The sequence below is a fragment of the Equus quagga genome, chromosome 19, assembly GCF_021613505.1.
Source record: "Equus quagga isolate Etosha38 chromosome 19, UCLA_HA_Equagga_1.0, whole genome shotgun sequence".
NCBI classification, from domain to species: Eukaryota; Metazoa; Chordata; class Mammalia; order Perissodactyla; family Equidae; genus Equus; species Equus quagga.
Genome location: NC_060285.1, coordinates 22971376 through 23109859, shown reverse-complemented (window position 1 = coordinate 23109859; position 138484 = coordinate 22971376). Strand labels below are relative to the sequence as shown.

Below are 138484 nucleotides of genomic sequence, written 5' to 3'. Positions count from 1 at the left end.
TTTTTTTAAAAAAAAGAAAACATTTGGCCATTCCATTAACTAATAGCAATATAGGCTTTTTAGCAGTTTAAATATTGTTATTAATTGTTCTTTTTTCTTAACTGAGATGCATTAGTAATGTTTGACCCTTGTAAGTCAAAGAACCATAGTTTGTCAGAGCTTGTTTGGAATAAATCAAAGCTGATTATAAAAATATAATCCTAATCAAATGCTTTTTATACTAGACCACTGCTGACTTTATTGTCCAGAATTTAACACATTGAGCTTGTGATAGTGAACAATTTAAAATTACAAAGTAGTGTAAAGTGTACTTGTTTTATTTTGTCCTAATAACAAATCACAGTCTATCACAGCTTATGGTTTGATTGGGAGAAGAAATAATTTATCTATTGCTATGTAACTTCAAAACTTAGCAGCTTGAAACAATTATTGCAGTTGCTATGTGTTAGAAATTGGGGAGTGGCCAAGGCTGCAGTATAATATGAAGGCTCAGCTCGGGCAGAATCTGCTTCCTGCCTCACAGGGTATATGGTAAGCCTCAGTTCCTTACTGGCTGTTGATTGGAGGCATCATAGGTTACCTCATGATATGGCAGCTGGCTTCTCCCAGAGTAATCCAAAAGAGAAAGTGCACTCACAGTTTAAGCCATAGCATTTATATAACCTAATTTTGGAAGTGATAACCCATGACTTTTGCCATATTCTGTTGGTCTTACAGATCAACTCTGCTGAAATGGGGAGGGGACTACACAAGAATGAATCCCAAGAGGTGGAAATGATTGGAACTCATCCTCTAGTTTGGCTACCACAACTCTCTTAATCTGAGGGGTTGTATAGATATTTAATTTGGCCATGCTATAGCGTTTGGAAACAAAGTTAAGTATTGCTTTGGAATTCATATGGACATTTCTTTGGAGTGTTCACTTTGGTATCTGTTCATTCAAAGAATTGATTATAAAATTAAGTAAAAATGAAAATTAAGTAAAAATGAATAGCAGTGAAACTGGAGAGAGAGGTAGGTTTGACTTATCTTTCAGAGGTAAATTCAACAGACTTGATTAATGAGATATGATCAGAGAGAGATAAGTAAAAAATTAGAGGTTTTTTACTTGGTCAGCCTAGTGCGAGGTGGTACTAGTCACTGAAAGAATTCTAAAGGAAGACTAAATATGGGGGGAAAAGATAGACTTTGGGATTGAATACATTGAATTTGATATCCCTGTGAGAAATTCTAGCACCTAACAATACTTGACACTTAGTAAGCACTCAGATACTATGAATAAATCCAAATGGAGATCATCTGTTGGCAGTTAGGTTAACTGAAGCTTAGGGAAGAAATTAGAAATAGTTTGGGAGCCCACAGTAAATAGATAGATTCCAAGTGATGGGAATATATAAGATTATCCACAGTTTGGAAGTGAGAAAGGGCTGAGGATGAATCTCAGTATTTAAGGTATGGGTAGTGAAGGAAAAACAGGAGATGCGGTGTCATTGAAGAGAGCATTTTAAGAAGAGCGGTCAACAGTTATGCTGAGTAAAATGCGGGCAAAGAAAAGATGTCCACTAAATTTACAATCAGGTGAATTTGGTGAGATAATTTCAGTGTTAAGGCAGGGCAGAAGTGTGGATAACTAAAAAAATAGGACAATAGCTTGAGAGTTGGCAGTGTGTCAAGGAGGGTGTTTGTTCTAAAATGAGAGCACATAGGTCAAGAAACATTACCAGTCCCCCCAAAGGTTCTCATCTCCCTTCTAGCTTCTATCCCTCTCCAACCTCACATCTAGAGTAAGCACTGTGCTAACGACACCATGAGTTTTTCCCCTGTTTTTGTTGCTTTATAAATAAAATCATACATTATGTACTTCTTTGAGTGGCTTTCACTTAGTATGTTTGTGAGATTAATCGATTTAATTACATGTAGTGGTAGACTGTTCATTGTCATTGCTATATTGTATTTCATTGTGTGGATATAGCATAATTTATCCACTTAACTTTTAATGGGCATTTGGGTAAGTTTCAAAGTTTTGGCTATTACCAAAAATGCTGCTAAGAACATTTCTGTACATATCCTTTGGTGGGTGCATATATATATATACTTCTGTCTGTTGGGTTATAGGGTTTGCTTATGTGCCAGTTGTCAGTCTTTCATACTGATTTGTAGAAGTTCTTTATATGTTCTGGATTCTAGCCCATTGTCAGTATATATCAGATTCTAATCAGAAGGTGGACACCAGTTATTTAAACAGAAATAAATGTTTATTAAAGTCATAAAGTTATTAACTAGGTAACTAAAAGAGTAATGAGGATTTTAAGGTATGACAGAGATAGCAACTACAAAACCTAAGGCCAAGAGAACAGCGGTTGGAATTATTAAAACTTAGAAGGTTGGAGCAGGAACCCTTGGAGCTGAAACTCAGACCACTAAAGAGGGGATGCTGCCAGCAGAAGGGTGAGGGGAGCACAAAGAAACTCCATGCTGGTTTCAGCTACTAATAGAGGAGCAAACTGGAGCCACCATAGAGAAGAGGCATCGCTGGGTTGATGCTCACAGAAACTGCAAGAAGATAGTCCACAGGAAGGAGCAAGTCTCCTCTCTGTTATCTAGCCTCTACTGTTAGCAGAGCCATCAAGGAACCAGCCTGTGAACCAGAAATGTTGCAGAGTCCAAAACTCAGCATCACAAAACAGAAATGTAAAGGTGTGTGTGTGGAGCCAAGAGACAATAATTGGTACAAGTCAACTTACCAAAATTAACTTAAGAAAAAATAATGGTACTACATCTGTTAAATAAGGTGAATATCTAATTTAAATCTTCACACAAAGAAAACTCCACAGTAGATTCTATCAAAAAATATAAGGAAGACATCATATCAATGTTGCACTCCCAGAGAACAGAAATAAATTAATCACTTCTCAACGTGGTCCATGCAATTCTGTGAGTGAAAGGATGACCTTTTCTTTTTAATAAATAGTTCTAGAGAAATTAGATCTCTATAGAGAACAAAAAATTAACCTTGACCCCTAACACACTTTGCACAAAAATTACATTGAGGTGGATCATTGACCTAATGTGAAAGATGAACCAAGTTTGTAGGAGGGGATTGTGATCAGGAGAGGACACAGGGACAGGGAAGTAACTGGGAACAGGGTTATATTTCTTCACCAGGGTGGTTTTATGGTCATGGAGTTGTATACTTATGGTATGTACCTTCTTTATGATACAGCTCATAATTTATTTTTAAAGTCCAAAAAGCGGGGCAGGCCCGGTGGCGCAGCAGTTAAGTTCACACGTTCTGCTTCTCGGCGGCCTGGGGGTTCGCCGCTTCGGATCCCGGGTGTGGACATGGCACCGCTTGCCAAAAGCCATGCTGTGGTAGGCATCCCACGTATAAAGTAGGGGAAGATGGGCACGGATGTTAGCTCAGGGCCAGTCTTCCTCAGCAAAAAGAGGAGGATTGGCAGTAGTTAGTTCAGGGCTAATCTTCCTCAAAAAAAATAAAGTCCAAAAAGGTTTCCAAAGTCAGCTAAAAATTGGTAGAGATCACAAACATGAGAGTGATTTTAGCAACTGTAAATGTTATATACTTGATTTTTCAAAAGTCACTTGTATCTGACCCTGAATAGCCAATATAATCCCAAAGAGAACAAAATTGGAGGTCTCACATTTCCTGATTTCAAAGCATTGCAAAGCTACAATAATTAAAACTTTGATGCTGGCATAAAGACAGATATGAACCAGTGGAATAGAATAGAGACCCAGAAATAAACCCTCACATATAGGGTCTCATGATCTTCAAAGAAGGTGCCAAGGCCACTCAATAGTGAAAGAGTCTCTTCAACAAATAGTATTGGGAAAACTGGATATCCACATGAAAAAGAATAAAGTTGGATCCTTACCTTACACCATATACAAAAATCAAAACTCAAAACAAAGACTTAAACATAAGATTTAAAACTATAAAACTAGAAGGAAACATAGGGGAAAGGATTCATGATATTGGATTTGGCAATGATTTCTTGGAAATGGCAACAAAAGCACAGGCAACAAAAGCAAAAATACCTTACACCATACGAGGATCTGAGCAGATACTTTTCCAAAGGAGATATGCAGATGGCCAACAGGCACATGAAAACATGTTCAACATAACTATTAGGGAAAAGCAAATCAAAACCACAATAAGATATCATTTCACACCTGTCAGAATGACCATTATTAAAAAGACAAGAAATAACAAAGTGTTGTAGAGGATGTGGAGAAAAGGGAACCTTCATGTACTGCTGGTGGGATTGTAAATTGGTGCAGCCACTCGAAAACAGTAAGGAGATTCCTCAAAAAATCAAAAATGGAACTACCATATGATGTATCTATTCTACTTCTGGGTATTTATCCAAAGAACATGAAAACACATTCGAAAAGATATATGCACCCCTATTCACAATAGCCAAGACTTGGAAACAACCTAAGTGCCCATGATGGGTAAAGGACATGTGGTATAAGGGGCTGGCCCAGTGGCTGAGTGGTTAAGTTTGCACGTTCTGCTTTGGCAGCCTGGGGTTCACAGGTTCGGATCCTGAGTGCAGACCTACACTCTGTTCATCAAGCCATGCTGTGGTGGCGTCCCATGTAGAGGAACTAGATTGACATACAACTAGGATATACAACTGTGTACTGGAGCTTTGGGGAGAAGAGAAAAAAAAGATTGGCAACAGATGTTAGCTCAGGGCCAATCTTAAAAAAAAAAAAAAGGTGTGTGTGTGTGTATATATATATATATATGTATGTATACAATGAAATACTACTCAGCCATAAAAAAAAAGATGAAATCTTGCCATTTGCAACAACACGGATGGACTTTGAGGGTATTATGCTAAGTGAAATAAATCAGACGGAAAAAGACAAATACTGTATGATTTCACTCATCTGTGGAAGATAAACAAACACATAGAGACAGAGAACAGATTGGTGGTTGCCAGAGGGGAAGGGGGGTGTGGGAGAGGCAAAAGGGGTAAAGGGGCACATGTGTATGGCAACAGATGGCAACTAGACTTTTGATGGTGAACACGCTGTAGTCTATACAGAAGTCAAAATATAATGATGTACATCTGAAATTTAAAAAAAATTCAAACAGAACCTTGATATTCTATTTGGGAAACAAACTGAGTGATAATTACAGAAAAGAGAGCCTGTGACTCTAAAATGTCAATTAAAGAGAATCAAGAAAACACCACAGTTTGCTGGGGTTTCATACCAGAGGATTCTCATGAGCCATACAGAGATGTACATTGGTCCTTGGAAACCTAGCTTGAATGTCTCCAACTTCTCTTGTTGGTAGCTCATCCCTATCTCAGTTTCCTTTATCACAAATGCATTGTGAGGGGGAAGAGAGGGGTGCATTAAAATGTGAAAACATTAACTTTATACAGGTATATGTAACTTTAGCCACATTTTATTAAGTGTTTTCAATAATGGATGTGGATGTCTTACATATAAAAGTAATATGAAACCCTGTATGCATTCTAAAAAGTTCAATTACAAAGTCGAGTGGAAAATGAAAAAAATAGGTTAACTTTGCCATATTATGTAAAACAACACAGTAATTGAGACTGAAGTTTTGAATCCAGATCTGACCCACGGGTTTCTATTCTTACTTGTGATAATAACAAAGGAATGTCAAACCAGGCACAACTAAGTAACTCCAAACATTCAGACTCTACTCCTGAGTTAAGTGAGCATTTGGGGGTATCGCTGATTAATGGAATGAGGGCTGCCATTATCAGATAACAGAACAATTCAAATTTTTTCTTTGGTGAAAGGACCAGAAGGGCCTCAAGTAAGGTTTGTTTGGTTAAATTGGGTTGAACACATAATACTAAGGTATTTTTTTCAGGTATCATAGTAACAGTGACACTTTCCCTAAGACTATTCCAAATAATATAATAGAAAAAACTTTCCCTAAGACTATTCCAAATAATATAATAGAAAAAAAGTTATATGGCGTTATCTGTAAGTATTCACTTATAGATTATTTTATTTTTGTAAACTTTGGAGCTCTTTGGACTTTTTACCATACTAAAGGGCATGTCTGTTAGTAGAGCCAAGCATACACCTATTACTGTCTGTTACTCCTTCATTAGTTAAGAACATCTCTGATATTTTCACTCAGCTGATTTCTAACTTCCTAATACTCTATAAATAGAATTTTTGTTTTGTGTACAGAGATCCCTTCTGTACCATTTTCATACTCTAATACCTCGAGTAGCCTACGTTGAATTGAAGAGTTCTTAATAATTTTAAAAATTTCAGATGAATTCAAGCTTTCTCAATTTTTCTCTCATCATAAACTATGTAAATTTTACAGTAAATTTTAAAGCAGCCAAACATAACTATTTTTAGACTGCAGTGTCAACTGCTGTAGTAAATTCTAATCCCACTAAAACATATACAGTGAGAACCCCAAACAATATCACATTTTGCACTGTAATCTAAAAACTCATAATAAAGATTCACAAGCAGACTTTGGTTAGGCTGCTTACTTCAGGACTTTAAAAATAGTGCTAGTCATATGGCCACAAGCTACCATCTCAGAAATAGCTGAGTCTAACCAATTTTACAAAAAGGGGGCACTAGATGTCGCTGTGGAGCTCATTGCAGGTTGTCTAGATTACTATTACGTAAAGCAGTTTCAATACATATTGGCAAACGGGCAAGAAAGTAGGATGCTTAGATACTTCCTGAAAGATTAGACCTAACTTGGAGATTGTCTTAACAGAAAAATGACGACTACAAGTAGCCAACAGGACTAGCACATGGCAGCACCACTTGTCAAGCCATGCTGTGGCAGGTGTCCCACATAGAAAGTAGAGGAAGATGGGCATGAACGTTGGCTCAGGGACAGTCTTCCTCAGCAAAAAAAGAGGATTGATGGCAGATGTTATCTCAGGGCTAATCTTTCTCAAAGACAAAAGGAAAGAAAAAGAAATTCTTAATGTTTAAGACTGAAGCTTGTCCACGTAATTCAGAAGGAGATTCATTTGTGTAATAAAAATTATGAACATGGTAATACATAAAGACAATTCAGGCTGAGTACAATTTGTTTGAAAGACAGTAGTAATATTGGAATAAATAATATTGTTCTAGTGCAAGAACATAACATAAGGAATCTTGGACTCCACCAAAGTACAAAGAATGTATCAAAATTTAGTTCTAAGAGTAATTACACTTTCTACTGACAACATAACTCTTTCATTACCATAGGAGCCATTTACATTACTAACTTGTGTATAGCAAATCCTAGAACACCCAGAAACATGAGGGTAATAAATTTTTTGTTTCCTTTCTTTAAAATTGAAGATCTGAAGAAGTAATACACACACGTGGTTCAAAAGTTTAAATATATAAAAGAAGATAGTGAAACTCTTCCTCGCCCCTGACCTCCAGCTATCCAATTCTCTACCCCACAGGCAACCAATGTTACTAGTTTTTGTGTATATTTCTTTCCAGACACACACACACTATTACCCTTCTTTTACACAGATGGTACTATATTCTCTATATGTCTTACTTTTTCATTTAACAATGTTTTGGAGATCTTTCTACATCAGTACAAAAAGTTCCAGTTTTACCTATCTGTCTGTCTATCTGTCTATTCATAGTTGCATAGCATTCCATGTATGGCTGTACTATAATTTATCTAACCATATTGGTGGACATACTGCATTATTTCCAATCTGTTGTAGTTATAAATAACACCACAATGAATCATCTTATACATACATTGTTTTGCACAAGTGTTATAAATGTGAGAGAAATTCCTAGAAGTGAGATGATTGGACCAAAGGGAACATTCATTTGTGATTTTTGATAGATGGACATTGTCACGACAGTATGTCTTGTCTGGTAAGATATTCTCCCTCTCTGTCTCTTTGCACCCCCTGTAGGTGTGTGTGTGTACGTATGTGTGCATGTGTGTGATAAAAATATATGTAACCATGTACTATGTAAAGTTGTTTAATTCTAAGTAGGGCCAGAGCCAGCTGTATGTTTTTACTTTATACATTTTTTTATTCTAGTTCTTCCCTTTTCTATTATCTGTCCCTCCTTTTAGCTGTCAGTTGACTTGTATATAACAGCTTCTCCCCTGCCCCCTCCTAATTTTCATCTTCTAATCTTTCAGTGGCTTAAAAAGCAGATCTCTAAGTTTATTAGGTTTCTGTCAAGAAAAGATCAAACTACACTCACTAACTTTATGATTTGTTTCTCGAACCAGTGATCAATTCTACCTGTTTCAAATTTGTAATCTGAGTTATTTAGATTCTTTATATCTCTTTCCTTCACAGTAAGACAGTTCTATATATTAATACTGTTTTTTAAATTAACCATATAAATCTTGACACAGAACTTTAACAAAAGCTGACTATAAAGAATTGAGTTAATATATGCATAAAATCCATCAAGTAGGCATACAAATGTTCTGTCTATAGTGTAGTATTTTAGAGTCTAAATGTATCAATATAATAGATTGTTTTAAAACAGAGCTTCTATAATTGCTGTGCTGGTTATTAAGTGATTGTCTCTTGGCTCCAAACCCACTCCTGTATATATACTCTACGGCACTAGAGTTGAGACAAGCAAAAAACTATTTCAGCTTCCACCAATATGGCGTGCTAGAAGAGACAGGAAGGCAGGAGGAGGGAGACAGCACTTTGCTGCTGTTCCTGTCAGAATCCTTCACATCTTCACTCTGGCAGCAGAGTGATCCTGTTCCCAGCTCTTTCTAGCGCTTCCAGAATCAGCCTCATTGAGTGCCTTCAGACACACCAGCAACAGCCTGGCAGTGCCTTCTCACAGGTTCTGGTCCCAGTTCCAAAGGGTCCCTCTTGCCAAATGCTAAATTCTAATAACCTTGACCAGTTCTCTCTGTTCCTCGAGCACTGCTTTCTGCAGTTATTACCTGTGTGACCTCAGGGTTCTCTTTGTGCCTTTCCAGTTCTCCAGTGCCCATTTAACCAAGTCCCATATTAAACATTCTGTTAAAGTAACTAGTGTGCTTTCTTTTTTTCCTGATAGAATGACTATAATCCCAGTTTTATCAAAGAAAACAAGCATAAAACGCTCAACTATTCATTGTGAATTAACACCTCAGACTTTGTAGAATGTCAATACTGCCTCAGTCTTAGTAAAAGGAACAACGTTTACTGAAATCACTTCCTAGCTATTTAGAAAATCGTGAAAACAGAAGAGTCTTGAAAAAGGGACGCTAAAAAATTTTTGTTGACTAAACTGTTGGCTCCTTAAGGTTTCCAATGCAACACTAAGGTAAAAGGTAGGATACGTAGGTCTATTTTAAGCTACAAATCTATAGCATGACAAGTGGCTATAATAGTGAATGCAAACAATGTAACTGCTCTTTAGTGACCCTTGAACTGAGAATTGGAATCATATGTCAAATCGTATTCTCTAGGGCAGGCTTGGCAGCATGTGAGCCATTCAGCAAATATTTATGGAATGCTTTCTATATGCGTGCCTGGAACTCCACATGCTAAGAATTCACTGATGAGCAAGACAGACCCTTGGAGAACTTATGATCTTATAGATAATATAAAGGAGGTAAATGCTTTCTCAGTCTGAGCAAATGGGACCTAATTCACTTCTGCAGTTCAGAATGCCCAAAATAAGTAGGTTCAATAATGTGAGCCCTTCCTTAGCAAAGGATTAGGGAATGCCCAGCATTTGGTTCCAAAATGCATTACTCTGTAAAAGGAACCAGGAATTCATGGATAAATGACTGATTCCAGAACTAGGACATGAAAAGAAAAAATAAACCAGGAATATGTAGCATTGGAAAGTAAGGATGTGCTCAAAAATTGATGGAACATGTTAAAAGAACACAGGAGCCAGCTCGAAGGGCCTCTTACTGAGAGAACTTGAACATCAAAATAACAGTACTGTATCATAACTGAGAATCCAGACTCTATACTGATAAGAAATACATAAGAAAGAAAAGCTTATTCTTAGAGTAGAATAGTCAACTAAAAAAATGTAAAAGGAACAAGGATTTAGAAAATCACCATTTTGCAACCATCATGGTGGTCATTAACCCAGGCAAGAATCATCAATGGATGTGAAAATGAGTGGGTGCAAGATTTTTCAGAAACAGGGCATTTACGCAGTCTCGAAAGTCTCTCCCCCAAAATTACTTACTAATTACAAAAGGAAAAATAATAACTTTACAGTGAATAAACTTGATAGACACTACCTTAAATCAAGTGATCAAAGTTAACCTCACCAGCAGCGGTGTAAATCAACAACAAATGCCTCCCAAGGGATGCAGTGAGAAGAATACATCACTTACATAGTATAGTCTTCTCTCCCTAATTGCACAGCCTGAATCTAATCATGAAGAAATATCAGATAAACCCAAACTGAGGGAAATTTTACAAAATAGCTGGCAGGTACTCTTCAAAAATGTCAAAGTCATGAAAGACAAAGAAAGACTGAGAAACTTATGGAGAAAGAGAACTAGAGACATGACCACTAAATGCAACGTGTCATCCTGGATTGAATGTGGGAAAAAAGGCATTAGAATAAAGGATATTAACTAGATAATTGGCAAAGTTTGAATGTGGACTATAGATTAGATTATCAAAGTTAAATTTTCTAGTTTTGCTAATTATACTTTGCTTATGTAAGAGAATCATCTTTATTCTTAAGAAATTCACTCAAAGTATTTAGGGGTAAAATGGTGTAAGTCTGCAACTTACTCTCAAATGGTTCAAATTATATGGATGGATGGAGAGATGGATAGACAGATAAAAAAGAAACTGTTAAAGCAATGGTGGCAAAATGTTAAAACCTGGCAACTCTAGATGAAGTATATATTTGTACTATTTTTGCATCTTTTCTGTAAATTTGCAATTATTTCAAAATTTAAAAAATAATTATAATTAAAGGAGGAGACACAGGGCCATTCCTTGTACTGCAGTTTCTTAATGAACCCTTCCTAATGATCCAGATGCTTACAAGGGCCACCAGAAAAAGGGTGTGTTAGTCTTTGGATTAGGAGTGGCTGTTACATAGACACAACCCTGCTAACTACTAACTACTGCTAGAAAAAGTGGCTTTAAATCAACTAATCCAAAAGCTAAATCATTTTTTATACCTGACGGCTGCATTTTACTAATGTATATCTAAGGGCCATATATAATAGGTTTACTCATTGTTTCCTGGTCAGTTTCATTGTTACCTCCAAGAATGTTCATCAGGAAGCTACACTGTTATCTAGATATAAACAGAATCTATTCCAATATGTCTACACTGCGTGAGGATGAGACTAGGCACTCATCCCTGAATGACTCTCTGTATGCTCCTCTACCTTTCTCAGTCCTAGGCATCTGGGTAGCGTCATGAGATTAATTCTAGCTCAAAGAACATGAGCAGAAGTGATGTATCACTTTCACTCTGAGGCAGCTGAAAGAGGGTGTGCCTTTTCCTTGTTCCATCTCTTCACCTTTGGCCAAACCTGTAGCAGTCACGTGTTGAGAAGGCAGAGCTAAAACTAAAAGATGAAAGCACCTTTGATCCCTGAGTTGCCACTTGGAGGAGAGCTCCATGGAGAAGCACCTAATCAGCACCAAACTCTATGGGAGCAAGAAGTAAACTTTCATTGTGTTATATTGTTAAGATTTGGGGTTAATTTTTTAATTTAAGATAGCCATAGCTGCTTTCCATTCCTCTTTCTCTTCTCCCTCTGTTACCTTTTCTTTTCTTTAAAAAATATTGATTGTGGTGCTGGCCCCGTGGCTGAGTGGTTAAGTTCGTGCACTCTGCTGCAGGGGGCCCAGTGTTTCATTGGTTCGAATCCTGGGCATGGACATGGTACTGCTCATCAAACCACGCTGAGGCAGCATCCCACATGCCACAACTAGAAGGACCCACAATGAAGAATATACAACTATGTACCTGGGGGCTTTGGGGAGACAAAGGAAAAAAATTAAAAAATCTTTAAAAAAAAAAAGAATTGACAATTTCAAAAGTATTTAAAAAAATATTGATTGGTTTCTTTTCTTTAATTTCTTAGTTTCTTTTTCTTCACTTCAGGCTAACAGAGCCAAGGGGACCTGCAAGGTTGATGCCTAAGAGGCAGCCAGCAGGATTGGGAAGTTGGTTACAAACAAGGGAAATGAGCAAATAAGAGACAATATACTGAAGATAATGAAAACCAGTTTTATCTCTGTCAAGGAAAGGAATTACAAACATGGAATGAAAAAAAGGCTAGGATAAATTCTCTGGTATTCTGATTTGGAATTGGAGGTATTAGTGTGAACTCATAGTTTTTAAAAGAAGAAAATAGACAGATGATAGATAAGACAGATTTAAATGTATATGTGTGTATACGTAAATCTGCTGAGAGAGCCTAGAAGCACTAACACCTTGGAGCAATGAGAATATTTTTTCCCCAGATCTTGGTTTCTGCATGCTATACTCCTCTAAACAGAACCAGAGCTCTTTGGAGAAATGGCTGATTCCATGGCTGGGGTAGAAAAAGTAATAAGGGGAGCGTGGGACATCTTGCTAGACCGGAAAGTACCAAAGTGTTCAAAAAATGAAGAGGATTTGTCTAAAGAATACAGGATCAGTTTAAAGGGGTTCCCACTGGCCAAATCTGAGAAAATATAAGAATCAAAAGAAATTATGCTAGTGTTAGATTATAACTCATCAAATAAAATAGGAATCCACTCGTTCATACTGATATAAATAAATGAAGAATAAATAAATGAGGACAAAGGGAAGTGCTTCTTTACAGTAGAATACTAATAAATGTAGAACTGACAGAGTTAAAAAAAATCACCATTTGGCAATTATCACAATAATAATTGATTCACGCAATGATCATTGATACAAGCGAAAATTAGTGGGTGAGAGTTTGTTGAAGAACAGAATATTTATGCAGTCTCAAAGTATCTCCTCACAAATAACTTATTAATTACAGATAAAAATACTAACTTTACAATGAAGTCACCTGGCAAATACTACCTTGATCAAGTGATCAAAGTTCACCTCAACAGTAAAAGGACCAATAAATATCACGTGACTTCTGACAGGACACTCTGAAAAGAACAAAGGATCATTTCTATGATATTCCTGCTCTAAATGCATCCTCTAAATCTAATTGGGAGAAAACATCAGAGAAATCCAGATTGAGTGACATGCTCCAAGATAACTGTCTTGTATTCTTCAAAAATGTCAAGGTCATGAATGACAAAGAGAGATAGAACTGTTTCAGAATGAAGAAGATTAAAGAGACATGAAAATTAAATGCAGTGTGCTCCTGGACTGGACACTGGACTAGAAAAAAAGTATTTTTGGTTTGTTTTGATTTGTCTTTTGTTGTAAATGACATTGCTGAGAAATTTGGATAGGACTTATGAATTGGACGGTAGTGTTATATCAATGTTCATATCCTGATTTTGATGGTTGTGCTTTGTCTTTTAGGAAATACCTACAAGTATTTAGGAGTAACAAGGCATTGTGCATTTAACTTAACTCTCAATTGGTTCAGGAAAAATATGTGTGTGTATAGACATATAAGCGTATTTATGTGTGTATATATATAATCTATATATACTTATAAGAATATTTAATATGTGTGTATATCTCTACATGTATGTATAACAATAGATAGGAGAGACAGAACCATAAAGCACACGTGGCAAAATATTAACAATTGGGGAAACTGACTGAAGGATATATAGAAGTTCTTTGTACTATTCTTGCATCTTTTCTGTAAATTTATTATTTATTTATTTATTTATTTATTTTTAAAGATTTTATTTTTTCCTTTTTCTCCGCAAAGCCACCCAGTACATAGTTGTATATTCTTCGTTGTGGGTCCTTCTAGTTGTGGCATGTGGGACGCTGCCTCAGCGTGGTTTGATGAGCAGTGCCATGTCCGCGCCCAGGATTCAAACCAACGAAACACTGGGCCGCCTGCAGCAGAGCGCGTGAACTTAACTACTCGGCCACGGGGCCAGCCCCTGTAAGTTTAAAATTACTTCAAAATTAACAGAAGTAAACTAGAAAATATGAAAAATAAGATATCAAGAATTTTACCATAAAGGATGAAAGCTAATCCTGTGGGGGTAAAGGAGATTCCTGGGAAGAGAATGTAAAGGAAGAGAGGCCAAAGACAGAACTTTGGAAATATTCACAGTGCCATAAAGTAGGTGTCCAATAGATATTAGATAATTTAAAAAGAGATAGCCTAGACTAACCTAGCTATTACATTGTGGGCGTTTTTGTTTTGTTTGTTTTTTGTGAGGAAGAGTGGCCCTGAGCTAACATCTGCGACAATCTTCCTCTACCTCTACACCCACAGCGTGGCTTGACAAGCAGTGCTACGTCCGCGCCCAGCATCCGAACGAACCTGCAAACCCTGGGCGGCCAAAGCAGAGCACGCAAACTTAACCACTATGCCACCAGGCTGGCCCCCAACGATTACATTGTTTTTTAAAATTATTGTACTAAGATACTTCTATTTTTCCTAGACATATTTGAACTACCATACTACATTAGCCATCGTAACACTTGAAGCATGCCTCTGACTTTTTTTCAATTACTCTTGAATTCATCGTGTTAAGGCAAAATCTGAAATGTTTCAACAGTTTTTAAAAATATGTGATGTTACTTTCCCTTGTTACTATTTTTTTAATGATATTCTTAGAGTGAATGTTATTCCAAAAACTTTTAGATTGTCTAGATTACTATTACATAAAGCAGTTTCAATACATATTGGCAAATGGACAAGAAAGTAGGATGCTTAGATACTTCCTGAAAGATTAGACCTAACTGGGAGATTGTCTTAACAGAAAAATGACGACTACAAGTAGCAAACAGGACTAGCGCATGGCAGCACCACTTGTCAAGCCATGCTGTGGCAGGTGACCCACATAGAAAGTCGAGGAAGATGGGCATGAACGTTGGCTCAGGGACAGTCTTCCTCAGCAAAAAAAGAGGATTGATGGCAGATGTTATCTCAGGGCTAATCTTTCTCAAAGAAAAAAGGAAAGAAAAAGAAATTCTTAATGTTTAAGACTGAAGCTTGTCCACATAGTTCAGAAGGAGATTCAATTATGTAATAAAAATTATGAAAATGGTAGTACATAAAGACAATTCAGGCTGAGTACAATTTGTTTGAAAGACAGTAGTAATACTGGAATAAATAATATTGTTCTAGTGCAAGAACATAATATAAGGAATCTTGGACTCCACCAAAGTGCAAAGAATGTATCAAAACTTAGTTCTAAGAGTAATTACACTTTCATTTACACAGACGTCAGGTGTTTAATCATATTTTTTTAAAAAATAGAATATTAGTTCCTAAACTTCAGCCACACCATGTAAACAATGAAGTGAATAATATTGTTCATTTAGTTCAGACATCTAATCTGATCATTCAAACACACAGGAAAAGTTATTCTGACCCATAATCTGCCCTGGGTAAGTAAATCAGATGGTCGACAAAACTCTGCTTTGATTTTTATTTTGTCCTGCTTTATAATTTAAATGCGGGGTGATTTAAATATTTTTCAAAGTTGACATTCTTGAAATCAAAAGAGGAAAAATACTGTATCTTTTCCACAATGTTTCAAAGCAGCACAGATTATAGAAAATTTAAGTAATTGCTAGTGTTATGTAGGTTAATTGCAATTGTGTAAAAGTCAGCAATATTCATGTTCTCTCAGAGGAAGAAATCAGTCAGTTAATTCCAGTAATGTTTGAAACTACAGCTCTGTAAAAAATATGTTTGATTCCCTGAAGCTATTCCTTCTCAACTGACTACCTTCCAAGTCTAGAGATATAATAATAGAATTCAAAAATTTTCCCTGAAGTTTCATTACATTTGAAAATTTTATTTATTTATTTATTTTGAGGAAGATCAGCCCTGAGCTGACATCTGCTGCCAATCCTCCTCTTTTTTGCTGAGGAAGACTGGCCCTGAGCTAACATACGTGCCCATCCTCCTCTACTTTATATGTGGGACACCTGCCACAGCATGGCTTGCCAAGAGGTGTGTAAGTCCATACCCGGGACCTGAACTGAAGAACCCCAGGCTGCCAAAGTGGAACATGTGAACTTAACCGCTGCGCCACCAGGCCAGCCCCTATAGTCATTATTTTTCATATTTTCTATTCTTCCTCAGGTCTATATATTTCTCCCTAAAATTTCCTCTCTATTACCAAGCCCACGGCTATATGTCCATCTTTAAGCAGCTGATATTCTCCTCTCTCTTTTGACACATCTCTTACCTCATTAAGAAGTTACCCCATTTCGTATGGTGTGCTGATGGCCTACACCACAGCCCCGCACCTTGTTCTTGCGTGTGAAAGTGCAGCTGGAAGTAAACGAGATCAGCAGGATTCCTTTCTAGTAACTGAGCACTTTCTATCCACGGCAAACCAGGTCATTCAGGATATTGTCTCAGTTTACAGATGGAAAACTGATGTCAGGCTCATTCTCTAGGCTAATGTCTATCTTTGAATTCCTTAGGTCTGCATTTCCTAAACCGGGCTGTTGATAAGAATCACCTGGGGAGCTTTTGAAAGTGGTGGATTCCAGGACTCCTTATCAGACTTAGTAAGCATCATCTTTTGAAGCCTGAGAACACTGGTGTCTAAAAAACTCCTCAAGGGCCAGCCTAGTGGCATAGTGGTTAAGTTTGTGCACTCCGATTCAACAGCCTGGGGTTCACAAATTCAGATCTCAGGCATGGACCTACACACCACTCATCAAGCCATGCTGCGGTGGTGGCCCACATACCAAATAGAGGAAGACTGGCACAGGCGTTAGCTCAGCAACAATCTTCCTCACCAAATAAAATAAAATAAAATAAAAAGCTCCTCAAGAGCTTTGATGAGAAACCAGATTTGGGAACCTCTAACTTGTGACGGTCAGGCCTCACTTAAAATCTGTCAGAGTGATAGACTGTAATCATTGAGTGACTAAAGTTGCCACATATGAGTATACCTTCTATGTGGACTATTTTAGGGTCTGCATTTCCAGGCCTGCCTCTCCTCTCTGGGCCAAAGCATATTGTATGGTTTTAATTGCAGACAGAAGGAAATTTCAAGATGTAAAACGTTAAAGGCTGGGTAAAAGGATTCACCTGCCTTTTATTCTTGAATAAAAAATACAATGTCCCTGAACATGCAGGTAAAACTTTCAGTTTTCAGCCCCCTGCACAAAGGTGGGTGACTTCAAGAGTCTGAACCCAGGCCTCAGAGCTGGGGCTGCTCTCTTAGGATGCACTTTGGTAAAGGGGTCGCCCCTAGTCTTACAGCCAAGGTACTGTAGGCTCAACCTAGGATACCCTTCCAAAGAGGAAGGGGCATGGTTTGACCTTTTAAAACTTTCCAGAATGGAAATGACGGCCCCATGGTGACATCTATTTTATCTTATTTCAAATACAAAGAGACAAATTTCACCCTACTCTATTTATGGAGACATGCAAAAACAAACATATAAGATTTATAATCATAAAAGACAATAACTAAGCAGATGTTACTCTTTTTTTCCTCAGAGCAGATATGAAAAGAGACTTTAGTTTCCCTTGCATAATTCATTATATCCCTCTATTATGGCTGTGCTAGAAATTATTTAGGGATTTTCTTGTGATTCCCCGTGACAGGGATGATCCTCAAATCCACAAGTGCAGACTGGACCTCTAGCTCTAAGGTTACAAATGTTTGTTGGAAATTTCCACTTGAATGTCCTACCTCTCTACCATCTCAAATTCTAACTGTTTATCACCAAAATAGGTTCTGGGTTAGGACTAGCCACAAGGGAAATTTGTGCAAGGTTTCAAAGGCAGAGGTGAAGCGGCAGTCATTACATTCTGAAGGTCAGTAGAGGACGTAAGGCTCTGCAGCAACTCAGGCACATTGTTGCTGATCTGCTGGCTCTCCTTGGAGTGGGGTAGTGGCCAGGTGTGGAGCTCTTTCAGCAACTCCTGGACCTTCTTCAGTTTCTCTGAGTCCTGGGCCAGATGTATGCACAGCAATGTGGCTCTTATAAGCACCTGCACCATAGCTTCTGCAGGTACCTGCATCATCAAGGTTGTAGGTGGTAAGAGACAGATGCATGGTCTGGTTTATCCTCATGAGATCCAAACTTTGAGAGTTCCAGTTTGTCCCTGCTCACCCCCACTTCATGTCCAGCTTTCCTACCTGACCATAAGCTCTATCAATTTATAGCAATTTCAGGTCCAACCCCAGACAAAGAGGCAACTTGTCCAGCTCCCACAACTTCATAAGGCCTAATCCCTAAAATAAATGTCTTATTCCATATGACTCAGTGGTTATGCTTCTCTGGTCAAACTCTTCTATGGACAACGGTATTGGAAGTAACTCCAGGAGAACCAAACCTTAAGAATGGGTTCTCTGACTTTGTTCTGGGTTATCTAATCTGATTGGATTTAAAGGTGCTGATGACCAGTTGTCAATGATAAAGGTGACACTTGTTATCTATGGCATGCATTAGCAAAAACAGTTTCTTAAACGATCACCTGTGACACCTGTAATCAATTGCCTAAATAAGGCAAGGCTTTGGGTGACCCAGTAGATGTTTCCATAGAATACTTAAGTGAAAATAAGGAATACAGTGGGGTTGTTTGGTTTATCCTAATTATGTTGGATAACTGGGGGAAAGGAAATGATGAGCTTAGGGCTTCAAGTTCTCAGTTCAATCAAGATGAGATAAAGGACCAGAAAGTTTATATGACTACCTTCCTGTATCTGCAAGGCTGTAATTTCTAAAAACCAAACCCAAAATCTAATCCCGAATTACAATTCAATTGAATTCCCAATCCTGTGGGTCTCATGATAAAGTTAGAGCATTTTTTTTTTCTTTTTTGGAGCAGCAGTGAGACCCTGAATATTGGAATGGGAACATACAGGGTCAGATTCTGACGACACTGGGTTCATGAACCCTTAGATTCTGCTGAGCCTTCTTTGCTAGCAAAAACAGCTCTTCCTTCCTTGCCTGAAAAACTTAGTCTCTCCTTACTTGTAAAGCTTCTAAATGGCCTCCCCTGAAGAAGTTGCCTTGATGGGTCTGCTGATCGTCCTCTCGACTGTAGTCAACACCTCCCATTGCTTCTAGATCCCCATGCAGGAGATCCTAGAGACTAAGAGAAAAAATGTGCAAAATTTATATTGGCAGAAACCTGGGCAACATGTAATGGGGATGGGAACTAAGAATGTTGGGTTGGGGAGGTGATAGTCAGCCTCTAGGATGGCCCCAATGATTCCCGCCACCCTTCCCACATCGTGTTGCAATTGGTCTGTGTGACCAATAAAATACAGTAGAAGTGATGGTGTGTCCCTTCTGAGATTAGGTTATAAAGGGCACAGCAGCTTCTCTCTTGGTTGCTGTCTTTCTTTCCTGAATTACTCACTCTGGGGAAGACATGTCAGAGCAGCCATATGAAGAGGCCCGCATGACGAAGAACTGAAGCATCCTGCCAATGGCCAAGTTAGTGAGCTTGGAAGCAGATCCTCCAGCCCCAGAGACTGCAGTCCCAGTCAACAGCTTGACTACAACCCCATGACAGACCCTGAGCCAGACCACCCAGCTGAGCCACTCCCAGATTCCTGACCCTCAAAAAATGTGAGATAAGTGTTGTTTTATGTTCTTAAATTTTGGGGTAATTTGATAAGTAGTGATAACTAAGATAGGATAGAAGAAATATAATTATAGGTCAAGCCAAATTTATTAATATGCTTACAGTAAACAGAGTGTCTCAATCCATTGTTTTAGCTCAAATTGCTGAGAGTAACTCTAACAGTTTGGCTGAAATTTAAATTCAATAGTGGCTTATAATAAATGAAATTAAAATGCCAGCCTTCCTTGGTATACTGAATAGGAAGGTATTGACAAAGACTCTCTCCTTGACCAAACCTTAGTTAGGCTCCTCGGAGCCCCTTTCAACTAGGCCCATCCTTGGGCAAGTCTTTCAAGAGCCCAAGTGTAGTAAAAATTCTGTCAAGTTGGTTTAGCCAGAATCCCCCTAACCCGGATATGTGATCACCCTCAATACCTGATCAAATTCCTCATTCCGCAAGTAATATCTGATCACCCTGGCCCGCCTTCAGCAAGAATCCTGTTAGGTCAATTTAGTGAGAATTATCCTACCTTCTTAGTAACTTCCCATCCACTGACCCCCTCCCCAACTCTGTTCCTTGGCTAATCCCCATTTTTAGACATTATTTCATTAAGTCTTCATAAACTCTGTAAGATAAGTATTACTCCCATCCAGGACCAGCTACATAATTTGCAGGGCCTAGTGCAAAATGAAAAATGCAAGCCCTCTTATTCATAAATTATTAAGAATTTCAAAACAGTGACAACAGAGCATTAAACCAAGCTTAAGTTCCCTGTGTAACTGCACAGGCAGCAAGCCCATGAGGCTGACCCTGCTTCCATCTCACCTTTAAGAAACAAGTTCCTAGAGATAAGTAAATTCCCAAGGTTACTTTATCAAGAGCTGGGGAAATGTCAGAGCCAGAATTCTAACAGAGGTTTGACCCCTTCTAAATTCTCCCCAATTTTACTAGGCCCTTTTCTGTTGAACTGAATCTAATGAAAATTTTCTAAATTTATTAAACACACAAAATCTGCAGCCAGTCACTTTCACTCTGTTCAGCCCTGTACCCCCAGGTGTTAAAAAGCATTTATTGAATGGTTTTTTTTTTTGGAAGATTAGCCCTGAGCTAACATCCGTGCCCATCTTCCTCTATTTTATATATGGGACGCCTACCATAGCATGGCTTGCCAAGCGGTGCCATGTCTCTACCCAGATCTGGGCCTGGGAACCCGCGGCCTCTGAAGCAGAACCTGCGAACTTAACCGCTGCGCAACCCGGCCAGCTCCTATTGAACGTTTTAATGTTGTATAAACTATTGTAAGGAAGTAGCAACCTGTCTTGTCTATCTGACGAGTTCTTGCTGCACATATCCTTTTAAAATACTCTCCTGCAGTCTGATGGAAAATGCAGACATATCTATGTGTAATGTCAATGGATAGAAGTTTTTTAAAAAGTAACGTAGGGACAGAGGTCGTGACACAAAATACTGCAGTGACATTCTAGTGACAACACTGAAATAATATATCATCAAGCATTGGGGTATTTGTTTTAAATGACTACTATACTGCGACTCATTTAGACGGAAAGCACTAAAGCGACGGCTTCAAGGAGAGGCTCTTGAAGGTGAAGGGACAAAAAGAGGAGGTCACAAGGACAAGCCGACATCACTCAAAGACCTGGCCCTGAACGCGCGCCTGCGCAGAAGAATCCTCCTGCGCAGAAGCCGGGCCGGAAGGGCTGGGGCGAGCGGGGGCGGGGATAGGGTTGCTAGGAGAACGCGATGACGCTACGGCCTCCGCGCTCTTCCCCGCCAATGGGTGCCGCCGGCCTGTAGCAACGTGCTGTGTGCGTCACGCTGACGAGGCGCGAAGGGCACAGACCTAGGGCCCGGGAGGACGTTCGGCCTCTGTGAGCCGCAGCCTTCCGTGGGAGCGGGTGTGTTCGCCATCTTAGGGAGTGAGTGTGGCTGGCCTTCCCCGCAGTGGGTGCGGGGAGCGGAGCGCGGAGTCCCCGTGGGGCGCTGCTTTGGCCATAGGCCTGGTCGGCCTCCTCCCTGGGGGAGGCCGTCGTGACCTCCTCAAGGGCGCGGAGGCGGGAAGAAGGCAGGCCCGGTCGGGGTCCCCGGTGCTGGTGACTTTGGCCGACCTGACGGTCCCCTTGGCCTGTCCTCTGACCGCCGCTCGCTCTTCCCCCAGGAGGATGTTCTCGTCCGTGGCCCATCTGGCGCGGGCGAACCCGTTCAATGCGCCCCACCTGCAGCTGGTGCACGATGGCCTCGCGGGGCCCCGAAGCAGCCCCGCCGGGCCCCCCGGCCCGCCCCGCCGCTCCCGCAACCTGGCAGCCGCCGCTGTGGAAGGTGAGGTCAGCCCCTGGCCCGCTCGGTCGTGGTGTCCCCTCGTGGTCGGCTCGGCCTTCGCGGCCTGGGCCCCGCCTGGAGGACGGGGAAGGACGCGCCCGGTTCCTTGCCCGAAGATGTCAGCCCTTTCCGCCCTAGGCCGGTGTCCGATCCGCGGCCCTCCCTCAAGGGCGTGGACCCGCTTAGGGACAGCTCCCTCCGTGACCTCCACGACCTCGAGGGAGTAGAGGCATGGAGGCCTGACTGGCTCCTTATCTTCTCCGCCCTGGGCGTCTTGGTCAGCAGACTGGGTGTTGGGTAACGTGTCCTTAACCACTGGCTGCAGTTCTAACTATATTCTCTGTTCTTTGATTTGACTTTAATTTTCTTATTAAAATACTTCTTCCTCCCTTAAGTATTCCCGAATATTAGTTGACATAAGGTATGTGAGATTAACTGGGTCTCTTGTTTTAATGCGATTGGTGGAGGGGGCGACTTGCAGCCCTAGAAAGGAGATGATAATTGAGAGGGATCCCTTTGGTCTTACCTCTCGGGCTTCTTGGTGGTTAGACCCAACTTTAACAACTGTATGCATTTTAAATCCCAGTGGAGTGTGTGTATAGAGAAAGTAGAGACCGACTTACAGGAATCCTGAAAATGTTATCTATATTGTGCCTGTAAAATACAGTGTTTAAAAATCACTTACGTGTTTCTGTTTATGTCTTTAGTGTGGGTAAAAAAATCTTTACACTTGAGCTATCATTCCATCCTTCAATTTAGAAAGTTAAAGCTAACGTCATTTTTGTAGTAAAGGTACTTGACTCCAGGAATTTATCTAGTTTTATGCTGTGGAGATCCTTAAGTGGGGATAGTGTTGGTTAGTGGCTGGGGGAAACTTAGAAGTTTGCAGGCTTTTACTTGTCAAGTGCTCTTTCCGAGTTTGATTTGAACTCTGAATGTTCTAATCAGTGGTTAATAATTTGAAGTTTGATTTTAATTGGAAGAGCCATTAATGTTGTAGAGAACTTTTTATTAATATGGCAAGATGAGCTAGCTAGTATCTCACAGATAGAACCTTCATAATCTTTAAATGATTCTTTTGATCATGGCACTGAATTTCTTGTTGTTCGCACTAGGTGGAAAATCATTTTCAACTTAATTCTAAGCGGTGGCCCAGGCTGTTCAGTTGTGATAACTGTTTCATAGGGAAACAGTTCCCTTTCATTCCCAGGGCTTTAGTCATCTCTGAAGAAATACTTACTTGATTTTTTTTTTTTCTTCAATCAAACAGAGCAGTATAGCTGTGAATATGCATCTGGCAGATTCTTTATCCTTTGTGGACTTGGAGGAATTATTAGCTGTGGCACAACACATACAGCATTGGTTCCTCTAGATCTGGTTAAATGCAGAATGCAGGTTTGTTTTGCATGTTGGACTAAATAAAGCATATTGTCGAAGCATGGCTGTTAAGTTGTAAGATGTAGTCCTCTACTAACAAGCCGTGTGGAAACCTAACTATCCAGGAGGTAAGTTGATAACCAGTAACATGAGTTTTATATTAAAATGCATGGTGTGTCTTGTCTTATTACAGAGTACAGTTGTGAATATGGCTCCATGAAGTTTTATGCACTGTGTGGCTTTGGTGGGGTCTTAAGTTGTGGTCTGACACACACTGCTGTGGTTCCTCTGGATTTAGTGAAATGCCGGATGCAGGTTTGTATTGAGATGACAATGAACCTATCTTTCATGTGTGACTTAATTCCAAATAATCTTAAAGGACTTCACAAGTGAGAAGAATTGGCAGACATCACAACTGGTAGAAACTTTAATAGGAAACCAAACCCAAATTTCTTTAACTTAGGATCTTTATTTTAATTAGTGTTTTAAATCCAAGAAATGCCTCTTTAAAATAGTGTGGGTGGATTGTCACATCTCAGACTGTGACTGTAAATGGTTTTTTGCTGCTGGCCTCAATTCTGGCTAGAGTTTCTCTTTAAGGCCTACTAGTTCTTTATGCTCCAATAGTCATTTTACAAGCAGTTAAATGTCAACAGTGGGTAATCGTTCTTTGCGTATTATGTGCAGTAACTTCATGTCTCTTATTTAGATCAAGAGAGCACTATGTAGATTTAAAAAATACTCTCAGGGCCGGCTCAGTGGCCGAGTGGTTAAGTTCGCGCTCCGCGGCAGCAGCCCAGGTTTCAGATCCTGGGCGCGGACATGGCACCGTTCGTCAGGCCACGTTGGAGCGGCGTCCCACATCCCACAACTAGAAGGACCTGCAACTAAGATATACAACTGTGTACAGGGGGATTTGAGGAGATAAAGCAGGAAAAAAAAAAGATTGGCAACAGTTGTTAGCTCAGGTGCCAATCTTTACAAAAAAAAAATACTCTCAGTATCTTAGTATTAAACATTTGTGGGTATAGCTTCTTGTATATTTATTTACATAAAAGTTTTTTATAATTAGAATATTGTAATTAGTTTTATTGAAACGAAAGTAATCAAACGTCAAAAATTTATTTGTCCCAAACAGGATTAGAAGTCTACTTACGTAAAAGAGAAAGGAAGGTGAAATATTAGCAGGGAGAGGAAGGTGATGTATACCAGCCCTTGTAGTATTGGCAGAAATAGTGAGATAAGATTTTTTCTTTTCCCAATTGTTCATAGAGTGGATGTGAAGTATGCTTTTGCTAAACTTCTTATGCATGTCTCTTGAATTTAATTTCTTAAGTCAAAAGACAGATTCTCATTATATTGATGTACCTTTTTAATGTGTATTTAGTTTGTCTTAAGTTCACGTGACTTTATAACATCTTAATGGGTAGCATATATCAGGGATATACACTTACCTATTATTTAGGCAGTAGCTTTAAAACTAATTTTTTACAAGTGGTAGAAAGAGTTGGATGTTGAAAAATCTCTTTGAGTCAGTTTTATCGTGTATATTTGTAGGACTTTTACCTTTTCAACTAACCCTTCAAGACTTAAGTCTCACTGAAAGCTAGACCTTAATGTGCAAAGTTACATTTGCAGATAGAATGATGGATAGTCAGCTGATGTCATACAGTGACGTTGTATTCACCTAGCTTTTGTGTAGTTGCTGAAGTTTATTTTAGAACCAAAGGGAAAAACTAATAATAATGAAATTGTATATTTATGAGAAGTGTTAGCTCTTTGGTCCATCTAATTAGTTTTTTTTCTTCTTGTTTTATATAAAGGTGGACCCCCAAAAGTACAAAGGCATATTTAACGGATTCTCAGTTACGCTTAAAGAAGATGGTGTTCGTGGTTTGGCTAAAGGATGGGCTCCGACTTTCATTGGCTACTCCTTGCAGGGGCTCTGCAAGTTTGGCTTTTATGAGGTCTTCAAAGTCTTGTATAGCAACGTGCTCGGAGAGGTATGTCATTTAATTTTGAAATTGAAAATCCTAAGATTTCAACTTAAAGTTCAAGACCAAAAAAGATCTTAGATTTTTGTCTGTACCACCTTGTTTTAGAACTGAGGAAATGGTCTCAGAAAAGGTGAGCAACATGCTTCGAATCATAAGGCTGTTGTAGCAGAGACAGGATGAGAAAAAGAAAATGTATTTTGTTAGATTTCAGTGCTCTTTTTATTATCCTATGCTGCCTTTCCAAAAGTTGGATTTTGAATTTTTTAAAGAGAAAGACTCTGAGATTCCTTTGTGTAGTTCAAAGGCCAACTATACTTGGCACCTAGATGTTCAGAAAATAGTCACATTGTACTGTGGCTGATGAGGTTATGAGAGATGACATTCAATCTCCTATTGTGTGTGTTATCCATGGAGTGTGATAAAGCAGCGCTTACAGGCCGGCCGGCCGGCCAGGTGGTGAAGCAGTTAAGTGCGCACGTTCCGCTTCGGTTGCCAGGGGTTTGCTGGTTCGGATCCTGGGTGCGGACATGACGCCGCTTGGCAAGCCATGCTGTGGCAGGCGTCCCACGTATAAAGTAGAGGAAGATGGGCACGGATGTTAGCTCAGGGCTAATCTTCCTCCAAAAAAAAAAAAGAAAAGAAACACTTAAAATGTGTGAAATTTAACTGTTTCCTACAACTGTCCCTTTAAGTTAAATTGAAAACAGCTAATGCAACAGCAATTCATGTCCCTCCTTGTATTTTTCAATTAGGAGAACGCCTATGTCTGGCGCACATCACTATATTTGGCTGCCTCTGCCAGTGCTGAATTCTTTGCTGACATTGCCCTGGCTCCTATGGAAGCTACTAAGGTTCGAATTCAAACTCAACCGGGTTATGCCAACACTTTGAGAGATGCCGCTCCCAAAATGTATAAGGAAGAAGGCTTAAAAGCGTAAGTAAGCATCTGCCTGGATTTCTAGTGTAAAGATATTCATTTGAGGGAACTGCAGTTCTTAGCATTAAGCTCACCAGACCTTTTTTTTTTAAATTATTATGTTATGAAACTATTATGTCTTTTTAACTATTTAATTATTGTGTCTTTTTTTAAGTATTATAGTTATTTAACTATTGTATCTGTTTCTCCCTTACATAGAACATAAATTCCAGGGGCAAGGATAAGTTGGTACATGGCTTGAGCCCTGAATTAGGGATTTTTTGTAAAGTTATGAACCATTTGTCAGTCTACAAATGACTTGATATTTGACCTTAACATTTAATGTTAACTTTGGGGGGTGGGGACTTGTTAGAATTCTTGTCATCTGTGTTTTCAGTTAAGACTTTGTATAGTCAGACCACAACATGCTTCCTTAGATCCACCTTTGTGGGTGTTAGTCTTGAACTGTGTTCTACTTGTAAACTTCTTGTTTCTTGTAGTTCCGGTCAGAGAAACATCCAGCAACTTTTTTGGTTGTATAGTCAAAGGTGCTTGAGTCATTGGCATGTGAGATAAATATACCTGCATGTTAGTCTTATGTTCTGATAGAAATGACATGCAGTTGTGCTGTCATTTTTTTTTACTATCAGGACTCGACTGGTGTGCGGACACTTCTGTTAATGATGAAAATCTCTGTTAGGTGAATATATGCAGCTGAGTAAAATAAGTCTCCTGGTTTCCTAGATTCTACAAGGGGGTTGCTCCTCTCTGGATGAGACAGATACCGTACACCATGATGAAGTTCGCCTGCTTTGAACGTACTGTTGAAGCATTGTACAAGTTTGTGGTCCCCAAGCCCCGAAGTGAATGTTCAAAGCCAGAGCAGCTGGTTGTAACATTTGTGGCAGGTTACATAGGTATGAATTATTTAGAATACACTTGTCTAGGAATTAAGGAAAAATAATTGTTTCCATTATTGGCCTCTTTTGTGAGGAAGAAATATTCCAGAGAAGTTTTATCATCTCATAGCATTTTATATGCCCTTCAGGATTCATAAATACTTGCTAATTAGTTCCTAAAATGTTTTATGGTTTGCATGTCATGATTAAGCTTGGGAACGTATTGATTTTACTACTGCACCATTTGGTTTTAGTTCAGTTTTTCAAGAAAAAATTTTGGTTTTTTGGAGGAGGATTAGCCCAGAGTAACATCCGCTGCCAATCCTCTTTTTGCTGAGGAAGACTGGCCCTGAGCTAACATCCATGCCCATCTTCCTCTGCTTTATATGTGGGATGCCTATCATAGCGTGGTGTGCCAAGTGGTGCCATGTCTACACCCGGGATCCAAACTGGCGAACCCTGGGCCGCTGAAGCAGAACGTGCGCACTTAACTGCTGTGCCACTGGGCCGACCCCAAAGAACAAATTTTTAATACAAGAGAAAGTGTTGATTAAAATATGAATATAAAAACTTTTGAAGGGTTGTTCTGTTTTACATAGGGTGGACTACTTTGTAACCTTTTCAGTCTCTAAATCTGATTTTGGTTTTATAACTAAAAGAAAATTTTATTACTTAGTCATGAAAAGGTTATTGGCTATGATGTGAATTTTTTTTTTTAACTGCCCTCATTTGATCATTTGTCTTGACTTTTTTCAGCTGGAGTCTTCTGTGCAATTGTCTCTCACCCTGCTGACTCTGTGGTGTCTGTGTTGAATAAAGAGAAAGGGAGCAGTGCTTCTCAGGTCCTCCAGAGACTTGGATTTAAAGGTAAGATTTATTTTCCCCTCTAAAGAAAGAATAACCCTTTGGGGTATATTGCATTTTTCATTCATGTTTCATACTTGAACCAGGTGTGTGGAAGGGCCTCTTTGCCCGTATCATCATGATCGGCACTCTGACTGCGCTGCAGTGGTTCATCTACGACTCTGTGAAGGTGTACTTCAGGCTCCCCCGCCCTCCCCCGCCTGAGATGCCGGAGTCTCTGAAGAAGAAGCTTGGGTTAACTCAGTAGACAGATCACTGCAAATGTGGACTGAATCTGCTTGCTGATCAGTGTTGAGAAACGTGCAAAAGGAACTTTTATATATATTTGACAGTGTAGGAAATTGTCTATTCCTGGTATAATTACTGTAGTACTCTTGCCTAAAGCAAGAGTTTCAAACTTAATGTTGAAATAAACCCAGCTGTTCATGATTTGTCTTTGACTTGATAATTATTTTTAAAACAAGTTTTTAAAGATTTAACTCTAAAATGGAAAGAATTAAGTGCAAATTAAAACATCAAGGAAAAATGCAAACTAACCACTGTTGGTTGAATACTCTGATCCCTATTCATAATGTCCTATGTCTTAAGTTTTGTCACTCAAGGAGAGTTCCTATATTTTTAGGAAACATACCCTAAATTTTCAAAAGCTTAATTAAATTGTAGTTATTTAAATGCAGATAAATATTTGTTTGTGGTTATATTTTGACAAATTTAAGCCTATAATCAAATTTTTGCAACATGTACTATACTTTTCAAAATTTTAATGAGTTTGCTAATCTTTATTTGTAAAAGAAGGTAATCTAAATTAGGTTGATTCTTAGAATGATAGTTTTTAAAAGGACCAAAGCAATTGAAAGCTAAAAACCATTTCAGGTAACACTCGTCACACAAATCCGACTTTAAATTACGATAAACCTACCATAAACTATTTTCAGTTTTATTTTTAAGAAAGGTACCTGCTTGACAACTGAAGTAGGTAAATGCTGCCGGGAAGGCAGCTCTCTGGCATACTTGCGCATCTGAAATTTGGTTGTAGGTTTAAGCGCAAACTGATTTAAAAGCTCCTAGAAAGTAAGCCACTCTGTTTAGTTTTGACTTGTGTTTGGTTAGAAAATATAACAGCCCAATCTATAATATAGTTAATGTTTTCAAGCCTAATTATGTTTTACCTTGAGGCCTTTAGGTATAGTATCTGGGTAGGGTTGACAATCCCTGCATAAAGCATACAGATGGAGCCTCAGGGAAAAACTTTCAAGGAGTCTGATCAGGGAGAGATGTTTTAACTACAAACCCACATTAAGGTAGTGAACTCAGTGTACAAACCACATGCATCTAGTTGCATGTTAACTTCTCTATGTCATCATCACCTGGTCTTGTTTAAGGTTCCAATCTTGTTTTAACTGTGTTGCAGAGAGAAAAGAAAGGTTATGGGTCCAAGTGTAGGCCAAACTTAAAAGGTAAGAGCTCCAGTCTGAGCCCAAGTAGTTGCTGGTTATGGAAATTGGCATCACTAGTGTGTATTAGTTAATTGCTGTGAAACAAATCATCTGAAATGCAGTAGCATGAGCCAATGTCATTTCAAGCTTTCTGTGGTCAGGAATTCAGGGACACTCTACAGGATTCTTCTGGCTCTGAGTCTCGTGAAGTTGGATGGTAGTTCTGGGGTTATTGCCAAAGGTTTTTTCACTCATCTGAGCTGGAGAGATACTCTGAGCATCTCCCTGTTAGTGGCTTGTCTTTCCTCATGGTGGCTTCAGGGCAGCTGGACTTATTTCAAGGCTCCAAAGGGAACCAGGCAGAAGCTGGATCTTTAGGACTTAGCCTTGGAAGTCATAGCATCACGTTCACTGCTGTTAGTCACATCAGAAGACCAAATTGCAGCTTCAGGCAGAAGGAACATAGATGCCACCTCTTGGTGGAAGGAGGGCCAGTCACATCGTAAGAAGACTCCAGGATTGGATATATTTGTATGTTAGACCAACTCAAGAGTGGACTGGGGCTTTGAAAACTTCAGGGTATGCAGTTCAGCCAGCCTTCACTATGAGACAGATTTCCACTGCCAACCTCGTAGGATTCAAGTTTTGTTTTCAAGAGACAATAGGTTTTACTTGTGGGTATTGATATAAAGTATGATGTGTTCAGGCTGTCAAGAACTGCCTGTTATCTGTAGTTAGAGATGTATTTCAGAACTTTCTGAGAGAGAAAACCATTTCCTCTTCAAAATTCAAGTATAATGCCCATTTAAATTTTGTGAATACCCATTTCACATTTTAAAGTTTATTCATACTGAAAATAAAGATTCTAGTAAGGAAATTTTAATTACAGAGTTGTTTTATCACATTTGGTTTAATAAAATGTCAATCCATAAGGCAGAACCCAGTGGAATGAGTATATGTGACTAGTAGTTTAATTGAATTATCTCCTAATCCTGGGACAAAATAGCATTGCACAGTAGTTTCCAAAGGGATCAGGTGTAGTTCAAATTGTCTTTAAGAACAATTGAAACTGAGAAAGCTTGAGTTTTGCTGAATTATGCATACCTAGTGACATGTACAACAAAATTGAACAGAAAGAGAAGTAGCAGCCTAACCAAATCTCCATTGTCTGGAAGCTTTGCAAAATGTCTTAACCATATTTTAAAATGAGTTTAACATTTCTGTGACATCATTTTTTGGGGATAAATAATGTCCACAGTGTTCATAAAGTTTGGTGCATGGCAGCCTTGCTGCTAAATTAAGAGTTATGCACTGTTTGGCATAAGAAATTATATAATATTGTCTAAACAAGTTTTATTATTTATGAGATAAATCACAAAATAATTGTTAAAAATCTCAGATGCCACATGGTTAAGAAGCAAATTGATTTCAAACTGAGGAATCTGTAGTTCACAGTTGAATGCTGCACCTCTCCTGATATAGTAAAGGATGATGGTTACCTTAATAAGCCAGCTACTCTTAACGGCTCTTACATCAGATATTATCTATTGAATCATTTATCTCTTTTACAAGTCAGCCCTGACTTCACAGTCTCAGAAGTGTTCATAGTGTGTGGGATGTTAACGTCACCATTGATATGGTTTATGAATCTTCTGGTTATTAAAATATGACTTGAGTTTCCTAGCATCATTTCGAAGTTTACATCTGTGTTTTATCGACTCTAAAGTGCCATGCATGCAACAGTCACTTAAAGGCTTCCTATACTGAATGAAAGCCTAGGGGATGTGTGTCCTACACAAGATACATAATTCCTACCTAAAACTGACTTGATGTACAAATAAGCTGGCTTGCTTTGTGGACTGCAGCATATGAAGATTTGAAGATGGAAAATAATTCATGTGAGGAGCAATTTATTGTTTCAAGACCCATGATCTCAACACCAGAGGGCTATATTGGCTAAGGTTAAGACTGCTTTTAAGACAGCACTAACATCTGAAAATATGACATACCCAGCTTTTACTTATGGACAATTATTTACTAATTTTTTGTTCAACCTGTTCTAGCTGTACCTATAACCCAAGTGTCTGGACACTAGACAGAGGTGGAACAGAGACAGGTCAGAGGTGAGAGAACTGTTTTACCAGCAAGTTATATCCCATAGCCTTCCTTAAAAGGGAGATAGAGGTGACAAGGTGTGATAATTTTATGTATCACCTTGGCTGGGCCATGGTGCCTAGATATTTGGTCAAATGTTATTCTGGGTGTTTCTGTGAGGGTGTTTTTGGCTGAGATTAAAATTTAAATTGGTGGGGGGCCGGCCCGGTGGCGCAGCGGTTAAGTTCGCACGTTCCGCTTCTCGGCGGCCCAGGGTTCACTGGTTCGGATCCCGGGTGCGGACATGGCACTGCTTGGCAGCCATGCTGTGGTAAGCGTCCCACGTATAAACTAGAGGAAGATGGGCACGGATGTTAGCTCAGAGCCAGGCTTCCTCAGCAAAAAGAGGAGGACTGGCAGTAGTTAGCTGAGGGCTAATCTTCCTCCAAAAAAAAAAAAAAATTTAAATTGGTGGATCTTGAGTAAAGCAGATAGCCCTCCATAATGTGTGTGGGCCTCATCCAATCAGTTGAAAACCTTAATAGAACAAAGACTGACCTCCCCTAAGCAAGAAGGAATTCTGCCAGCAGACAGCCTTTGGACTCGAACTGGAACATCAGCTATTCCCTGGGTCTCCAGTCTGACAAACCCACCCTGTAGATTTTGGACTTGTCTCCATAATCATATGAGCCAATGAGCACCAATTCTATAAAATAAATCTCTTTCTCTCTCCTCTCTCTCTCTCTCATATGTGTATACACACACACACATATCCTATTTGGTCTCTCTGGAGGTTTTCTCAGAATACAGAAGGTTTTGGTAATAAGGGACTAAATTTTTCAAGTAAGACATGAATATATAAAGTATTTCCTCATCAATAGTTTGGAGAAAGCCAACCAAGTCAGAGGATGTAGCTAACTCTTCCATGGCAAAAACTCCACAGCATGGGGACAAGCCATTCTGGTATAAGAATTCATAAACTCTTATTTTTGAGGTAACCAGCTCTGTGCATCTCAATACCCTTCATGCTAGATGTTTGAAACGGGCTAATGCTGTGTGGGGTGTTTTTTTGCTTTTTTAGATTATTGTAACTTTTTTCAACAACTTTGTTAAGGAATACTGATGTACAATAAACTGCACATATTTAAAGAGTATAACTTGATGCATTGTGACACATGTAAATACCTGAGAAACCATCACCACAATAAAGATAATAAACATCTTCCCTCCTCAGGATTTCCGTGTGCCTCTTTATAATCTATACCTCCCTCCATCCCTGTCCCCAGGCAATCACTGATCTATTTTCTGCTCCTGTAGATTAGTTTGCATTTTCTAGAATTTTCTAGAATTGGAATTGCTAATGCTGTTTTAAATGTTAGAACCTCCTTCTTTGCTTTGGGTGCTTCTGGTCACATCATCACCACATGAACTGTGCTGCTTTGGGGAAGCCTCTATCAAGGGCCCCCCCCCACCGAAAACCCTGCTCTAGATGCCACTTCCCTACCCCATTTTAGGTAACTTTCTCATTTTCCAAAGCCGAAAAGGACCCAGGAAGGCTCACACGATTCTTTTCCTGCAGCTCCCTGGCTGTGACCTTTCAGTTTCTCTTCCTCTACATGGATAATGAATGCTACAGCCCTGATCCTGATGGGCACTTCTCCAGTTAGGGCCCCAACCACACATAGTATGCTCTCTGGCACTCAGTGAGGGCAATTGGGATTCAGATCCTGTCCCATCTAGATTTCCCAGTACTGGCATGACAGATACTGCTTCTCCCCACTGTCTGAGTGTCTGAGTGTGTGTGTGTTAAGTATGTCCAGGGGATGCATAAAGCTCTTGTTATATAAAGTTGCAAGTATATGTTTTAGCATACTTATTTTTGAAAATCAAGTGCTTCAACCCTTTTAAAAATTTTATTTTTACTGTACAAAAGAGAATCAAATGTAAAATGGTATTTACTCCAAAATTTCATTATTTATGACTTCTTGTTTTTTTTATAACATGACAGAGGTCCCATAGAAAAAAAAGTTACTTTAGTCTAATCTAAAAAAATAAACTAATCCAGGGGCCAGCCCGGTGGCATAGCAGTTAAGTTCGTGCACTCTGCTTTGGTGGCCTGGGGCTCGCCAGTTCGGATCCTGGGCATGGACCTAGCACTGCTTATCAAGCCATGCTGTGGCAGGAATCCCACATATAAAATGGAGGAAGATGAGCACAGATGTTAGCTCAGGGCCAATCTTCCTCAAGACCCCCCCCCCCCCAAAAAAAAATTTAATCCAGATCTGAAATGTGTGTGATTTCATCTTTTATATCCTTAATCTCAGCTCGGACTACTGTTAAATTAGATATCTTTTCATTTAAGACAGCAATTTCCTTCTCTCTTTGCAGTAAGTCCTTAACCAACCTGCCAATGCGTAGTGTTAAGTCATTTACCAATGGTTCCAAACGGGAAAAGTCCTTCTTTAGATTATACACCTTTGGTTTTAGATCATTTGCAAAAGTCACTGTCTTCAGAACCTTAGCTCTGTCACTTTCTAAGCTTAAAAACCGATCTGTATGCTTGTTGAAATCACTCTTTAGCTCAGAAAGTATCTTCTTAACAGAGGTAATTCTTTGTGAATTTTCAGATGCTGTCTTTCGGAGCGTTGCTGTTCGGTCAATGCTACTTGAAAGAAGATCACCTATGTTTTTTACTGTACTTTTTTCTACTTTTTCTATTTTATTTTCTAGTTCTTGCACAGAATCTGTCAATGATGTTACATCAGTTATTAAACCTGAAATACGTCGCATGTCTGTTTTTACAGTTGTAATCTTGAGACCAACATCTTTTGCCATGGAAGTTGTACTTTGGTCTACTTTTGTAACATCTTGAGAGAGAGTTGTCAAATTGTTGTTCACTATGTCCTGTTTTTCACTTATCCTGTTGGACCAAGTTTTCACTTCATAAATTTCCTCCTGTAGACGCTTTAGACGAGCAATAATTTGAAAAGACTTCAGTTGTTCCATGATAGCTTCAGACTTCTTACACTATAAAAAAATGCAATACCACAATAATTAAATTGGTTAAAAGCTTAACATTTAAAATTCAACTTAAAGTTTAGGTGTTATTTTTAACTATAACTCAGTTACTGATCTTCTGGAAAGCATTTGGTAAAAGATGTATTAAGTGTGTCACTAATGAATAAGAAGGAAAACATTAAGGAAACTTCATAAAATGTTACAGGAAATGGCATTTTTCAGTTACTATTTTTGCTCCATCAGTCCTCTGAACGGTGGCAAAATGAGCTAAATAAGAGGCAGTGCTGTGTTTTTTCCACTTGCTGGAGAAGGGAGGAGGAAGCCTCCTCTAGATGAGCTTTGGCAAATTTGGGGGGTCAAAGAAGGCAACATAACTTCTGAAACAAAGTTTGTTTGTAGTTATAACGAGAGCTAGAATGAAGAGACCAAGGTCCAAGACTCTATGTGGACGTGTTTTATTGTCCTGTCACTTTTAAGAATAATTTTCTGGAGTATCTAACTATCCATGAGACCTTGAATAAACAGTAGTTTAGTAGAGAAGACAGACATGTAAAAACAAAACAACAAGCAAATAACTATCTCCAAGGTTCTAAAATTCCATGATTCCCAATACAAGTGGTTCTCAACTTCTGTATGTTTCAATGCCACCCTCCTTCCCCACCATCCATTGTATACTGCTATCTCCAAATTGTCGTTTTGGTTTAACTTGGTCACATTAGTTGATGAACATTTTGAGCCACACAAGTGCCTGGCAACATTTCAAGTTGTTCTTTTTGTTTTTGTCGGTGGTGGTGTGTGTGCGCGTGTTTATACAGCAGTTTTGGGGAAGTTGAATTATTTTACTGTATTTCCAATATTTGAAATTGTATTACATTGTGCCATCAGTTAATAAAATTAAGAGGGAAAGGGGAAAATTAAAATGCTTGTTACAGTGATAATATGGGTAAGTCTCATAAACAATACAAAATTGAAAATTAAAACAAATGTGCTCAAAGTCCATCTATGTTGTAACAAATAGCAGGATATCTTCCTTTCTCATGGTTGGATATATAAACGTATCCAAGTAATACACTGTATGCCTTAAATTTACACAATGTTACATGTCAAATATAGTCAACAACAAAAAAATAAAACAAAGATAGGAATTTTCAGGTGAGACTATTAAGCTTCAACAAGAAGATTAACAAGCTCAGTTAACCTTGTGGGATTATCTTGGTAACATTAACTTAATTTTATTTAATGCCGTGTGCTCAACTATGAAGAAAAAAATTAAAGAACAATGTAAACTATATTGTCAAAGCCTGTGTCGGAAGACAGACATACATTGTGATTACACTGAAAAAGGGAATCTCACTTCCAATATGTATGTAATCGTTTGACTTTTGCACATTTAACTTTGAGCTCGTTTTCTAGGAAAGCATTGTTTTAAAGTAGAGATTGTCTACAGCTTTCTACTGATAATCAAAACCATTTTGATTCAACAATATTTACTGTGCTAGTATGTGCTAGTATGATCAAGAACTGTCTCTGCTTTCTGGGAGTTTGTAATTTAGTTTGGGAAAGAAAATAATAAATGGATTTAAAATCCAGAAAAAACATGGAATAAAAAAGCAAATATGCAGACTGAAAAACATTTTTTACAAAATAAGATAAGCAGTTTAATCTAAAGACATCAAGTTTTTTCCAAAATAATTGGCCATTTCTTCAATATTTTTTTTACGAATCACCCTTCTTAAATTACATTTGCTTAGTTTGCTCAGTTAACCTTTTGAGACTATTTTGGTAACATTGACTTAGTTTTATTTAATGCAAATAAAAATTTAATATGCTTGGAATATTATTTTTATGGCAGCTCAAAAAAGGAGCAGCTACAGAGTTGCAAAGAAATGACAAGCTGAAATGGGGCCGTAGAATAGTTAATTCAAAGCAGCAATAACCCCTCCTTGCCCCAGCACATAGGTTTGGCTTCAAAATATGTTTTAGGATTTTTCTCCTCAATAAGTTTATGCTACATTAGTTATCAGTGAGGAAGGTGACCCAAAATGTTCTTTGGTAGAGAAGTGAGATTGTGAAAATGTTACTGTGGGTATCACATTAAGCAATAGCCACAAATAGGAAGGAAATCAAGTAGTGATTGCAAAACCATGTTTTATTTAATTAATTAATTTATTTTTTTTGAGGAAAATTAGCCCTGAGCTAACTGCTGCCAATCCTCTTCTTTTCTCTGAAGAAGACTGGCCCTGAGCTAACATCCATGCCCATCTTCCTCTACTTTACATGTGGGACGCCTACCACAGCATGGCGTACCAAGCCGTGCCATGTCCACACCCGGGATCTGAACTGGCAAACCCGGGCCGCCAAAGCGGAATGTGCGCACTTAATCACTGTGCCACTGGGCCGGCCCCACCATGTTTTATTTTTAAGGGGAAAGTTTTGCAATTACGTGTATTTGCTGAAACAGAGACTCGCACAGGTGAAAGGAGATGGCTTACTTTTATCTATTTCATTACTAGGTTATCCTCTATTAATGTATCTATTCTAGTAGAGTAAACTTAGCTTCATAGAGTTACACAGTAAAGACACCTCAGAGAGAGCTAAGTTTATTCTTAGAAGGATCAGATCATTAAGAAGCTGCTAGTAAACCTCTGTGTTTCACTTGGTAGCTTATAAAGGCAATTTATCATGAACTTCTATTGATCTTCACTAAAATATAAACTCCATACAGTGTAGGGATAGTCTAGAAACTGTTTTACTGAATTATTTTTAAAAATTACCTACAGCTTGTTTATTTGCCTAGGACGGACAGAAGGATAGGAGACTGTATCAGTAGCTCAAAAGATTTAGCCGGGTATTTGAATATTTAAGTTCCTATCACATATGCAAGGTATTAAGCTAGATGCTGTGCTGTGATGTTAAATACCGTCTCGATCTACAAGCATAACAACGTGGTTCAAGGGAATGATTTCTGGGTCCAATTGGCCTTCCAAAAACTTTAGGATCTTTGAATTATACTAAAGGATCTGGAAATTTTATTGATCTCTAAAATTTAAAAGCACTTAAAGCCAGAAGGGATCTCAGAGATTATTTGGTACAATTCCCTCATTTTACAAATTTAAAAACTGAGCCCCAAAATAAAGTGCCCAAGAACATATAGTTAGTGGCAAAGCCAAATTAGGATTCCAGTCTAGGGCTCTTTCTCCACTACTTTCCCACTCTTCCCTGAACATTTATTGATTCCTTCTTATGCCAAAGGCCCAAACAAGTTTAGGTCACAGTTACAACTTTTGAGTGACTTATAGTCTAGTTTAAGGGTGACATGGTAGTAGACACATTTGGCTAAATTATAGCTTTTTGAATTCTCAAGATAGTTCTACTGACAGCAGATTTCTTGTGATTTTTTTCCTCCCCTAGTTGAACAGCAGCAGGTTGCACTGTATAGTGGGAGGTCAGTGGCCTCTGGAGTTGGACAGACACAGCAGCTTGATTAAGATTTTGGGGCCAGCCCTGTGGCGCAGCGGTTAAGTGCACATGTTCTGCTTCAGCAGCCCAGGTTCGCCGGTTCGGATCCTGGGTGCGGGCATGGCACCACTTGGCAAGCCATGCTGTGGTAGGCGTCCCACATGTAAAGCAGAGGAAGATGGTCATGGATGTTAGCTCAGGGCCAGTCTTCCTCAGCAAAAAGAGGAGGGTTGGCAGCAGATGTTAGCTCAGGGCTAATCTTCCTCAAAAAAAAAAAAAAAAGATTTTGCTGAGCCTCAATTTCCTCATTTGTAAAATGGGTCTCATAGCTAGCAAAGCTGCAGTGAGACTTAGTGATACATCAAATGCCGAGCACAGTGACTGGGACATGGTAGGGACTCAGTGCATGGAGCTGTTAGGATGATGACATGAATGTAGACCTCCTAGCAGTGTCACAGAATAGGCTCCAAAATGTTAGTTCTCTCCTCCCCTGCTGCGTAAAGCTGGATGGAGCATTTTGATTTGTATTAAATTAATAGTTCATAGCTGAACTGAAACAAACTGATGCTGGGTAAATTTGCAGAGGCATTTTTTTTTTTTTTTTTTGAGGAAGATCAGCCCTGAGCTAACTACTGCCAATCTTCCTCTTTTTGCTGAGGAAGACTGGCCCTGAGCTAACATCTATGCCCATCTTCCTCTGTTTTATACATGGGACGCCTACTACAGCAAGGCTTTTGCCAAGTGGTGCCATGTCCGCACCCGGGATCTGAACTGGCGAACCCCAGGCCACCAAGAATCAGAACGTGTGAACTTAACCACTGTGCCACCAGGCCAGCACCAGGCTTTTTTCTTTTTCTTCTTATTCTCCCTAAAACCCCCAGGGCATAGTTGTACATTCTAGTTGGAAGTCCTTCTGGTTGTGCTATGTGGGACGCCACCCCAGCAAGCCCAATGAGCGTTGCCATGTCCATGCCCAGCACCCGAACCAGTGAAAGCCCAGGCCACGGAAGCAGAGCACACAACCCAACCACTCGGCCACTGGGCCGGCCCATGCAGAATTTTTGACAACTGTGCAAATATGAGGTAAATCTATAGAGAAAGGAGTTTTTTTTCCCCAACTGTTTGGTGAATTTACAGCATCATTATTTATAATGACCTCATATTAAGCTTTGCTCAAGATTATAGATTCATACAATGGTCTACAATTACAATGAGGTTAAAAATAGGCAATTAACTTTGTATTTTACAGTTTAGTTTTCTATGAAACATAAAGGCTAATAAATCAACATTTTTCATTTTCACAAAATATAAAAGTACACAATCAACAGGCTCTAATCATTAAGCAAAATTTAAGGCAATATTACTGTAAATATACTTTTAAACTTTACATCCAAAAGTTTAAAAAAAATTAGGTGTTTGTTTTAAAGAAGTGATTTATATTGCTAAATTAAAAAAAAATGGACCCCGTACTCATAGAAATTAATTGATATAAAATTTATTATCAACTACAAAGATACAAAAATGTGCTCTAAAATATGGTAATCTTCCTTAAAGGAAAGACTACAAATGTAACTTAATATTTGATACATAGGGAAGTTTTTGAAATGTCAAGTATCTGTGTTAAATAAATGAATGTAAGAAACAAAGACAGACAAATTAAGTATGTCTAAATCTCTCTAGTGGCAATGTTTTACAGGAAAACCCGAGTAAAGGAATATGTACATGTGCATACATGTGTTTATACATGTACTCAATAATTTTCTCATGAAATACTTGTAGAAGGGCAGTTTTTCTTTCCCTTGTAACTGTCACTACAGAGCACAGTGGCCACTCTGTTTCCATTTACTTTTTGTAACCGTTACTATGCTATATACAAGTTAACAATGATGTATCAAATCTGGTGATAGGCAAAAAAAAATAAACGAATAAAAGTGAAGAGTACAGGAGATCACATCTGCCCTGACAGGCCAGAGGTTGAAACAACAAACTTCCAGCTAACTTTATAGTCTATTTTATTAGCATGAAAATAAAAGTAAACAAACACAATTTTGCCAGTGTACACAGACAAGAACTTAGACGTTCAGAAGTCAAGAAATTTAATGTTAAGATTTCAGAAATTAATGCTACGCTCCTTAATAGTAGCACTCTTCCAGGCTTATTTTTATGACTCATGGCTGTCTATCATAGGCCCTGCTAACCCCAAAGTAGAACTTGTTTGGGATTTTCCCAAAAAGTGTGCAAATTTACACAGTAAAACTACCTGACCACAACTACTTTTTGTAACTGTTTTCAAGTTCTTTGTGTTTAATTCTGCTGAAATTGCATTATAAAACTGGGACTACAGTTGGTTACTGACAAGAAGAAACAAATAAGAACACTACTTCCACATGCAGTTGACTCAGTTTTCAACACTAATCTCAGATGCTCCTGACACGAGTTTACCAACAAAAGTCTTATGTGCTCCTCCAACCCTGCTCATTTCTGATGATCATTATTGGAAAAATCTAGCTAGCCCTCCCCTTAATCTCACCTCAGCGTGTCCATGTCTTATTCCTTGTGACTCCATTATGTAATTTTGAGTAAAATAAAATCACTATGTGAAACAAGTTTGGTTGGGCAATTAGTTTGGGGACTCTTTAAAATAATAACATACTTTCAATTACCATCATTATCATCATTTCTCATTATACTGCTTTTTCCTCTTTAAAATAGGCCACAGGCTTATTGGTGTATTTTTCTTGAAGTAGAAGAATTTATCTGGAGATCATGTATCTAGCAAACTCAAGAGTCTGAAACACAGTTAGAACCTTCAAAAAAAAAAAAAAAGGAAGCCCAGGTATACAAAGATATTCCAAAAGTCCATCCTTCAAGGCACACATACTTAATTCATAGGAAAAGGCTTCAATACAAACATATTTACTCATTTGAAAATTCCTATCAGAATCTGTAACACAGTTTAGAACCTCACCAAAAAGTAAAAACGTTTCCCAGGCTCCAGAGTTTTCAAAAGTACATGTTAATTCATAGCAAAGCTCCCTAGGTTCTCCCTCAGGCATGTTAGCTCATATTTTAGACAAAATTCCTATGAACTTGGTTGTCTAGATTCTTAGCCTGAAGTAAATTAATGAAGAACTGGCTGAGGCAGGCATATTATCAACCAACCTGACAGTTAAGATCAGGTCAGTGGGTCACCTTTTCAGATGACAGAAAAGCTACAGGAAATAGACATAAAGTTTGAAAATAGCAAACAGGGGTCATTTAGTGAGGAGGTAAACACTCCTCAATAGCTCCTAGAGACATTAATACGTTTGGGTCCAATATCATAGGTAAAATTCATAATGATGTCCATTAATTATTAGAAAAAGATAAAAAAATATTAAGTATATTGTTTTAAAAAGAATATATATTTTAGAAATATTTCTATTTAAAATGGATAAAATGAAATAAGTTTTATTGCTTAAAAAGAGAAGCTTTGATTATCTAGATAACCTGTTTGTGTGGACATCTCACTCATTTTCCAATAATGTAGGATAAGTGAAGCATATTAAAGTAACACAAAAGCATGGAAATAATCAATTTACATACAACAATATGCTTCATCAGAATAAATGTAGTGCATTTAAAAATCACTATCAACTCCTTTATTTTCTAGATTATATTCTTCTAAAGTTCCCTTTTCTCTTGTACCTGAATATACCATAAAATCATGAACTTTTCCTTTTAGAACATCCAGTTCATTTTGCATCTTTAATATGCTATTATCATACTGAATTCCTTCAAGAGTTTTCTGCATGTCCATTATTTCAGATACTGCTTTCAGCATATCATCTTCCATATTAAACATCTGAATAGTCAAGTCTTCCATTTTCTTTTCTGTCCCTATTAGATCCTGAGAGACTCTGAGGACAGAGCGAATAGCACTTTCAATTGTTGGCAAATGTGTCTTGCATTCTTCAACTTTGGGTTCGTAGTTGGAAAGTTTATTAGTCAGCTCTTCATCTTTGGCAAAGAGAGCATGCTGTTCCTCTTCTAACTTTTCAACTGCTTTTGTGTCAGAGCCTAGCTGCTCCTCTACTCGCAGAAGATCTTCTTCTTCTTGTCTTTTCACTGTTCTAATATTCCTTAATGTGCTGTCTTCCAAATCTTTTAGTCTTTCAGTGAGCAATTTTATTCCTTGTTCAGCTGAGTTAATTTGGACAGTAACTTGAGAACGTATGCGTTTTGATTCTGATTTGAAAACGTCTGTATTAACATTCATTTCTTCTAGGCTTCTCTTCCAGAAATCTGTAACATTCTGGAATTTCTCATTAAGGCTTTGCATCTTTTGAATGAGCATCTCTTCACTATTCTGAATGTCATGCATGATACTTTGGAGGCTGGACACTTCCTGCTCAAACTGGGTCACCAAAGACATGGATGATGTAGCTTCCTGCAGGATACTTTCAGTAGACTCAAGCTGCATTTATAACACAAAACAATTCCCAAGGCTACTTAATAACTTTTATATGAGGGAAACACACTCTAACAATCATGTGGCAAGTTCAAATTCTGAAGATGTCTAAAATATCCAAGTATATAAGAATCATACTGACAAAAACAATTATTACTTTAATAGTTGTCAAAATATTTTAAAAAATTTAATAGATTAGTGCTATGGTAGAAAAAATATACACTTGAGTTTACAGTCCTAAATATTTGCAGATTTTTATGGAGGGATAGTCAAGAGAAAAATAATGTTACAGAAGTTTGAAGTAGATCACATTTCCCTCTTTTTTCCACTCCGATGGAAAGCAACTTAGTTGTAATTTTTATGGTTATTTGGCTTTTTTATAAACTGCAACTTAGTTATAAAATTTGTTAACTTTCCTAAATCCTATGGTTCTGGAAGTTTCTGCCTGAGAAAAAAATTTGTTGACTGACCTCTTGTAGAGAAGGTACCAGAATCAGATCTTACAGATATCACAAAGGCAAAACTGAGACAACTAATGTCAAATGGGAAAGTGTTCTAAGTATCTGTAAATTACGGTAAACTCCTGGCATCTCCTATAATATGTGTCCAGAATGTAGAAGAGCCAGGTCGTGGACCTCTTTTGGTCTACACTCACACATAGATGATATAACCTTACAGAATATAGGAAGGCATAGAAATGATCATTAATTTATCAAATGTTTGCAGCATTGTGTTGAAGACATAATACTGTACAAGACATACTTCTACCCTTAAGTAGCTTAGTTTAACTGGGGAGAAAGCCAAGTCTATATGAGCTATGACAGGGCAAGAGCTATAGAAGCATTTAGGTAGGGCACCCAAACTAGATTTTGATGATCAAGGAAAATATTTCAGAAGTATTATCTAATATCTGCTTCCAGTTACTTCCTTTCTAAATCATTCTAACACCATAGCCAGATTAAGCTTTTAAAAATTGCTACACAGACCCACAACTAAAATATACAACCTTGTACTGGGGGGATTTGGCGAGAAAAAAGCATGAAAAAACAAAAAGAAGATTGGCAACAGTTGTTAGCTCAGGTGCCAATCTTAAAAAAAAAAAACTGCTATGCACACCATGGTACAACATTAAAAAACCCACAATGTTTCCTAATACTTCTAGGGTAAAGTCCTAAATTCCATAACCTCTCTCTATGCTATTTTTCCCTCCTCTTTGCTTAGTTAAGTTGTGTTCTTCCTTCAAGGCTCAGACCAGATTTCAGCTCCTCAGTGCGGCATTCTTCCACAGCCTGAGCCGTGACAGCCTGAACTCCTGTAGCACCTATTGTATTATGTTTTTGCCAACTATTTGGTACTTAGCATATATAATTCAAGAATTCTTGAGTGTTCACTCTGTGCCAGACCTTGTGCTAGACAGACAGAAAATATAGATATAGTACAGCCCCTGACTTCACAACTTGATAGGGGAGATAGTGCTTTGAATCTTTTACATCATATATTCTAGAGTCCCATAAGATTTATTGAGTGTCTTCTGTTCCATTATTAGGCACTAGGTATGCAGAGATAAAAAACACAATGTTTGTCCTAAAGAGCAGTAAAGGAGACAAGCAAATTAATAACAAAAAATCACAATAGATTATGGTTTGTATCACGACAGAATTAGCATGGGGAGAATGTATGCTTAGAGGAGAAATCAGAAGTCTGGAGGGCAGTGAAGAAAGGCTTAGAAGAGACTCTGAAATCTGACTCTTTAACAGATGATGAATTACCCTGGGGAAGATATGAGAGCTTCTATGTTCCCTAGGGGAAGAGATTATGTTTTATGCCTTGTTGTAGTCCCCATATCTCAGGGTATAAAGAACATGTTTGTTGATGTTTAGGAAGAAGAATGGCTATAAACCTTCTGGGCCCACCTCAATCAACACCTAAAGCAGTTCCAAGTGATAGCTGGGAACAACATGTGAGTCCTGACTAATAGAATAAGACCACTCTGAAATCTTGTTTAAAAATTATTTTCAATGTATATGTGTAGCCATAATAGAACTTCCTTTAAAAACCAATTCTGAGAAATACTTGTACACTGGTAATACCGTTAGATTTAGTTGTCTTATTTGCAGCATTCTGAAGCGGCAAGCTTATCTGCACCTAAGGTCACGTCCTTTGGAGGCTGTTCAGTAGAGCATCATTTTAATCTGGAGGCAGTATACCCCAGTAGACCACAAGTATAAGATCACCTTTTCAGGATAATAAGGTCTCAAGATTTAATCTGCCAATATATAGCGACTAGTATACCACAACAGCTAGCATTTTTGGGCTACCAATATATTCTACCAGTTTTTCATTTTTTAAAGAGCTAATACCTTAACTTTATTACTGCTTGAAAACTTTCAAACACTTTTGCATAGATATTGTATCTCATCTGATCTTTATAGAAATCTTGTTATTCTCATTTAATAAATGATGAAATAGAGGCCAAGAGAAGTTCAAGTAATTTTTCAAGGTCATACGGTTGTGATGAGAGCCCACTTGTAGATGTTTTCCCCTCCTACTGAGTTAGGCTGGCCTTTGGGGGCAGCTTTGTGAAAAGGCAGCTATTGTTAAACTATTCCTAGGGCAGGCTGGGAGAGAAGGAGCTATGCAAAGACTGAACATTTCTTGGATCCTACGATGATATTTTAAAAATATGCTTCAAAAAGAATTTTAATGGCTACCAAATTTTTCATTTAAAAAAGAAATCTTTCTTCAAAATTTGTTTTTAATAGCATGTATGTATAGGAAGTTTCTATCTCCTGGTATGTTTTCTATCATTATGCTTTTTCTGATTAGAGGGCCCCTCAACAACTATAACCAGATTCCAGCTTGAGCCCTAGGTTAAAATACCAACTCTTGCAGCTCGTTCCCAGAGGTAGCTAAACTCACCCTCCACGAAATCCTCTGGCATGGGTGGGAGATGCATAATTTTCACCCGTGGTTTTTCTCTTCTTTTTTTAAAGATTTTATCTTTTTCCTTTTTCTCCCCAAAGCCCCCCGGTACATAGTTGTATATTCTTCGTTGTGGGTCCTTCTAGTTGTGGCATGTGGGATGCTGCCTCAGCGTGGTTTGATGAGCAGTGCCACGTCCGCGCCCAGGATTCAAACCAACGAAACACTGGGCCGCCTGCAGCGGAGTGTGCGAACTTAACCAATCGGCCACGGTGGGCCAGCCCCTGGTTTTTCTCTTCTGAGCGATTATATGCTCATCCTGTGCATGAGGCTGTAAGAACTTAGACACTCTGTTTCATTTCTGTCTACTTTTATAACATCTTTGCTTACCTCGGTGCCAAGCACAAGTCCTTGTCTACCTTAGGACACAAGTAAAGATTTAGTGAATGAATAAATGAACAAACAAGGCATGTTTCCCAATGACAGCTTGGTCCCTGGTAGCCAGACTAGGCCCACAGGATGCCTTACTGATTGTAGCTGACCCTCTCCTGAGAAGCGAGGTAGATAAAAATTCTTTAATCTGTCTCACATTTCTAAGAATCACAGTAATAATGCATCTGCATTTGCAGGTTGAAGAAACACAATATAAACGTGGATTTTAGTTTTCATTTGGCTACAAAATCTACTTATTTTTAGGTTAGTTTTTCTTATATGCATATGTATATATGCTTACCAAGTGGAGAGTAAAGAAAGAAAAACTGACGGATCTTTGCCCAAGTGCTGTTTCTATTCTAACTTTATACCTGAAGATTAACTGTATTTTCAGTGCTCTAGATACTTGACATTTAAATTACAAAATTGCGGTCACATCAATATGAGCATATGGTTCTTTTTAAACAATAACGTTTGTTATATAAAAAAATCCTGTCCTTTCAGAATATAATCTAAGTCTAAACTGGATTGAAGGGAGAACGTGAAGAGGTTGGAAGACTAGTGAGAGTTAAAATAGTAATGGTCTACAAGGCAGGAAAAAAGAATTTATAAACGAGGTAAAAGGGTGGGAGTGGAGAAGAAAAATGGGAAAATCTCCCCAAATAAGCCAATTAATAATTACCTTTTCTGAGATTAAACTGATTTTACTTTGAAGCCCTTGGAATTCATTGGCTTCTATTTTCAGTAACTGGTATTGGTTTTCCACCTTTGCAAACTTTTCTGACTGCTGAAATACAAACCTGGAAAAGAAAGAAAAAATCACTACCTCCTAATTCATATCCATTTAAGTCTGAATTTTCAAGGATTATTTTACACCCACTTCTGGTAGGAACAACATGAATTCTGGTACAGGTAGTGGCAGCTTTTATTAGTTTATTTCAACAAACATTTAGAAAGCCTGCTATGTGGTAGTTACTGGTTTAAGTGTACTACTCAAGCATAGATGAGTGAAACTCTGCCCCTGTTCACACTCACAATCCTGTGAGCGAGACGGTGTGATATCTGTAACAGAGTATGCACGAGAAATATTGTGGAGGAAGAAATGATGAATTATTTAGAGCAAGATATGTGATCTCTACTATTTTTCTTAAGGCCGTATTTGGGCAATATCTAGAAAATTAATTTTTTTACACTGAAATGCAGAAGCAAGAGTTATTTATATAAAAATTTTTTAAATTAAAATGTAGGAGAGGAGAAAAAAGCAGTGGAGTGGAACGAAAGAAATGGGTGATGATTAGAAGTTGCAAAATAACAGAAGTCAAAACTGAAAACAGGAGTCAGTCATTGTCAAAGTGACAAGAGAACACATTAGCAGTGCAAGGTGCGTAATACATACAAAAATACAAGTCATATTGGTGTACTTCAGGTACCATTCTAAAATTGGAGTTTGTTCTTCATCTGGTAAATCGTAAAGGGTAGAAGCCTAAAAAAGTTATCCTAATCTTAAAAACAATAAATGGACTTTTGCTTGTATGGGACTTGGAATGAGCAAGCACAAAAGAAATGCTTTGGATCTGATACCATTTTGGTTAATCTACTCTGATTCAATTCTTTGGGCTCAGAAAAAGCAGCTGAAATTCTTTGTACATTTACTGAGTCATCAAAAAGCAGTGGAGCAGAACCATATGAAATGAGTGCCTAAATCAGAGTACATAGACCAGTGGGACAAAAGCTTTGCTGCATATTGGAGACACCCGGCAGCTTTAAGAAAGTCTGATGCCTGGGTCCCACCCATGGAAATTATGACTTAATTGGTTTGCGATGCGACTTGGATATTGTAAATTTTATTTTTGTTTTGCTTTGTTTTTGTGAGGAAGACTGACCCTGAGTTAACATCTGTTGCTAATCTTCCTCTTTTTTTTTTTTTTTTGCTTGAGGAAGATTGTCACTGAGCTAACATCTGTGGCAATCTTCCTCTATTTTATGTGGGATGCCACCACAACATGGCTTGATGAGCAGTGCTAGGTCCAAGCCCGGGATCCAACCTGTGAACCCCGGGCTGCCAAAGTGGAGAGTGCAAACTTAACCACAAGGATATTGTAAATTTTAAAAGCTCCCTAGGTTACCTGGGGATCTCAGCAAAGCTGAGAACCACTAATTGACACTGTCTTGTGAAACTGACTTCTATTAAAAGTCAAATACTTAAAAATTCCAAAACTCAATGGAGAGGTGAAAGACTTCTGCACTTTGCATTACTGCAAAGGTGGTGATGTTTCAAGCTCATAAATGTCATCATTAGGCTAGATGGTGCTACAAAACTGCCCAAAGCTAAAATAGATTTTCAGCTTTTTAAACATATGTTGGATGAAATAAATTTCTTTTGATGATGGCTAATGTCTATCCTATGAGATAACACTGAATTGACTAAGCCGAGGTTACACAATTAGTACAGATTGAGTTTTCTTCTGTGTGCTAACAGGAATTTTTAAACAAAACTTCCGGTTATCAGAAAATGCCATTATTCCAATTTTCAAAGATGGATGTGTAGACAATTCTTTTTTGATTCACTGTTTCATTCTTTGCTTTTAAGAGGTTCTTTTCGTAGTATAGGCTTACCTGAGACTAGGAGACAGAGACCAAGGATAGAGATAGCTCTAAAGAAAGTCTAATATCAGGAACTAGTTTTATCATCCATTTCTCCACAGTGTTACCTCATGAGTTTATTCTATAAATCAGTGTGTTTATTTAGAATAAACTCGTTATTATAAAAGAGACTTTTTGTGAAGGTTGATCCACTACAACAATACATTATAGGACTTTTCATTTTATTAAATTTTTTTCTTTTTGAGGAAGATCAGCCCTGAGCTAACATCTGCCGCCAATCCTTCTCTTTTTGCTGAGGAAGACTGGCCCTGAGCTAACATCCGTGCCCATCTTCCTCTACTCTACATGTGGGATGCCTGCCACAGCATGACTCAATGAGCAGTGCCATGTCCCCACCCAGGATCCAAACCGGCGGACCTCAGGCTGCTGAAGCAGAACGTGCGAACCCAACCAGTGCACCCCCGGGCTGGCCCCTTATTAAATATTTTTAACGCTGTATCTCTGCCTTCTCTTCAAAATTCAAATATTAAGCAAAAGCTTGAAGAAAACGGTGTCATGTTAGTGGAAATATAACCTCTAATGATAATTTGCAGGATTTTTCATGGTTAGCTTCTCACCAAAATAAAAAAAATAAAAGATTCACCATTGTTACATACGAATAGTGCACATAAGAAAAAACAAACATCAAGTTGACAGTGCTAGTAATGAGAAAAATGAAAAGTGGTTTGTACAATGCTGAGTTAAAACACATTTGTTTCCTTTTTTCACTTAGATGTGCCAGACACATTCTAAGTGCTTATAAATGTTTATAAAACATTAACTCATTTAAGGAAGAGATGATTTTCTAGAAGCCAAAAATGGTATGCTGAGAGAAGACGGCTTCAATTCTGAAAAAGTAATTTTTGAAACTGGCATCCAGATTAGTGCCCAAGGTGCTTTGTTTCCTTTTTTTTTTTTTAAAGATTGGCACCTGAGCTAACATCTGCTGCCAATCCTCTTTTTTTTTCTTCTTCTTCTCCTCCCCAAAGCCCCCCAGCACATAGTTATATATTCTTGTTGTAGGTTGCCGCCTCAGCATGGCCTGATCAGCAGTGCTAGGTCCACACCCAGGATCCGAACCAGTGAAACAGTGGGCTGCGGAATTAGAGCGTGCAAACTTAACCACTTGGCCATGGGCCGGCCTGCTTTGTTTCCTTTTTATGAACCAGAGGTACACTCTAACAGGAACAGTTCAAGGCCTCCTTACTCTCTATCTTCCCTAGTCTAGATGAGACAAACAATTAGGGTCTGTTAAGGGCTACAGCTTCTAGTAGAAAAAAGAAAAGGACTACAAATAGTTCTAGAGCAGGGATTTCTATTTCTAGGGTCTTGGCCTCTCTTTGGATTAATATAAAAGGGAGGCAGCACATCATACTGGTTAAGTGTGGAGCTGGGCAACTTTGGCTCTGCCATTTACTAGCTGTATAACCACGTTGGGCAAGTTATTTAATTTATCTTTGCTATAGTTTCCTCATCTGTAAAATGGGGACACCACTACTTAGTTCACATGGCTGCCGTAGAGATTAAACGGGTTTTTAATTATAAAGCTCCTAGACAGTGCCTACAGCGTAACACACCAACGATTCTCTGTAAGTACCTGGCCTTTTCGACTGCTTCGTGCAGCTGCTTTTCCATCCCTCTGACAAGCCTAGAGTGGTATAAAAGATTAGGGCTCCTCCCTTATACTTGCACTTGATAGAAGCCCCAGGTCTGTCTCCCTTTGAAACCAGGGCTGGGTTTATAGCAAATGAAGGATGGAATGGAACGGATGGATGAGACCACTGACAGGAAGAGAAGCACTCTCTTACCCTGTTTCTGGGCCTCTTCTCACTCTCATATAGGTAAAGGCCTTGAAGGTATTGACGTAGGAGAAAGGGAGCTGGGTTAACTGGCTACCTTAGTGTAGGACTTAGAAAAGGTATCTTTCTGACTCCTTCAAAATCCATCACTACAGACCTCACATAGATTCAGGGCCCTGTAGGATTAAACAGCGTGCATTTCCTCGGAGTGTTGCCTCTGCAGAGCTCCTTTAGGAAGCTTAGGTGATGGCAGACAGCTCATTGAGGATTTATAAATACAGAATTTTCTCTGGCTGTCTCAACTTGATAATGAAAAAGAGGCAAATAACCAAAGAAAACTGTTATTATGGACCTTCTGCAAGAAATGGAGTTCCAGGGCCGCTACTACGGTCAGTACCCATTTGGCCCTGTGTTTCACACTATAGCCTCATTTTCAGCACAATACTGAATGTTCAGGAAAACAGTGACCATATTCTGTTTTTAAAAAGCAGGGTGTTTAAAGGATAACCCTGTCTTTCACACAAAGCTCCACTAACAACAAGCTGGAAAATGGGGTTAACCAAGATTTTGCTGTATAATTTATAGAGAAAGTTGTACTAGATAGATGATAGAGGGAAAAACGTGAATTATTGTTTAAAGAGCTTTTGACTTCTTATACATAATTGTCACAAATGTTATGAAAAACTTTTATAAAGGCAATTTAAAAATCTGTTGAAATTTCCAAAAGAAACTTAAATTTTCACAACAGAACTTCCAGTTGACTAAATTTCCATGTACTGTAATTAAATAAGCTTGTAAGGTTTTGTGTGTTATTTAGTGACTTCACAACTTTCAAACTTTTTAAAGCATAATTTCTTCAATCATCTTATCTGAAAATTTGCCTTAAGTTTACAAATGAGGTATGCAAATTATAACACTCAAGCCATATAATTTTGGGCAACGGTATCACTAGTGTCTTGTTAAGCTGACATAGGATGATATATCAGGACTTTAACAGGGAGAAAATGTTAGAATATAGCACTTTTTTATTTTATTTTTCTGGAGAGGAAGATTGGCCCTGAGTTAACATCTGTTGCCAATCTTCCTGTTTGCTTAAGATAGTTGCAGAGCTAACATCTGTGCCCATCTTCCTCTACTTCGTATGTGGGATGCCACCACAGCATGGCTTGATGTGCAGTGTGTAGGTCCACACTTGGGATCCAAAACCAACTTTTGTTATGCATTATCTCTGTTTACTTTTCAAACAAGGATCCAAAGACTAAATGTCTGAAGACACATATAATGATGTCTTGAAATCCTCCTTGGGCAGTGAAGGATGTAAACTTTCCCCCTCGACCTAATCAGACAAAGTGTGAGAGGATGGATAAGCTGTGTTTAGGAGTATACAGATAGCACATATATTCGCTGTTGTATTTTAACCATCAGGACAGTGTTAGTACAGTAAGCATTCAATAAAGATTTGCTAGACCCACTTTTAGATGCTGAAATATGCGTTCTAGTGGTAAAGATTGCAATGGCTTTCTTATAATTCCAGTGTGCTTTTAAGTATTTTGAGATGCCAAACGTTTGTTTTTTATTTGGAAAATGCTTGCAAATGTCTTCCCAGAATACTTTCTTATTCCTAAATTTACCATGAATAAATAATTTGCTATAAACAGCAACCAAAGTACTTATACTTCAACTCTTACGGCAAAAGATTTCACAAGAGCAATTAACAGTCAACTATTTTAAGAACAATCATATAATCTGTCCATTTTAGGAATAATCTTTGAGCACTGTTTCATGATTTTGCAGACACAGTTCAAATAAAATCTTCCTAATGAATGTAACTTGTTTCTTTACTGTAGGCACTTAACAGTAAATTCCTAAGCTGAAGTGTCTGCTTTTCAAGAGTTTTTTCCTTTATACATTCCTATTAGTGTGTTTTCCCACGGACTAACAAAATTATTGAAAAGCTCAACATTTTGTGATGTAATTTATCTCACATGAATATGTATTTTTGGATAATTAATGAGAATAAATACAGTAACTAAAATCAGTTGTATTAGGCTTCAGAGAGAAGCAACATACATCTTTTAGGCTACTAAATTCTATTACTGAATAACTTTCCCAACACAAAATGGGTTTTTTATTTACCTAAAGGTCATGCATTTTAAGACACAAGAATAGTTTATTTAACAGTAAATCCAGTACATTTATTCTTTTAAGATCAAAGTAATAATGTCCCATAAATAAAAATACCATATTAGTAAAATAAACAATTTATCTTTTTTTGAAGAGAATATTTAACAATCAACATTTCACTTTATTGTAACAAATCTTTTATTAACTTCGACTCAGAATGAGTCAGCAGTAAAGCAGAATTTCAAATTTACGAACATAGGGGGCCGGCCCATGGCCAAGCGGTTAAGTTCCGAGGCTCCACTTCTGCGGCCCAGGGTTTCGCCAGTTCAAATCCTGGGCACCAACATGGCACGGCTCATGAGGCCATGCTGAGGCGGCGTCACATATGCCACAACTAGATGGACCCACAACTAAAAATACACAACTATGTACTGGGGGGCTTTGGGGAGAAAAAGGAAAAATAAAATCTTTAAAATTTACGAACATCAAAAATGTTCTAAACTAGAGGATGTCCAGGGTGCCTTCTAGAATACCATTACTCTTGAAGATGAATAACCATCTTCTAAATACTTTAAAAATAGGTAAAAAATGGAGGGGCATTCTAATTTACAGCGTCAGTCTTACTATTAAAATGAAATAGTTATTCCTAAAGAAAACGATTGGGGAAAATGAAATTAATAAGTTGGTTTTAAGTTTATTCCTAATATTCATTTGTCCTATCATACCAATACATCACTATTCGCTTGGTTTAAAAGCTATAAAAGTCTAGTTTTAGGTGAACACAAGTGCTATATACTTTTGTAGCTTTATAGTACTAAAGTCAAATCTGTAACTTAGGAATAGATTTTCAATTCAGAACGCATGCACATTGATCAAAATATGAGAAATCCTCCAAACTTTGATATTATCATGAACGTCTGTGGCTTTGAGATCATAGGGAATTCTTGTAAGGTTGCAAACTTTCCTATTAGGCATTCACAGGGTGGGGCGGGGCGGGGCAAATTTGTCCCGACAAACGCACAGCAGACGGGAAGTAACGGGTTAGAGAAACGTGAAAGCTCCTGACGTGTAGCAGGCGCTAAATAAAATTTGGCTGAATCCGCCTCGCCTAAAGGCTGACTCCTCCCCAAACCTTAGCCTCAATTCCAGTTGAGCGATCCCGGCACGACACTAGTAAGTAGGAAAAAGGAGTTACAAGAAACGAGCGAAAGGAAAGAAAAAGTTGGGCTGTCCTTTCTTTGGGGTCGAGGGAGCGGAACAGAAGTCCCAAGTCTCGGGGTTGGAGGTTACCGGATGCTGAGTCGGGTGGGGCCGGAGCCCTGAAGAGCGGGGCGACCAGCGGAGGCCGGACACTTACCAGGCCAGGCCCAGGCACGTCCCCAGAGAGAGCAGGCTCAGGCCGGTCCGGGGGTCCGCCCAGCCCCCGCCTCCAGCACATCGGGCCTCGGGGCTCTTCCCGCCCTCGCTCCGCTTCCCGGGCTCCGCGGGGGCTCCCTTAGGCCCCGACTTCTTCCGGCTCTTCACCTCCGACATGTTGGAGGTCCCGAGGACGACAAACCCAGGCCGCCTCTTCACCCTGGGGGATCGGGACGTGGCCGCCTGAGCTCCGCCGGCAGCCTCGGCGGTGACCGCGCCCCCTCTCGGATTTGGCGCCGCCCGGAAACCAGTCCCCTCCCTCTGCCGGCCATCCTCGCTGCTTCACAGCGCATCCCAGCCACCCGCCTGCTAAGTCCTCCAGCTGAGGCGGACAGGAGGCCTACCTCCGCCCGTCTCTGCGCTAACGCTGCAAACCTGAGGAAATCATAGCTGCCGGGCGCGAGCCGGCCGCCAGGACGCGCGGGGGCGGGGCGGAGCCGCTCGCGCCACGTCGAGCGCGCCGCCGCCGCGGGCCTCCCTTCCTTGGGACGCGGCGCGCCCCTGTGGCTTAGCCACGCCCCCGCTGCGGGGTCCTGCGGGGGGCGCTACCTGTGCGCGCGTGGGCACCAGCTGGAGCGGGTGCGCGCGCGGCGGCGTGCACCCCGAGGGGCTCGGCGCGTGTTTATTTGCATGCGCGGGCGTGCACTGCTCGGACTGGGCGGGCCCAGCGGGGTTTGACTGCTCTGTGGGACTGGGGCGGAGAGGAGGCGGTATTAAGTGGACGCGGGTGCTCTATTCTTGGGTCGAAGGGGTGAGGGAGCCGGCGGCGAGGAAGTCTGGGCCGTCAGCGACCCGCCAGGACTTGGAGATAGCCGCGGCGGAGTCCCGAGTGGCTGGGGTGCAACTGCCGCCGGAGGGAAGGAGCGACAACCCGAGTGGCTCTCCTCTCTTTGTGTCGGGGGTGGGGTTCCCCGAGAGGGCGGCCCTTGGGCCAGGCCTCCCCTCCGCGCCCCGGGACTGTGGTCAGCCAGCGGCGGGGACGCCTCCTCCGCCGGCCGGAGGTGCGCGGGGGTCTTCAGGCTCCCCGGGCTGCCGAGGCCCCGGTGCGGCGCCTTTGAGGTCCGGACTTGTCCCGGGGCTGCGCCCCAAGCCCTGCGTGCCCTTTCGGAGGCCCTCTGGCCTTTTCGTCCCCAAACTTGATCTCTCAGTCTGGCCCCGAAGGGCCGCTCTTCCCCGTAAGACCCTGGTGCGAAGGTTCGGGTAAGTTTGCGCCTTGCTTTGCTGCCCGAGCTGCTTTCTTTAGAGGTTCAGTAGCCGATTTCAGGGACTCAGAATTCTGGGACAAGGTGTAATTGATTATCATCCTACTCCTGTACCAGGAAGAGAAATTATCCAAGGAGGAAGTAGTCAACTATTACGGTTTTTTTGTGGATGAAATTGCCCTTTACTTTCTTTCCATTTCCCAACTGTGAAGAGTTTTGACTTCCCGTTTTGATATGATTGAGAAAGGTGGGACACTGAGAACTTGTTCAGAATATTTGTGCAGACTTTAAAAACTTAGGAAATTTACATATTTAGTTTAAATATGGCTAGGTAGACTTGGAAATTAGTTTCAGATTGTCAGAGTGTCTATTTGCTTAACTATTGGACGTAGCCTACAAAAGAAGTTTTTGTTTTATGAAATCGACTTTTATTATTAAAAATTAGATGTTTTATATTTAAATTGAGAGCATAAAACATTATTAACATTTAAAAAATATGATAGCTTTGATTCTAATCAGAAGTTTTTCTTTTATCGATCAGTTTCATACCAGTACTGGGCGTTTTTTGAACCTTGATAAGTATGGTGCCACATTTAGTTGCACTTTAAAAATATATGGTCATCACTGAGGCTTAATGATTATTGCTGCTCTTCTGTGCACTCTAAATTACTTGTGCTTATCTCTATTTTTTCGTTTAGGACATCACATTCTAATTATCTATTTTTCTCTCTTGCTATATTGTGAATACCTTCAGGGATATGATTTAATCTTCTCTGTAGACTTAGGGCCTGGCACATAGGAGGAGCTCAAATGTTTATTGAATGAATTAATTAACAAACACATTTAGACACTCACTGTAATATGTTGGCTAGAGTTCTGTTAATATTTTAAAAACTTGCAAACATTCTGATCTGGGTTATTTTTTTTGGTGAGGAAGATTGGCCCGGAGCTAACATCTGTGCCAGTCTCTCTCCATTTTGTATGTGGGCCGTCCCACAGCATGGCTTGGTGAGCAGTGTATAGATCTGCTTGGCATCCAAACCTGTGAACCCTGGGCCTTCAAAGTGGAGGGCACGAGCTTAAGCCCTATGCCACCAGGCCAGCCCCCGATCTGGGTTTTATACCCGTGGAAAAGTTTGCAATGTATATGAAATAAAGCTGGTGGAAACTTAGAGTATTGTACTGTGAAGAATATTGTTCTTTCTTTGTGTCCTCTTAATTCAAGAAATGACGTCAGAGGGTATTTTCTGTAGTTTTGTCATACTTAGCAGCTCAGCTGAAACATTAGTGGAGTGAGCATGTGAGAAATGTGTTTACCACTGAAGACCTAGAGCTGACACTCACCTTGAGCAAGAACTAATACTCAGTACCAGTAGTGCTCTATTTAGTCTTATATTGGACAAAGAAAACGAGGTTTCCAAGCATTAGGACTGCAGTATGGCCACTGTTTATAAAATCTTAAAAGAATTTTTTTTTTTTTTTTTTGTAAAGATTTTATTTTTTCCTTTTTCTCCCCAAAGCCCCCTGGTACATAGTTGTGTATTCTTCGTTGTGGGTTCTTCTAGTTGTGGCATGTGGGACGCTGCCTCAGCGTGGTCTGACGAGCAGTGCCATGTCCGCGCCCAGGATTCGAACCAACGAAACACTGGGCCGCCTGCAGCAGAGCGCGCGAACTTAACCACTCGGCCACGGGGCCAGCCCCCTTAAAAGAATTTTTTTAATCGTAAAAATGATGATGTGTTTTGAGAAAAATTAAGACAATGTAGAAAAGTACAAAAAAGATATGGGATATATCTTGCTAATTGGAAGTAACCCAAACGTTTTGTTGAACAAACTTCTAAACATCTCCCTATGTATTTATATGATACTGACAAATATTTTGTTCTATATATGGGATCATATTTCTAATTTTTTCAATCAGCAATGTGTCATTGCATCTTTCTGTGTCAGTACATGGAGATGTGTCTTACCATTTTAAATGGCTGTGTAATATTCTATTTTATGTACATACTCTAATTTTTTTAATCCATACTCAGAATAATGGGCGTTTAGGATGTTTTCATCTTTTTGTCTCACCTCAACACACTCTCTGTTAACTCTTATTGTGCATATTTTCGTATACTTATCTGAATGTCTCCTTGAGGTAAATTCCTAGAAGTGGGATTTCTGGGTTAAAAAGACAGTGCTTACTGTAAACACTTCTATATTTTATCATAATGCCTTCCAGAAAAGTTGCATCCATTTTGTACTCTCCTCAAGTGTGCCTAAAAATACCTATTTTTGCACATCTCTGAAAGCGTTTGGTTTTGTCCATTTAAAAAAATCTTCGCAAAATAAATCTTATTTTCTCTACATTTCTTGATTACCAGTGAGGTTACACATCTTTTCATATCTTTATTGGCCTAACACATATTTTGATGTTTTGCTTGTAGTTCATGGTTGACAGTTCAGAAAGAGAAAAATTTGAAGGAGGATGGATGCAAAAGCTCGAAATTGTTTACTTCAACATAGAGAAGCCCTGGAAAAGGACATCAAAACCTCCTACATCATGGATTACATGATTAGTGATGGAGTTTTAACAGTATCGGAGGAGGAAAAAGTAAAAAATGAGGTAAAGCCCTCTGAGGCAGTCTATGCTTTCTTAAAAATTTTTAGAATTTATTTTGGAACCTGTACTGGTCTCCACTAATTTATGTTGCAAACATATTCTTTGTAGCATGCTAAACTACTTATTTTTTTCCAGCCCACTCGACAGCAAAAAGCAGCTATGTTAATTAAAATGATACTTAAAAAGGATAATTATTGCTACATATCATTCTACAAGGCTCTACTACAAGAAGGATATAAAGATCTTGCTGCCCTTCTCCATGGTGGCATTCCTGTTATCTCTTCTTCCAACGGCAAAGATTTGCTTGTTGGAGTAACTTCATATGGTTTGTATCCATGATACCTTCTCTCACAATGGCTACCTTGCTGCAGCTTTGTGTTACTGTAGATAGAGTCTGCTGAAGAGACTGATTAGTTCATTGAAAAAATGCATGTGAAAAAACTATATTTTCCAATTTAAGTCTTTTTATTTGCATCTCTGTTAACTCTCACATTTTCTTCTTGCCCAGTGAACTGTCTACTGCTGAGGTAATAATATACATACCCTAATTGTTAGAGATAATAAGACAATTTATAGGCCTGTATTTAAGTTCTTCTCTAGTTCTATGTTTATCAAATTCATGCATAGGAAAGACTAAGAATCTGTGTTCTTGAAAGGGATTCCATGTTCTTCTCTTTACGCTCTCCTTCCCAGTTTTCAATCTGAGAAAAAGGAGACTGGAGAGTCAGGGAGGCATAGAGTGAGTAAGGGCAGGTATAGATGGAGATTTCCATTGTCTGTAGTCATCTTGAAAGGTATATGTTTGCTTTTGTTCTAGCTGTTCTGAGAAATCAGAAAGTTGAAGTTAATGTGCTAGCCACATTTTCTCATTTCTCTTGGAAATTTTGAGGCTAAGGCCTCAGCCTTGCTCTTTTTGGTTTTTATGGTATTGTGTTACCACCTCAAAGTTGTATTCATTCCTACTTGTTTTATTTTGAATTTCAGTAAAGACAGTCCTGTGTGAAGGTGGAGTACCACAGAGGCCAGTTGTTTTTGTTACTAGAAAGAAGCTGGTTCATGCAATTCGGCAGAAACTCCTCAAATTGGATGGTGAACCGGGATGGGTCACCATTTATGGAATGGCAGGTTGTGGGAAGTCTGTATTAGCTGCAGAAGCTGTTCGAGATCATACCCTCTTAGAAGGTAAGTTTTGATTACCATGTGTTGCTGGCTAAGGAGATATTCTTTAGGCAGTGTATGAGTTTCCTGTTCCTCCTGTAACAAATTACCAAGAATTTGGTGGCTTAAAGCAACACAAATTTATTATCTTACAGTTCTGGAAGTCAGAAGTTCAAAATAGTTCTTATTGGGCTAAAATCAAGGAGTTAGCAGGGCTGAGTTCCTTCTGGAGGCTCTAGGGAGAGTTCTTTTTCTTGTATTGTTCATCTTCTAGAGGTGGCCTTCATTCCTTGACCATGGTTCCTTCCTTCATTTTCAAAGCTGGCAGCACATGGCATCTTTAAATCTTTGTCTCTCTGATCTTTGCTTCTGTCATCACATCATCTTCTCTGACTCTGATATTCTTGCCTCCTTTTTATAAGGGCTGTTCCGATTACGTTGGGCCCCTTGGATAATCCAGGATGATCTCAGCTCAAAATCTTTAATTTAATCGAATCTGCAAAGTCCCTTTTGCCGTGTAAGGTAACATATTTACAAGTTCTGTGGAATAAGATGTGGACTTCTTTGGGGGGCCGTTATTCTGCCTACGACAGGCATGATTAAATTTGAAATTTATTTTTTTACCTAACCTGTCACAATGAGGCTTGGTTAGCCAGGCCAGTAAGTTCATTTATTATTGGAGGGCACTTATCACTGAAATGAAGCAGGTTCCCTTGTATCTTAACAATTCAGGGGATGGTAGGGTTGAAAAAGGATCTTGAAAGGTTGTCCAGGTTACATCGCTGCGTTTGAGGCAGTACTAGACTTCCATCTTCCTGTCAAGTGAGTGTCTGTTGTGGGCTAGAGCGCTGTGGGGTAGGAGATTCTTGGAAACTCAGTTCCCATTAATGACTGTCCTAGTGGGTGCTTCTCCCGTGTGTTTGGCATCCTGTATTAAACTATTAATTCCATTTCTGTAATTAATTCTATCAGTTGCTTGTCTTTAAAGTAAAAAATCTTTAGTAACTTGTCTCTCTTATCTGTAAGTCCCGAGATAAAGAAAAATTGGGAGTTGACTGTGGCAACCAGTGGGTTTTTGTGGGTAGGTTTTATCGATTTATTCGACATTTGGTGACTGCCTTTTCTCACTTCAGGTATTCACGTGTTCAGTAAATGTTTGAGAGCTTGCTATGGAGCTTGGCACTGTTTTGGGCACTGGGGATCCAAAAAGAAGGCACAGTCTGTGCATCTAAGGAATTCACGCACTGTCTAGTAGGGGAGACAGACGTGTAAACAAATTATGATATACATGATAAATTGAACAGTAGAAACAAGTGTAAGGTACGAAGTTAGAACAAAGGAAGGAAGTGTTCTCTCTCTGGGGGAGGAGGATAGACAGGAGAGGCTTCCTGAATGAGATGACATTTTAGCTGGAGTTTGGAGAAAGAATAGAAGTTTACCAGGCAGACTAGGTTGGAATGGAGGAGTAGGGTAGGTGGGAAGGGTATTGCGTAGTTACTGCAATGGGGAAGGGCACGCTATAGCAGAGGATTTAGGACATTTGGTAGGTATACTCCTGACCTTGATGAGTCTGGTAGGTTCTCAGGGTATTCAGCAGGAACAGTTATATAGCTCCCTCAGTCTCTGGTGCCTGTATTCATTAGTGAGTTCTAAGGGAACTTAAAGACAGTTCCTGACTTCTAGTTGTTAATAAAACTTTTTTGATTTACAATACATAATCAAGACAGTTTCTGATGAGATAGCAAAATGAATGGAATAAATAGTAAGCCTCTAAGAGATTTAGAAAGATGGAGGCTAGGGTGGATCTATTGTACACATCTGGCTTTAGTTTGTAGCTCACAGCCTTTGTCAGCAGCATTGATCATACTCTTGTCCGAATATGTCCAATTCCTGAACCCTGATTTTTCCCCTTTGTCATTATAGAGAAGTTTCCTGGGGCTCAGCTCCATACAAATCTCAGGACCAAGGGTTTATTTTTATTATTCTTTTTTTTTTTTTTTACCTCTACTGCAAACTTGATGACCCAGGATATTTCAGGATAAAATTGGGTTCCTTTCGTGTGAAGGAATTACTTTTCCTTTCAATATTATGATGAATTTCCTTACAATATATATATTTTTGTTTGTTGTTAGTGCCATAAAGTCGATTCTGACTCCTTGTGCCCCTGTGTACAGAACAGTGGAACCCTGCCCAGTCTTTATGTGCCATCCTCTCACCTTCTGGCACTATATCAGACAATGCTCTGTTGCTATTTATAGGGTTTTCATGGCCAATTTTTTTTGCAAGTGAGTGGCCGGGTCCTTCTTCCCAGTCTATCTTAGTCAGGAAGCTCTGTTGAAACTGTTCACCATTGGTGACCCTGCCGGTATTTGAAATAGTAGTGGCATGGTTTTCAGCATCACAGCAACATGCAGCCACCACAGTATGAAAACTGACAGCGGGTGGTGTGGTTCCCCACCCAGGAAACAAAGCCAGGCCGTGGCAGTGAGAGCGCCGAATCTTAACCATTAGACCCTCAATACTATGTATGTATAATAACAGTAATTCATAGGGTTACAAGTGTGCCCCTCAACTCAATTTAAATCACTCTAGATTATTGGGGTGAATTTTCATTTTTAGGCTTTAAAGTTGACCAGCAACTTATGGAATTAATTACCCAGGAATTGTATAAATTGTGCTCTTGGAATAGATTTTAACCACTTTGAAAAATGTCAGAGATACTAGCAGTTGTCTGGTGAATAGTGAGCTTAATTCATGTCCCTCATATACTTTTTTTTTTTTAAAGATTTTTTATTTTTTCCTTTTTCTCCCCAAAGCCCCCCGGTACATAGTTGTATATTATTCGTTGTGGGTCCTTCTAGTTGGGGTATGTGGGACGCTGCCTCAGTGTGGTTTGATGAGCAGTGCCATGTCCGCGCCCAGGATTCGAACCAACGAAACACTGGGCCACATGCAGCGGAGCGCGCGAGCTTAACCACTCGGCCACGGGGCCAGCCCCCCCCATATACTTTTTTGAAGTCTCAAGTATAGTTATGTGTCACATAACGACACTTCAGTCAATGACGGACCATATATACAATGGTGGTTTCATAAGATTAGTACTGTATAGCCTAGGTGTGTAGTAGGCTGTGCCTTCTAGTTTTGTGTAAATACACTCTATGATGTTTGCACAATGACGAAATTGCCTAACGACACATTTCTATGAATGTATCCCTGTCATTAAAGTGATGCATGGCTGTACAGAGGACTCAGTCAATCATTTTCTTTAGTTCACAGCCCATTGTCATATTAGGTCTGCATAAGACTTAGCTTCTTGCTGTTTTTTAAAATTTATTTTTTAAAATTTCTGTTCTCAATTCCCTTCCACTCCCCTAAGGAAAAACATACTTCTCATATATGTCTCCTCTTCATAACTACAACACTACTTCATTTCTGACACCAGATGTATGAGTTTTCTACACATCCAACAATTCTTCAACACCAGCTGAGTGTCCTATAATTTAACTCAATTCTTTTTTTATGATAGATTTCAGTTTTTTTTTTTTAAAGATTTTATTTTTTCCCTTTTCTCCCCAAAGCCCCCCAGTACATAGTTGTATATTTCTCATTGTGGGTTCTTCTAGTTGTGGTATGTGGGACGCTGCCTCAGCGTGGTTTGATGAGCAGTGCCATGTCCGCGCCCAGGATTCGAACCAACGAAACACTGGGACGCCTGCAGCGGACGCGCGAACTTAACCACTCGGCCACAGGGCCAGCCCCTAGATTTCAGTTTTTTTTTTTTTAAAGATTTTATTTTTTTTCCTTTTTCTCCCCAAAGCCCCCAGGTACGTAGTTGTATATTCTTAGTTGTGGGTCCTTCTAGTTGTGGTATGTGGGACGCCGCCTCAGCGTGGTTCAATGAGCGGTGCCATGTCTGTGCCCATGATTCGAACCGACGAAACCTGGGCCGCCTGCAGCGGAGCACGAGAACTTAACCACTCGGCCACGGTGCCGGCCCTTTAACTCAATTCTGACACTGTTTACCTGCAGATAGCATCAGATCCAACAGGTTAAGGGTTTCCTCCCACAAGACTGCCCCCTGTTTCAGATGTCAATTGCAAGTCCAAGTTGTTACCTGTGCTTCTGACCAAACAACCATAGATTGGAGGTTCTCTCTCCTTGGGTTTGATTAATTTGCTAGAGTGACTCAAGAATTCAGGAAAACATTTTACTTACTAGCTTACTGGTTTATTATAAAAGGATATAATGCAGAAACAGCCAGATGGAAGAGATACATAGGGCAGGGAATGTGAGAAAGGGGCGCAGAGCTTACATGCCCTCTCTGGCTGTGCCACTCTCCTCATATGTCCATGTGTTCACCAACTCAGAAGCTCTCTGAACCCTGCCCTTTTGGATGTTTATGCAGGCTTCATTACCTAGGCATGATTGATTAAATCATTGGCCATTAGTGATTGAACTCAATCTCTAGCCTCTCTCTCCTCCCCAGAGGTCTGGAAAGTGGGACTGAAAGTTCTAACCCTCTAATCATTTGCTTGGTTCTCCTGGCAAGCAGCCCCCATCCCTATGTTATCTAGGGGCTTTCCAAAAATCACTTCATTAGCGTAAACTCAGGTGTGATTGAAAGGGGCTTGTTTTATGAATAACATAAGACACCCATTTCACTTTTATAGCTCTGGAGCTATTTCATGAATTGGAAACAAAACTAAATATTACAACAAAAGATACACTATGGCTCTAATATGAGAAATTACAAGGGTTTTAGAGCTGTGTGCCAGGAACAGACGAAGACCAAATGTATGTTTAATCATAATATCACACCTTTCCAAAGGCGATCCTTCTGATGTATTTAATGTATATTCTTTGTAAATGTATGGGTAATATATGTTTTCTTGTAAAATGTTTATTTGTATGCAGATATTTTAAATTTGCATAAATGTAATTGTGTTCATTATTTTATTCTGTTTCTTACCTCTCTTGACACTATTTTTTAAAGATTTTTCCTTGTTGCTGTGTATACCTATTGTACACCTGATTGCTACCTTTCATGGGGTGTATCCAACACATTTTACAGTCTGTTCTCCTAGTTAATAGGTATGTAGATTGTCTCCAACTCTTTGCTTCCTCAGCCAAGCTGGGTTGAACTTTTACAGAAGTGAGAATTTCTTGAGTGTGTGAAGCTTGGAGCAGAATTAGTGAATTACAGGGCATACAACTATCAAATTTGATTGCCCTCCCATCTCTGCATTCCCACCAGTAGTGTGTGAGGGCTCCTATATCCTCACTTCCCTAGTGACACTAGGTATCATTCAGCTTTGTAATTTTTGCCAGGCCGCAGATGTAAGGTGGTATTTTTAAATTTGTATTTATCTGACAACTTGAGTTTGGCTGTTCTTCATAAGCTTTTTAGCCTTTTGGGGTTCCTTGTTTATAAATTTTGTCTGTTTTTCCATTGAGATTTCCATCTTTTTCTTGTTGCTTTTTAAGAGTTTCTTGTATATTCTAGACATTAGACCTTGTTGGTTTTAGACTTTGTAAATATCTTATCTTTATTTGTCATCTGTAGTAACTTTGTCCTGGATGTCCTTAATAGAAATCTTTCATTCTGATGTAGTCAAATTAATCAATTTCTTTGCCTTCTAATTTGTGCTTCCTGGATTTTGCTTAACTAGTCCTATTAACAATCTTACCATTCATATTTAGCTCTTTAATCTGTTTAGAGTCTGCTTTTGTATATCCACTAGTTCAAGAGTAGAGAGTTTTCCTAATTTTAATCTCTGGAGTTTGCTTGCATTCTAAAATATAGGAACATTGGATTTTTTGCATTTAATTGTAGTACAAAAGCTTTTCCTCTTTTGAAAGTGTAGATGACTGTAAGGGTTAGAAACTTCATTAAAACTGGTTCCTAATCAGAAAGAGGAAATTAAGAAAACAATGTCATTTACAATTGCATCAAAGAGAATAAAATACCTAGGCATAAATTCAACTAAGGAGGTGGAAGACCTGCAGTCTGAAAACCAATAAGACATTGATGAAAGACATTGAAGGTAACAAATAAATGGAAACATAGACCGTGCTCATGGATTGGAAAATTAATATTGTTAAAATGTCTGTATTACCCAAAGCAATCTACAGATTCAGTGCAATCCTTACCAAAATACCAATGGCATTTTTCACAGAACTAGAATAAAGAATCCTTAAATGTGTATGGAACCATAAAAGATCCTGAATAGCCAAATCAATCTTGAGAAAGAAGAACAAAGCTGGGAGGTATCATGCTCTCTGATTTCAAACTATGCTACAAAGCTATAGTAATTAAAACAGTATAGTACTGTCATGAAAACAAACACATAGATCAATGGAACAGAATAGAGAGCTCAGAAATAAACTCACACTTATATGGTCAATTAATTTACAACAAAGGGGGCAAAAATATATAATAGGGAAAAGACAGTCTCTTCAATAAATGGTGTTGGGGTATACCATATACAAAAATTAATTCAAAATGGATTGTAGACTTGAATATAAGACCTGAAACCATAAAATTCCCAGAACAAAACATAGGTAGTCAGCTCTTTGACAGTGGTCTTAGTAGTATTTTTTTGGACCAGTCTCCTCAGGCAAGGGCAACAAAAGCAAAAATAAATGAGACTGTGTCAAACTAGAAAGCTTTAGCAAAGAAAACCATCAACAAAATGAAAAGGCAACCTACTGAATGGGAGAAGATCTCTGCAAATCATACATCTATTAATATCCAAAATATGTAAAGAACTTACACAACTTAATATCAAAAAAAAGCCCAATTAAAAAATGGGCAGAGGACTTGGAGACATTTTTCCAAAGAAAACATACAGATGGCCAACAGGCACATGAAAAGATGCTCAACATCACTAATCATCTGAGAAATGCAAATCAAAACCACAATGAGATATCACTTTGTACCTGTCAGAATGGTGATTATCAAAAAGACAAGAGATAAGTGTTGGTGAGGATGTGGAGAAAAGGGAGCCCTCATACACTGTTGGCAGGAATGTATATTGGTGCAGCCACTATGGAAAACAGTATGGAGGTTCCTCAAAAATTAAAAATAGAACTACTGGGGCCGGCCCAGTGGTGTAGTGGTTAAGTTCGCGTGCTCCATTTCGGTGGCCCAGGGTTCACAGGTTTGGATCCTGGGCGTGGACTTACACACCACTCATAAGCCATTCCTTGGTGGCGTCCCATATACCAAAAAGTAGAGGAAAATTGGCACGGATGTTAGCTCAGGAACTATCTTCCTCAAGCAAAAAGAGGAAGATTGGCAACAGATGTTGGCTCAGGGCCAATCTTCCTCACACACACACACACACACACACACGCACAATAAAGCTACCATGCGATGAACTACCATACCGTCCAGCAATTCCACTTCTGAAGAAGATGAAAACACTAATTTGAAAAGCTATCTGCACCCCTATGTTCATTGTAGCATTATTTACAGTAGCCGAGGTATGGAAGCAACCTAAGTGTTTGTCAATAGATGAATGGATAAAGAAGATGTGGTATATATATACAATGAAATGTTACTTGGCCATAAAAAAGAATGAAATCTTGCCATTTGCAACAACATGGATGGACCTAGAGGATATTACGCTAGGTGAAATAAGTCTGCTAGAGCAAGACAAATGCCGTATGATTTTACTTATATGTGGAGTCTAAAAAAACAAAACAAATGAACACACAAAACAGAAAGAGACTCATAGATACAGGAAACAAACTAGTGGTTACCAGAGAGGGGAAGTGTTGGGGGGGCAGGTGAAATAGATGGAAGAGATTAAGAGGTGCAGAATTCCTGTTATAAATAAATTATGGGAATGTAATGTACAGCTTAGGGAATATAGTCAATAATATTGTGATAACTTTGGTGACAGATGGTCACCAGACTTATTGTGACGATCATTTCGTAATATATATAAATACCGAATCACTATGATGTATACCTGAAACTAATAGGCTATTGAATGTCAATTATATTTTAATTAAAAAAAATAAAAACAAACTGTGGTTCTTATAGAAATTTTGTTATTTTAGGGTGGTGTTTGGTATAACTGAAACAATATTAAGTTCTTAACTGTTTATGCTTGTACATATTTAAGTAGTCCTGTTTCCTTTTGAAAGTTCAACTCTGCTTTTTGATAGGGAAATTGTAGAGTTGACATATTTTTAAACCATTTACACTGTTGTATTTATATAATGAGTTTTTAAAGCATAGAAGCTTTCTCCAGAGGCTGTCTACCTGTTTGCTTTTGTCTTTCCCAAGATTTCCTTGATGCTATTAGATTATTAATTGCTACCAAGAGAAACCTCATATGAAAGTAAGAATGGGGTTAATTTTTTCTGAATAAAGACAATTTTTCTCTGAGTGAATTATAGGTACCAGCCTCATTCAGAGCTAAATTGCTCCCTCTTGTGCCCATAGTCAAGATGTTTAGATTCTTTGAAACGTGGAATTAATGCTTCAGTATTTATGTTGTGAGGTAGGAGATTTGAAGATCAATTGGTTATTTGGTTGGTTTGTCTTTCTTTTTAAAGCTAGTAGTGTTTTATTTTTTCTTGCATATATTTATAATGCTGTAATTTAAATTTAGGAGAGAAAAACTTTTGATGTAGGTATTAGGTACTTAAATTTAAATCTGAAGTGTTTATTTGCTGTATCAGGATACTCTCTTTGCCTTATCATTAATCCTAGGATGATTAAAAAAAATTTTAAATACAAAGCACAAATTAAAAAAAAAACTTAGCAGCAACTGGTAGTTTAAAACTTTGTTTGTTTACATATTACAGTATGGTATTTTCATTTAAAAAGAAATAAAAATTCTTTTTGCTTGCCCTTCTCCCCTTTCTCCTAAATTCTTCACCAGAGATAATCATGGTTAACAGTTTAGAGTGAGTTTTCCCAAACTTTTTCTTGTGCGTTTACAAATGTGTACACACACAGAACACTGCTATAACTCTAAACGAAGCCTCAGGGATTTACTGTTTTGTAACTGTTGACTTACACTGAAGGAAGCCTAAGGGAAATTCAGGAAGCTTTCGGCAGTAAGGCGTAGGACTTGTCTGCATTGATCGAAGTCACTGGCTCTATAATCAAACCCTGGTTCACAGCGCTGTCTTCACCTCAGTTATTGCCGAGTTCTCTGTCTCCTGGTCATTTGTCATCTTTTAGATTCTTAGGCAGTTACTACTCAGTACATTGCCAGATTCTGTTCTAGGCATGCCCCACACCTCCCCCTCCCCTTCCCAAGCCTTCCTGCCTTACCCTCTAGACTTCTTCCTCTGTGATCAGGAAACTCCTCTATGTCATCTACCGCTTCTTAGAATGGTTACCTCCTTGCCTTATCTGAAACTGGGAAGTTCCCTGAGGATACCACCTTCTCCATAGCCTTCTTTAGTGGTATAACAACTTTTTTCCCTTTATACCTCAAATACTTCAGTGCTAGGAAGTGGGTGGATGTTGTCCTTGCTCTTTGTGGCCTCATCCAGACCTTCTTTCCCCAGAAAATTCTTTGTTCTTTGACGTTCATTTCTCTAATCTTTCCTAGTTGTGTTATTGCCCTCTCACTCATTGATGGTGGTTGTTCTTAGTTATAGATTTAACACCGCCCTGCCCCCCCCACCGTTTTGGGGCACTCTTAGTGATTTCTATATCTATGTGAATGAGTCCAAAATCTTAGCCTCTCAGCTCCTTGACCTCTCTTTCTGCAGTAAACATTTTCTTCACTCCCCTTCAGCCATGTACTTCCTGATCATAGACTGGACCCTGGTCCTTGGCATTACCAGAAACAACACCACTTTTCAAATCTTGATGTTAAACATTCTCTTCTACTCTTTGCCTACCTCCGCCTATTCTGTTCTTAAAGTTTACTACTACAGTTTTCTGACCTATAAAGTCTTATCCATTGATTCCACAATATCCTCTATTTATCCTGTCAGCTGCCTCCTAGGCTTGGGCCTAGATTTTTTTGCCCGGCATTCGGTTGCTCCTTAGCACATACTCTTGGCTCTTTAGTTCCCTCCTTCTCTTTAGTTAAAGCTGATCCCTTCTTCTCTATGCTAGAAGATGGAGTATGGAGTAGGTATTCCTTTTTACTTCCTGTTGCTCCATCCAGACCATTGCTTGCTTCCCCTTTTTTTTTTTTTTTTTATTAATGTTATGATGGATTACAAGCTTGTGAAATTTCAGTTGTACATTTTTGTTAGTCATGTTGTGGGTACACCACTTCCCCCTCCGTACCCTCCCCCCACCCCCCCTTTTCCCTGGTAACCACCGATCAGATCTCCTTCTCAATATACTAATTTCCACCTATGAGTGGAGTCATATAGAGTTCGTCTTTCTCTGACTGACTTATTTCGCTTAACATAATGCCCTCGAGGTCCATCCACATTGTTGTGAATGGGCCAATTTCGTCTTTTTTTATGGCTGAGTAGTATTCCATTGTGTATATATACCACATCTTCTTTATCCAATCATCAGTTTCTGGGCATGTAGGCTGGTTCCACGTCTTGGCTATTGTAAATAATGCTGCGATGAACATAGGGGTGCAACGGACTCTTGAGATATCTGATATCAGGTTCTTAGGATAGATACCCAGTAATGGGATGGCTGGGTCATAGGGTATTTCTATTTTTAACTTTTTGAGAAATCTCCATACTGTTTTCCATAGTGGCTGTACCAGTTTGCATTCCCACCAACAGTGTATGAGGGTTCCTCTTTCTCCACAACCTCTCCAACATTTGTTGTTCTTGGTTTTGGATGTTTTTGCCAATCTAACGGGGGTAAGGTGATATCTTAGTGTAGTTTTGATTTGCATTTCCCTGATGATTAGCGATGATGAACATCTTTTCATGTGTCTATTGGCCATATTCATATCTTCTTTTGAGAAATGTCTGTTCATGTCCTCTGCCCATTTTTTGATCGGGTTGTTTGTTTTTTTGTTGTTAAGCAGTGTGAGTTCTTTGTATATTATGGAGATTAACCCTTTGTCGGATAAGTGGCTTGTAAATATTTTTTCCCAATTAGTGAGCTGTTTTTTTGTTTCAATTCTGTTTTCCCTTGCCTTGAAGAAGCTCTTTAGTCTGATGAAGTCCCATTTGTTTATTCTTTCTATTGTTTCCCTCAACTGAGGAGTTACAGTGTCCGAAAAAATTCTTTTGAAACTGATGTCAAAGAGTGTACTGCCTATATTCTCTTCCAAAAGACTTATTGTCTCAGGCCTAATCTTTAGGTCTTTGATCCATTTTGAGTTTATTTTGGTGTGTGGTGAAAAAGAATGGTCGATTTTCAATCTTTTGCATGTGGCTGTCCAGTTTTCCCAGCACCATTTGTTGAAGAGACTTTCTTTTCTCCATTGTAGGCCCTCTGCTCCTTTGTCGAAGATTAGCTGTCCATAGATGTGTGGTTTTATCTCTGGGCTTTCAATTCTGTTCCATTGATCTGTGGACCTGTTTTTGTACCAGTACCATGCTGTTTTGATCACTGTAGCTTTGTAGTATGTTTTGAAATTGGGGATTGTGATTCCGCCGGCTTTGTTTTTCTTGCTCAGGATTGCTTTAGCAATTCGTGGTCTTTTGTTCCCCCATATGAATTTTAGGATTGTTTGTTCAATTTCTGTGAAGAATGTTCTTGGTATTCTGATTGGGATAGCATTGAATCTGTATATTGCTTTAGGCAGTATGGACATTTTAACTATGTTTATTCTTCCAATCCATGTGCAAGGAATGTTTTTCCATCTCTTTATGTCATCGCCTATTTCTTTCAAGAAAGTCTTGTAGTTTTCATTGTATAGATCCTTCACTTCCTTGGTTAAGTTTATCCCAAGGTATTTTATTCTTTTCGTTGCGATTGTGAATGGGATAGAGTTCTTGAGTTCTTTTTCTGTTAGTTTATTGTTAGTGTATAGAAATGCTACTGATTTATGCACGTTAATTTTATACCCTGCTACTTTGCTGTAGTTGTTGATTATTTCTAATAGTTTTTCTGTGGATTCTTTGGGGTTTTCTATGTATAGGATCATGTCGTCTGCAAACAACGAGAGTTTTACTTCTTCATTACCTATTTGGATTCCTTTTATTTCTTTTTCCTGCCGAATTGCTCTGGGCAGCACCTCCAGTACTATGTTGAATAGGAGTGGTGAAAGTGGGCACCCTTGTCTTGTTCCTGTCCTCAGAGGGATGGCTTTCAGCTTTTGTCCATTGAGTATGATGTTGGCTGCTTCCCCTTTGCTGTAGAAAATCTCCCAGCTGAGTTCCAATGTAAATTCATGATCATAAACCTTGGCAGTTTTACTAGGTTTATTTAGTGAATATGTAACCATTGTGTTGTGGTTTGTAGGGTGTAATCAGAAAACAACTTTAGTCTTTTTTTCCTCTTTGCCTGTTCAAAACTCTTCTCTGGAACTGATTCTTTCCCTGGCCTTGTACAGGTTCAGAGTTCCTAGTAATTTCAAGTTTTAAAAACAATCTCATTTCAATAATTAAAATGTCAAGTCCTATTTAATACTCTAAACTTCATTTATATGTAAGGTTCTCCCCTTCCTCAGTTGGGTCTACCTCAGGCTTTGGAAGCTTTCAGTGGAACAGGAGGTTAAGATGGACATCGCAAGTTGTTTCCAGCTTTTTCCTGTTGTGAACAGTTTTCCTTGTGGAGGCAGAATAGTTTAGAAGTTCAGCATTGATGCTGGAAGTTTGCATCCCAGTTCTGCCTTCTTAGCTGTGTAACCTTGGACAAATTACTCAACCCTTCTATACCTCAGTTTCCTTATCTATAAAATGAGGATAATAGTAGTGTCTGCTTGATAGTCTGCTGTGAGGATTAAATGTAGATTAATGCATAGAACTCTTAGAATAGTGCTCAAAAAAATCCATCTTAAATAGATCTTTGTGCATATACACAAATATTTCTTTTGGGTGATTAAGTTTTTAAATATTGATTTCTTCTTGCATTTAATTTGCAAATACTAGTAAATAAATTGCTCTTTGGTGTAATGTAACTCTTTGTATTTATCTTTTGCTTTTTCATATGCTTTTACTGTCACATAATATAAATCTTTATACTTAATGCCACTGGTATGATCTAATGCTACTGTTCACCATATTTTACACATAGGGACCCTTCTTGCTTTTTTTTGTATCTATGTGGAACTGATTAAGTATAGTCTGTGAAGGCTTAAGATTTTTGGCTCCTGGTAATATGTAAATAAAAATATGTATTTTAAGATATGTATGGCTTAATAATGATGATAACAATTGACAGTAACAGTAATACAAATAATATCCACTCTCATATGGTACTTATTGGTTCAAAGCTTCATATTTTAAGGTGCTCTCAGATACATATCACTAATAATCCTGTCTCTTATAACCCTTTTCAATTAAGATAGCAATTTCACGTATTTTGTATCACTAATTTCTCACAGCAACTCTGAAATAGGTGGGGTAAACAGTCTTATTCCAGTATAATAGATGACACTGAGGTTAAGTGATTTGCTAAATATTGCATAGCTAGTAAGCAGTGGAGCTAGACTGGAGCCTAACTTTGTACTGTCCTCGAAGTCTCTATATGAGAACCATAAGGAGTGAGTTATGCTTCCTGGACATCAGTGGTTCTCAGTCAGAGGTTATTTTGCCCCCACAGGAAAATTTGACACTGTTTGGAGACATTTTTGGTCATCATAACTGGGGAGGAGGAATGTTACTAGCATCTAGTGGATAGAGCCCAAGGAGGCTGTTGAACATCCTACAGTCCTATAGGACAGTCCCCCACAACAACGAATTAGCTGGCCCAATATGTCCAGAGTGCTTAGTTGCGAAACTCTGCTGTACAGTGATTATTCATGGCATAGGACAAAGATTGTGAAATTTTGTTTGGTGAGATTTTATTGAGAAGCAACAGATTTCCTCCAAACTTCAGTTTCTTCACATCTTCATCTTTTCTTAGTAGATTCAGGCTATAAGGTTCAATAATACCCTACAAGCAAAATTTATACTCTGAATGGAGAGAAGTTGAATAATGTGATGAGATTGCAAATAGGAACAAATCTGCTGCTTACCAGCAAAACGTTTCAAAGGAGAACTCCTGTTCAAAGGCCTTAAGATTACTATTCTTTTCCTTACCAGGTTGTTTCCCAGGGGGTGTGCATTGGCTTTCAGTTGGGAAACAAGACAAATCTGGACTTCTGATGAAACTGCAGAATCTTTGCACACGATTGGATCAAGATGAGAGTTTCTCCCAGAGGCTTCCACTTAATATTGAAGAGGCTAAAGACCGTCTCCGCATTCTGATGCTGCGCAAACACCCAAGGTACAGATGGTCAGGTTTAGTTGGTGTATGAAGTCTCAATGAGACTTAACTACTGACATCTTGAGAACATCATACCCTTTTCTTGCCGTTTGGTAGAGGATCTAAGAAAGAACCATTGCTTTCCTGCTGTTCTCTTTCTCATGTTAAAAAAAAAAAAAAGTGGCTGCCTAAAAATGGCTACTTCTCTCTTCTTTGCATCCTACCTACCACATCATCTCTTATGTGCCACTGTAGGCTCTCAAGAAATTTTTCTTAAGTAGATGAGTTGTTGAGCGGTCTTTGCTAGAAAATCTAAGCTTCTTACATTGAATGCATTTTTTCTAATGGATTAACATTGAACAAGAGACAGAATAAGTGTAGGCAACTGGTAAAAGACTGAGTCAGGAAGGATTATTTACTTAGTGGGACCCTTCCATTGTGTTGTCTTCATTTTTGGGTACATGTAATTCTTCTACTTCCTTGTACTTCAAGGGTTCGTTTATTTCAATAGTTCATTCATTCATTCAATAAATACTATTAGGGGCCGGCCTGGTGGCGCAGCAGTTAAGTGCACATGTTCTGCTTCAGTGGCCCGGGGTTTGCCAGTTTGGATCCTGGGTGCGGACATGGCACTGCTTGGCAAGCCACGCTGTGGTAGGCGTCCCACCTATAAAGTAGAGGAAGATGGGCACGGATGTTAGCTCAGGGCCAGTCTTCCTCAGCAAAAAGAGGAGGATTGGCAGCAGATGTTAGCTCAGGGGTAATCTTCCTCAAAAAAAAAAAAAACCATTATAATTATTTGCCAGGCACTATCTGCTGTTTCACAGTTTTCATTAGCTTGAAGCGAGACAACAGCTTAATTGCTGCTTATGTTGAGTATAACCTGGGATTCAATCTGTTGATTTGATTTCTGTGATCTAGCAGCCATTCTTTCATTTGTTCATTTAGTTAACACTGAGTGTTGTGCCAGGTTCTGGGTCAAATGCTCCAAGTACAAAGGTGAATAAAGTATTCCTTAGGAGTATAACAGTAAATTGGATGAGAATTAGGTAATGGCTCTGACCTTTTTCTTTTAATGCCTCAATGTACCTACTGATGCAGTGCAGTACACTTGCATATGTAACAGTAATAATAGTAATAATAATAATCAATGCTGATATGGCAGTGATTCTCAAATTGGTAAGGTGATTAATACCAGAATATTGGATGAAGCCTCCTGAGTGATTATGGTGCATACTCGCTACAGAGGCCCAGCTCCTTTCTCTCTGGCTTCCTTCTCTTCCATGTCCCTCTGTTATATTCTCCTCCCCTTGACAGTCACTGGTATCCATCTTCCTGGAGGAAATAGGATTGAGACCACTAACCATTCCCTCTTTTCTTGCTCAGTAACTTCTCCCTAGTCCTACTTCCTTTCTTTGCAAAAATAAAAGTGATTTCTGTTTAGGAAAATATTGTTACCACTCTCAGATGTATCAGACCATGGCTTATAAAGCCGGTCATTTTGTTTTTCTCTCACTATCATTTTGGTTTATGCTTTTGCAATTTCCCAACCTGTGTATGTACTCAGTGTCTTTTTTTTTCCTTTTTCTCCCCAAAGCCCCCCAGTACGTAGTTGTATATTCTTCATTGTGGGTCCTTCTAGTTGTGGCATGTGGGACGCTGCCTCAGCATGGTTTGATGAGCAGTGCCATGTCCGTGCCCAGGATTCTAACCAACGAAACACTGGGCTGCCTGCAGCGGAGCATGTGAACTTAACCACTCGGCCACGGTGCCAGCCCGTCTTTTTTTTTAAAGATTGGCCCTGAGCTAACATCTGTTGCCAGTCTTCCCTTTTTTTTTTCTTCTCCCTAAAGCCCCCCAGTACATAGTTGTATATTCTCGTTGCAAGTCCCTCTAGTTTTGCTATGTGAGATGCTGCCTCAGCGTGGCTTGATGAGTGGTGCTAGGTCTGCGCCCAGGATCTGGACTGGCGGAACCCTGGGCTGTTGCAGTGGAGCACATGAACTTAACCACTCGGCCACAGGACTGGCCCCCTAGTGTCTTTTTTTATAGTGTACAGAAGTAGTGTGTCATTCAGATAAAAACACTAGTGTATAATTATGCTATCAGATTTTAGTTTCATTTTTTCTCCATTTGTTCTGGTTAGTTTAAAAAAAGTTTTTGGAGAGGAATTGGGAATTGGCACAGAGGTTCTTTATCATTATGAATAAACAAACTGATTTGTTGGTTGGAAAAAAACCCCATTGTGTACCACATTAAAAGTAGTATTCTTGCTAGTGTATTCTATTAGCTTGGAACGTATAAAATAGCTAGTTTTGTAGGTAAAAAAAAATGGTCAAATATTGTTATTGTTCTATGATTCATTCTGATACTAACCAAAGCTCAGTTCTCTTTTGGTTTTGGTCCTTAAAGACTGAACTGGAAAAATCCCATTACTTGGTCAGTTTTTTTTAGGCGTTAGGTAAACTGATTTCTACTACTTATGTGGTATACACAGTCCTCTTTTTATAGGGTCCTTAACTTTGTATGCATTGACTTGGGGTGGGAGGAGGAGAAAGTCTCTAATTTTTTTTCCCCTTGTTTCAATCAGTATATTGTGAAAGAGATATAGCAAAGAAAAGAGGAAGAACCATGAAGTAGACATCTATTCTTTTTTTTTTATTTTGTAAATTTAAATGGCATTCTCTTTTTTTAAAAGATGCTTAAAATGAATGTCACTAGTGACTCAGTACAGTTTTTTTTTATTAGGTCTCTGTTGATCTTGGATGATGTTTGGGATCCTTGGGTATTAAAAGCTTTTGACAATCAGTGTCATATTCTTCTTACAACCAGAGACAGGAGTGTTACAGATTCAGTAATGGGTAAGGATTATTAATTTGCTTTTTAGTACCTTTATGTTTTAATTCAATTACATTTAAATATATGACATAGCAAATTACTTATTATGTCTTGTGATTTTGCAGGTCCTAAATACGTAATCCCTGTGGAGAGTGGCTTAGGAAAAGAAAAAGGACTTGAAATTTTATCCCTTTTTGTTAATATGAAGAAAGCAGATTTGCCAGAACAAGCTCACAGTATTATAAAAGAGTGTAAAGGTATAGTTAGTTATTTTCTGTATTAGGGGGTTATAGAGATATTATTTTACCCCTTTGTAAATTAAGCTAATGAATATGACAGTTTAGCACTTGAACGTCCAGAAACTTTACTAGAACGTTCAGTATTTTAGGTTCTTCTCTGATACCCTAAATGGATAATGATATTTTGGTATTCATTCATTTGTTAAAATAATATTTAATAAACACTTACTGTATGTTAACGGGAGGGGTGAGATGAAGACGTAACCTCTGCTTGCAAAGAATAAAAAACATAGTGAGAGTCAGAATTTAAAAATTTTTTTGGTTGGGATTTTATAAAAATAGTGTTCCAATTTGATAAGTAAAAACTGATGTCTTTTTAATTTGCATTTTTTTATTAGTGAAGTTAAACTTTTGTGTTTATTAAATATTTACATTTTGAGAAATTATCCTTGATTCACTTGTCTTTTGTGATATAAATATTTTTAATTAATTTTTAGGCCCTCTATTAAAGCTATTAGCTCTTTGTCATATTTTTGCAAATATTTTTCCCCAGTTTTTTGTCTACCTTTAATTTTATTTGTAGTATTTTTTTGACATACAGAAATTTAAAATTTTATATAGTCAAATCTGTCAGCTCTTAGGATTATTTCTTCTGTCATTAATGCTTGGAAATATGTTCTTGTTTTTCTTTCTGCCATCAAATGTATACTTGATTTTGAGTTAATTGACTTTTAAAAAATATTTTAAAACTTAGGAAAAATACTTGATTTGTGTTCAATATAAAGGTGATGCATGTCCATTTTGAAACATTTAAAAAATGTGTGAAACTATAAAGAAAAAATAGAGACTATCCATAATCTGATAATTATTAATACTATGAGAATATTTTTTCTAGTCTTTTAGGACATATAAAACTTTGAAAAAATATTCAGATTATACTGGTATACATAATTTTGAGTCTTGTCCTTTTAACAGATCTTGAGCATTTCCCTGTGTCATTAAATATCTTTTGAAAAAAATCTACCAGTGGTGTAATACTGTGATATACTTTAATTTATTCAGTCATACCTCTTAAGATTTTTCACTATTTTAAATAATCCTGTGATAAATATCCTTAAATGAAATATTTCTTATTTCTAATAACTTCCTTAGTATAAATACCTAAAGTTAATCCAAGAGTTATAAATATTTTAAGGCTTTGGATAACATGCAGCAGAAATTGTTCAAGAATAAATTGATTCTTAACTTAGTGGTAGTTTTGAAATGAGACCGTATTAACATGGTGACTTTGTTTTTTTTAGGTTCTCCTCTTGTAGTGTCTTTAATTGGTGCACTTTTACGTGATTTTCCCAACCGCTGGGAGTACTACCTCAGGCAACTTCAGAATAAGCAATTTAAGAGGATAAGGAAATGTTCATCTTATGATTATGAAGCTCTGGATGAAGCCATGTCTATAAGTGTTGAAATGCTCAGAGAAGACATCAAAGATTATTACACAGATCTTTCCATCCTTCAAAAGGATGTTAAGGTGCCTACAAAGGTAATACCTCATCATTGGGTATTTATGGCATTTAACCTTTGATGTAGTACTGAGGATATTGTTACAGAGGATATTGGAAGGATGAGACCTGTGTGACTGAGATGGTGGGGTGGGGGATGTACAAGTCCCACTGCTCTTAATCTCCATCAAGGGCTCAGTGTTGAACTCAGACAAGTTACCTTTTTCTTAGTGATTCTAGTGAAGCTGGAGAAGCATTTGACTTCTTTCTCTCTCTTTTCTATCTTGAGGAAGAGTTGAGCTGCTTCTAATGAAATGGAAATATTCTTTTTTTTTTTTGAGATTAGCCCTGAGCTAACATCTGCTACCAATCCTCCTCTTTTTGCTGAGGAAGGCTGGCCCTGAGCTAACATCCATGCCCATCTTCCTCTACTTTATATGTGGGACGCCTGCCACAGCATGGCTTGACACGCGGTGCATAGGTCCACACCCAAGATCTGAACCGGTGAACCCTGGGCCGCCAAAGCAGAACGTGCAAAGTTAACTGCTGCACCACCAGGCTGACCTGGGAAATATTCTTATTCAAGGCTTTATGATATGGTTTTCTTTGTGTTAACACCTTGTCTGCAATCCTGGTTATTGTACTTTGGTGGCATTAAATGCTTAAAATGATTCCTAGGTATTATGTATTCTCTGGGACATGGAAACTGAAGAAGTTGAAGACATACTGCAGGAGTTTGTTAATAAGTCTCTCTTATTCTGTGATCGAAATGGAAAATCATTTCGTTATTATTTACATGATCTTCAAGTAGATTTCCTTACAGAGAAGAATCGCAACCAGCTTCAGGTATTTGCACCTCTGTATATATCTTTTATAACTTTATATTTTGAAATAATTTTAGATTTACAGAAAAGTTGCAAAATAGTACAGAGAGTTTCTATGCATATATCCTTCACCCAGCTTCCACCAATGTTAACATCTTACATAATTACAGTTATCAAAGACATAAAATTAACATTGATACACTATGTTAACTAATCCACAGACTTTTTTTGAAATTCTCCAGCTTTCCCATTAATGTCTTTTCTGTGGTCCAGATCCAATTCAGGATCCCATATTGCATGTAATTGTCGGGTTTCCGTAGTTTCCTCAAATCTATGAAAATTGTCCAGCTTTCTTTATCTTTCATGGTCACTTTTGAAGAGCCAGTTATTTTGTACAATGTCCCTTAGTTTGGGTTTCTCCTGACTAGATCGAGGTTATATATTTTTGGCAAGAATACCACAGAAGTGATGTTATGTCTTCCTCAGTGCATCATATCAGGGTATTGATGTGTCTTATTATCACTAACATCCATCACTTGGTTAAAGTGGTATCTGATGTTTCTCTTCTATAAAGTTACTGTTTTTTCCTTTTGTAATAAGTATCTTGTGGGGAGATTCTCTGTACATTCTTAAATAGCTTTGGAAGCTGGAGTTACTGTGTGCTTTGGTTATGAAATAATTTCTGTCCTCTGAAATGCTTCATTTGGGTTTTAGGATCTGCACAGGAAGATAATCACTCAGTTCCAGAGACACCACAGGCTACATACTCTTTCACCAGATCAGGAGGACTGCATGTATTGGTACAATTTTCTGGCCTATCACATGGCCAGTGCCAATATGCACAAAGTAAGATGGCGCGTTTAAAAAGTATTTTCTTTTAGCTCACTTTTATTTTGTCCTGTGTTTAGAATTTTTTTATTAGTAAAAATAGAATTATAGTCTATGTAAATATTTTTGTTTTTGTTACTGTTTTTACCTGAAGTGATTTAAAAAGATACCTTAGTAACTGCAGTAGATGAACCACCAAAAATTCGCTTTCTTCTTACCAGAAACTTTCCTTTATGGGCAGTATGGATTTGTTTTTAAGTTTTGAGAGGAAATGGAGTGTGGGAAAGTACATTCTTCATTCAGCAAATATTTATTGAGTGCCTGTTATGTACTGGTATTTTTCTTCATTATGGGGTTATACCGCAGGCTCTCTTTGAGCTTACATTCTTGGTGGGGGTCTGACAGTGGACAAATAAATTTGTACTATGTCAGGAGGTGGTGAGTGCTCAGGAGAAGAAAAAAGCATGGAAGGAGGAAGAAAGTGATGATATAGGGATAGAATCATAATAATTAGCTGATTGATTTGATGTGCGTTATAAGAGAAAGAGAAAAGTCAAAGATTACTCCAAGCTTGTGCAACAGAAAGATTTGAGTTGCCAAGAACTGAGATGGGGAAGTGTTTGGGTAGAACAAGTATTTTTCGGGGCAAAGGGAAGCTTAATTCATTTTGAATGTGTTGAGTCTGATATCCATGTTAAGACATCCGACTGGAAATACTGAGTACTTAGATATATGAATTTGGATTTCTGGGGAAAATTATGGACTAAAGATAAAATTTGACAATCATCAGCACATAGATGATAATTGAAGTGGTGACTACCTTTCTACTCAAAATGTTAATATTTTGGAAAACAATATGTACTTGGAGTAATTTTTCTATACTTAGGTACATTATCCTTTGGTTACAAAAATGGTATATTGTTGTCCCTTGGTTTTTTTACCTATAAAAATATAGTTTACTTTTAATAATCTATATTGGAATGAAGGTATTTCAGTAAAATCTCCATGCCCTAATTTACTTAACCAAACTGTAAGTGTTGAACATTTAAGTTGTTTTCGGTTGTTTTGTCCTTATGATGCTGTAATGGACATTTTTGTTTTTCTTTGTACCTATATTATTTCCTTTGAAAATTCCTGTAAGTGGAATTACCGGATCAATGCATCTTTTTATAGCTTTTGCTATGTATGATAGTGAGGCAGAATTCAGTTTCTTTTCATTTTTTAGCCTTTTTTTCTGATTTTTGAAGATAATGGTTTATTTTCATTGGAAAAATTTAGGAAGAAAATGAAAAGACAACAAAGATCACAACCATTGCCAATGCTTTTGTGTATAGTTTTCCAGATCATTTTGCTTCTCAGATACACACACTTGTTCATTAAAACTAAAATGGGATCATAATGGAGTCTTATATCATGTTTTTTTTCCTACTTAATTGTATTTTGTGGTCATCTTTTTATGTCAGTATACCTAGAGTGACATAATTTTTAAAGCTGCATACTATTTCATTGTGTAGCTGCATCATGATTGGCCAGTTGGTTGATGGACGATTAGATTGGTTAAGCACACTCATCTGATTATTTTCTTAGGACACATATTTATAAGTGTAATTTCTAGGTCAAGTGGTGTGTACAGTTTGAATTTTAATACAGCTTACCAGACTATCTTCCAGGAGGGTACTCTGATTTACATCACTCCCAACAGTGTATGAGCGGTTTCTTTTCTTCTGATTCCAGCTAATCACTCCTTTTAGTCTTTAGAAGTCTGATACTAAAAATAGTAAATCTTTTTTGTTTCACTTTGATTATTGGTAGGATTTTTGGCCATTTGTACTTTTTATTTTGTAAATCGGCTCTCATCCATTGCCTTTACCTATTTTTCTATTGGGGCATTTATCTTTTTCTTATTATTTTATTAGAATTTTCTATAAATAGAATATTAACCCTCATCTGTCATATGTGTTGTAAATAAATATTTTTTTCCTGGTTTATTTTTTGTCTTAAATTTTATTTATATTATTTTCTACTATATTGAAGATTTGAGTTTTGTTTTTTTTTGAGGAAGATTAGCCCCAAGCTAACATCTGCTGCCAATCTGCCTCTTTTTTGCTGAGGAAGACTGTCCCTGAGCTAACATCCGTGCCCATCTTCCATTACTTTATATGTGGAACGCCTGCCACAGCATGGCTTGCCAAGCGGTACCCTGTCTGCACTTGGGATTTGAACTGGTGAACCCAGGGCTGCCAAAGCAGAATGTGCGAACTTCACTGCTGTGCCACCGGGCCGGCCCTGAAGATTTGAGTTTTTATGTAGTTAAATGCACCACTATTTTCCTTTTTGGTATTTTGCTTTGGTGTCATGTTTATCAAAATTTCTTTCACCTCAGGGTTACAAAAATATTTACCCATAACTTCTAGTATTTTTTGAAGTTTTCTATTTTATATTTAAGTCTTTAATCCAAGTGAAATTTATTTTGAGTTAATGTGTGAGGTCCATTTTATATTTCTTTGGAACTATTAATGATGTGTTCTTTTTCACTGGCTTCCTTTTTGTCCTTAAATTCTAGATATCTGTGAAGTTCCTGTCAGCAGTGCTAGGAAAATGATGGTAGACTTACAATTCTTTGATCTCTTTAACAGTGCTCCTGATCTTACTTTTTTTTTTTTAAAGGAACTTTGTGCTTTAATGTTTTCCTTGGATTGGATTAAAGCAAAAACGGAACTTGTAGGTCCTGCTCATCTGATTCATGAATTTGTGGAATATAGGCATATATTGGATGAAAAGGTATATGTTAATATGAGCTATAAGTGCTTCAAGGACATCTCATTTTGACATTTAATTCTAGGCTTAATAGTGGGAATAAGAAGAATAGATGGGGCAAAGAGAGAATTTCCTTACTTTGATCTTTGATTATTCTAATTCTTTTGCTACCTACCCTATCGGGAATGTAGAGAGGATTGAGAATTAAAGTTGGAGAAATAAAGTGTTCAGTGGTTTTTTTTTAAAAAAGAATTGTTAAGAAAATAGTTCTATCAGTTGAGATTTTTACCCTATGTTTAAAACTCGGATGAGGGTCATTATATATTTGTTACCTAATGGTCAGCTATTTAGTTTTAGCTCATATAGAGAATATCTTATTTAAGCCTTTAAAGTGACAAGATCACAGAAACAGAAAAATGTCAAATCTTGGCTCTGGTTATGTTTCTAGGAGATTTCAGTTTGTTCACAGGATTGTTCAGTCTGTGAGAATTTCCAGGAGTTTTTATCTTTAAATGGACATCTTCTTGGACGACAGCCATTTCCTAATATTGTACAACTGGGTCTCTGTGAACCGGAAACTTCAGAAGTTTATCAGCAAGCTAAGCTGCAGGCCAAGCAGGAGGTCGATAACGGAACGCTTTACCTGGAGTGGATGTAAGTAGGTTAGGAGAGAAACCAAAGGGAGCGGAGTGCTAACTATGTCATTATTTTTTGGGTAGTGAATAAGTTCACTCCAGGAAGATTTAACTACTTTGGAAAGGGCTGGGACTTTTAATAAGCATTCTTTCTTATTAAAAAGTTCTAGAGAAGTAAGCATAGGAGAAATATCTGTTTTCAAAGAGTCCATAAAAACAGATGCTTGCCTATAAGGCATTTTGACGAAGTTATCCTATATATTAATAGCAAATGCTTTACTTATTGTATTATAGTAGTGAAGAGCATGGGCTTTGAGTCTACAAACCTAGGTTTGAGACTCAGTTCTAAAACCTGATAGTTTTGTGATTTTGAACAAGTTACTCTCCTTTGTCATATGCACATTAGAGATAATCCTTTGAGGTAAGTAGTATTTTTGTGAAGATTTAAGTGAGATGCTGGATATAAAGTGATTAGCACTTTGCCTTGCACATAGCCCTTGTTAAACTTTCACTAAATCCTGATTCTTCTCATTCCTAAAAGAGGCCATTCAGTCTTGCTCTTACCTTAATCTTATCTGTTAGTAAAAGGAAGGGATAAACTATCTTTTTAATTCTTGTTTTATACTATATGCTCACATATGTTATTCATTTTATCTTCAAAACAACCCTATGAAGTAAATATAATTTGCCATGTTGTACAAATGAGAAAATTGAGGCATAGAGAGGTTGCGACTTAACTAAGCTCCTGTGGCTTGTTGAATGAGATTTAAACCCTGGATCTGTCTAGCTTTATTTTCTATGCTCCTTCTGTATGATGAGATGCTCTTATAGCTAGAAATAATAAGTATGAATGGTCATCTTTTCACATGTATAATTGGACTCTAGGTTGATGTCTGTGATCTTTATAGCCCTGGATACTCTTTCCAAATAAGTCAGGTTGCCATGGGTGATTCCCCTAATTTAGTTTAGTTCAGCAAACATTTGGCTTTCTCTAATGTCCTAAGCACTGTTACTAGGTGCTAAGGCTGTCCCCAAAGAGCTCTCAATCTAGTAGTGAAGAAAGAAGTTTAATCAAATAATTACAATGTAATGTAATGAGTGCAACAAAAGTGTTTATAAAATAGAGGTAGAATTGAGAAATGGGTAATTAACTTAGATGGGTGAAGAATTCTGGGAAGATTACGTAAAGGAGAGAGTTTAAAAAAATTATTTAAAATTTAATTTTTTATTGATTTTATTTTTATTTTAAAGTAATCCATGCTCCTGATTAAAAATAAAAAATCAAATAATATTAGGGGTGTGTAAAAGGAAATGTCAAAGACTCCCCATCTTCCCCCACCTTCCCACTTCCCAGGGTTAACCCTTCTTTAGTGCTTTCTTGGGAAGAGGTTTCACTCTCCCTGGAAGCAGCCCCCTAACTGATTGAGGCTAGGTTAGATCTGTTTGTATCCCAGAATACTTGTTTACCCCATATCGTTGTGTTGTCTCATTTTATGGTGATTGTCTGTTTACTTGTTTTTCTCCCATAGTAGTACATGCATTCTATGGTACACAGTAGTTTGGAGGTTAAAGTAACAGACTCTGGCTCTAGACTACCTTGGCTTGAATCCCAACTCTCCTATTTTTTAGTTGTGTATCATTAGGGGAAAATTATTCAACTTCTTTTGCTGAATAGTACTATTTCATAGCACTGTTGTGAGGATTAAATGAGTATGTGTGTGTATACAAATATAAACACATACATAGAGTTCTTAGAATAGTACCTACATCATAGAAAGTACCCAATAAATATTAGTTGTTGTTATTAAGAATAGCATTTAGCATTTTGCCTGCTCCATATAGTTGGTATTCAATAGAAAGTTGTGGAATATTGACTGAATTCATGTTTTAGTTAGTGGCTGAAATAGAATTGTAATACTCAGTCTGATACTCAAATGGGCATAGGTTTAGTTCTTGTTTTCTTATTAACTGTTGAGTTTGTTATTTTTGCTATTTCTTTTTTTCCATTCCATCAACTGCATTTGTACCTGTGATGTGCTCTCATAGATTAGTTAGTCATTCGTAGCTGTATTTTTTAACTGGATCTGACCAGGTCAAGTTCAAAGAATGCTTTATTTTTCAGTACTAGAAACCTTTTTTTTTTTTTTTCCTATAGAAGAGTTTAGGTTGGTATAAGCTTACTTTAACTGAGTTTTGGCTTTCAGAGAAATCATTTGTTTATGCATTCCTTTGTTATTTATCTAATACTTTTGGTCTTCTACTATGTGCCCATCATTGTGCCAGGTCACTTTCTGAGCTTTGTCTGGAGAATTGAGTAGGTAGATCAAGGGAAAAGAGAGAGTATTTTCTTACTCGAATCCTCTAAACTTTGCAAGTAATTTATCTTTCTTCCAGGTTCTCCTCACTCTAGTTCTTATGTTATGGTTGTTTGTTTTATTGCTTCTAGTAAAGTGTAATACTTTCTAGGCAAGGCCTGAATCTGAGTACCTCTGTGTTCCCTTTTTTTTTCATTTGGTTTATCTTGGCTCATTTTTAAAAGAATAACAACAGTAGCATCTTTATGTGCCAGGCACTGTTCAGAGCAGGCATCATTACTCCCATTTTAGATACAAGGAAAAGGGAACTTATTAGGTTAAGCAATTTGCCTAAGTTTGCACACCTAATAAGTAGTAGAAGTGGGGTTGCTCTTTAAGTTTAACTGACTCCTAACCTTTCACTCTTAAAGTGAGCACAATACCATTTAACATATTTACTTGTGCTCAAAGTGACCAAGGTATCTGTATGTGCAATTCTGACAAGGTTCTAATACTTTCCCCATTTTAAGTATACATTATACTCCTTTACCCTTTAGCCCATAAGAAATAATGTAGTACCTATTCTAGTTGAGTAGTTAGTATTCAGTAGGTTAAAGAACAAAGAAAATGACATTGTTTTATCTTTTTTTCTCTATATCTGAATAATTATAATTAGAGAAGAGCAGATTTAAAGTCCATCACCATAATGGTGAGTGTACTGTCATAGTTTGTTAGGAAATGAGCTTCATTTTGCTATGGCTTCTTTCTTCAGAAAAAAGATTGAGATTTTTCTGAGGATATCCTTATATAATGTTTTCTCTGCACATGTTATCATTATTAATGTATCAAAGAGACATGTATTTGATTAACTAGATTGCTTCCAACTCAGTGACATTTGTACCATATGACAGGTTGCTTCATATAGCATAGCATTTCTCTTCAAATGCTTTTTTTCTTCAGGTGATCTGTGCTGTCGTTTACATGTTGATAATTTAAGAATTTTATACTTTGGAGAACATAACTATGTTAAAAGACAGTTTATTACTGAAAGAAAATAATTACTTTTACTCTCATTTATTGGGTTTCTTTTCATTTTTTCCTTGTATTTAGAAACAAAAAAAACATCAAGAATCTCTCCCGCTTAGTTGTCCGCCCCCATACAGATGCTGTTTACCATGCTTGCTTTTCTGGGGATGGTCAAAGAATAGCTTCTTGTGGTGCTGATAAAACCTTGCAGGTAAAACATATCTCTTGAGAAAAATTGAAAGAGGCATATACCCAGTACTGTGCATATTAGAATATATTTAAATTCTAAAATTCAAGAAAATTGCACATTAGAAATAGAGAAATCCAAATCTCTTGAACATTTTATGGAACTTTTCTGTAGAGATTTAAAAGATTTAGTTGTGTGTTTTCATAGTTCTAAACTTGCCAAGTGACGTAGAAGGGCCTTTTACCCTGCCAGTCAGTTACTGTGATCCATGTGCCAGCTAAGGGTAATGAGGAAACATAATTGTTAAAAGACATAAAGGATTTCATAGTCTGATTGAAAAACAGTGATTAAGTAAAATACCTGTTTTATCACAGGCTGAGGTGTAGATTTCTCACTGTATATAGGAATTGGATTAGATTATTTCCTAAGATGCTTGAAGGAATTTCCTTTAAGTTCTCATTTGTTTTCAGAAAACGTGAGTGCTTTTCTTTAAATTTGTGTACTACCTTTTGATTTGAAGGAAGTAGGATGAAATTAGTTAAAACTTTTATATTTAGGATAGCTTTAGTCTTTGCAAGATTATGACTATAAACTTTATTTCTACATGTATACTTTATTACTAATTTTATTGATTTTGGCTTTTGAACCCCAGAAAGAAAGCATGTTGAATGAAATGTTTTCTGTTTGATTGTTAAGAATTTGTCAAACCATTCTCAGGAACTGAAGCTATACTCTGTCAGTTCTTTTTATTGACATTACAAACATTTAATAATGAAGTTTTCTATTTAAGTCATACAAATTATGACAGAAATTCTAATTTTTGCAGTGATTTTCCCAAGGTTCATTTCTGTTGGAAAATACAGTGATTAAGATCTTTTACAGAAAGACTTTTATTGAATGATGGCCCGTGGTTAAGTGGTTTATAGTAAAAAGATTTTATTGTTGCTTGTGCAGGTGTTCAAAGCTGAAACTGGAGAGAAACTTTTAGAAATCAAGGCTCATGAGGATGAAGTGCTTTGCTGTGCATTCTCTACAGATGACAGATTTATAGCAACCTGCTCAGTGGATAAAAAAGTGAAGGTAGGGAAAATATTTTCCTCTTGAGTTGTAATCACCACAGAATTCATTTTCTTTTTCCATAATAGAGGGACTGGGGTAAGTAGGGTTAAAGAACGCTTGCTTGTTGACCTACTAACTTGAGGCAAGACAATTTTTATCCGTTGTAAATTAATGCTGCCTGAAAATCCTTTATTTTTTTGAGGAAGATTAGCCCTGAGCTAACATCTGCCACCAATCCTCCTCTTTTTGCTGAGGAAGACTGGCCCTGAGCTAACATCCGTGCCCATCTTCCTCTGCTTTATATGTGGCACACCTGTCACAGTATGGCTTGCCAAGTGGTGCCATGTCTGCATCCGGGATCTGAACTGGTAAACCCTGGGCCACTGAATCAGAATATGGGAACTTAACCGCTGTGCCACCGGGCTGGCCCCTGAAAATCCTTTATTTTTAAGCACCAGCAAAAATGCCTAGGCTGGTCAGCCTGAAATATTTGCCAGGCAGCTGGGAAAAACAATTACAAATTAATGAATTTGCCTCCCATTTATTGACAGGTCTATGGGTTAAATATCAGTTAAAATCTTTTGAGTGCACTGTGATTGGAAGTATTGCTGCAATTATTGTCTGGGATTGGATTACTGTTGTAAAATATATAATTTGAGAAATGCAACCTAGATTCTTTTATTTTTATGAACTGGCTTATATTGAGTGCAAAACCAGATGGATAAACAAACTAACAATTAGGTTACTATTGTAAAAAGTAGATAGAGAAAAAAATAAACAGAGTGATTTTTATCTTTGTTAATTATTCTGTCTTGTCTCTTGTCCCTAAATTTGGCTTTTAGCCAGAGTGTTTATATGGAATTTGAGAGACTGAAGTCTGGGGGCATGTTGTATCTGATAAATGGAGGGGGAACCTCGCTTCGGGCTTTTTTCAAAGGGGTTGTGGAGTGCTGAAGCTGGCTAGGTGACATGGGCCTTAGTGGACCTGGGAGCAAGAAAGTTGGTTTGGGAGTTTTTCTGGAGTTTGTGCTCACTTGAAGAGGGCTCTGAAGTGTCCAGACTAAATTGAGACCCTGGGAAAACCTGCTTCATGACAGACTGGATTGTACAGATGGCTTTACAACCAAGCAGTTAATTCGCTCTGTAGCCTTGACTTTGAGTCTGACTTGGAGTTGGCCGCTCTGAACAGCTCCAAAGTCAGAGCTATGTGGAGCAAAAGGAAATAATACCACGTTTCTGCTTTCTAAGCACTCAAAATTTAAAGCAAGAGGCGGAAATACCTGTTAAAGAACTTCAAAATAAAATAAACTCTTTGGACCTTTGGGGAGTACTTTGATAAGATAAAAAGAAAATGCCCTGGGAGGGACATTAGTACCTCTAGGAAGTCCAAAGCCCAGTGAAGATTCATTAGGTACTGTATTTCTTTTGTTTGTTGTTAGATGGAACAGTCTGCTTAGTTGTCTTACATAGTAACTAGAATGATGATTACTTTTTACTGAGAACTTTGTATTGTGTGAGGCTTTATACTACACATTTTCTTATATTACATTATCAGTTTCTCACTACAACTGGCAAAGTAGGTATTGATCCCATTTTACAGTTGAGGAAGTAGATTCAGAGCTGAAGTCATTTGCCCAAGCCCGTGTTAACTAATAACTAACAAAGCCAGGGTTGAAAGCTAGGTTTCCCTCAGAATCTAAAGCCTTTATTTTTTTCACTAAGCCATCTGCCTTTACTTATTTGTTGGTACCTTGAAGTCAGCAGAACACTTATCATGTACTTTATCTCATTTGATGCTGTGCATTGTGTAGGACAGGTTTAAATGTCCCCATTTTACAGAGGAGGGAACTGAGATGCAGGTAAATTAAGGACTTTACCAGGGACACAGATTATAAGTGGTAGAGCCAGGTCTTGGACTTAATCTGTCTGATCTGAAGTCCATTATTCATCCCCTTTATATTGCTTCTCTGCCTGCTGTCATTTGTATGAACATGTAAAAATCTTGCCCTTGAAGAATGTAATGTTTTCATGGAATTCTAATTGTACTATAGAAAGACACATGTATAGACTTGCAAGTAATTTTTTTAAGAAACATCCTGGCAAAATACTGACATATTTTGGGGAAGGGGAAGGTATTCATTAGCATCATGTCTGGGAAAATCTGGCAGACAAGACGGGTAACACCTGCAAAGCAGCTCACATTTGCTTTGCCCCTCTGTTCTCCCTTTGAAAATAAGGGATAGCTGTAAATTTTATTTTTTCTGTTCTCTTTAGATTTGGAATTCTATGACTGGGGAACTAGTACATACCTATGATGAGCACTCAGAGCAAGTCAATTGCTGCCACTTCACCAACAACAGTCATCACCTTCTGTTAGCCACTGGGTCAAGTGACTCCTTCCTCAAAGTAAGTGTAGATAATGAGAATTATGTAGATAAATTTGATAGATACATTAGAACATCTCCTTTGATTTTCTCATGTATTGTATTAATAAGGGCTCTTTTGGTTGGAGTGATAGAAACTTTCATATTAAACAACAATAAAAGATATTATTGGCTCAAGTAACTGAAAAGTCTAGAGGGAGTATGGCTTCAGGCTAGCTGATTCCAGATACTTGAATCACAATCTCAGGCTTTAATTCTCTCTCCATCTCTAGACTCTGTTTCCCTCTTTGTTGGTTTAGGCATGTTCTCTCAGTGTGGCAGGAAACATGGCTCTCCTCAGCTCCAGGCTTGCATGGATCTTACAGCTCATAATCACAGAGGAAGAGAAACTTGCTCTTTCCCAGATCCTGTAGATTTAATTTTATAGAAAACTCTAGTTTACCTGGTTTGGGTTACATGCTCATTGCTAAATAACCCTAGTAGCCAGAAGGGTGGAATCCTTGGATTGGCCAAGGGTTTAAAGTATAACCATGTAGAAATGGGACAAATGAGGCGAGGTCAGCCCCACTCGAATCATAAGTGGGACTTGGTTCAAAAGAGAGGTTGTGTTATCAAGAGAAGGAGGGAAAAAAGGTGCTGATGGGAAGAAAAATAAAAAACCAAACTAAACCAAAATTAGATATTCATTCCATATATATTTGATAATGTTTTATAATTACAAATTAGATAATATTCCTTTTAAATGGCATACTGAAGATAGCTAGATTAAATTTTCTGGGATCCCAGAAATATCTGCTAACTTCTTTTGGATTTTTTTGGTTTGGGTTTTGCCTTTTTTTCTTTTAATGTCATACCATTTTTGTAATGAGACGTATTTTTGGGAGGGGCAGTTAAAACATTTAGTTTGGAAAACCTTATAGACTCTGTTTTTTGACACTTAAATAAGCTATTTAAAAAAAATTTAAGGAAGTATCGAAACAGTTGTTGAAAATTATCCCCTCTCCCATTTTTAGGAAGTTAAACTTTTATCTTTTTTTTCTCCAAGTGAAAACTTACATAGAAGCTCAGTTTGTAAGAGAGATAAAGCCCATTGCTGTGGTTGAAATGGGGTTAAGGGCCTGCATTTTTATTCTCTCTTGTTCTCTTTCTTATTCTCCACCATGGTGCCTTCCAAGCATGTTTCTGGAATCTCGAGGGCCCTGCAGAGCACAGTTTGAAAACATTGGATTGGATCAAAATAACAGAATAATGTAGTAACATAAAATTATCTCACAATTATAGCTCACTTTTGTTCAGAAAACCTTTTCCCTATTGAATAAACCCACCTTTAAAAAAGACTATTGTGCTATTTCAGAAAAGCTTTGCCCTGTTTGAATAAACCCACCTCTAAAAAAATAAGACTTTTGTACTATTTATGACTAATTTTTTTATTTTTTTTTCAACATTTTGTAGGGTGAGGAAGTTTATATTTCTTCCTTTTAAATATAGACAAAAATCTCTTAAGATGTGGGAAGGGGTTATTGGCTGGTCAGCAGTTTTAATTAAGGACAAGTTTTACTTTAAGATCTGTCATACCATGCCTGCATTATTACCATGAGGGATATTATATCTCACTTTTTGTGATTCTTGAACTGAGAGAAGCCAATGAAAATACGTAAATCTGAAGCTGCCCCCGTGTAATTTGTCTTATCTGAAGAATTGGGTTTACCTAGGACTGGGTTAATGGAGTCAAGGATGGAGGTGGACATGAAGAACAGGACTTATCTCACTTACTGATCATTTCCACAGGATTTTTACCAAGATTAATTTTGGGGGATAAATGATTTCTTTTTCTATGTTTAATCTAGTTAGCATAAGTCACTGGAAGTGACTCTTGCCCCTTTTATTTATAGTATTTTTTATACTTTTCAAACATACCCAAAAGGAGAGAGAATAATAATGAACCCCTGTGGTATCCATCGTCTGGTTCCAACAATTAGTGTTATTTTGCCAACATTATTTTATTCTCCCACCACTCCTCATGTTTTTGGACTAGAATATTTTATAGCAAATCCCAGATGATATGTCATTTCACTCAAAATACTTCAGCATACATCTCTGAGGTCTTAAACATAAATACCATGCCATTTGACACCTAACATAATAAACAGTAATTTTGTAATATATCTGGTCCATGTTCACTTTTTCCCCATTAGTCTCAAAACATATCTTTCTACCATAGATTTATTGGAATCAGAATCCAAACTTACTTGGAGTCATTTTTCAGAGTGTTAATAGATTTTAGCCTAGTTAGTAGATTCAGTTTACATTGGGAAATCTTAGAAATGACCATTTTTGAGTTGGATACCCTAGCATCTAGAAAAATTTGAGGGCAATTTATTTATATATTACTTATAGAGCTGAGTAAAATAATGATTCCAGTCATTTTTCAATACTTTGATTTAGGTGCTGATCTAAGGGCTGCTCCATTACTTGTTAATCACATGTTCACCTTTGTGTTTGACACTTCTATTACTGTGAATTGAACATCTTCCTATAACTGGAAAAGCTGAAATGGGAGGGAAGGAAGAACTTTACATGATTTCTAACTTTTCTCCATTATCTTTCTCAAATAGCTCTGGGATTTGAATGAAAAAGATTGTCGAAATACCATGTTTGGTCATACAAATTCAGTCAATCACTGCAGATTTTCACCAGATGATAAACTTTTGGCTAGTTGTTCAGCTGATGGATCATTGAAGGTATGCTTTTTGTTTTGTTCATCGTTAAAATGGATTGCAATTTTATGCTCTTACAATTGGGTTATGCAAATAGGTTTCTGTTTTTCACATTTCTACAGAAAGAGCTTCTTCCTTCAACTTCCAGGAGCATATTTAATAAAACTGCTTGTCATAATGATTGTTTATTAATGGTTTACTACCTTATGCTTTGTTTCTTCGAATCTCTAGAGAAGGAGATTTGTCAGTGCTACTAGGTTACAGTTCTAGTAAGGTAAACTCTCTTGATGTTGATGCTCTAGTTGATCTCTCTTTGCTGACTGAGGATAGCTCGTTTTTGTATAAATTACTTCAGGACATCTAGGAATCTTTTCTGAGTAGAATTCTACTTTGTAGAATTTCCTAGCAGTTAGTAGATGTTGGGAGCAGTCTTAGGTAGAATATTCAGGTAAATGGATTTTTGCCTCTATGACATGTTATCTACAAATACTAAATATCTGGCTCTTTAGGATAATCCATATCAGAGGAAGTTTTTCAGAGTACCCTTGAGCAGGTTAAGGCAATCCTCTTCTGAGAGATTCTTTGAGTCACACAAGCCTATTATTTCTTGTTTTTTACTAAGTGAATGACTTCAGAAGAAGCATTTTATATCTCAGAACTCATTCTCGTTCCATATTACCTCCTTTGCTAATCCAAGTACTAGGCAGTTCTATTATATTTAGCATTATTCCATTATTATTAGGTTGCTTAATGTTCGAGAAAGTTGTAAAACCAGGCCATTTATCTATTCTATGAATTTAACCTGTGCAACTAAACTGGGCCTTCTTTGCTGCTGAGTTATCTGTTCATCCCAGATTATTTGCCGTATTCACCATAGTGCCAATTTCAAATCTTTTCTGCTATTCTTAAGTCCCTGCTCCTGTCACTGCATCCCTTTCATTCTATGGAGATAACCTTACGTCCTACCTATTCAGAAGGTTGACATTTCCCACCATGAGCCCCCTCAAAAATTGCCATAAAAAGTCTGTACTCCCCTCCTTTTTTCTCATCTCAGTGCCCAGAAAGTTCTCTACTTGTGCCTACTGTTCCTTTTTTCTCCTTTCTCTGGTGCCTTCCTCATTGGTTATTTCCTCTATGTTGTATCCTTAGCTTTTCTTCTCTTTTGGATCCTTTCCCACAGCCTACAGATATTCTTGGTCTTTCCTCAGCATTATAAAACCAAAAAGTGAAAAACCTTTGATTCTTCCTTGATTATGTTAGCTTCTGAAATAGTCATTCTCTTTTTCTCTTTCCCTTTATGACTGGAGTTTTTTTTTTTTTTTTTTTAAAGATTTTTTTTATTTTTTCCTTTTTCTCCCCAAAGCTCCCCCGGTACATAGTTGTGTATTCTTCGTTGTGAGTTCTTCTAGTTGTGGCATGTGGGACGCTGCCTCAGCGTGGTCTGATGAGCAGTGCCATGTCCGCACCCAGGATTCGAACTAACGAAACACTGGGCCGCCTGCAGTGGAGCGCGCGAACTTAACCACTCGGCCACGGGGCCAGCCCCTATGACTGGAGTTTTTAAGTCACCTATACTTGCCTCCATTTCCTGACTACTCATTCGCTACTTAACCCATTTTTAGCCTGATCCCATTCCCTTGAAGAGTAAAATTCAGTTTTATTTTCATTCTCCATTCTTTTTGTTGTAAAGTGTAATGTTTCTTGGATTAGTGTGATATCTGGTATTTTTCTTTATCCAGTCCTTATTCTTTTTATTGTATTACCAGTGTTCAGCTGCCCGCTATTCCTTTATTTACTTTTTGAATCTCATTTGATGTCAGTGTTTTCTTCTTTCTCCCCCTATCTCTCTAACCTCTTTAACTCTTTTTCCTGCCCATTAAATATAGCTGTTCCTCAAGCCTCTAACCTTGACTGCTACGTCCTTCTTCCATCCCAGTTCATCCAGTCTCGTGGCTTCAACTCTCATCTCTTCTGTGAGTGACTTTCAGATGTGTTATCTCCAGCCTTCATTTCTTGTACATGCTTATGTCCTGCATCCCTAACTGCCTACCGCTTGTTGTCACTTAAATAATACACTGACTCAAACTTATTGTGCTTCAAACTGAACCAATTATTTTTTCTTCCCAAACCTGGCCCACTTTTTGTAGCTCCTCTATCTTTCATGATTTTGGTTAGATCAGTGTTCAGGATTTATATCATCATGACTGATCACAGTAGAGCCATGTAATATATCATGAGGTTTTTTTCCTTTCTCATACAACTTTTTGTTTTCTTTGGGATTAAATCTGTTGTACATTTAGCATTATAGTTTTGTTTTTCATTTGCTTGTTTTTTCAATGTGATTATCACTACTTCATCTTCAAATTATCCCTTATCTAAATTGCTTCTTAAATAATTCAAACTTATCAGGTATTTGATAAATTTTCTTTTGTTAAAAATGCTTCTCTTCTTCTTCTCCTTTTTTTTTATTTTTCATTTTTCTCCCCAAAGTCCTCTAGTACATAGTTGTATGTTTTTAGTTGTGGGTCCTTCTAGTTGTGGCATGTGGGATGCCATGTCAGCATGGCTTGATTAGTGGTGCCATGTCCGTGCCCAGGATCCGAACTGGCGAAACTCTGGGCCACCAAAGCAGAGTGCGCAAATTTAACCACTCGACCACTGGGCTGGCCCCTTCTTCTTTTTTTATTCTTGGTAAGGAAGATTGGCCCTGAGCTAACGTCTATGCCAATACTCTATTTTGTATGGGACGCCGTCTCAGCATGGCTTGATGAGTGGTGTGTAGGTCCGCCCCCAGGAGCCTAACCTGTGAACCCTGGGTTGCTGAAGTGGAGTGCGTGAACTTAACCACTATGCCATTGGGCGGCCCCAGAAATACCTTTTTTGAAGGGGTCTCTTTTGCTCCCTTCCCATTGATGATACTATTCCCAGTGTCTAGCTGCTGTTCTGGGATCTCTCTTTACTGTCACCCTGGGAATTCCTTTTGCTTTTTTCTTCAGTTGAAAACCTTGTTTTCTGGATTTCTTGTCTTCGTTCTTGGTTTACTCTCTCAGCTTGGTGGAGAATCTCCTCTAGCTTCCTAAGAAAGAATCTATGGGAGTTAAATTTTTGAGACCTTGCCTGTCCAGAAGTGTCTTTATTCTAGCTTCATACTTAATTGATATTTTTGACAGTATACAGAATTCTAGGTTGGAAATAATTTTTCCTTAGAATTTTGGAGCCATTGCTCCCTTGTCGTCTAGCTTCCAAAGGACCTCTTGAGAACTCTTGAGAAGTTTGAAGCCATTGTGATTCATATGTGATCTGTTTTCCTGTCTTGAAACTTTAAAGATCTTCTCTTTGTTCTCTGTGTTTTTTCTTTTTAAAAATTTCCCAATAATGTGCCTTGGTGTGGGTTGGTTTTCATTTATCGTGCTTGGCTTTCAGTTTGGAAACTTAGATCTTTCAGTTCTGGATGTTTCCTTTACTGTTTGATTTATTTTTCTCTACTTTCTCTTTCTGGAATGTCTGGTAGTTTGTTTGTTTGGAATGTTTTCTTATTTTTTCTCTCCTGCCTTCTCTTTGTTCATTTTCCTATTTTCTGGAGGATTTCTTTAGCTTTATTTTTCAATCCTACTATTGGGTTTTTAACTTCTGCTATCATATTTTTAAGTACCCGTTCTTAGGATCAGTTCCCTTTTTAATATTATCCTATTCTTGTTTCATGGATGCAATATCTTTTATCTTTTTTGTGGGTATTAATAATAGTTTTCTTTTGAATTTTTTATATTGCTGTATGGTTGCTATTTTTTCCGTTTCAATTTGTCTGCATTTTAGAGATATATTTTAGTTGCCTGAGCCTTGGATATCTGCTCATATTTAAGAGTGCAGTACCAAAAAACTCATAGGAAATTGTGAACTTATTTATTGAGGATGTCCCTGTAGGGTTATCTGGCTGTCATTTTTTTTTTTTTTTTTTTTTAAAGATTTTATTTTTTTTCCTTTTTCTCCCCAAAGCCCCCCAGTACATAGTTGTACATTCTTCGTTGTGGGTCCTTCTAGTTGTGGCATGTGGGACGCTGCCTCAGCATGGTTTGATGAGCAGTGCCATGTCCGCGCCCAGGATTCGAACCAACGAAACACCTGGCCGCCTGCAGCGGAGCGCGCGGACTTAACCACTCGGCCATGGGGCCAGCCCCTGGCTGTCATTTTTTTGATGGTGAACTTCTGATGTCACACTCGTTATATCTGTTGTCTTGATTTGGTGGGGTATTCGGAGAAAAATCTTCAGTCTCCTACCAGGAGGGTATAAGTATGGCTGATGTGTTCTGTGAAGATGTCTAGGCAGACATCTCAACATTTGGAATATAGATTTTCTCTGAATTTCCCTGTTTTCAGGATGGTGACCCTGCTATCAACTGTGTTGGGTGTAGAATAACCCTCCATTCTTCAGCCAGAGTAGGGGCACAGCAACCTCGATTGCGTAGTAGGGGAGGGGCTTTCAAGGGACTTTCCGTGATTCCTCCTGATTTAGCTCCATCTTTATCGGAAGGTACGGTATAACACTTCCTGAGCTTTTTAGGAGTTCTGTGGTATGAACTGGGCTGTTTCTTGGTTTTCCTCACTGAGGGCTCACGATTTAGTTTTTAGGAGTCTCCCGATCACTTGTCTTTTTGCTTTCTAGCCTCTACAGTTTTGTTGCTGTTATCTCTTCTTCCATTCTCTTCCGCCTTGTGAATTATGCCTAGAGAGAAAAATTCTCTTTACTATTGTTTTACATGGGTTTTGGGAGGATGTGGAGATGAATATGTGTGTTCTATCTGTGTCTTTAACCTGAACCCTATTTCTTTCAATAATGCTATTCTCTATTCACCTGTGCTTGAAACATGGGAATAGTCTGTCTTTTCGCTTAAAATGTATTTATTGATAATTTATTGAATACCTGCTATGTGCCAGATACTGTACTAGGCATTTGGGTTTTAAACACTTAAGAAAAGAAAAGTATAATGCCTGGCTTGAAGTCGTTTAGAATCTAGTTGAGGAGAAGGGTAAGTGAATAGACAAACCATGAAAATGGTGAGAGTAGAGGGTGCTATGTGGGGCAGTGTTCAGGTCCCTGATGCTACACCCAGACTGCCCTTGTTCTCCATTTTTGTGGTCTTTGCTTTCCCATTTTGTGCTTTGGCTTATACTGACCCCTTAGCCCAGACTCTAGGCTTTTTGTTGTTGAAATTCTGTTCATCTTAAATTGGTGTAAAGTAGGCTAATCTTCAGGGAGGAGAGTGAGGTGGCCACCTCTGCAAAAAGTGTCCCCTCAAGCCCACAGCGTGGGTATAGCATTCCCACTTACTATATCTTTTCCTCTCAAATGACACATCTGACATTTTTTGTGTTGGAGTCATTTGTATGCTTGTCTTGCCTCCTTTACTGGCCTGTAAACTCCTTGAGAGAGTATCTGTATCTGAGGCATTTATATAATCTCAAAGTGACTGGCATAATGGTTAATAAATGTGTTCAAGATGATAAACCTGTGCTGTGTCTCTTCAAATCAAATTAAAACTTCTCCATACTCAAAAATTTTTAAAAAGTCTTCTAGGACGGGATTTTGATTTCATGTGTGAGTATCACATTGTGATTGTAGAACACAGGGCACTAGCAGTAGGGGACAGACATTATTGCACTCTTGGTGAGAACTGCCCTGTTTGTGGTGGCTTTCCCACAGTGCTGTTAAGCCAGTATCGTTGTTGGCTGGTTCGCACTGATACAGTGACATGTAGTAAGCAGAGGTCCTGCAAAATGATGTTGCATAGCAGCATTTCAAGGTCAAGTTCTCCTGAAGCTTTTACCTTCTGAGAGGATGAAGATCTATAAAATTATTTCCTGTCCCAAATGGCTCTGTAATCTTCTAAGCATTTTGTAGGGTATCATGTTGATAAGCATGTGTTTTTCAGGCCCTGATGATAAACTATTTCAAAATGTGAGTTTTATTTAAAAATTGCCATTTAAACCACACAAGGGCCAGCATGCACAGGGCCGTGGATACAGTGCATTGACTTGCTCAAAATGAAATGCTGGTATTTACTTGGTCTCTTGATGTGTGGAATTTCATCACTCCTTGGCTAGGAGCTGAGGTCAGGTCTAAAAGCAGAAGCTGTAGTTTAAGCAAATGTAGTGAAACTGAATTGTTTTAGTTTTCCTTTTCTTTCTTAAATCCAGGCAGTGGTTGCTTTGTTTTTCGTATTAAGAGGGAAACAGAATGTGATTTCTCGTGTATTTTGGCTGATGTGACTAAAGTTCCTGACATTTATGTTTAGGTGTTTTTTTTTCTCTTTAGTGTCTAGGAAGGGTAACTATTTTAGTGCCTGATGTCTCTTTTGCTTCATCCAATTTATCCACAGTTATTGCAAGGGGAAGGTCTTGGTTTTGGCTATATTTCTTAATGTATATAATACTTCTCTAAACTCAAGGAGATTTAAAAGTGTCCCTGTTCAGACAAATTGGATTTTACCTTGGAGCCGTGCCCTGGAAGCTGAGTTAAAGCCTCAGAAGCAGCTTTTTTTTGTGCTTGTCCTTGGCCAACCCTTGTTTGGGCATGACAGCCATTATCGCTCTGTGAAGCTCAAGGTGCAGGGCAGTACAGATGGATCTTCTTCCGACCTTTGTCTTTTGTGCTGCTCAGTTGGATCTGCTAGTGAGTGAGGTTCAGAGTCTTTGGTATCTTGTTTCTCAGGATCCACTTGTTTGAGAGCTCCGTCTGGCCCCACCAAGCACACAAGGTATCTTTTAGCATGTTCTTTGCTTTCCATTTTCAGGGACTTTCTTATGTCTCTGGATTCTCTGCTAGATTATAACTCGGCTTGGACTGGGTCCTGTGTAATGTCCATGCTGTGCGTATAGTAGATGGAAAGCAAACTTCATGCCTGGCACAGCAGAGGGCAGCAGTGGCAAGTCGTGAGTCTCTGCATCTCACCTTTCTTCCATGCTCATCTTTACTGTCAATACCTAATCTTTAGCCACCTCCACACCATACAAGACTCTTTTAACATTTTAGTTAGTTTTACATTCTGCATTCTGCATTTTGGGCAGTGTTTCTAATTTTTTTCTTTTTAGGAAAGTGCTGAATGAAACTGGAGTACTTAATTTAAAAGCCTTATAAAAAGTCATACATGAGTAAAAAGAATTTAGTAGGCAAAATGAATAATTTGTGGGACATCTAATACAGGTGGAATTCTAGAGGTATGATATGAGATTAAAACAATTTTTTTAAATTTTTGTAATTTGAAGCTTTGGGATGTGAAATCAGCAAACGAGAGGAAAAGCATTAATGTGAAGCAGTTCTTTATAAGTTCAGAGGAGCCTCAAGAGGATATGGAAGTGATAGTGAAATGTTGTTCATGGTCTTCTGATGGTGCTAGAATAATGGTGGCAGCGAAAAATAAAATCTTCGTAAGTACTATTATTTTAAAAAGCCAAATTTAGTCTCATTTAAATAAAATTAAAACTTCTATTGATCGTTGCATTTTACACTGTTCATTGATATAAAGAAAGTATAGCTATATGATTTGGGGCTAGCTCCCTAACCTCTCAGAACTATGCTCTAGGGGATGTTGATAGGTCTTATGAGAAAAGGTCTCTATGGTCACACAGGTTTGAGAAATGTTATCGATGGCTTTTCCACATTAGAGGTACTCAGTGTGTACTAACATGTTTAAGACCTCAAGTCCTGCAATACAGAAACAATTAATATTGTTTAATCCAGTGTTTCTTAAGTTTATTTAGAATATGGAATACTTTCTGCATCACTTTTTTCCCCCCAATTTCAAATACATTGGTTTAGGTGATTTTCAAAGTGCTTTCTTATCCTTAAAATTTAATGATTTGGTGACTGATAGAGAAATACTCATCAACGATTGAGGAAGATTATGAGATTTCTATGAAGAAAATGAGGAAGATACGCAAAAAAAGTAAATGACAAGGAAATGCTTTCCTGTTTTTTCAAATCTAGTAATTACGTACATTTGTAGTATTCACAGTACTGTCATGTATAATGTCTTTTGATATAAATATCCAAAGGACACAGCAAATTGCAGTAGCCCTATGATAATAATGAGGCAGCTGAGCTTCAGCACAGTTACACCATGATTTGGAGAACCAGGTCTCCTGATTTATGGCTCAGTGACATTCCATTCTAATATTAATTTAAAAAGACTTGAATATGAGATATTACAATTTTATTTTATTTTCAGCTTTATTGAACTGTAATTGACAAATAAAATTGTACAATACTTAAAGTGTACAACATGATGATTTGATATGTATTGTGAAAGGTTTCCCCACCATGGAGTTAATTAACACATCTGTCACCTCACATATTTACCTTTATAATTTTTTTTTTGGTGAGAAGATTTAGGTTCTATTCTCTTAGCAAATTTCAGTTTTATAATACAGTCTTATCAAGTATAGTGACCATGCTATGCATTAGATCCTCAGACCTTAATCCTCTTATAAATGAAAGTTTTTATTCTTTTACCAACCTCTCCCTATTCCCCCCACCCAAGATATTACAGTTTTAAAGAACACAATTGAAATACACCATACAGTTATATATCACTGAGGGATGTATTGTTGTTGATCTAGTAGCTATGACCCTTGGATCTTGGTTGCTTAAACTTTTATATCCTTCTAGCAGGAAATTAAAGAAAAATATCTTATTTTGTTTAAAGTTTGTTAAAGTCTCTAAGAACAGCAAAGGAACCACTGCTTAAGAAATTTTTTTTTTTTTGTAAAATGTATATATGTAAGATTTTCCATTTTAGCCATTTTTAAATTAGAATTACATTTTTAAAGTACAATTCAGTGGCATTAATTACATTCACAATGTTGTGCAACTGTCACCACTATTTTTGAAACTTTTTCATCGCCCCAAACAGAAACTCTAACTAGTAAATAATAACTCCCCATTCCTCTCTTCCTCCACCCTTTGGTAACCTCTATTCTAATTTATGAATTTGCCTATTCTAGATATTTCATATAAATGGAATCATACAATATTGGTCCTTTTGTGTTTAGTTCATTCCATTTACATACTGTTTTCAAGGTTCATCCATGTTATAGCATGTATCAGAACTTCATTTCTTTTTATGGCTGAATAATATTCTGTTATATGGATATATACCTCATTTTGTTTATCCATTCATCTGTTTATGGACACTTGGGTTGTTTTTACCTTTTGGCTGTTGTGAATAATGCTGCAGTGAACATTGGTGTACAAGTATCTGTTTGAGCACCTGCTTTCAGTTCTTTGCTGTATACACCTAGAAGTGGAATTGCTGTGGCATATGGTAATTCTCTATTTAGCTTTTTGAGGAACCACCAGACTTTTCCATAGCATCTGCACTATTTTATATTCCAACTAGCAATATACAAGGATTCGAATTTCTCCACATCCTTGTCAATACTTGTTATTTCCTTTTTTTTTTAATTGTTATCATCCTATTAGGTGTGAAGTGGTGTCTCGTGGTTTAATTTGCATTTCGCTAATGACTAATGGTATTGAGCAGATTTTGAACATTTTAAGAGAGAAGTTCTAGTGGGAGAGGAAAATAATTTTATATTGAATGAAATGCCTTCTTGTTTTAAAAATCTAGACCAGCTTCTTATTTTACCTGCTAAAATAAAGCTACCTTAAGGTCACCCTTAACTGCATGTACATCCCAGTTTCTTAATCTTTGATCTCTCCATTCTCCTCCTGTTTCTTTCCAACACTTCTGTGTTGTTAGTCCTCTCCTACTGTTAAGTCTTTTCTTTTTGCTCCCCGGTAACTGGGATAGCTCCCTATCCCATATTTGCCCACTTTCCTTTATCACTCTTGGTCACTAATTTTTTTTTTTTTGAGGAAGATTAGCCCTGAGCTAACATCTGCTGCCAATCCTCCTCTTTTTGCTGAGGAAGACTGGCCCTGAGCTAACATCCATGCCTGTCTTCCTCTACTTTATATGTGGGATGCCTACCACAGCATGGCTTGCCAAGCAGTGCCATGTCGGCACCCGGGATCTGAACTGACGAACCCCGGGTTGCTGAAGCAGAACATGCAAACTTAACTGCTGCGCCACTGGGCCAGCCCCTTAGCCACTAATTTTTAAGAGTGACCTGTCCCGGGAGGCATTTTAGGTTTGATTTCCTGTCCTTTGTTGTTGGCCCCTGATGCTGGGCTGCTTGCAGTCTTCTTGCTTGCAGGGTTATGCATTCACAGAACATTTTCATGACTCCCACTGGAAGCTTTTTTTTTTCCCTTCTTAAAGACTATACCTTGGTCTTAAATCACTATACTATATATTGATATAAATGTTTTCATCATTTAGCAAAAACTTTGAAAGAGTATATTTAGCATTTAAAAACCTTTCAAAAATTGAAATGAAGAAGCTTGAATTACTCAAAAATAGCTTTTTTTGGTTTAAAAATGGGAAAATGATTGATCATAATGGAGTAATTTGGTAGCTCTGAAGAGAAATAGAAATGATTGAACTAATTTCATTTTAGCAAGCCTCTCTTCTGTGTTATTTTGATCATCTTCATTTATGAGTATCCATTTTCTCTTTTGAATAAACAAGCTTTAGGGAGAACTGCTGTGTATGTTAACTTGGCTAATCTAGACATCTATTCACCCAGGTTTTACTTCTCACTAGGCTAGCTTGAGAGATCATCTGTGGTAAATTTTCCTTTATAAGAAAATATGTTTCAAGATGAGCAATATTTTAAAAGTGTATGTTTATTGATTTGTATCTTATTTATGGCTGTCATTAATTATGCCAATTATCAGTATTTTTTTCAGGACTTATACTTTACATTTGAAATGGGAGAATATTCTTTTAGAAATAAATTTAGATTAGTTTTGAGTATAGCTTATTTTTTTAAATATCTTACTTTTATAGATATCTCTCTATTTTATGTTGACAGCTTGTTGACGTTCATACCTGTGGCCTATTGGCAGAAATCCATACAGGTCACCACAGCACGATCCAATACTGTGACTTCTCCCCAAGTAACCATTTGGCGGTGGTAGCTTTGTCCCAGTACTGTGTGGAGGTGAGTGGTTGAATTTACTCTGTGGAGTCAGAGTCTCCAGGGGTACATGGATGACAGAGAATGGGTTGCTTAAGCCATTAATTGCTGAGGATGTTTGCTTGAGAAATTATGGAATATTTTCTTCATAGCATAATGACCTGTAGCTTTAGGATATTAAACTGTATAGCCAGCTTTATTACTTTAGCAGTGATTGAATACCTGATTTGACAGTATGACAGGGAATGACGGTATCGTTCGCCAAGTATTTTTGGAGTGGTTAGCATGTGCCAAGGTCTGGGGAAACAATGGGACGACCACTGGTTTCCTAGGCGGAAAAACATGGCATCTCTTAAACAACATAGGCATAGACTCCTCTCTAAAAGGAATGATGAAAGATGAGTCCAGTTCAGATTTCTTAGATCATCGAGAAGGATAGGATGAAAGTTAAATTTAGAATTGGTTAATCTAGGATGTTCATTGCCAAGAACCAATGAATAAAGTGACTTTTATAAATTACTTGTTTATGTTTATAATTTTGCACTTACCTGATAGATTTTATATTTAGAGTCTATACTTAGCTGGCTCTGGAAGAATTCTACCCAGTGAATTGCTATATGAGTTTTTTCAAAAAGCAATGAATTCCCTGATTTTTTTCTTCCAAAGATGGAATGTTTTTTCTCAGCTTTGTTACTACTCATTCCTTGATTGAGTTGTAGCACCAGGTAATTTGAAGCCCCTTGTGATTAGAGTCCAAGAAGATGGATATGGGCCTTTATCTGGAAAATAGGGAAATTCACTCAGTTCACAGGCTCTCTTCAAAGTAAGCTTGACTGCTGCAAGCACTTCTTCAGTGTTCTGTGCTATTTCAGCAATTTTTAGTGAGTTTGCCAACCTTGCCCCTTACTGTGAAGGGGTGGAGGGAGAATTGCTGAGCTATAGCTCTTCTGCATGGAGATACAGATAAGATGAGAATTCGTGGGTGAACTCTGTAAGCTCCTCTTAATTCTAAGTACAGCAGTGGAGCTAACACTGAAGAACTTCCCTGCAAAGATCCTTCCCATTGGAAGCAGAGGCAGTGAGTGTGAACAAGCTCCAGTCCTGTTTTAAACAGTGGGAAGAAGTAGGGTGCTGTGGCTGTGTTCTCTCTGACAGAGTCCTTGAATTGAAAGATTTAGATCTGCTACAGATCTTACACTTTACCTGTAGATCCTCAAGGTAGATGTGGTTGGAAATTTCCCCTTTCTGGGTTTTGTCAGGATTTTTAGGAGGAGTGGAGGAGCAAACCCTTCTTTCAGCCTCTCTTGTCACTTCTAAACTCCTTAACCTCTGCTGTTCTTAGAAAGCTCCAGGAAACATTCTTTGTTCTTGACATATAGGGACTTGGTTTTGGAGGCTCTGAATGACAAAGAAATGGTGGGGGAGAATAAGAAGGAAAGATGGGGAAAAATTTTCAAGGGAGATTTTTCAGTTAGGGAACGACTTTCGTTTCTGGCCTTTAGCTCTGTACGTCTTAGCTTGGACTCTAGAGGTGAGGCAGGAAAATATCATGTAGTTACACATTTGTTTGCCATAGAACTCACTGAGTGAGAACCACTGGGCCTGTGATGAAGTACTTGTTTTGTCCAGGCTAGTTCTGAAATCATAAAGTAGGTCTGTAATTCAGAGTGTAAAGAGAGGAACTCAGGCACTTATGATACTTCATTAGACTGGAATATATTTGAGTAATTTACAGCAGACCTCAGGACAAAACACAACTAGGCTGGTGGTAGACATTGATAATTTGTAATAAGCATGAATAACAGGAGAAATGTGTATATGTGCAATAAGTACATTCATTTATTGTAGAGTTTTGCAATTAGATGAAATGAGGATTAGATGACAGTGGAAAGTAGTCTGAATATGGAAGCTGCTTATGTTCAGCCTGTTATTTTTTAGATAGATTTAAAAAAAAATAGATAAAATGGGGCCAGCCCTGTGGCCTAGTGGTTAAGTTTGGCACGCTCTGCTTCAGCGGTCCAGGTTCGCAAGTTTGGATCCTGGGTGCAGACCTTCACCACTCATCAGCCATGCTGTGGTGGTGACCCACATACAAAATAAAGGAAGATTGGCACAGATATTAGCTCAGGGCACATCCTCCTCAGGAAAAAATAAAAAATAGATAAAATGTTTGCATAGTTCCAAATCAAAGCTTTATAATAAATTATATTCAGAGAAGTCTCACTTTCATTCCTATCCCGTCTCCTCCACTCTTCCTACCCACCCCATAGGTAACCATTTTTGTTTGGGTTTAATGTTCCAATGTTTCTTTTTACATTTATAAGCAGATTTCTATATGTATTCATATGTATGTATCTCCACATCTGTATCCATCTATATATTCAAATATTTGTTTTTCATCTCCTATATAGTATAGTGTGTATATAAATATGTATACACATATATATTATAATATACTCTTTTGCAGAAATATATATACTTTTTGCTTTTTTTCTGTAAACAATATATCCTAGAGACTAATCATTATGGGTGTTTTTCTCATTACTTTTCATGGCTGCATAGTATTCCATTATGTGATTAATGTAGTTTATTCAGTTGGTTCCCTATTGTTGGTCATTTGGATTGTTTCTAGTTTTTTGATATTAAAAATAGTGATGTAATGAATAATCTTCTGCAAAAGTCATTTTGCATTTTTGCTGGTGTGTTTTTGGGCTGTATTTATAGAAGAGGAATTATTGGGTTATTCTTGCTATTTTCAGTATTCTTGATGTGTTCAAAATGCTTATGAATGTTATTTCCTGTATGCTGTGTTTATTCTATAGTTGTGGAATATGGACTCGTGTTTAAAAGTAGCTGATTGCAGAGGACATTTAAGTTGGGTTCATTCTGTGATGTTTTCTCCTGATGGATCATCATTTTTGACATCTTCTGATGATGAGACAATTAGGGTGAGAAATATTGAGATTTTCATTTTAGACATTTACTGATGGTAAGCTAAACCTCCTACAAGCTAAGAAATTGATGGGCAGTATTGGGAGAAGACAGACAGGAAACTTCTAGAGTCATATTTATCCTTGAAAAGTGCTATATGGACTATAACAGTCTCATTCATTCAGCACACGTTCATTGAGTATTACCATGGGCCAGGTACTGGAGAAGTCCAAATATATTTTACGTTTGATTTCTCAAAGTAATTTTTGACTCTTTGTTCTTCTTCTGTCTTGAATTCCCACATCCAAATACTTGCCAATTCTAATGGATTCTAACTTTCCATTTTCTACCATTTATTTCTACTTTTCTGTTTCCAGTTTAGATGCTCATTACCTGTTGCCTCTCTTGTATTAGTCTCTGCCACAAGTCTTTTCTTTCTTGGTTTTCTGAATGCTGCTTCCAAGGTATTTTCCTCATGTACAATATAGTCGTGTCGTTTTTGTTCAAAAACAGATAGTGGCTCCTTTGCCTACCAAAGTAAATATGTACTCCTAGGTCTACCGTTAAACTTCTCCACAGTGTGCTGCAGCCTGTCTTCTAGTTTATTCCTACAGGTAACCTACACTGACTGCTCACTTTTTCCCAAACACCCTGTAGTTCCCTGCTTCTGTACTTTTGCTTATGTGGTTTCTTATGTTTGGAATACCCTACTTCCCTGTATCTCTCCTTGTTGAAACCCTGACGATCCTACAGGTCCCCCCAAGCCTTCTATGATGTCTTTTCTAGTATTCCATTTGGGGGAATGTCCCCTTTCTTTAATGCCATATAACTCTATTTCATTTACTTATTGTTATCAAATTCTGCCTTGAATTTAAGTGTAGATTTGACTTAATCCTCACCTCCAGTGCTCCACTGCTCCTCTGACTTGTTCACACATCTTAAATTATAAACTCTTTGAGGCCAGGGGCCCTGGTTTGTCCCTGTAGCATCGAATACAGTGTTGTGTACAAATTACAGCTAAAATTTATTTAGTATTTGCTATATGCCAAACATTGTACAAAGTACTGTACATGTATTAATTTGCTCATTCTCACAACAGTCCTTTTTGCAGCTGAGGAAATAGGCACAGAAAGGTTAAGTCAGTGCTACTTAAAGTTCCGGTCTCAGTAAGCTTGAGCCAGAGTGGAAATCAGTGCACTGCTGCCTTCATCAAGAAAGTTGTGTTAAAAAAAATCAACTGTATCACTAAGCACTGTTAACAGTGTGTTTAGTGATTTAGTTGGTTTACATTTTGGTGCAGGCTCCTTATCTTTGTATCAAACACTTTGAGAACCAGTAGGAGGTCCTTGTCTTGAGTATCACTAGGTTAAGTTACAACTTTAGTTAGAACTAGAATTCATTCTAAGGCGTTTTGGCTCTAGCATCTATTTCTCTTAGTATTAATTGCTTCTTACTGTAGCATGTAGTTAATATTTATTGTGGAATTATAATCTAATTGAAAACTTTCTAGTGTCATAGGCATTTTGAGTGTAAAGCATGGTTTGCATCTTGCCTTAAGTCTAAGACTTGTCTTTACATTGTTTCAGATACAGTGATCTTATTTTAGTTTTTTAATCTCTTAATCAGCTCTGGGAGACAAAGAAAGTATGTAAAAACTCTGGTATAGTGTTAAAGCAAGAAATAGACGTTCTGTTTCAAGAAAATGAAGTTATGATTCTCGCAGTTGACAACATGAGACGTCTGCAAGTGAGTATTTTTTAGAAAACAATTTAAAAAATTGTTGTGATCAAAGTTTCAATTTCACAATTTTTCTCGTTTGTTTTTGGACTTGGGATTAGGCATAATTGTATAGTATCTAACAGATGCCTAGTTGGTATTAGTTGAATAAACGTATAGGTCTTGAGCTGAGGCTCAGATATCCTAGTATTTAGAAATAAAAAGGTGATACCTTGCTTCATCTCATTCCTCTCCTCTTGATATCTATGATCACATTCCTTGATTTGCAAAGAATCGAGGATATCATGAGGCCATACTTGAACTTGTCTGCAATAGTGATTTAGACATGTCTGTTGGGGTGTTCAAGGGGGATGAGCATACCAATGGAAGTTTTATTACAGGGAAAGGAAAGAACAAACATCACCTTAAGTGTGGAAGGTGTGTGACCATTGGAACGGAGGTGGAAGGAGCTGGGCTTTACATACTGAAATATACCTGTTCATTCATTCATTTACTGACACGTTTGTTCAAGAAATGTTTATTGAGGGGCTGGCCCCGTGGCTGAGTGGTTAAGTTCACGCGCTCCGCTTCAGCAGCCCAGGATTTCACTGGTTCAGATCCTTGGCGCAGACATGGTACTGCTTGTCAGGCCATGCTGAGGTGGCATCCCACATGTCACAACTAGAAGGACCTACAACTGAAATTTACAACTATGTACTGGGGGTATTTGGAGAAAAAGAGCAAAAAAAAAAAAAAAGATTGGCAACAGTTGTTAGGTGCCAATCTTTAAAAAAAAAAAAGTTTATTGAATGCTTATTATGTTCCCTCAAAAGGAAAGGGTTGTGAGGTAAAATTGAAAGAACTGTATCTCTTAGGGATCCAAACAGCTCTACTCTAGACTGTTCTCCCTGCTGCCCCTCAACAGAGCATGCAGTATGTAAGAGGAAGGCATTTCTTGACTGGCTGAAGAGGAAAGGAGCCCCAGAGATCTGTTGGCAGAGGATTTGGTAGTAAGGCGCTTTGAGTGGTGGTAACAGAAAGCAGATGCCCTAAGGATCATTGGAACTCAAGAGCAGGTTGGCCCCACTGTGTTGGTGGCTTGAATAAAGTGTTGTCTGTAGAAGTCCAGTGCAGTTGGTGTTGTATTGCTAGAGAAGTCCTGAAAGTGAAGGTAGCATTCTAGGTAGTGGCAGCAAGAGAAGGCAACCACCTCTTGGAAGGTCAAACACAAAGGCCACAGAATACAAGATGCGTCTAGATTGTACAGGGGGCTTACACATTGAGGCAAGAAAGCATGCAAACAGGAGCAGGAATTCTTCACCCTCTGGATGAGCCAGCACTCGAGACACAGAAGGCTTAGTGTAGGGGGGCCATTGAAGGAGATGTCGGAATATAGAGCTAAGTGACAGTGACCCTTGGCTGAGAGGTGGCAAGAGCAGCAGCCAGAGACGAAGGGCAGGGGTCAGTGTGGCTTTTCTGTAAGCTGCTGAGACGTTCTTCCTTGGCCTGAGGATTCCTTGAGAGACAAGATTGGGAGGGACAGAAACACTGTCATAGGTGAGGGGTGATGATCCTGTGAACTATTTTCTCACGGTCTATTTGTTATTTTAGGACCTTTGTTAGCTCTTTAGAAGCAGGATTACAAACTTGAGTTAAACTTTTTTCTAGATAGATTTATGGAAGTGTGTTATCAACTTCTAGGGAAAGGTTTTAGCAATGATAATGTGATCTTATGCCAGCTTTGCATGTGATTTTTCTTGATTTGGTTATTGAAAGATAGGGGGCAAGAACATGTGAGAGAATGAGATGAGATAGTGAAGTAGAGCGGGAGCAAAGAGAGAAACAGAAGAGTGAAGAGGAGAGAGAAACGGAGTGTGCACATGGATGGTATGAGAGATACCCAGACCTTGAGACAGACTGACAGCATAGGACAGAACTTTAGTTCTAAAGCTGCAAAGCTCAGCTTGATGTAGTGGAGAGAACAGTGACTGTACCGTTCCCTCAGGAGACCCACGTAAGGTTCAAGCTTTATCGTTGGGCAGTTCGGCGATGTTGAGTAAATTGCGTCACTTCTCTGAGTGTCACTTTCTTCACTTGTAAGGTTCTTTTCGTCTTCAAGGTCTGTGAGCTGTGTTGTAGGGTCAAGGTGGAGTCCAAATTGAGGGGACAGATATCTGGGAGTAAATTGTCTTTGGCGTGTGGTAATTTCTCCTCATCTACTGTGGGAATCAGAGTCAAGCTGTGAGACACTTCTAAATGTGGCTTGTTCTGTATTTTACTATTGTCCTTAATATGTTGATGAGGTACTCCCAATGCTCTGTATTTCTGGGATGAATTGGGATGTGGAATTGAACGTGAATTGTTCATTACTGACTTTTAGCAGACTGATTCTTCCACTTGGGATATTACCCACTGCAGTTTTCTCATCAAGTTCAGAGTCCTCATGCTTGTATTACCTTTATTAAATTTGTGCAGCCTTACTTTAATAGTTGTCATAACTATGAGACTTAAAAATTAAGTCATCTGACTATCAAAGGATCATTTTATTCTATGTCAGTGATTGTGGGAGAGTTCAGAGGATAAACTGACAAATCATAGTTCCATCTAAGGGGAAAAAATATTCTTTCAATCACTACTTAAAAAGAATATGGAAATTGATTTTTGAGAAAAAGAGGATATTCAGCTTTTACTAACGCAGTCTTCATTTTGAATGTCTAATAGATCAGAACATGCTGGGTAAAATTTTGTAAAGAAAAAGCTACCTTGATTGATTGACCTTGTAATCATTGTACCTGAAACAAAGATGACTGCTTATTTCATACTGAAAAATATCTCAAGACTTTTAGGTTGTAACACTTAAGAGTTATCTGACAGTTGATTTAAGCTTGAGAAATATTTTCCCAGCTCACATGTTTTAGTTGAGTGATAAGACATCTTTATTAAGTGGGATTTTTAAAAATAGTCATTAATTGTTGGTACATATTATGAAATTGGGTAATCTTAGTTTAAGCGTTACGAGTCCAGCCACCCAAATTATACTTATGGGTTCTTCTCCAATGCCCCCTCTGCCCAAAAGAAAAAGATTCTCAATTTATATTGTTCTGTGAGTGATTTGGAGGATATAAAACCCATTTTAATTTGAATTTGTCTTTTTATGTAGTCTGTCTCCGTCTCATTTCACCAACCCTCTTGAAAAATATCAGAAAATTGTATTTTAACAAACGATGGCCCTATTAAAATGTGCTTTGTGAAAAAAGGGAGAACGGTGTGGAAGTAGCTGTGCGGTTAGAAATCAGGCAGATGTGTCTCAGGTGGTGGACATAGCAGCTGCTTTTTAAACCTTTTAAAGCTTGTTTTATTTTATGAAAATATATTTGAACCACAAAAGTGAAATGAAATGAAAGCGTGCAGTGCTAAATGCAGCTGCCGAGACTAGGCTAGAGCTTTGTTGTTCCCCTGGGAGCTCTTGTTGGTTATTTTCTGTTTTATTTATTTATTTTTCTATTGAAGTCTGTGTACTAAAGAACAAAAACTGCTCTTACAGCCTAGTAACTGATTGTGTCTTATTTTTCATTAGCTCATTAATGGAAAAACAGGTCAGATTGATTATCTGACTGAAGCTCAAGTTAGTTCCTGTTGCTTAAGTCCAAATCTTCAGTATGTTGCACTTGGAGGAGAAGATGGAGCCATTAAGGTATTCAGTTCTAGTCTTCAGAGTCATTCTGTGCAGTGTAGCTGTTTATTTAAAATAAATTGTATGTCTGGCATTATAGACTCATATACTAAATAAATCTGTGATATATTAACCATTTTTCCATAGGCTAAAAATAATCTTGCCATCTTGTTGGTTGTATATTTTTCAGATTGCCTTTACTACTATTTCTCATATTTTTGGTCTTTTTGTGTTCCTTAGTCTCTACCTAGTTGTTTTGCTGTTCTTCGAGTATATCAAACACTATCAGAGATTTAGCTAACTATGCAAAGAGCATTTTTTCCCTCTTCTTAAAAGCTCAGCCTGTTCGGGGTATAGTTTCCATTGTGGTACTAAGCTTCATTGGGACTGTCAGTGTGGGGTTGCCCTGTGTTTACCTGTTTCACCAACCCCTGTGTTCTACTTTTGGTATTAGAAGTACACCTATTCACCACCTGAAATCCTTATCAAACATGACCAAATAAATAAAAATACAATGAGGTTGTAAGGCTAAAAAGATAGTCTAATAAAAATCATTTTGGATAAAAATTAAATCACATCACAAATGAAACTCATCACAAAAGCATAGTTTCTCTAGCTGTTTAAGTTTTTCAGAGAATATTACCTTCTTTTCTCACTTTTTCTCACCCAAGCTTTTTGGAATTATTTCGTAATTTATTAATTGTGGCACCAGCCACATTTATTTTACTTTGGATTCATTTTCATAGAGAATTACACAAATATTCTCTAGTCCATATTGCCCCTCAAAAAGGAGACTATATGTTTATACACAAAGTGAAGAAGGAAGCGTTTGGTAAGTAATGTCAATGCTATTGTATATTTGCCATGGCCATTGTGGCATGGATTCAGAATTAAGGCTTTGTGGTTTTTTTCATTTTGTGAAAAATTATTTATTAATTGTGAAAATGGGTGCTATTCTTAAAAAAGTAGATTGTAAATGTTTGTTAAGCAAGGGATAGTTGTACACTTATAGATAAACTTTACTTTTCCCTCTGTTGTGTATTATTATTTATTCTTAAAGGATCCTTGGTTCCCCTTTTCGTTTTACTTTGTTGCCAAGTCAGCATTACGTTCTTTTTGTTTTACCATCTAAGTATCTTGAAATAAGCTGTATAGATAATTCAAGAAAAATAACTCAAAATACACATGTGCTTGATCCATATCCCTCATCATGTGGGGAAGGGGCAGTACTTGGCTATGGGCACTGGGTTAGAGGTGTCATGTGGGGCACTGCTGCCTTTGCCTGAGGGGAGGAAATAATCTTATCCTTATCCCCCTCGAAATCATCAAATAATATAAATAATATGTCAGTGAATCATATGAAATTACAAATATTAGATAGTCTTTAACCTATAAAATGACAATTTCATGTGGTTAGCCTAGTATCATCAAATAATAACAGCTACCATTTGTTAGATATTTACTGTGCCAGATGCTCTTATTGAATTATTATAATATCCTGGGTGTTAAGTATATATTATTCCTGTTTTACAGATGCCTAAACTGGTTTCCACAACCTTCATAAAAGTGGCAGAGCTAGGATTCAAAGCCAGGTCTCTGAGCCTCTGTGCTCATCTGCTGTCTGCCCTCCCCCCACTGGAATTATGAGATTGTCCATCCTGCTCATTCAGGAAGGGGCTCGTTCACACAATTCCCCTTTGCTATCTAAGGGACCTTTTTTCAGACATAAGGGTTAAGTTTGAATTTCTCCAATCTCCTCTTTTAGCATCATTGGTATTTTCCTTAGACTTCCTTGAATACATTTTAGAATTTGGGCAAAGGAACCATATTTACTTTTTATTTTTCTTATGAGTTCATTTGAAAGCCCTTTTGACATAGTCATTATTTTGAGTTCTGTTACCGCTTTCTTAATCTCTATGTTTGGCATATAGTCTTTAGTCTTTTTAAGTCCTCTCAGTGCACTGCATCCCATCCTACTTGTATCCTCTTTTCCTCTACCTGTCTCCCTCATCGTCCTTTATCTTTCCTTGTCTGTGTTGTCGTATTAAGAGTTTTCCTTGTCTCTCATCCAGGATTTTTTCTTTTTTCTCTCTCTTTTATCTTAAATGTTATTTTCATTTTGGAGGCTGAACCCAGACTGCCACTTGTTTGATGAATTGGGTAGTTGAGTACTCAGAAGGACCACTGGTTCCTAGTGCCATCTGGTCGTTCTAGTGAGTGTTTTATCTTAGGATGTGTGTGTGCGTGTGCATAGATTTGCGTGTATGTATGTGTACCATGCATTTGTGTGTCTTTAGTTAAACTGAAAGCACTATGAGATGGAGCGTCCATACCCTTCTGCCGTCTAATTTTAATTAAATATCTTTGGGGTGTAATCCCTAGGTGTTGCTGAATTTCTTTGTGTTAATTTTCTGTGGTTTTCTACTTTGAAGATTTTAGAACTCCTAAACAACAGAATCTTCCAATCCAAGATTGGGCACGAGAGCGCTGTACGGCACGTCCAGTTCACAACTGATGGGAAGACTCTTATTTCAAGCTCTGATGATTCTGTAATTCAGGTGAGAAGGAGGATGAAGTCCTAATATATGTAAGGCTGACTCTAGCAAAGGAACACTTTGATTATGGCTCAAATCTGGTGTGCATCTTAAACATTTCATTAGACCATATTACTTTGGGCATACATTCAGATTATGCATATGGGCTTAGATGAAACCTATTCATATTCATATTTTTCTATGGGTGAGGCAGGTATTTTGTCTTAGAACCCTCTACTGGAAGGTTGTTTATTTTGAAAATCAAGGATTCGTTTGAATTCTCCCACCTGCCTTGTATTTGGATTTGTATCAATAAATATACTTTTTGTGACATTCATATAATCTGATTGAAATAGTTTCATTCTTTCCTTTTAAGAATAAGATGTTTATTCCAAGGATGAAATCTTGTGAAAAAAGAGCAGTTTACCATAATGAAGGATTGTGGATATAGAGGCCTTAATACTGTATGTTCTTTTTAAATTCATTTTTATCAAAGTTCAAGAGCACGTACTTTTGAAACACAAATAGTATTACAAGGCTCGTGAAAAACAGACTCCTCCGTTTCTTATTTCCAAGAAGCATTACTGTTAGCTTTTAGATGTTTCTTTACATATTTACCTTCATCTCCTCATATTGCATGCTTGTAATGCTAATTCTTGATTTTTACTTTTTGAGGATTTATCTACTGCCTTCCCTGTAGTACCGTGAAAATTTAGCCTTTTTCTCCTCCCACCTGTCCTTCCCTTGACATGTACACACACCCTTTTATCAATCCCTATCATCCCAATACAGTTATGAGAAAATTTTATTTAGGTTATTAGTGTCATTATTGTGACTAAGTAGACTAAGTATACTATAAATGCATTTCCTGGTTTAATTTAATTTAGGAAGATTCTACCTTTGACTGGATGTAGTTGGGAATTATTTTGCCCTAAAACTTTGAAGACATCATTCCGTCTCCTTCCAAGTTCCAAAGCTTATGTTGAGAAGTCTGAAGTCATTCTGATTCCTAATCTTTCTGGAAGATTTTAGGATCGTCTCTTTGTCCTCAGAATTTTGAAATTTCGTGGTGATGTACCTTGGTGTGTGTTCACTTCATGCACTGTTTTGGACATTGATTATCCTTTCTCAATTTGGAAACTTAGGTTTTTCAATTCAGGGGAGTTTACTTGAATTATTTCTTTGATTTTTTTCTCCCCTGATATGCTCTCTCTTTTTATAACATCCATTATTCTGATATTGGATCTCCTAGACTGATCATCTAGTTTTCTGTTTCTACATTTCATCTCTTTATACTGTGCTCTATTCTCTGGATGTTTTCCTCAGCTTTATCTTCCATCCCTTTCATTGATTTTTTTTCATTTTTACCATTATATTTTTAATGCCGGAGAGTACATTCTTATCGTTTATTTCTTTTAAAGGGCATTGTGTTCTTGTTTCATGGATGAATTAGCTCCTCTTACTTCTCTGAGGATGGATGCTTATGTAAATAATGATATGTGAATTATACATATATAGTATGTGATTTTATATATATATGTATAACTTTTTCCTCAAAATTTAAATTTCCTTCTTGGTTGCTATTCTCTTCATGTTGATTTTTTCTGTTTGTTTCTTTTTTCCTTTTATTTATTTTTTTGGTGAAGAAGATTGGCCCTGAGCTAACATCTGTTGCCCAATCTTTTTCTTTTTGCTTGAGGAAGATCCTCCCTGAGCTAACATGTGGGGATCTTCCTCTGTTTTGTATATGGGATGCCAGCACAGCCTGGCTTGATGAGCGGTGTGTAGGTCCGCGCCTGGGATCTGAACCAGTGAACCCCCAGCCACTGAAGCAGAGCATGCAAACTTAACTAGTATGCCACTGGGCCAGCCCCTGGCTTTTTATTTTAAAGGGCTTCCTCAGCTGTGTGGTGATCATTTGCTACTAGAGATAAGCACTAAAAGGCTGACTGAAAGCCCTGTGTGTTGGCTGAGACCCTCTCTGAAAGGTGACTTGGATGGGGAACCTTTGTTGTCAGTATCTTTAGGTCTCTTGGTCTTGTCAGATTCCTAGGGAAAAACCTGGTCTTCTGCCCGGAGGTTAGAAATCTGACTGACAGGTCCTTAGAGCCAAGTGGGGGAAGAGAATTGGGGGTAGGTGTAGGGTCTCAATGTTTAGTCTGTAAACCTTCACTTGATCCCCTGTTCTCAGAACTGTAATCCTACCCTCAGTTGTGCTGGTGCACTTTAATCCAGACACTTTTCTTTCTGGTTTGCTTTCATTGTCCATAGGTGCATTATTCTCCACTTTATTCTCTTTTTTTCTCATAGTAACTTTGTTTGGGGTTCAGTGATGATTCTTTTCTTTTTTACACCAAGTTAGTTTTCCCAAACTCTTTCAAGGGGTGGGGAAGGCCAGCATTTCTAGCTTCACAGCTCTACAGCTCCTTCTGTTGTTTTCATGGAGCATTAAAAATATGGTCTTGTTCTTACGAGATCTTGTTCTATTCTCTTCTCTCATTTTTTTCTTTCTAAATTTTTCCTTCTTCTCCCCGAAGCCCCCCAGTACATAGTTGCTTATTTTAGTTGTGGGTCCTTGTAGGTGTGGCATGTGGGATGCCGCCTCAGCGTGGCTTGATGAGCGGTGCTAGGTCTGTGCCCCGGACTGAACCGGCAAAACCCTGGGCTGCTAAAGCAGAGTACATGAACTTAACCACTCGGCCATGGGGCCGACCCCTCTTCTCTCATTTTTATTTAGACCTTCTCTTTCCTTTGCTGCCGTCATCCTTGTTCTACTCAATTTGGGTTCTATCCCCAGCATGTTCTCCTTATTGTGGGATTGTCCTGGTTAATTTTGAGAGTTCACAGGGCCAGACTGCTGTAGCCCTTCCAGACCGTATCATAGTTGCCTTGCACTCAGTTTCTGCTACTGTTTCCAACTTGGCATGCTTGGATCTTCTGGGATCCTCCTGTTTTTGGTTTGTCAGACTCCCCATGCTTCTCTCTGCTTCTTCTCATAGAGATGCTATTACCATGCAGCTCTTGCAGCTCTCAGTTTGTCCCCACCCACTTGTATCCTTGGGGTTTGTGGGGTTTCTTTGTCATTTAACATGGTCTTGTTGACAATGTTGTCTGTGCATTTTTAGTTTTGCTATTTTAGTTGCTTTGTCTGCTTTTAACAGGGGTTTCAGGGAGATTAAAAACACTATGCCTGCACCGCTGCCATCTTCCCAGAGTTCCTAATACTTCTGTTCTCAGCCCCACCCTTGTTCCCACCTCCAGAAGTACTTAGTGATCTCAATTTCTGAGCATTTTGAGAGTTGTCTAGTATCAATTTTGTTGCGTTTGTCTTTCTCTAATACTTTTAGAATTCTGTTTCCGTGGTTCTGCTAAGTCAGTTACCATTCTCCTGCTTTCCAGCCTTCAGCATTTTATCTTCTTTCACATTCTCTTGACCTTGTCATTTTAGTAGGGTTTTAGAAGTGAAGGAGATAAATGCATATGTTCAATGGAAGTTACTATATATTCCTTTATTTAGTGGCAATATTCAACAACACTACTAAAAGTTTTTGGAAAAAAATCTTTTTATGTTATGTCTTTGTGAGTCCTATAAGATTGGAATGAAATTTGGCTTCAGTACAGAAATTTACTTATTATAGGCTCCCATGATACTGGTGTATTAGCTATGAAACTCAGTGTAATATTCACCTTTCTTTCTCTCCATATGGCTTTGAAATAGGTAAAAGTGAACTACATCTGATGAAATTCTGCTGAGACATTATATACTGTATAGCTTTTCTGTCAAAAGCCAGATTCATAGGTTTTTATGACCTGCTTGAAGATCAGATATTCTCAGCTAGAGGGAGAAATAATTTCTAGGAATATTTTTAGGATCAGAGTTAGATTATTTTTAGAAATATGAGTTAAGTTGTGTGTCATCCTCTCTATTGGCTTTACTCAGAATATTTTTTACATTTGAAATGTTTTAATGAGTATATATTCATATAACAAAACTCTTGTTAGGTATTTCCAGAAATTGACTAGTTGGGTTTTTGTTTTAGTTTTTTTGTGTTTTAGTAAATTATTGATTGGAGGTTTACTACGCCCCCCCCCGGCTTTATTGAAGTATAACTGACAAAATTGTATATGTTTATGACATACGACTTTATTTGATATATGTACGCATTGTGAAATAATTACCACAATCAAGTTAATTAACAAATCTGCACACAGCTCACATGGTTACCATTTTGGAGGTTTATTTTGATCATCTTTGTATCACCAGTGCCTGGAATGTGGTAGGTTCAGTAAACCTTTGTTAAGCTGAACTAAAGTTATTGCCAAAAGTGGAAGAGTCAACTCGCTTGATTGTAGCACCTAGAGTTGTGAAATTGAGGTCTACCTTGCTGGTTTTCGATCCTTTACCTTGAGGTAAATAAAACCCAAGTAGTAGCAAAGTAGTAGCAGTGTTCACCTGAGCTAATGTATGAGAATATATTGATTCTTGCAGGTATAAGAAGATTCTTTAACATTTTTAAAATTAAAATTTTATTATTTATATGGCTGAAAAAATTCTGCAGTATATATGCATTGCAAAAATCATAGCTAATGGTAGAGACATCTCAAAACTCAACCTTGATACATTTGAATAATGTTGGTGGAAGTTTAGCTATTATGTAAGGTGATTCAGGTAGCACAGTGGGTTTGAGTCCAACACAAAAAGTACCCCTATCTTCATTGTCTTATCAGAAAGCTTCTGCCACAAAATCCACTAAGTGATTGTCAAATTCTTTGTTATATCTGCTCAGGAAGGCTCTCTGACTTCTTGATGTGGAGGGCAGCAGTTAGAACCTAAGTCAGGAATGAACAGAGAATCAGACACAGCTGGGAATGGCAGTGCCAGTCAACCAGGAAGAGCTGTTAGTAATAGCCACTGATCTTCTAGTTCAGTAAGCCCAGAAAGGAGGAGGAGGGAACCAGAAAGTTCCTGGTGGAACGGTCTAGGGTATTTTATGTTTAGTTACACAGGTTGCCTTTCCTTTCTGATATGACTTGGGGAGCCAGAAAAGCCTCTGTTTCTTCCACCTCCCCCACACATATCTCAATGAGTTCTTAAAATACTGAAATTCCTAATTCATTCTCTTTAAAACTATTCTCGCTTCCAGCTCTTCTTCTAAGGTCCCCTGCTCACATGCAGGGTACCCTGCTCCTGCTATCTGCTTCTGTGAAGGAGCACTCCGAGGCGGAAGAGATGGAGAGATCTGAGAGCCAGGGCTTGGTGGGGAGGGTGGCTGCTAAGTGTAGAGGATAAAGGAGTAAAGAAAGGGGATAAGAGAGATGTCATTTCTTTTACAGTTTTACTTAAGCCTGATAGGAAAGACCTTAAAGACATTTTTACCATTTAACCTTCACCAGTCAGAAACTAGACCTAGAATATTACTAATGTGCATACCTTTGGTAGTGGCTTATTTTTATCTTTTTATTTGTGATATTAAAAAATAGAAGAAAATTCTGTTGGAGCCTGCCTGGTTGCCCACAGCTCAGAAGTCTAGCTTCATTGGGTCTTCTGGGCTGTTTCTTTAAGTATCTTCCCAACCTGTTTTTCCTCCTGTTCCTTCAGGCAGATTTTGAATTATGAGAAGGTTCCTATACTCTTTCCACATTTTTCCACTCCTGTGCTTTAACTTAAGCCTTTATTCCCTTTGTTTGAAATGCCCTTCTTAGTTTATGAATCATACTTCCAACCCATTCCTCAAGCCTACTTTGAATGTACTGTCTCCATCAAGTCTTCCCTAAGGAATTGCTTTTTTGAGTTTCACAGAACTTTTTTTATCTCTATCATTATATCTTCTATTGTTGGGTTTTTGTGGTTTTTATTTTTTTTGGTATGCCTCATTTTCTTTGCTCGACTCAGGTTTCTTTATGCTAGATCCTTGTTTCATTCATATTTGCCTCACATATAGGTGCTAAATAAACATTTGTTAAATTAATTTCAAGTCAAGAATTAATAAGGCTCTAAGTACAGTTGCTTTGATTTAGTGATTAAGAGATTTCTTTGCATGGACTTGGCATAGAAATAAATTTCAGTTCTGTTCATCTCTGTGTCTTATACATGTCTATATAACATACACAGGCCCCCTTGTGCCTGAGGAGATCTTCCTGGAGCTCCAAGTGAAAAATAATGTACTGTATTACCGTTTTTGTCATTTTGAGGATTGCATGAGGGGATAGCTAAGATCTGAAGCTCAAACGTTCCATGAACTTGTTTGAAGCTGCTCTGATCAGCTGACTTTCCCAGCCAATAGGGCCAGTAGGATTCAGTAGCTTGAGTGGAACTAGAATCTGCAGACTTGCCTAAGTTGTGAGGTTTAGAAATCTGTGAATATGTAATTGGGATAATTTTCTCTGGAAAACTTAATCAGATGGTGGGCTCACTAGCATATTGTGGCTTTTCTCTATCTTCTAGTATAATTATCTGCTCTCCAAGCAACTGAAGAAAACAAATTTTATTTAGGATGAAAAGTATTTTGTTTTGGCCCTAGTCAAGTTAATTAACCATAGCTTTTCTCTGTCTATAAAATGGGGACACTATATTCTTTGTTTTACTGAAATGCTATGAGGACAAAAGACTTTAGACAAATGAGCACATACTCTGCCACCCCTCCAATGGGATATTATGGGGAGAGGGTTATAACAGACTTATTTTTTTGTTATTCAGGTATGGAATTGGCAATCAGAGGAATATGTCTTTCTGCAAGCCCATCAGGAAACAGTGAAAGACTTTAGGCTCTTGAGAAATTCAAGACTGCTTTCTTGGTCTTTTGATGGAACAGTGAAGGTAATGTGAAGCACAGGTTTCTTTTTTAAAAAGTATTTTACCATTACCATGATTATATTGTGACACCCAGAAGCAGATGGATGATAAGTAACTACTTACATTTTTAAATTTGTTTTCTCATGCCTGTTTTCTGTTTACTGCAGTCACCTACATCTGCTGTGTGTTTATGAGCATTTGTACTAAAGGACACTTAAAGTAAAGAGGTCAGAACAATCAATGTGCTAAAGCTCTTATTTTATAGATCTGTCTTCTAGCTGATTATGTTCAATAATACAGAATGTTTTTAAAAGTGTCAACTTCTGAGTTTTCCTTTGAAGGTGTGGAATATTATTACTGGAAGAATAGAAAAAGACTTCGTCTGTCACCAGGATACAGTACTTTCTTGTGATATTTCTCGTGATGCTACCAAGTTTTCATCTACCTCTGCTGACAAGACTGCAAAGGTAGGTCAATCAGCAGAAATGTGCATGCATAAAACTTTGGTATTAGTTCTGTATTATGAGCCCAAATAATATCTAAAACAGAATAATAAGTTTCTGTCTACATGTCTTTTCATATTTTGTGAGTTTTTAGAAGATGCCCATTGGCATTTTGTTAGTGTCAAGTAGATTAAATGAATGACTTTGAGGACTTTTGATTTCTCTCTTCCTGATTACTTTCTGTCTGTTACTAATCAAATGCAGTCTATACTGCATATTACAGGCAATAAAAAGCATTGAAAGGGATTTACATTTAATTGCTCATCCATAGTAAATTTTTATATGATAGATGTAAGTTGATGCTTCTGAAAATTACATTCCAGTGAAATGATGCTGCCTGGTTGAGGACATTGAATATTCCATTCTCTTATTTTTTTCTCCATTTTTGTTAATGGCATCATTATCTACCTATCTTTCCAAACTGCAAATCTTAGAATTGCCTAGGACTCTATCCTGTCTTTCATGCTCTGTTGATTACTCCTCAGTGTCTCTCGGATCCTTCTTCTCCTTGTCCCACCATTATGCCCAGGCTCTCCTCCTTCACTGGTGGACCTCCCTCTGGTCTGTGCCTCCTCCAGTTTATCTTCCCTAATGTCTGAGTCCCCTGGTGAAGCACCTTTGTGACCTGATGGTTTATAAGCCAACCTCCTTAGCCCGTCACCATTCTCTTTCTGCTGCATTGTTCTCTCTGTGCCAGGCTACTTCTACCTCCATCTTTTTGTGCATGCTGTTAACTTTGGCTTGATACATCCTTTTGCTCCTTTTTTCCTTGAAGCATTATGACTCATTCTTCCAGACCCAGATTTGGTGTCAGCTCTCCAATGAACCCTTTCCTGGCCCTCAGGCAGGATTAGCTGTTCTACCTTCAGTGTTCCCATTACATGTTACTCATGTTTATTAGAGCATTTACTTCATACAGCTGTTCACTTAACTGTTCATAAACCTGTATTCCTGATTAGACTGTGAACTTTTCGAGGACAGGGACTTTGTACCACCAATTCTTAGCTGACAGTTCCTAGAACATGGTGGGTTTTAGTGTATGCTTGTTAAAAACTGATGACAGAACCATGAGGGAGAGTAATGGAAGGAAAAGAGCAGCGTTTGGCTGCCAAGATAGTAGGATAGTTTAGTGACTAACATTTAAATAACACTTGTCATATGTTAGGCCCTGTGTTGGAATTTTGCTTTCTATTATCTCATTTAATCTTCACACTATAGGTACTCTTGTCCCCACTTTACAGATGCAGAAATTGAAGCTAGACAAGCTTATGTGGGTTGTCTTAGACCACAAGGAACTAGTAAATAGTGGAGCCAGGACTCACACTCAAGTCTGCTTCACTTCATAGACTGCTCTTAATCTATTCGTTGTTCTTCCTTCTAAGTCTAAAGTTCAAGAAGCTGTGATTTTGATCCTTGAGCTCAAGTTAACTTGAGTAATTAAAGGGAGACTCAGAAAAATGAATAAGGTTGCAAAATTGGAACTTGGACGTCTCATGAAAGTTTCTGAACTGTTGAATGTTAGAATTTCCACGTGATTAAACTATGTCTGACTTGGACTCAAGGCTGAATTTGCAGATGCTCATTTCAAGTGTATTTACTATTCCTAAACAATCTTAATTGCCTTCCAGATTTGGAGTTTTGAACTCCTTTCCCCTCTTCATGAATTGAGGGGCCATAAAGGCTGTGTGCGCTGCTCTGTCTTCTCTGGGGACAGTACGCTGTTGGCGACTGGAGATGACAACGGAGAAATCAGGGTATGGTGTTTGCTGCTATGAAAGCACTGCTCTTCTTGGAGCTTTAGCTAGCCCTCTGCACCACGTTGGGGACCTTTGTTAATGTGACAGGGAAGCCCAGGCCCTGGGGTTCTGGTTGGATGAGGCATTCTATGTTTTGTTTCTTGTGCACATTGGGTTCACAGCTGTACTCGCTGTAGAAGAGAATTCATGTTAGAGTGAAGCATTTCTTCTGAATGTGAGGAAGCAAATGCCTCAGTTATTTGCAGTTGGTTCTCTGCTATTAGCTTGAGAATGATTCATCTTAATTCTTGGACCTGAGCCAAAGGTTGTTTTTAGTGGCAGAATTTGAGGAAAATGATTTTGTAAATTGTTATCTAGATTATAAATGAAATGCAACTTCTGCTGTTTTCAGCACTGAAAGAAAAGATCTCTTTAGCCCTATGTCCATGAGACAGTCAACATTTACCGTGTAGCCTGTGGCAGTCCTCATGGGCCGCCTGCCTCTTGTGTCGGAAGGATGGGGCAGTTGATGGGAAAAGTTTAGGCATTGGGAATAGCTGCTTTGCTAACCAGTATGTTTGAGGAGAGTCTTGTTTTTTTTCTTCTTTATAAATGAAGAATTAAAATTCAAGGAATAGGTATATAATGCAGAAGAATGAAAGAGTATGCAATTTGCAGGAATAGAGGCATTATCAGATAGGCTTTCCAGGAAAATTAAGATTCTCCACTTGAGGACTAAGTAACCAACCTTCTCTATGCCAGTCTCATAAATGCCACTTGAGCTGAAGTGGCAGGGCTGCTTTGGGAACATTAATTTTGCTCTGAGTTCTCATCTTTGGATGAAAGGGCTCCTTTGCTGGTTATGAGGCAGTGTTTCATTTTTCAGAAACTCCCGAAGGAAAAAATTGTCTCTCTTTAAATGAGTGTTATTTAAAAATTTTTCTTCAGTACATTAAAAAAATTTTTCTACCTGATTATTCAAAATGAAAGAAAGCTGTTAATTTATGTATATCTCTCTCTTATATTTAGCTGTCGTACTGAATTCTTTCTAATGAGTTTTCCATGGGATTCTCTTGGATTTTCTAAGGAGACATTTTACAAATGACGATGTTGATTATTTTCTTTTGCTATTTATGCTTCTGTTTCTTTTTCTTATTCTGATGTGCATGTCTTTGAAAAATTAGAGCATGTACTGCTCATGTATTAAGTGGAAATAAATGGATATATTAGCATCTAAAACTAATTGGGGTGTTTATGAGTCTAGTAAAATAATTTATGTATATTTAGAACCATACAGAGACTTTTTGTTTAAAATATGTTATACTTTAGATGTTTGAATGACATCATTCTTAGTGGTAGATCTTGGACAGAATTCTGTGTTTTTGTGAGGTAGTTTATATACTAGGTCTTCTTTGTTTATTTCTTGCTCCTCCCATCATTCTCTTTTTATTAAATGAAAAGATCCACAATATCCTAATCAATCAATCAAAGTCCTTTTGTTTTATTTTTGGAGTATAGTTAATGATAAATATTGTAAATAATGTGTTTTTATTATAATTAGTGTTTTTTAAAAATTTTGACGGGAGAGAAGACAATCTAAAAAAAATTCCTAAGGTATCACTGAACTATATTTTTAAGAAAGATTTCCAAATATGCTCCACATGAGACAGATATATATAAAACTTCTGGGTAACCATGTTAATGAATTTGTATCATGTTTATGTAGATATGGAATGTCTCAAACGGTGAGCTTCTTCATTTGTGTGCTCCGATTTCAGTAGAAGAAGGAGCTGCTACCCACGGAGGCTGGGTGACTGACCTTTGCTTTTCTCCAGATAGCAAAATGCTTGTCTCTGCTGAAGGATCTCTTAAGGTAAGAGCTCCTCAAAGACTGTGAAAGAAAAGAACAGCCTATATCCTACTTTCCAAGCTATTTTCACTTCCTGTTTCTTAGTTGGGCCTCATGCAACCCAGCAGAGTGGAAAAGTAGTTACTCTTATCCCCGTTTTGCGGTGATGACACTGCCGTCTGCAAGACTACTTTCCTCAGCTCTCTTGGAAGTTGAGAGGACAGTGTTAGGGATGTTCTTGGTCTAGCGCTCTCATACTGCCCCATACAAAGTCTTAGATGATCAGAATCACTAGAAAGTGGGGTGTTGAACTTAATTTTATTTTCCACTTCACTAATTGTTAACTATTTTGGTTGAAAGTCTTTAAAAAAATGTGTGAAATTCCTTTCTTAAGTGTCAGTAGTATTAGTATTAGTAGTGGTAGTAATAATAATAATAATAATAATAATAGCAACAGCAGCATATTGCTTTATGTTTACAAAGTGCTTTACTTACATTATCTCATTAGCCAGCTTTGTGAGGCTTAAATTTTATTATCCTTGGTTTATAGATGAGGAAACTGATATTCATGGAGGTTGTGACTTTCCAAAATTACATGGTTAGTAAGTTGGCTTACACAAACTTAGCAAGTGAATACTGAGGCCAAGGCTTGAGTGCGTTGTGGTGCCTCAGGGTCATCTTTTGGTGCTTGGATCTATTTATCCATCCACTCAATAAGAATGTGTTAAGTCCTCACTGTGTGCTAAGACACTGCTGCGTGGCACAATGTTTAAGACTTGGGTCTTACCTTCAGGTGGCTTACTGTCTGGGGGAAGCAGACAGTAAATAAAATCTCTAAAGTGCAGGAGGGGTTCTGGGACACATTTGCATAAGGATGGTGGAGGCCCAAGGAGAAGAGTGAGCAGTTCTACCTTTAGGAGTTAGCAGAGGCTTCCTGTGGAGGGGGATACTTGAAGTGAGTCTTTTGAATAGTGGTTTACTTGTTAAAGGGGTTGAAGGTGATACTATATTGTACTGACTACTGAAAATAGATCCCTAATAAATTAGATTTTATGATACTGCTATTTTTTAATGGAAACATTCAAGTGTAGAAGATGATTCTGATTACACACACAGTAAAGATGTTCAAAAATATTTGAATGAGGGGCTGGCCCGGTGGCGCAGCAGTTAAGTGGGCACGTTCCGCTTTGGCGGCCCAGGGTTCGCCAGTTCGGATCCCGGGTGGGGACATGACACTGCTTGGCAAGCCATGCTGTGGTAGGCGTCCCACATAGAAAGTAGAGGAAGGTGGGCACAGATGTTAGCTCAGGGCCAGTCTTCCTCAGGAAAAAAAGGAGGATTGGCAGCAGTTAGCTCAGGGCTAATCTTTCTCAAAAAAAAAAAAATAAATAAAATTAAAAAAAATTTGAATGAAAGAATTGAAGTTTTTGGTTATATGGGACCCATGTTATTGCAATTTTACTCAAAGTAAAAATGTAGCTTCTGAAAAAAATAAATTAGAGGGACGTTTTTAGACCCATGAGAGGATGTACGTTGTGATTCCTTTACAAGTTTGCATTGCAAATACAATGCTGTTTACAGACTGTTGCATTACCCTACACCTTTTGGGGTACACCTTTATTCAGTTACTAGGGGATCCTGAGACTATCTCCACTCGTCCTCCTTCAGTGTGAAGATAAACTGTAAGTCTTAGTCTGCTCTGAGGATAACGCTTAGAGGATCAGCATTGCTGTCTTTGAGCTGCAGTAACTGCTGAGAAACTTAGCTGCTCAGCTTTGACACTGAGCTTCTAGAGACCATGTCATTCGATGCTCTGGGCCCCATCGAAGGCTTTCACATAGTCGTGAGTTTGGCTTACAAGATGTGATAGAGATCAGTGACCAGATTTCTTGGAGAACCTTGACATAAAGCAACAGAATAGGTATCTGTACTATGGAGGTTATGTCTTAAGGTGAAAGAACCCATAGCCTGTATATTCAGTCTGTATGTGTGACAGTCAGGGTGTTCTTGCCTCTGGTTTGATTACTAGCCTGGTTAAACTGATTATGATAGAGCCCAGCCTGCATCTACCCAGCATGTTAATGAGACTATCCAAAAGCACAGAGCAAATTAAAAGTAAAAAGGAACAGCTGCTGTAGTTTCCAAGAAATTAGGCCTTTTGAGCCTGTTTACTTTAGAATCCAAGCTGTATAAATCGCATATCAGTAAGGTAAAGTAAGATATCCGGTAGCTAAAAAGCTCAACTTTCAAAATTATTCCTATTTATAAGTTGGCATAATATAATTTAGCTGTTTACGTGTATTATGCCACAGAGTATATACTGTTAAAATGACAAGAACCAACGTTAATTCATACTCATGAGGAGAAAGCCTGATTCAAAATATAGAATACATGGCGATCAATGCAGGTGTGCCATTACTTAGGGGCAGCAGAGTGTAATGGCCAGGAGAGTGAGCCTTGGGGCCGACTGCCTGAGATCAAAGCCTGGCTCTGCTACTCCTTAGCTTTGTGATCCTGTACAAGATTATGTAACCTCTCTGTGCCTTGATTTTCTCATCTGTAAAATGGGTATAATGATAATATCTATCTTACAGAGTTGGGAGGGTGAAAGAAGTTAATACATGTAAAGCACTATTATGTGGTGGCACGTAGTGTACCCTGAGGAAATGTTAGCTGCTGTTTTTTTTAATTCACTTAATTTCTTAGAGCAGTTGTAGGTTCACAGCAAGATTGAGCGGAAAGTACAGAGTCCCCATATACCCGCTGTCCCCACACATACATAGCCTCCCCTGCTATCAACATCCTGTGCCAGAGTGGTACATTTGTTACAATCGATGAACATTCATAGATACATCATTGTCACCCAGAGTCCATAGTTTACATTAGGGGTCACTCTTGGTGGTGTTCTTTCTGTGAATTTTGAAAAATTTATAATGATATGTGTCCACCATTGTAGTATCATATAGAATAGTTTCATTGCCCTAAAAATCCCCTGTATTAGCTGCTATTGTAATGTCACTGATTTTTAGTCATTTTCAAATTAGTAGCTGGTGTAGTGCTTCTGACTAGAGTGGTCTGTTTTAATAGAGGGAAAGATAGTGGAAGCACTAGATTAGGAAGCCAGAAACTGTTCCACCTCTGCCACCTGCCAGCAGTGTCATCTTAGGTGACAAGGCCTTTTTTCTCTCAGAACCCTGGTTCCCTTATTTGTAAAATGAGGTAGTTGGACTAGGTGGTCTCTAAGGGCCTTACTACCTCTACAGTTTGCCCCTAGGGACTGAAAACTAATGAGTCTTCTCCCAGGTAGGTGGAAAGTGTCCTCTGCAGTATTGATTACATTGCTGTTTTACAAAGCAAAATTGGCAGTTCTGGAAAATGTCAAGTTAGTACATGTTGCTTCAGTGAGGTTTACTTTGACCCAGTCACACGTGCCAGTCAGGAGAATGCTGGGCACCGCCACGGATACAAAAGTGAATGACACTATTATTGTTTTTGTAATACTCAGAATCGTGAGGCACCTGAGGCCTTTTCCAAAGGTATTCATGTACGTTGTCTCTTTTGCCCTCATTTTAGCTATGAGATATATAGGTAAGCTTTATGATCTCCATTTGGTAAATGAATATAAATATTGTTATAATCTTAGTGGATTCGGTGATTGCAAGGAAAAAGGAAGGACTCGGCCAGAGCACCTGCCACATTTGAGATGTTTAGTGTTTATTTAGCAAATAAAAGTATAGACTATTTTATAAAGAAACTTGGTTGTGGGCTCTTGAATCACTTCTAGTGAAAGGGAAGATTCAGTGGAAAGAACATTCTATCCTGTATGAATAGTCTTGCTGTCTGCCAGAATACAAGTCTCTGTCTGCAAAGGCGCCTTTTTAGAGAAGAGAGGGGCATTCTTCTGTGCATTCCACGGAGAAAGACATGCAGACAGGGGGGTTCAGTCTGGCCGTGGCCGTGGTGGACTTTGTGTAGCCTTTTGTGTCTGCAGCTCTCTGCAGCCTGCGCGTTTCCCCAGCGCGCCTTGCAGGGAGTTATGTGTCGGGTAGCTGTGAGCCAGTCACCAGCGTTAATCAGGAAGGGCTGACCAGGTTGATAATATGATATTCAGCATTAAATCCTAGACTTCTTTCCTACTGTTTGCTTAAGTTTGGGAGTGGGGAGCGGGTGATAGGGTGAAGGATCTGGCTGGCGCTACAAATTGTCAGACAGTGTAATTACCAATCTAATGAGAATTTTATTGTTCTTTGAACAGTGGTGGAATGCTGTCACTGGAGAATCCTCACAGACCTTCTACACAAATGGAACCAATCTTAAGAAAATACACGTGTCCCCTGACTTCAAAACATATGTGACTGTTGATAATCTTGGTATTTTATATATTTTGCAGGTTTTAGAGTAAAATAGTTAGCATTAATGTAAGTTGAACTCTTTTTAATTTTGAATTGGAAAAAATTCTAATGAAACTTTGTATTTCAACTTTTTGTAAAGCTGTGAATTGTTTTGCACTATTGCGTTCATTACAAAAGTGTTTGTGGTTGGATGAATACTATAAATGTAGCTTTTCCCAAATGAACACACCTTTAATCTTGTCTTTTATAATCATCATCATTATTAAGTTTGTCCTTAAGATGCAAATGCAAATGTAAATAGGTACCTTGTTATACTGTTGATAAAATTCTCTCTTGGTGCATTCCAGTTGGTTGACATAATTAATAATTTGAAGGAAATATGTATTTTAATACTATCATTATGCAGGCTGTGCCTCAGGGAAGCAGCTGCTTGCTTTCTAAACCACCCTTACCCCAAGGGTATCGTTCTCCTAAATACAATCTTGGAGCTTATTTGCACCCCTTAAATTTGCTTTAAAAATATTATGTCTGTGTGTGAAGTTTGCAACATTTCCTTTAATAGTTCACTCAATGAGTGAGTCTTGGGGTTTCAAAAGTTCTCTCTGTGAAGCAAAAATTGTGTGTGTTGGAGCGAGTAGATTTTATTGGTCTACCTTTTTCTCACTGGCTGATGGCAGCCCCATGTCATAACTGACTCTCGTTGTCAGTCTCTGAGTTGGCACTATCCTGCTCTGTCTTTTTAAATCCCAAACTGAACTTGACCTTTCTTAATCCTCACCTTTTTCCTTTTTTTCAGCAGTTGCTTCACAGTTAAATGTTGGTAAATCAGAATAATTGGGGAGGAGCCAATTTTAATCATAAATTTTAACAAGCGTTTTCCTAAGAAATATAAAATTGTAAAAAATCATTTTCTTCTAATTCCATTTACGTGTAGATGAATGGTATTGTCAGTGCTATTCTCTTAGTGAATTTTAAGAGAATTTTCTCTGGTTTTCTATGCGGTACCAGAAGAGTGTTCGTGACTCGGGAAGATGTCACCTTTAACCCCCACCAGTCTATCTTCCCCTTCTCTTCTTCCTTCTCCCCCGCCCTCTCAGGCTAATCAGGGAGGATAGCTTTTGACAGGGAAGAAGCACAGAAGCATCAATAACTAACTTTTTTGACCTCCTGATTAGGAATTTTAATTGCAGCTTAAATCTAAACATTTTCTCTGAAATATATGGTTAAGGGAAGCGGTGATAAATAGATGTGGTTCTCATATAAAAAAATAACCAAAATTCAAAAATTTTCGTTGCTGTAATGGGAACTAAATCAAATGAGTATTAGTTAACAGTAGATAAGCCAGTTTCTATTGGTGCCTATCAGTAGATGTGGGCAGGTAGGAGGGAATAGGCCACTCCAGATATGTTTTAGATTAGGTATTCCTTCGGATTTGAGGGAACCGTACATAGAATAAGTAAAATCTTTTACATTGTTGAGGAGGTTTGTTTATTGTTTTTATGATGAGTTGAGGAATTTAGTTTACAGACTTACTGTGATTTAAGCAAATATGATGTGAAAATCTTAATTTTATAAAAAGATTTCTGTAAATAGTGTGTTCTGCTTAGAATAGCCAGATCATAATTTGATTTGCATGCAATGTTTAGGAACTCTTTTTAAACTCAGAGTATAAAGTATTAACTTTCAGAATTAAAAGCCACTTGACTGTTAAAATATAACATCAGCTTTCAAAAAGCCTCGATTGGCCCTTGTCTTAAAAATAAATTAAAAAGGAAAATGAGAAGAAAGACAGGTAACGTGAGGAAAGAGGAGAAGTCTTGTGTGAAGGAGCTGCAAATGTTCTGGCAGCTCACGGGTCAGTTGGAGAGGGTTTGGTTTTGTACTTGTAGCGGAGCATTTTCTAGCATTTTCCCTGCTTTATTTTTTTGTATTGGAAATTACATTGCATTTTGTATCTGTAAAGTTTTTTTTACATTGTATGTGTCTTCTATGTTTTGAAAACTTAGTTTTGTATTTATGATACAGCTTACATGTTTTTTTTGCCTTGTATACATTTTAATACATGAATTTAAAAAATTTTATAAAAATAAAATTCCTAAAATATTTTTGAAAAACATTTTCAGATTGTTTCAGACTCCTTGCTTGCCTTTTGTCAATTAGAAAACAAACGTGAAAGATGCTTCAAACTAAAGCCATCAACTTTTCTATTGATGCTTTATCAGGTATGTGTAATGCAATTCTATCAGAATTGTCTTTGTCTCCTCACTGTGTCTCTGATGGTTGCTGCCCCGTATGGCTGCTGCCCCGTATGGCTGGCATGGAGAAGATCCTGGAAAGAAGAGAATTCATTTATTCATTCTTTCATTCAGTAAATGTTTATTGAAATCTACCATGTGCTTGGCATTTTTGTAGATATTGGGGATATGGCAGTGAGAAAACAAAGTCCTTGCCCTACTGCAGTTGGATGCTAGAGCGAGGCAAACAAAAGTAATTAAGGACAATCTAGAGTGTATTGGTTGGTTTGTGTAAGTGAGGAGGGGTCTTAGTTGGAGTTGCTCATTAAGAAGGTGACACTTGAGTACAGACCTGAAAGGTGAGGGAGTGAACCATGCAGGTATCTGGAGAGCATTCCCAAGTGCAGACTCGAAGGTGGGTGGGTTAGGGTGGCAACAGTAGAGGCTGTGACAACTTGGATTCTGGATATAAGAATTGAAGATAAGAGTTAATAGGATTTGCTAATGGATTGGATAAAGGTTGTGAGAGAGACAAGTCTGGAGGTGGGTGAGATAAAGGATCAGCAAAGGCTAAAAATTGCAATTTAGTGTGTAAGTGTAGTGAATGCATTGCGCATGGCTTTCTTAACTTGGAGTCATGGCTTTTATTGCCAAATATTGTTTACTTCTTGGATCCCCCATTCGATTATAAGCTCCTTGAAAGCCAGGTCTGTGTATTTATACCAGAGTCTACCATCAGCCTGACTCCAGTTGGAGCCTCAATAAATATTTGTTGAATGGTTGAAATTATTGTCTGCCCACATGCCCATGGCGCATTCTGTGGTTTCCCTCTGCACTAGGAGATCACGAGGCTGTCAAATTAAGATGTGGCACGTCATCAGCATTTTCTTTATTTTCCTGTTTTAGTTTAGCATTCTTTGAAGCATCAGTAGGGGAAAGTAAAACTTGGATAAAAAAGATTTGCTTCAAATTATATGAAATGAATAAACATTTCCCTAGAGTGTTTCAGTTGGCAAGTATGGCGATCTGTTATTCAACAAATGTTTTATGTTATTCTAATTTACTTACTGACCTTTAGAGAAGGAGAAAATGATTTTCTAATACTTCTTAGTCTCTGAAGATTGTCACTTGACTAGATTTTCTTGCTCAAACCCCTCCCCTTAAGACCATGGATGCAGTATGCAGTTATTAAAATGCCTGAATTAGAAAACCAGCTGCTATTCGGCTATGAGTTTAACCATAGAAGAATTGTTGTGTACTTGTGTATATTCACAGGGAAGAGGCAGAAGAATTTACATCAAACATAGGACTCAGGCCTTTGAAGTCATTTAGCATCAACCACGACTTATTTCTGAGTCAGATTATGTTGTGAGAAGACCTAAACTTGGGAAATTTTCATTGCAATTATGATTCAGGAATACGAGTTGCTGGTGTTCATTGTAAATTCATTTATGAGGTTAGGCCCTCAGAACGAGGAATACTGCTTATCATGTAAACATGAACAGAAAACCTGCCTCTTTAATTTCCCATTTCCCAGGGCTAGAATAGGTCACTAGAGAGAGCATTCCCCATTCCCGGCCTGAGTGGGTTTGGTGGTTCTGAGCCAGTGATCAAACTGGAAAACACTCAGCAGGTGAGTGAAGAGTCCTGCTTGATACCAAGGTGGCTGTTCTGAGGAGCTGGAGCAAACGCTCACATTCATGCATTCCAATCTTCACTGCCTCCCCGCTCTAGGCACTGCCCAGCCCTCGTTTTATCTTCACGGAGGTTGAGTGGATTTGCAGACTATGCAGTCTCAGGTTACGGAGGAAGAACTGCACCCCAGGCAGTTAATCAGTGACAAAGCCAGGGCCAGAATCCAAATCTGATTTTCTTTTCTTTTTAGAAAGACCCAGACCCTCTGGGCTACAAGGTGAGTGTCAGTTTTCCTTGGAAGTGGAATCCTCCTGGGTCCATGGTGGATGGACACCAGTCTAGGGGTCAAGGTGTGGCTGTCAGCAGCTGGGGCAGGTTTTGGAGATCTGTATTTCTCATTTCTGATTCATCTTCAGTCAGCAGTGATTCTAAACCCTTCACCTTGGGTTTATTTGCCCCCCTCTGTCAAGTAACTGTCTTAGACATAAGTTATTTTTAGGAGGAAGGCTGGGTGAGTTACTATTTCTTACAGGCTTTTTATGTGCCAGGCTGTGTGCTGGGCACTTACCACACATTGTTTAATTGAATCCTCACAGTAAAGCTGGAAGGGGTTAGCTCTGTTTTCTAGATGTGGAAACAGGTCCAGAGAGGTCAAGTTGCCAGGGCCCCACGGCCAAGTTCTGGAGCCGGGGTTCCGTCAGTGGCGGTGTGCCTCCTCACTGGAGCCCCTGGGCTGGAGGATCCAGGAGCATCGTTTCACTTATGCGCTTAATTTATTATTCGTCTCACATATTCACATCAGATGATCACCCCCCTGATTCCAGGTCTTGAGCTCTCAGAGAAGATGTCAGAGGTGGCCTCTGCTCCTGAGGAGCCTCTGCTTTTGTATTCTGGTTTACCCATCTCTGTGCCTGTAGGGATTACTCTTTGAAAGAAGCAGCGGGGGCCATTTCTGATAGGAGCCAAATGGACAGTGGAGGTTGGGGGATGTTTTGGATTTGCCAGCACTTGGCCACCGCCCCACCTGGTTTCAGTTCTTAGATGACCCAAGCACTGAGCAGGGTGGCAGCCCTGCTACGGCCTGCTCACCAAGAAGCCTGGTTCTAATTTGAAACTCTTAGAGGGTTCATTTCAAATTAGTGGCAGCCCTGAGGTTAATGGATCTACATGCTTTCTTCTGCCGTTTTGATTTCATTTCCTTTTCTCCTTCTCCTTCCGTTTGAAAAGGTGCAAACTCTCAGAGCCACAGTGTCCTCATTTGTCAAATAGGAACCACGATACCTAATTGCAGTGTTTTTGGAGGCTTGAAAAATAGGTCAAGCATCTGACACAGGTGTCAATAAATGGTGTGATTATGTTTTGTCCCAGTTACAAACCCCCATTCCTGTGCTGCCCATGTTTCCAAGGTTTACAAATTGGGACCCTGTGCCTTCGCTCCACGGAACACCTCTCCAAGGGCATCCTTCTCTACTTCAGAGTAGATCTGTCCTCATGGCTGTTAGCTCCCAAGAGACAGATCTTGTTCAGCAGGAAAGCTGTCATCTGCTGTCTTATGAGCTGTCCTAAACTTCATTCTCTGGGATATGCATGCACTCAAGTGGCGGATGATTAGGAGTGAAAGTGGATAAAAGGCCTTGGGCTCACTGTTTGGCCCAATAACTTGAGAGTGTGGAACTGCTGGAATGCTGGCTTCGGTGGTCAAGTGGATCTAAATTCAAATCCTGGCTGTGCTGATGTCCCAGCTGTGTGCCCTTCAGCAAATGGTTTAATCTTCTCAAGGGTCTACTTCGTAGGGAGCCTCTGGTGGGGAGCTATGTGGGCTGCCCAACTTCTCAGGGGATCTGGAGGGCCTGATTCATCCAAGAGTGAAGCTTCTCACACTTTGCTGCACCAAGAGTTACACGGGAAACTTAAAAACCTCCCCCTAATCCAGGCCTTGCCCCAGACCAATTAATTCAGAATCTCCAGAGATGGGACCCAGGTGTCCATATTTTTTATAGTTCCCCAGGCGATTCCAGAGAGCAGTGGAGGTTGAGCGCCAGTGCCTTCTGCTGTCACCCTTGATGGCCAACCAAGCCATTGCCAGTCCACTCCTGGCCACAGGCAGCTGCCTGTGACGTCTGTTTATGCAGTGTGTGCCTTTCCGCCTGCATTGCCATGACATTCTCAGGAGCTTTCCTGGGCAGTGCAGACGTTTGGTGTGCATATTGAGACAACTGTGGGGCTCTTTCCTGCTTGGATTTGATGGCTGACAGAGAGCCACCCTGCCAGAGTTACTACCTCAGTTCCTCCTCCAGTCACTGCTTTCTCTGTCCACATGTCTCACCTGCGTTTGCTTGCTTTCACCTTTTACCTAGTGCTGTGATGACTCCTATTGTAGCAGATGACACTGCTAGTGGCCATCCTAATATCCAGTCTCTCCCTTTTCCTTACTCACAGCTCCTGTATTGTTGGGGGCTGCAGTGTGCTCAGCTAAAATCAACAACAGCTACATTTTCCACCTGCCCGTCTAGGGTGGATGTAAGCCGAAGTTGCTGCGTAAAGCTTCCAGGAAAGCTCCTAGAAGGTTGTTACTCATTGGAGGCAGAAGCCCTTTGGTCCTTACCATCCTTTTTCCTGCCTGGAACGTGGATGATGCTCCAGCAACCATTTTTTGATCATAAGGTGACCTAGCAGATGGATGCCACATCCTAAGGATAACAGAGTAGAACTATAGAAGCAGCTTGGGATTTTGATGAAATTGTGGAGCCACCATTCCAGCCCTGTACCATCTATCTCTGAAGTTCATGCTACTTGAGAAAAAGTCCAACCCTTCCCTTGTTTAAGAGATTGTTATTTCTGGTGTTTGCTATTAGTCCCTGAATTCAGTTGCCGATACTCCCATAAACCAGCCTGGGGTATAAGAGCAGTGGAACAAATGTCAGTGACTGCATCCCTGCCGCCTCCACCCCCTTACCCCAGCCACACACAACAGTCCCTCCTCTGATAACTGACTGGACAGCTAGCTGTGAGGCTGTTGAAACTAGGTGAAATCTCAGAAAGTCACAAACAAGTGATGCATGGACCATGCCGAGCCCACAGATGAGTTTTGTTTGGACTATACTTATTTTTTTAAAATTCTGAACTTATTGCCAGCATTTGAAAATCTGGTGATTTCCCATAAAAATGCTGATTTCTTAGAAAATCTGTTGACCCAGGGTCTTCCTTTCTTCCCGGCAACAGCCAGCTGGAACTGAGTAGCAGCTGCCCCCTGAGATGAGGCAGGTGCTCTGTGGCTCATCACTGCCCCCTTCACTTGTGTTACCTGTGTGGCCCTGAAGGAAGTTTGCAGCCTTCCCCGCCCCTCGCAAACCCACAGCCCAGAAATACCCTGCTGAATGGAATTCCTGAATTTCCTATGTCTTTCTTCTTTCCCAGTCTCCCTTGACTCAACACTTAGCATGCTGCGGTTTTTGTTTTTTCTCTCAGAAAACTGAGCATGCACTTTTGAGAAATGGAGAGAAAATCAGCCTCTTGAATGTCAGAAAACAGCTGATGTTGCTTCTTACTTGGAGGCATCCTGACTTCCCTTGTCACATGTCTTATTGACAAGAGGCAGTAAGAGGGAGAGCTGCAGGCTCCCCCGGGAGCAGCTGTTGGGATGCTTGACTGGAGGCACTGAGCCATCCAGAGGACAATTAAATTGAGTATTGCATATAGATTGCTTTGAATGGCTTTTATTACCATGTTGTGAGCTGACTTTGGTTGTAAGAGCGACTCCATCTTAGCTTGCTCTTACTGTGATGCAGAGACATAACTCAGATGTTTCCTGAACGGCAGGACTTGGAAGCTGCACATATGCTCCACTATGCTCGTGAAGTCTGTTGTACGACATATGTGCTCCTTGGCTATTGGAACCAAGTAATGACCCCTGAGAAAACCTCAGCTGCTGTGGCTGCCACCCCTTCAGCTAGGGTGACCCCCTGGAGCTGTTAAATGGACAGTCTCTTTCAGTCTGATGGATAAGTCTTTACATCACTGATCATTAATTACTCTTGGAAAGTTAAGTGCCCATGCAGCCTTTACAAACATAGGTCTCTGAAGGTTTGGAGAGAAAAGCAAAAACTTTTGATAATAATTTGTAGCTATGATTCTTTATGAGGTACACACAGACTGCAATATGTCGGGTCAAGAATGATCATCTTTACATTAGCAACTCTAAGTAAAATGGCGCCACGCTGAGCACAGAGTGAGTGCTCAATAAGGAGATTGGCTTGAGATAAAAACAGCAAACAGTTAAGTGGTCCCCAGGTTGGCACCAAAGTCTTAGGGTTAATTCCACTACAAAAATAAGTTCTGGTTCCCGCGTCCTAATGGAGTCTCACAGTGTGCAGGACGGTGATTGGGCAACAGCCCTAACGAAATTCTCTGCCTTTGGAACCGGTTTCTGTGGGAAGCAGAACTCTGTTGCTGGGGCAGACAGGTGCCTGGGTTCATTTGCACATTTGCACGGGCAGCAGTGAAGGGGCGTGGGGCCGGCTGGGTGTGGGGGCGACAGGAATGAAGTACGGGGTAGGCTGATGGAGCCTCGGTGCAGGTGGACTCTGCTGGCCTGTGTTGGCTGGTTTACTCAATGTTACTTTCAGAAAATGTGTTTATAGCAGTCAGATTGCTTACTTTTCATAGGAAACATATTCAGTGAATACTTATAGAAAAAGAGAACTGAAAAACTGAATGTTTTTAAAAAAAGGCTTTATTCCATATCAACTTCTGAACATGGTCATTATATTCCAATTTGTGGAAGAAGTGAGAACTCTGGAGGCTAGCCCACTTATCAAATTTTCATTTCTTTTCAGAAGTAGCTTAGAAGCAATGTTACTTGGGGTCCAAGTGTGAATTTTTATCGATTTTTGAGAATTTGGCCATGTGTTCTTTATCTAAGCTTGTCTTCTGCCCCAACATATCCAAAGATTATCTGCACCGGCAATAGTCCTAAGTATTCCAACGGAAAATTTGATATATCTTGAGAAAAATCACTTCTATGACTTATTAATGAACTAGGCATAATTTTCACTGGGTTCATTCACCCAAATTTATCATAG

At 38.4% G+C, this 138484-nt stretch overlaps 3 protein-coding genes and 1 non-coding gene across 12 annotated transcripts; 3 read left to right on the top strand and 1 right to left on the bottom strand.

Moving 5' to 3' along the window:
* Positions 1–21464: 21464 nt before the first annotated feature.
* SLC25A3 (solute carrier family 25 member 3) lies at positions 21465–28477 on the top strand. Of its 3 annotated transcripts, none has more exons than XM_046646225.1 (8): positions 21465–21595; positions 21835–21995; positions 23566–23687; positions 25196–25375; positions 26122–26303; positions 27030–27202; positions 27941–28051; positions 28135–28477. In XM_046646225.1, exons 2-8 carry the CDS (start codon positions 21839–21841, stop codon positions 28293–28295), a joined length of 1086 nt encoding a protein of 361 aa, XP_046502181.1. In that variant the 5' UTR covers positions 21465–21595; positions 21835–21838; the 3' UTR covers positions 28296–28477. The 3 variants fall into 3 exon arrangements, with proteins under 3 accessions (XP_046502181.1, XP_046502178.1, XP_046502180.1); XM_046646222.1 differs by lacking the exon at positions 23566–23687 and adding an exon at positions 23266–23390; XM_046646224.1 differs by lacking the exon at positions 23566–23687 and adding an exon at positions 23266–23390 and having other exon boundaries at positions 21515–21574.
* LOC124230656 (small nucleolar RNA SNORA53) lies at positions 26708–26958 on the top strand. The gene has a single exon (XR_006886260.1). It is a non-coding gene; the product is annotated as a small nucleolar RNA SNORA53 (small nucleolar RNA).
* A 5283-nt stretch (positions 28478–33760) lies between the features above and the next one.
* Positions 33761–54301, bottom strand: IKBIP (IKBKB interacting protein). 3 transcript variants are annotated; one of them, XM_046646220.1, is made up of 4 exons: positions 54186–54301; positions 53783–54001; positions 46542–46659; positions 40051–42511 (listed from the first exon to the last, which is right to left on the bottom strand). In XM_046646220.1, exons 2-4 carry the CDS (start codon positions 53956–53958, stop codon positions 41675–41677), a joined length of 1131 nt encoding a protein of 376 aa, XP_046502176.1. In that variant the 5' UTR covers positions 53959–54001; positions 54186–54301; the 3' UTR covers positions 40051–41674. The 3 variants fall into 3 exon arrangements, with proteins under 3 accessions (XP_046502177.1, XP_046502176.1, XP_046502175.1); XM_046646221.1 differs by lacking the exons at positions 40051–42511; positions 54186–54301 and adding an exon at positions 33761–34605 and having other exon boundaries at positions 53783–54175; XM_046646219.1 differs by lacking the exon at positions 54186–54301 and having other exon boundaries at positions 53783–54176.
* Positions 52861–131643, top strand: APAF1 (apoptotic peptidase activating factor 1). Of its 5 annotated transcripts, none has more exons than XM_046646217.1 (27): positions 52861–53598; positions 57476–57654; positions 57787–57976; positions 58636–58833; positions 72961–73144; positions 75872–75984; positions 76087–76218; positions 77502–77740; positions 78378–78545; positions 79238–79369; positions 82019–82132; positions 82557–82762; positions 86148–86274; positions 87205–87330; positions 89584–89715; positions 92309–92434; positions 99671–99832; positions 103343–103471; positions 106270–106395; positions 108005–108124; positions 111672–111788; positions 114200–114325; positions 120999–121118; positions 121436–121561; positions 123226–123351; positions 125060–125206; positions 129438–131643. In XM_046646217.1, the coding sequence occupies exons 2-27, from the start codon at positions 57517–57519 to the stop codon at positions 129582–129584; spliced, it is 3771 nt and encodes a 1256-aa protein (XP_046502173.1). In that variant the 5' UTR covers positions 52861–53598; positions 57476–57516; the 3' UTR covers positions 129585–131643. The 5 variants fall into 5 exon arrangements, 3 of the variants coding, with proteins under 3 accessions (XP_046502173.1, XP_046502172.1, XP_046502174.1); XR_006886129.1 differs by lacking the exon at positions 52861–53598 and adding an exon at positions 54903–55041 and having other exon boundaries at positions 125115–125206; positions 129438–129572; XM_046646216.1 differs by lacking the exon at positions 52861–53598 and adding an exon at positions 54903–55041.
* The last annotated feature ends 6841 nt before the right edge of the window (positions 131644–138484 follow it).

Coding starts and splice junctions, on each gene's coding strand:
- SLC25A3 (XM_046646222.1), top strand. CDS start 21,839: ATGTTCTCGTCCGTGGCCCATCTGGCGCGGGCGAACCCGTTCAATGCG. Junction 25,376..26,121: donor ATAGCAACGTGCTCGGAGAG/GTATGTCATTTA, acceptor TTTTTCAATTAG/GAGAACGCCTATGTCTGGCG. Junction 26,304..27,029: donor AAGGAAGAAGGCTTAAAAGC/GTAAGTAAGCAT, acceptor CTGGTTTCCTAG/ATTCTACAAGGGGGTTGCTC.
- IKBIP (XM_046646220.1), bottom strand. CDS start 53,958: ATGTCGGAGGTGAAGAGCCGGAAGAAGTCGGGGCCTAAGGGAGCCCCC. Junction 46,660..53,782: donor ACGTGCCTGGGCCTGGCCTG/GTAAGTGTCCGG, acceptor TTTCTTTTCCAG/GTTTGTATTTCAGCAGTCAG. Junction 42,512..46,541: donor TCAGTTTAATCTCAGAAAAG/GTAATTATTAAT, acceptor TTATAAATGCAG/CTTGAGTCTACTGAAAGTAT.
- APAF1 (XM_046646217.1), top strand. CDS start 57,517: ATGGATGCAAAAGCTCGAAATTGTTTACTTCAACATAGAGAAGCCCTG. Junction 73,145..75,871: donor ATGCTGCGCAAACACCCAAG/GTACAGATGGTC, acceptor TTTTTTTATTAG/GTCTCTGTTGATCTTGGATG. Junction 78,546..79,237: donor AGAATCGCAACCAGCTTCAG/GTATTTGCACCT, acceptor TTTGGGTTTTAG/GATCTGCACAGGAAGATAAT.